Source organism: Marmota monax, unplaced genomic scaffold, assembly GCF_021218885.2.
Source record: "Marmota monax isolate L192 unplaced genomic scaffold, Marmota_monax_Labrador192_F-V1.1 WCK01_AAM20220418_F8-fsc00135, whole genome shotgun sequence".
In the NCBI taxonomy this organism is placed as follows: Eukaryota; Metazoa; Chordata; class Mammalia; order Rodentia; family Sciuridae; genus Marmota; species Marmota monax.
This window is the reverse complement of record NW_026694339.1, coordinates 4892357-5036535: the sequence shown is the minus strand read 5'-3', so window position 1 is coordinate 5036535 and position 144179 is coordinate 4892357. Positions and strand designations below refer to the sequence as shown.

Here is a 144179-nt window from a genome sequence, read left to right as displayed (position 1 = left end):
TATAAGGACATAATTGGGCAAATATTTAGGTATACTGTTTTATATAGATCAGAGGTTTGCAAACAAGGCTAAATGTCAAATTCGGCCCACAGGCCATCTGTATTTGTAAACAACATTTTATGTAAGTATGGCCAACTCATTTTGCTTATACATTTGTATATGGTTTCTTTTATTCTACAATAGCAAAGTTGAATAGTTGCCACAGAGACTGCATGGGCAGAAAACCTGAGATGTTTAAGATCTGGCCCTTTTCAGAAAAAAAAAATAATTTTTGACATAGAATATAACTCAATGCTTTTCTTCTCCTTACTCAAATGATAACCTACCAACTGTAGTTAAATTTTAAATAAATAATGGCATGGAGAGTTCACTTTATCAAAGTTTTAGAAATTAACCTGAAAGGTATAAAAGGAATATGGAATACAAATGTATATACATGTCAGTTTTCATGGAGAAAAGAAAGATGATCCCAAAAGAGAAATTCCTTCCCTGAAAGTATCTTGTAAAATACTGTAATATAAATTAACACCCAATTAATAAACATCAGTTACATACAATATATGTCCTGTTCAGTGCTGAGCAGCACAAGCAAGTCTTGAAAATCAGGGCTTGCACCATTCCTCAAGTTGATATATTTCTTTCTTGCCGTGCAGCCAATAGCTGTGAAAAGGAATCTTTTCATAACAAAACCTCAGTAGCCAATGGAACAATAATGGGTTTTAATTACTCCTCACTGACAGAAAATCTACAAACTGAAAATGGTCTTGGAATATATCTCTCTTAATCTGTATGATTTATGACTCTTCTGCCTAACCTCACCAGCAAGAAATCATCCAGTCCCTACAATGTTTTCAATGACAGAAACTAACACTTCATTGGTATCTATATCTCACACTATTCTATGTACTTTATTATACATATGGACCATCAGTTGATTTTTACAATCCCAGTATGAGGTAGGTACTATTATTATCCTATTTACAAAGGAGGAAAGGAAGGCACAAGAGGGTAAGTAATTTGTCTAAGATCACACAGTAAGTAGTAGATCACTATAGATCACAAAGACTTCAAAATGGAGGAATGCTAAAAATAATGTTATGCCAAAAATTTTAAACCAAAGTGAAATGTCAAAACTTCTTAAAACATACTACTTCTCAAAATTAATTCAAGAAGAAATAGTATCTGGATAACCATTTATTATAAAAAATTCAAAATTTAAAAATTTACCACAAAGTACTCTAGCTTCTGATAGCTTCATTGATAGTTTGCAATGTACATTTAAGGAAGAAATAATACGAAATGACTACACAAATTAATTTTATGTTACAAGATAATATCAGAAACAAGGCAAGATAACTGCTCTATAGCCCAAAATGTGAAATAATTAGAAATGCATGTAACAAATGATGCATAATACCATCATTAAAAACTAAATAAAACTGATGAGAAATAAGAAAAATAAATGGAAAGAAAAACATATTCATAGATTTTAAATTTGATATTACTAAGAGCCATTTTCTCCAAAACGATCTACACATTTAACAAAATCCCAATAGTGCCAGGCAATATTCAAGCAGGCATAATTAGCAAATCTGATAATCAGATGCTGAATTACATATAGAAAGGTGCAAAGGAACTAAAATAAGTTTGGAAAAGAAGACAAAAGTTGATTTATATATCTATTTTTTAAAAACTATAAGTTCAATAATTATAGAGCTGTAGTAACAAGTTATTACTGCTGACACAGGATATAAATCAATAGAAGAGAATAGAATTCAGAAATAGATCTATATATGAGTGTGTGTGTGTGTGTGGGTGTGTGTGTATCGTCAATTGATTTTAAACAAAGTGCCAAGGTAATTTGATAGGGAAAGGATTATCTATTCAATTAACAGTGGAACAATTGAATATATGTATGCAAATGAATGAACCCCAACCTTTAACTCAACCAGATATTAAAATGAACTCAAAATAAACATACAGGTAAAGCTGAAGTTATAACTTCTAGAAGAAAACAATAAATATTTTATATACTCTTGAATTACACAATGTTTCTTAAATAAAGACATACAAACCATAACCATAAAAGAAAAAATTAAATATGGAATATTGTCAAAATTTAAAACTTGTGTTCTTTAAGTTGGGCACAGAGGTGCGTGCCTATAATCCCAGGAGGCTGAAGCAGGAGGATCACAAGTTCAAGGCCAGCCTCAGCAACTTAGGGAGGCCCTACAAAATTTAGCAAGATTGTGTCTCAAAAAAAAAGGATGGGGATATATCTAAGTGGTAAAGTCTACATGGGTTAAATCCCCAGGGAAGGAAGGAAGGAAGGAAGGAAGGAAGGAAGGAAGGAAGGAAGGAAGATCATTCTGCTCTTTAAAATATAGTATTCAGAAAAATTAAATGGGCCATGAGTGATGGCATACACCTGTAATCCCAATGACTCAGCAGACTGAGGCAGGAGGATTTCAATTTCAAAGTCAGCCTCAGCAACTTAGCAAGGCCCTCCTAAGCCACTTAGTAAGAACCTGTCTCAAAACAAAAAATAAAGAAACTGGCTGGAGATGTGACTCAGTAGTTAAAAATCCCTGGATTTAGTCCTTGGCAAAAAAAAAGAAAGAAAAAAAATTAAATGGGAGAAAATATTTGTAATGCATTTATCTGACATTGGACTTGTGGTCTGAATATATAAAGAATTCAAAGACTGGGGATTAGCTCATTGATAGGTGCTAGACTAGCCTGAGTGAGGCCCTGAGTTCAATCCCCAGCACCACATTAAAAAAAGAAAAGAAAAAGTGAAGAGAAATGTACAAAATTCACCCAGTGTCACATGTACCTATATTCCCAGCTACTTGGGAGACTCAGACAAGAGGATCACCTGACAAGCCCAGGAATTTGAGGTCAACCGGGATAACAAAGTGATATCACCAAGATCCTCATCTCAAAAAAAAAGAAAAAAGAAAAAAGAAAGAAAAGAAAGAATAATTCCTACATGTCTTTTGATGGAGAAAGGAGACTTGCTGAGGACTGAACCCAGAGCCTGCTAAGCATGCTCTCTGCCACTAAGTTTTACTCAACCGTGAATTCTTACAAATTCTTATATCTTAATAAGAAGTCATATAACCCCTTCAAAAAATGGGCAAAAGACTTAAACTGACACAAAACTGTCGCGACCCCTTGCCCGCAAGGAAGACGCAACTCAGGAATCTTCTTTCAGCAGTTTATTCAGGCCCTTGATATTTCTTCTTCTCTCTCTCTGATGCCCCTCCCAGCCTTAATAAAGCATCCCAAGCCCCAATGCAAAGCTGCCGCGTGGAGCTTTCTCACAGGGTGGTGAAAAATCATGTGCCAACTTTCCCAGATAAGGAGTTGTTTGTCACAGACCACAGCGGAGCCAGCGTCATCTTGTAATGGCGACCATAGTCTGCAGAAACAGCAGAAGCGGCTCACCACACAAAACAAATCCAAAAGAAGCTAACAACAAATGTAGCTCAGTTGTAGAATGCTGCCTACTATGGTCAACAAGTATAATAAACTGAATTATGTCCCTTCACCTCCTATGTTGAAGGCCTATCTCCCAGTGTGAGGAGATAAAACCTTCCAATAGTAAATCAAACTTTAATGAGGTCTTAATCCAATAAGACTGAAGTCCTTTAAAGAGGAAAATACACCAAAGATATGTGTGCACAGAGAAAAAGCCAGAAGACAAGCCATCTGCAGGCCAGAGACCTAAAGAGAATCCAAACCTGCAGACACCTTCATCTTGATTTCCAGTCTCTGGGATGTGAGAAAATTTTCTGTTGTTTAAACCACCCAAGTCTGTGGTATTTGGTTATGGCATCCCTGAAAGACTAATACAATGAGCTTATAAAAAGATGCGAAACAGCATTAGATCTCATGGAAATGAAAATTAAAACAATGGCATATACTATACACACACTGGAAGAACAAAAATGAAAGACTGACATTACCAGGTTTGCCAAAGATGTAAAATATTTGGAACTTTCATAAATAGTCATGGGAATATAAATTGGTATAAGCACCTGAGAAAATACTTTGGCAATTTCTCATAAACACATTCTTACCACATAGCCCAGCAATTCAGCTCCTAAACATTTACCCAAAACAAATGAAAACAAATGTCCACAAAAGACTTGTATATAAATGGTCAGATAATTTTATTCATAATATCTCCTAATGGAAAGCAATCCACTGACCATCAACTAGTGAATGGATAAACAATTTGTGCTATTCCATGGGAGACTACTCATCAATAAAAATAAATCAACAATATATGAAATATCAGGATATATTTAAAAACAAAAGAAGTCCAACACAAAGAAGTCCAACAATTCTTTCATTCTGCTTTTAAGAAAGTATAGAAAGTACAATCTTTTTTTTTTTTTTAATTTTTTATTGTGGGTTGTTCAAAACATTACAAATTTCTTGACATATCATATTCCACACTTTGATTCAAGTGGGTTATGAACTCCCACCTTCACCCCATACACAGATTGCAGATTCACATCAGTTACACATCCATTGATTTATAAATTGCCATACTAGTGTCTGTTGGAAAGTACAATCTTATATACAGAATAGAAAGATAACCAAGATATTTAGAGCTGGGGCTGGCTATGGGAAGGGGAATGGGGGTTGGATGTGAAGGGAACTTTCCGGAGTGATGAAAATGTTGTATTATCTTGAGTGTGGTGCTTATTAATCATACAGGTATGTACATCTGTCAAACTCATAAACTTAAAATAGGTGTATTTTATTGCACAGCAGGCAGTCAGAATGGTCACTGCTACTGAGAAAGCAGTCAGCCATTAAGTGGCTTCGGATTTTCTAGCACACTGGTTCTATATCACAGAGGACAATAATTAATCTTCCTTTTCTAAAATGGTGCCCTGAAAGAACCTTTGTTTCTTACAAGTAAAAGAAATGAACAACTGGCTACTTAAAGTTTTTGACTTTCTATTTTAATTCTTCTAATAGGGCCTACTTGGCACATAGAAAAAGCTAAGTAAACATTTGTTGAAAGCATGATTGATACACTGATAACAGTGTTATCAATCATACACCTTGTTGATTTGAATTAAGTCTTTCAAATAAAATATCAGTGTGTTTTGAGAATTAAAAACAATTTTATTTTTAAATAACTTTTTAAAACATTGAAAGTAGAAGTCTTTTTCAAAATTTGTATTAATGTGTAAAAAATTAATCTGGAAAATAATTTAGCATAGCAACACAAATATTAAGTGTACTCAATGAGATAAGATATTTGTTTTAAAAGAATTTCACAATTTATAGTCATATTAGAAGAAAGCAATCTTACTAATGTATACATAAATTATTTTGTCTGATTTTTTGATAAAACACAGTGAAAATGACTTAGAGAAAATAGCAGCCCAAGATACAACTAAAATGAAGCTGGAGGCAGCAGAGGACCACACACCATGAAATGTAAACAGAAAGCTAGATGCCAGACAGGAAGAGAAGAACCAGGAGAACAGTCTTTACAAATACAGGTAAATGTAACTAAGGCTGAATAAGAAATCTGATAGTTTTTAAGAAAAAAAAAGGAGGGATCAATTATGCTTTAACATGCACAAGAATGCTGCAGAATAGGTAAATTAATTTTTCAGGGTTTATCTCTGAATCATTTTCTACCTTATGGAATCTTGCTTTCAATAATTAGTGATTGATTTATGTCATGACAAGCCACTTACTCCCAAAAGAATTTTTTCCTCAAAAATAATTGGATTAGGTCTACTACCACTAACTAAAACAGTGAATATATATCATATATCCCTCAGAAGCATCTTACATTCTTAGGAAAAACAACAATTATGTTTGATTGGCATGGTAAAATCAGCTTAATGAAGTTAGAAGATAAGAGAAGCTTCTAGAGGAGAGAGCACATCATACATGGAGAACTATTTTTATATAAACTTCAAAAAGGTGTCAACCAAAATTTTGTAATGGTCATATAGACTTATTTTGATTGTGACATTTATTCAAAGTACTCTTTTGGGGATGAAGTAAACAAACACAATCCATAGTAATTGATTTCTAAACAAACACAATCCAAGTAAGGATCAAATACTTTTATGGTTATAATACACACACACATACACACAGACACCTCTCTAACCAATTTCCTTCTTCTAATGCCTGGATGATGAAGATTATGTTATCTTCAACTTACTGAAATTATTTGATACTCATAATAATATCACTTGGCATCAGATTCAACAATAGGTAAGGACAAAAACTATAATTAAAAATTTAAAACTTTGTCCTATAATTTGAGAATTTATCTAAATTCATAGTTATATTTTAATAATAAAATCAATTCTAAACATACAAAATCACAATATAAACAAAGTGATAGCATAATATTTTTTAAATGGGGGTTGGGGGGCAGTATTAGGGATTCCACTCAAGCCCTCGTGCATGCTAGATAAGCAGTCTATCACAGAGCTACACCCTACCCTAGACCTTTTTTCATTTCATTTTGAGTCAGGGTCTCAGAAAATTCACCAGACTGGCCTCAACTTTGTGATTCTCCCATCTCAGCTTCTAAAGTAGTTGGAGTCAACAGGCATGTGCCACTATGCCCAGTTATTTTAAAATTTCTAATGTATCAGGCTGGGGTTGTGGCTCAGTGGCGGAGCACTTGCCTTGTACATGTGAGGCACTGGGTTAGATCCTCAGCACCATATAAAAATAAATAAACAAAATAAAGACCTTTTTAAAAAAAAATTCTAATGTGTGATCCAACATAAGAATGTATTAAAATTGAAAGTAGGGATATGAAGGATAGCTCAATGGTTGCATGCTAGCCTAACATGCTTAAGGCCATGGGTTCAATTAGCACCATAAATTAAAAAGTAATAATAATAATAATAATAACAAAAAAATTGAAAGGAAGAATAGGAATATAGCTCAGTGGTAAAACCCAGCATGAGTGAAACCCTAGGTTTGATCCCCAGCACTGCAAAAAAGAAAAAGAAAAAAGAAAATTCATTGACTCATTCAATTAACAAATGCTTACTATATACAAAGAATTATAAACCTTGTAATGGATAAAAAATAATATAAAAAAGAATTCTTGTTCTTAAGGATCTTAAAATTACAAGGAAAGCAAAGGGATGTACATACTACAAAACAGCCATTTCTTTTCTTTTTTATAAAACATACAGAAAATACAAAGCACCATATGATAAAGTGCTATAAAAGTTAATATAAATTGAACAAAGATTCACAGGAAAGAATCTCTAACATGTGAACAGCCAATCTGCATGTAGGAAGTAATCTGAGTTAGATGACAAATGGAAAAGTAGAACAGAGAATATGATGAGATTTCATCCTGATAAAATACCATATGTAAAAATTAGGAAATGAAAAATACTAAGAAGATAAGTATTCTCAAAATTTCTCAAGAATACATACTCTTGAGTCCTGGGCAGTACAGCCAAAAGCTCAAGATTTCTAGGAAATTTATTTGCATCTTAAAAATAATGTAAAAAATTTGGTGCTCTCTTAGTATATGCAAGGCCCTGGGTTTGATCAACACTTTGAAAAATAAAATAAAAATAAAACTTACAGTCTACTTCTTTATATACCTATGTTTGCTTTATTATAAAAATATAACATTTTCCTCTCAAAAAATTTCCAGTAAAACTAATACTCCAAGAAGATTGGGGGTGGCTGTGATTATCTTGTGTGAGTTCCCTAAATAATCCCTGTAAAAAGAATCAGCATAGAATAAAGAGAAAATAGATGGTAGACATGCCTGAAATGCTACTTTGGCTCAGGGAATAGAGTGGAGACTCTTTAACCAGTCAGTCTAGAGTTTTAAAATCTCAGTCAGAAGACAGTACAGGTGTGGCACATGAAAAACATTTTTAGACATAAGGAATAACAGTCAGATCTATTCAGCAAAGATTAATCTGGCAGAGACATACAGGAAGGGTTTATTCATTTAACAAATATTCCTGGGTACCTCTAATGTGTGGTAATGGATAAGCTGTTGGAGAACTGAAAAACAGAAGCAAAATTCCTGATCTTATAAGAACTTATATCCTAGTGTGGAGAAGTAAACAATAAAGTTGAAGGAAGTAATGAGACCATTCAGAAAATAAAATAGAAGCAGCAATTATATATATAGTAAAGGAAGGGATGTTTTGGAGCAACAGAATTATTATTATTATTAAGTGACTGAAGACACAGTAGAAGTAATAGAAATAAAGGAATAATAGGAAAAAGTCTATGAAGAGGAATGGGGCAAAGGTATTTTTTTAGGTGTACACATTTGGAGTTGCCTGCTGATCTAATGGATAGAAATCCAAGACTCAAAAAATTCAAGTCTAAAGATTCAGACTTGGTGGGGCTAGCATTGTAGCTCAGTGGTAGAGCACTTGCCTAGCACATGTGAGGTGCTGGGTTCCATCTTAAGCACCACATAAAAATAAATAAATACAATAAAGGTATTGTGTCCATATACAACTAAAAATATTTTAAAAATATTTAGAATTGCTGAATGCAGGCAGACACTAGTAGAGTTCACAGGGACAGAAAAGAACAAAATTAGAGGGCATCCAGGCTCTGTAGTGCATGCCTTTAATCCCAGTGACTCAAGGGGACTAAGGCAGGAGGATGGCAAGTTAGAGACAGTCTCAGCAACTTAGTGAGACCCTGTTTCAAAACAAAATAAAAAGGGCAGAGATGTAGTTCAGTGGTAAATCATGCCTGGGATCAATCCTTAGTACCAAAAACAAAAGAAGAGTAAAGGGCAAAGGGCAGAAGACAAGAGACTTGATAAATATTCATGAGGGTAGGGGTAAAAAACAAAGCAAAACCCCAAAGAAGAAAGAAACTAAGAGAAATATAAGAAAAACCTAGCTAAGGACTAATTGGAAGAAAGACTTTGAAAAGAGATGTTAGGATATGTGTATGCATTTTTTTCCTTTTCACCTGTTCATTCTTTTTCTGAACCCATTCCTTGTGCTTTTCTTCAGCAATTTTCTTTCTTTTTTCACGTTCTTCAATTTTTTTCTTTTTTCTAGTTGTTGATTTAATTCCTGTGGATTTCATTTAAACAAAAGACAATGTTTAAGGGAAGTACCCAAATCACATATTTTAAAAAAGGCTGAACTTAACCAAATTAAACAAGAATATAGTTTCCATTATACAATATATACCACTACTGATAATAACTTACTTAAGTAACTAGTCTACAATGAAAGAAAGCATTGGTAAAAAGTATAAGTCATTTTTTAGAAATGCAAATAATTGCTTGGCAGCAAAACACTAGTTTCTTAGACTAAATTTCAGCTAATTACCCTCATTGAAATCAACTTTTCCACACACAAATTTTGGCACCACTGTAAGCTATTGGCAGTAGCTCAAGAGAATTGCAACTTTTTTTTACAGTTATAAAAAGTTTCAAGATTCTTGCTGAAGATAAAGAATAGGAATTAAGTAATCCCTAAATTAAAATTTTAATTCAGAGTTACACCAAAGAAGAACTGTAAAGAAGGTATTCAGTTTCCATAGAGAAAAAAAGAATCAGAGTTTTCTTCACAGATTTTATAGCTGTTGGGATATAAAACAAAACCAAATTCATACCTCAGATTATTTAACTGTCTTGCTGTCACCAGAATCTACACATCTGGGCATTTCCTCAGGAGAAAGAATGTGGAAGGTATGGCCAAATAAAACTACAAGTTGAATGCCACCACTCTGTCACTCATCGGCTAAATTATGGCATTAGTTGAGAAAGCTGTTCAAACTAGACTTCTCTAGGACTCTACAATCATAATTACTGGTTAGTTTTCTTCCTTCCTTAGATACTAATAATCAGATACATTTATGAATCTTCCATTGGTCCCCCTTTCTCCTTCCCATCTTTCCTTTCTCCCCAAATACTTACCTCCATGGGCAATTTTCCAACTCTCAGGTTAATTCCAGGGTCTTAAATGAAGATAAAATTTTACCCCAAGAACATATTTTTTTTTTGCATTTTAGAATAACTAATCAAAAGATACTTGTTTACCATGACTTCTGATCTTAAAATTCCACTGCAAAGAAAATAGTTGCCCTATCTCACTTAGAAAATCTTCAAACTTTGAAATATCATATCCCACAAAACAAATATCTACCTTGATAGGATTCTTCACTACCTCATAGCTGTTATTCCTTTATTACTCACTCAATAAACTTTAATTGAGTGCCTGATATTGATCTAACAAGAACTGTGCGTGTACACACACACACACACACACACACACACACACACACAGAAAGATGAAATCCTAGAAGTCTCTCATCTAATCTTTTCTGTATATACCAAAGAATAAAGTGCTACACTGTGAGTTACTGGGTATAAAAAAAAAGGAGTTTGGAGAAAAGAACAAAAAGGGAAGACAAAGAGAAATGGTTTGAACCAGGATAGTCAGAAATGAGCAGTTTCTTAAAATAGTGAAAGAAGATGACTTTAAAAGAAGTGAAAGATGCGGAAGGGGATGGTGATTAATTTAATGTGTGGTACTAATTTCCTCTTTAGATAGAAAGAGGTTTTTTGAAGACAGTAAATTGAACACTATGATGAAGAATAAAAGTCAAAAGTGATGATTTAGAGCTCTTATTAAGACTGAAGGCTGAGTTTGAAATGATCAGTACTATTCTGAGGGAGATTGACTAGAAGGTTATGACAATATACCCTATAAGGGGAAGACAGTCTGGACTTGTGCCAGAAAACAAGTAAAAGGAGAAACACACAGAGTATGTGTGGGTGTGCAGATACGCATGTGTGTATGTATGTGTATATACATGTGTATAAATTTACATATAGTAAAAGGCTAGGTATAAATCTGACAACTATACATTTGAAATTTTCCAAACCAGTTCTAAATTTTCTTTTAAAGAAAAGTTTAAATGTATGATTAAGCATAATTGATTATATTTATATACTTTTTAAGAGTCTTAAAGGTAACTCAAAAGGGGGGAAATTAAGATGTTGCATTACTATTTTATGAATACCAAATTTTAGTTAATGTTGATATAGGTGATAATAAAGAAAAGATCCAAAAGTACCTAGAAAATTCTACCACTGACCTGAATAGTACTGTATTCTTATAATGTCTATTTAAGTATTTGCCTACCCAGAATATACATCACATTCTCATACACTACCCTCTCTTCCAAGGCTAGCTCCTCTTAGAATTTCCCATGCTGCATGGCTCCATCTGTTCACCACGGAGGCAGGCCTCCTCCAGGATACAGCAGGAGTCTTCTTTCCAAAAGCCCCTGCATGGTCTTCTGGTACACCACTGAATTTCAACAGGATTATAGCTATTTTCCCATAGAGTAAACATTTGGTTATGGAAAACCAAACTCCAAAGAGGGTCCTAAACATGTATCATTATTTCAATATATTTTGCCTATTTTCAAATGATTTTTTACTATTGAAGGTAACAAAAACAAAAAAACAAAGTGACAATTTTGAGTTTCACCAGCTCTATATCCTACCCTACTCCTTCCTTAAGGGCTGATAAATTAAATAGCTGAATATTAAATGGTGAGGTTGAAAAAAATAACAGGAAAAAAAGTACCTGGACTAGTCACAAAATAAATAATTTTTATAATTTTGAACAGATTACATTAAAATGTGAAGTCAAATGTTAAAAATTAGAATTAGCCAAAGACCACAGAGAACTTAGAAGAATTAAAGAATTATTTTAAATAAAAAATGTAAATATATTTAATAACCTACAAAACCAATATGCTAGCTTGCATAATGTCAATGTTAATTTTCAGTGTTTACCATGTTTATCATTACAACATTATTACAAATGTATAACATTTTTAATAGGGTAACTATAAAGGGTTAAAACAATTTTTTAACTCAATCTCACAGAGATGCCTAAAACAAATTTAAATGTCTGTTACTAAAATAAAATTCATGAATGAAATGAGCTTTTTAATGATTCAACTATCCTTTAAGTTTTCCTTTAAGTGGGGCATGGTGGCACTTGCCAGTAATCCCAGCAGCTTGAGAGGCTGAGGCAGGAGGATTACTAGTTCAAAGCAATAAGCAACTTAGTGAGGCCCCCAGTAATTTAGTGAGACCCTGTTTGTAAATAAACTACAAAAAAGGACTGGAGATGTGACTCAGTGGTTAAGTACCTCTGCATGGTACTGAAAAAAAATTTCCTTTAAATGTTAAAGGAAGAAAATAAGAAAGCAAGAATAAGTTCAAAAAGCAAATACTGAGTCTGATCTATTTATTTCTAAAATATTTCTTAATAAAAAGCACATAAATTGGAAATCTAAAGAACTTAATACCAGTTCCAGCTCTGCCACTAACCGAAACCTTGGCAAAGTTACTTCTCTCGCCTTCATGCTTCTTAGCTTTTATAAGGATCTGAAATGAACCATTCCTTATGGTCAAAAATCTGTGCTTTTAATGACATGGTTTGTAAGCAAATTAGGGAATAGAGTAAGTAAGGACAGAAAAATAAGGGAAAGCATGACTTAGGAAATAAAGAGAAAGGCATGAAAATCCAAATAGATTTTGGCTAAAGTTTATGATGATAAGCCATCTTCTAATTCTGCATTGTTTTCTATCGATATCATCGGTCCCCCAACACCAAATGTCCCTCCTATATCCTGCAAAGCAAACTGATCCTACTTCCAATGGAAGTACCTCCAATTTACACTTTTGGATGAAAGAAGTTAAACATTATTTCTGCAGAAAGCTATAATAGTTTTCAGCAGTATTCTTTAAAAGAAAAAAAATTAAATAAAGTTTTCACTCAAAAGAAATAAAATATAAAGACCATAACAGCTCAAAATAAGCTAACAAAACATTGAGTAGATAACCCATATGTTATGATTGATAGCTACAATTCCTTGGCATGACTAACAGGCAAGATTCATTCAAAAATATCTTAAATTGCTTCAAAGTTAAGTAATGAAGTAGCCATAAGAAATGTCAAATTACTCAAAACATGAAAAGGCTTTAATACATACAAATAATTATACCCTGCTATATGCTTAATGGTTATGGTAAGGGCTTTATATTTATTATTTTATACTGTTCTTGAAACAAATCTTCAGAGTAGTTATTATATACTTTCATATGTAATAACTAACTCGTATTGAATTCTTTCTATATAGTAGGCCATATCCTGATATTCATTTAGACCTCATAATAACAATAAGAGGTAAATATTATTCTCCCCCTTTCACTGATAGTGACTCTCCTTACAAGTGACTTCTATAGTAGCTAGAAAAAAACGCAAATGAACTGTGCTTTACCACTAACTTACTCTACCAGTGTTTTCCAAGTTGTGAGTCTAAAATCAATTTAACAGATTATAATTGACTTTCATAAAAAAGAATACCATGTTTTGAATAAATTAAGATACTTTTTCAAATATATATGTATATACATCTATGTATAGGTTTATATTTATGTTCAACATGAAAAAATTAGATTTCTCACTGTGAACAAATATTTTTCAAAAACACTACACAAGGACTGATGAACAGTGGTAGAACCCTTGCCTAGCATGTGCAGGGCTCTGGGTTTGATCCCTAGCACTCCAAGAAAAAAAAGAAGCAGGGAAAATAAAAGCCACACTAAACATTGGAACTAGTAATGTTAAAAGAACTAGTAATGTTAAAATCTAAAGTTGAGGTAAAGGGAAGAGACTGGGGTCTCAAAAATAAACATTAATTCTGAAAACAAATTTAAAAAAATCTTCTCCAAAGGCTATGACTAGCAATGATAGAAATGCCAATACCAATAAAAAACAAAATCAGCCATCTTTATACTTTGTTTCATTTAATCCTCACAAAAATCCTATGACAGGTACTATTTTTCCCACCTTGTCCAGATGGGGAAACTGAAGTATAAAATCTAAATAAATTGGCTAAGATCACCCAGCAAGTAAAAAGACTAGAACCAGAGCTTTTATTAAGCCTGGCTGAAACCAAATCACAAAGTCTTTTTCAAGCCCTGTGCTTGCTAAGAGGAAATAAGTACTACTCTCACAGTGTACATTTCCAGGAATAAATTTGTATTCTAGAATACAAAGTATCATGTAAAAGGGAAATGCCAGAATATACTAATTTACACAATCATTTGAATCATTCCAAGTCTCCTGAACAGATGATTGCCTACCTGGTAGAAACCCATCACAAAAATAACAACTAGTTTCAAAACCAATATGAAAAATTTCAAGGAAGATCATAAAGGACAAAGAAAGTACAAAGCTTTAGTTCCCATGATTTTTTTATAATAACATGGTTACTAACAGACTAGAATAAACTAAAATATCCAACCACAGTGTACCAGTTTACTATATTTTAATATACATTAATACATGTTAAATATACTTTAATAATAAGCAGTCTTTTTCTTTGCTTTGCTTTTCTTTTTTCTTTTTTTTTTTTTTCTTGTGGTGCTGGGGATTGAACCCAGAGCATTGTGTATGAGAGGCAAGCACTATACCAAATGAGCTATATCCCCAGCCAATAATAAGCAATCATTTTAAAGTGATGTTGAAAAATATTTAATGAGGGCTGGGGTATAGCTCAGTGGTAACATGTTTTCCTAGCAAGCACAAAGCCTTGGGTTAGATCCCCAATGCAACTCCAAAAAATACAAAAAAAATTAAAATGACATGGAAATATATTAATAATATAACAGGCAAAAAAACAGATTTAAAAAGATTGAAACTATTTCATTAAAAACAAGAAGTATCTTTCACCATTTCTGTGATGAAAAGAAATCAGAGAGTGAGTCTGGATAGGGAGCTTAGGTGATGGCGAGTTATACAAATATATTTACTTGCCAGGGCACATGCTCTTTGGTAGGTAGAATAGATTCCTGTCTTTATTTCAATTTTTCTCTTCTTTCTTAAAACTTTTCCTGAGTATATAGTTGAATTTACCTAAGTGCAAAAGTCTATTGTATGTCTCTCTAGATATACATTTGTACATATAATCAGCCCTCTGTATCCATGGGTTCTGCAACCATGGATTTAATCAAACATAGATCGAAAATATGCCAAAAAAAATTGTGCCTATACTGAGCAGGGACACATTGTTTTCTTGTCATTATGCTGTGAGCAATTCAGTATAATAACTACTTAGGTAGTGTTCACATTGTATTAGGTGATATAAGTAATTAGAAGATTAAAAGTAGATGGGGAGATATATGCATTAAATGCCTTTATATAGAAAGACTTGAGCATTGAGTATTTTGGAATCCAAGAAAGTCCTGGAACCAAACCTCTTGGATACTTAAGATGACTGTTTTTATTTTTTAAAAACTTACATAGAAGAAAGTCTAGAAGGCTATATTCCATAATATTAACAAAGATTATTATTAGGTGTTGAAATTAAAAGAGCTTTTCATTTTCTTAATTATATTTAGCTATATTTTCTGAATGTTCTTCTAATGAATATACTGCTTCTATAATTAGATTTATTAAGATTGATATAGTAAACTAATACAAACAAATGCACACACATTGTTTTCAGGAACAATAAGATTAACATTTTAATTTGCAACAGCAACTCTATTCTGTGAGCTCAGTGTCATATAGAAAGAATACTGTCTAGTTGTACCTCTAGAGTTTTCTGTTGTAGTCGGTCACTTTCTTCTTTTTCTTTGCCAACAAACCACACCTCCCATGGTGTCAGGCTGCTTTCTCCTAAGTGGACCCGTTTCTGTTCTTCTTGGTTATCTTCTGATTCAACTTTACTGCTATGAAAGAAAGGATACTATAGAACTTGTACACGAAATACTTCTCTTACTAGTCAAAAATCATTTAACTATACAATGAAAACAAAATCTAACAACATATTTTCAATACTGTTATTTTAAAAACATATGAATCAATTATATAAAGTAAAAATATGAAAAACCAGGAAAAGGAAATCTAATTTTGAATTACTTTACTCATTTAGTTATGCCACTCCCTTCAAAAAGCAAATTATTTAAAAACCCAATGGAATAACTTGAGCCCAACCTATGTGCCTCAAGGTCACTTGAGGAAATTATTTATTTCTAAAATTTTATTTTTTTTATTCCTAAAAATTCTATCTATACAAGTAATCACTAATTACTACTAGTACACATAATCTTTTGTAGGTGTGTGTATGGTACCAGGCGTTGAACCCAGGGCCTTGGACATGCCCCTGAACTATATCTACAGCTCCACTACCACATACACACATATACACATAACTTTAATCAGATCCTGGGGCAGACCTTTCCCTTTTCCTCCATTATATAGCATAGAAAAAAAGTAATGTGTACATATATACTGAGAGAACGATGAAAAGCAAATAATTTAATAATTAGGAATTCTGGGTAAAGGATGAACAAAAGTTTTTTATATTCTTTTTCTTTAAATTTGAAATTATTTTGAAATAGACAGCTATAGAAAAAAATATACCCTTCTCTTTTTCAGTGCTGGGAATCGAAGCCAGAGCCTCATTCATGTTAAGTATACTCTGTACCAACTGAGCTACACCCACAACTGCTGTGGCCCTTCTCTCCTTCAACATTTAATATTTTGTTTGACAACATTTTGCCAGTTCTTAGAGTATACAAGACTCTCCAATCTGTTTATCTCTTATCATTGTCTTCATCTCCACTTTGTACCTTCTGTCAGTCTGACTCTTCTGGATATACAGAAAATTAACTATATGAGTAAATAAAGAACAGAAGGATTTGGCTGGATACATAAGCCTCACAAAACTTATGGAAAACTTAACAATCAGCACTCATGGATAGGAAGATTGTTCAGTACCCAACACAGCTCCAGGGGCGAGTTTATTATATAGACTCAGGTGTGTTTATCTTCAACATTGTTCCTTCTAACAAATAATTGCCTTACAACTGCTTTGTACCACTTTTTCTATCTCATAGATTCAGTTTCCCTAATTTTTTTTTTTTGGGGGGGGGTTTATGTTATTTAATCATCCATTCATGTCTTTACAGAACTTGTATTCTAAGTGGAAAAGAGACATTGTTAATATATTATTTCTTAGGCACATCTTTCCTTTTCAGTCTTGCATTATGATCTCATCTGTTCTCAGCTTCAACTATCACTATATGCTGGTGATATCTGGATCAGCTATTCTGGGCCAGATCTCTATCTTAAGTTCCAGACTTATTTCCAACCATTTGATAGACAGATCCATGATATTGAACTCAGTCAGTTGAAAAAAAAAAAAATCTAAGCATTTTCCAGCATCCACCCCCTCTTTCTTCCCCACTAAGAAAAATTTTACTCCTCTTATAATCCTAAGTGAATGTTACCACCATCCACCCAGTTACCTAATCCAGAAATCCAGATCTGACTCCACCCGCTCCCCCCTCCATGTCTGACTCCCCCTACCCTCATGCCCATATAATCACTGGTCATGTCAATTCTACATCCTTCAATTTTCTCAAGTGATTCTCTTCTCCAACCTTTCAATCACTCCAAACATAAACAGTCTCTAGCCTTCCCTTTTAAATCATTCTCTAAACCTATTGCCAGATTTGCCCCTCCAATGCATCCTTTTAACATGTAACTTCTCATCTCAAAGTTCTTCAGGGGCCCATTTGCGCACAGGATGAAATCCAAACTCCTTAGCCTGACATCCATAAATTGACTCCTGCCTTTCTTTTCATAAATTGGTGATCCAGACTCTACATTTCAGTCATGTTGAACTTCTGTGGGTTGGTAAATACACTATGGTGTTGAGCTCTTCAGCTTTTGCCTAAAACTGAAATGCCTTTCCTCTACCTTCACATATGGCCAGATTAAGAGCTTACTTTCATAAGTAAAACAGCCTGGGGATAAAATCTCTATCTGCTTCTTCCTAGCTTCTGCACATGTTTAAATTTCTCTAAAAAAGAGATCTCATCTGTAAAATGGAGATGACAGTAGTAGCTGCATGAAGAAGCAAAGCACTTAGTATAGTTCTGGGCCCTCAGTAAGTACATACTATGCCATTTATTATAATTATTACTATAACTAACTCCTATTCTTCCTTCAAGATTTTATTCTGATACTATATTGTCTGGGAAACTTTCTAAAAACTTCTGGATTAACTGCCTTGGGCTTCCTGTCACTGGTTCCCCCTCTGCCACAGGCCATGAGTTCCTTAAAGAAAAGAACATGAATGAATGAATGAATGAATGAATGAATGAATGAATAAGAACTTGGCTGGTTGTGATAGCATAGACCTGTAATCCCAGCAATGTAGGAGGCTGAGACAGGAGGATTGTATGTTTGAGGCCAGCCTGGAAAAATAAAAAAGGTTTAGGGCTGTAGATTAGTAGGCTGTAGATTAAAGCACCTTGGATTCAATCCCCAGGACTGGGAAAAAAAAGGAAAGAAGAAAACCAAATATGTCTTGACTGAGGGTCTAGATTATGAAACATTGTTGAAAGAAGAAATTAGTCAAATCAGTTTTTTTTAGATAACACTTTAAATACTTCCTGCCTTAACATTTTTAGCAAATGTGTTCAAAAAGTGTAGCATATAAACTACAGATATACTCATAATAAAGAAAGGCTTCATAATTAGCTATTTATGACAAGAAACTTATTAAGGCATAACTTTCCTAACTATAGTTATATGAAAGACAGAAAAGAACTAAATAGATAAGCAGTAGGCCCAAAGCATATTATAAAAGACTCCAGAAAAATACTTTTCATCATCTTGTTTTGATGTCATCTTTGATCATCTTCACAATCCCAGCCAATACACTTGAAGGTCAATCAATCTTTTAAGCATAAGTCTATTTGTACTGAAAATTATCTTGAGGGATTGGGGTGTGACTGAGTGGCATAATGCTTGCCTGGCATGTATGAGGCCCAGCACCCCTACAAATCTGAGCACATAGATATGTGCAGCCAATGCCTGAGTCTATCTCAAAGAAGCCTTACTCTACTAGTATGCCACAATCAGATGTAGCTAGTAAGGGACAGAGAGAGGCATAAAATTCCAGAGCTCTTGGTTTCTCTGTACTCTACAGAGGATGCTGATAGCCCAAAACAATGGCTGGGCTATGACTCAGGCTGCCTTCCTTCATCTCATCCCATACAAGCTATCCAGAACAACAACTAAAGGAACACAGTCATCTTCTAAAAGAAAAGAAGTGCTAGTTTTTCTGAACCATTTGAAAATAATCATGGTATCTAACTATTCTCCAGGAAGGAGAAACAGGAATTCATTCAACACACATTTATTGAGTACCTAATAAAAATCTAACACTTGCCACACACAAGACCTAACAAATTCTGCAATCTTTCTAGACCCACATCCTCAGTATTCTTTTGACTCATGGGGAATGAAATGTGCTTAGGCAGCCTTAGCCCTATTAGCTCATTCAGGCTTTGGGTGAGACATAGATAGGTCTGGCTCCTCCCTTGACAGGTTCCATTTGATTAGCATTTAGGCTTGTGGAAGCTAATGCAGGGTCTCAGTAGTTGAGCTGCAGACTTTCATGGTCATTTATTCCTCAGGCTGATAAACTATGTCCACATTGTTTAGTCCTGTTAATTATGTTCAGAAGGTATTTCACACATCTTTAAAATGCATTTTAAAAATATCTAATACCCACTAAGTCCTAAAGAATCCCTACAAAACATAGTTGAAAATGGTCTCCTAAAACCCTACCTCTTACCACTGAGTCTATGGGGTTAATATGAGATGCCTCTTTCTTGTTTTTTCAAGCAGCCTGGACAGCCTGCATGGTTACTCTTCCTGGTTTCCATTTCCACCAACATACCTCTCATCTTTAAAAGAGTAACTTTTGTAACCATGTATGGGTCATTTCAGATGGTTCCACATTCCATTCATTCATTCCTTATACAGAGAGGGGCCATCTTGTCACTTACACATAAAGTATGGGTTCTCTGGTCTGCATTTTTTTAGATCTCCTGTATTGTTCCTTATATAGTTTGATGATTAGAAACTTGTAAATTGGCTTCTGAAGATGATGTTTACCCCAAAATAGACCTACATTATTATAGTGATAGGCCTTTTGCTTCTATTTCTATACACCCTAAAATAGTCATGCTGTATAAGAGGGAACCTGATCAGTTTACCTCACTACTAGGCCCAAATCTGCTAATAAATTGGTGTATGCCTTTGAGTCAGACTTTTTATTTGTGTTCTGTGATGCAGTTTTATCACATGTAAAATGAGTGGACTGAGCTGGGCTTTAATTTAATAAAATCTTGTATATTTTATTTATGGTCCCCAGTACCTAAACTAATATGTGGCAAAAAATAGATGTTTGCTGACTGAATCTCTGTAGAAATAAACATTATGATGGTTTTTAATAATCCCTTTGCTTCAAATATTCTTTGATACAACAATAACTATTCCACTGAAAGTTCGTCCTCAGATCAGACACAACCCTGCCTCTGCATGCTGTCGTGGACTAATCTCTGTGCTTCAGCTCTTTACACTATTACAACCTACTACATAAAACACATTTTGGAACTAAGATTATGGACAAGAGTTCTTCAGTTCACCATCTGGATTTTTGAGGATTCGTAAAACTCCTGAAATAGAAGCAGTTTTGTGTGTTGGAGACTATATACGGGTCATTTTTAAGGAAACTGAGATAGCAGCAATTAAAGGGCTAAGAATCAGAAAACATGTCATCTTTAAGAAATGGCCCAGGACTCTCTGCAGAAAGGGCTGCATTTAAGGATGCAGGCGCCTGCTCAGCCTCTAAGGTGGAAGACAGCAGATTGTTTTGGTTTGCTGAAGGTACTTGGAAGGGTCCAAGGAACCTTGGGACCGGTTGTATCGGTCGGGCAGTCTCAGGTTTACCTGGCGCGCCCTGGTAACTCCGTTCCTCTCAGGCTCAACACCTCGGCCTCTACGTCATGGGCATCTTCGTCCACATCTTCGTCATCCTCTCCGTCACCATGTTTATCGTCAAACGAGAAGCTCTGGTGGCCGAGGGGAGACAACAGTGACATGGTGGAATTGCTGCAGCTCTGAGGCGGCGGCGACCATCAGATAGACGTCGCCACCACCCCAGCCTCTGCCCCCGGGGACCCGTCATGAGGACGGAGAAGGAGGCCATGGAGGCCTCAGACTCGGAACTGCAGTCCAGAGAGAACAGGATGCCGGGAGGGGAAGAAGCAACACTCCACTGCCACACATCCTGCATCTAGCCCGCCAAGTTCAAACCGGCAGCGCTGCAGCGAGGACATGCTCTCCCAGCAGGCCCCGCGCACGTTGGGCCCGGCCAATCCGGGCCGGCCCCGGTGCCGCGTTGCCATGGCGACGCAAGGAGGACGCGAGGGCTGTGTCTGGGCCTATAGAGCGTGGCTTCCTCTCTGTCTGCCCTTCTTCCTGTGTCTGGAAGGTGCCTGTTGCTTGTGAACTTATTCAATTCTGCGTCTCTTCCAGCTGACACCTGGGGGGGGCTGGGCTTTTTTTGAGGTGTTGTTGCAGACCATTTGGTATTTGAAATAACGTTATTACTGAGTAAAGCAACTCCTCTTAAAGGGAAAAAGGCAGAATTAAGGACTAACATCCACCCCTCGACCCCACCCCCCACCCCAACACACACATAAGGTCAGGATTATATGCACCAGTCTTGATTTCCTTGAACAGGTCATGCTTTTTTGAGGGTGAGGTAATTTAACTTTACAAGTGTATCCAAGAAAGCACGTTTAGGTGGCCTGGGGATATAGCTCAGTGGTAAAGTGCTTGCCTAGCATGCATGGGGCCCTGGGTTCCATCCCTGCTACCAAAAAATAATGCAGGTTTAGGACAATCTTTTAGTGTTTTGATACATCTTGTTTGCCTGGCGTCTTAAGGCAACTAGTCTGTCTACACCTGCGAATTGTTTTTACTTTTTTAAGCCTCTATTATGTGCTAAGCCTCTAACCTTTGCTAAGCAATGGGGTAAAAGCTGCTGTTACTCTAAATTCCTCATCTTTTGGTGGCGACAAATGTAATTAAAATATGCTGTGATGTGTATTTTATGAGGAAAGAATATTTTGTGGGAACTCAGGGATTGGAGATGGGGATAAAGGTAGCAAGAAAGATGACAGACATTATAAAGCTGGATGCTTTATTTATATTGTTGTAAATTTAGCTCTGTCTAGTTCATAATTTGTATAACTGGTAGAAGTATCATGTGAAAACGGACAGTGGCTAAAAATAGCACATAAAGTTGTTACTGATCAAAGAGTAATACACCATCCTTGATGAAGTTTAGATCTACAAAATTTGACACAGGACAATGAGATATGATAAAAATATTAACAATCAAAGACAATTCTGGAAGCAGAAGCTATAATAAAATATGATATGCCAGCTAGAGGCATAGAGCATGGGAGACCCTGAGTTTGATTCCCCTACCACAAAAAAATAAATATGCATGCTTAAAACTTCTTAAATGGAATATTTTTAAATTTTAGTAACAACAGTGAAATGAAGAAAATCAGAGCAATCCAAATGAGTAATAAATTGATCAAAGAATAAAACTTATTTAGTAGAGTTTGTTCATTCTCTACCCCAATAATTCAATATTGGCATGTCTGGCTAAAACCTTTCATTAGAACATTTTGAGAATCAGTAATATCAAAAGACCCTAAACTGTTTTAGTACTTCACAAGGAAGAAAGCTTTAGGAGAAATTTCCCAACAAACATAACCTAATGCAAGCATAGTGGAAAACTCACAGGTTTTATCTATGAAAGAAGAAGAATTTTAATCAATGGTTTTTCTCTTAATAAATTTCCATAAATAAGCTGTTGACCTTTCTGATCCTAATTTACTCCTCTATAATATTAAGGAAATAATCTACATCACAGTCATATTATCTAATTAATCCTCAAAATTTCTAGTTCAGGATCTGACAGATTTAAGAGCAAATTGTATCACTTGAATGCCAAAGCTTTTGCACTGTAACTTTTTGGTATGGGAATCTAAGATGTCATATACTTCCCTTCCTCCTTTAAATGTTTTATTTTTTAAAAAATGCTTTATAAAAGAAAGCCCTTTCCTTCATGCTTCAGGGTCATCATTATGACAATTACATTATATGTTAACAATACTGGAGACCCAAAGACTATGGGGCAATTCCATGCTGTGGGTACACATATTTGAATGTAGTCAAGTCTTGTGGTCTCTTATACTGCCTTTACATTACTGGGGCCAAGAAGTCATAAAGAAGGGTATAAAAAGCATTAAAAGATTTTTCCCATAAGTTTTACTTACTAATGTCTTTTCTTACTACTCATTTATTTTCACTTTCATGGTATATTTGAGATTTTTTTTTTTACTGGTTCTGTAACCTGTAAGTGAAGAATGACTTTTCCTTACAAATTCCTGTATGACATTGTAACAAAAATCATGCCATTTTCAGTTAGTTTTAAAAATAATTATTCCTAGACATTTACAGATGAAACAACATGTCTTGGATTGCTTCAAATAATCTAAGAAGCAGAAGGATTGAGGGGCTAGTGAATAAGGTGAAGATGAAACAGGGTTTATTGTGTGTTGTGGTTTTGGTGGTGGGCATGGTAAGGGGAGAGGGAGAGGGGTACCTAAACCATTCTTTTTATTGTGAAAATTTCAAACACATATGAATTTTAAAACAGGAAGAGGCATACACATTTACTAACACCTACAAAATATGTCCAAAATTAAGAGGAACTAAGTTTTGATTGGGATCTAATTCGCTGTGGTTCAGGGATTCACTTAAATTTCATTAAACCCTTTGTTTTCTCATTTGTCCAAAGAGAGCTTGGAGATTGTAATACTGCATTTCTAGGCAACTGACTACAATTAATATCATGTAGATATTTTTAATCATTTGCTTTTAAATAAAGATTAAATTGGTGGTATTCACTTGTATTTCAAAATATGTTTTCCACAATATAGTTCAGATTTAAGACAGGATAAAAGTTTTAAGTTTAAGTGTTCTTAAATATTGACAGATAACTATCAAACAATATTTTCTAATGGTTACTTCCAACATTTTTTCTAATACTGTCTTTTCTATTTAAAACTTTTTAAATTTGTCTCCATAATAGTTAGTAAATGTATTAACATACTTAGTTACAAATTAAGGCAAAATATATTGCTTTCTAGAAACTTTAATAATTCAAAACATAGAGTACAGTATTGTATTTCATACAATATATAGCACAGTTTACCACAGATTTTATATATATGCTTTCTATTTTTTAAATGAATGAAAAGTTTTCAATAACTTGAATTTTGAGAAAACAAGTTTAATTAAGATTACTACCAAGTTATGATTTAATATTTATCAGATGTGTAAATATACAAACCGTGATAGCAAATTTTAAAACTTGTAAATAGTTGGCCTTACAAAATTACAACACACTGTAAATAAATCCCTCCAACATTTTATACAAACTACATGATTTTGATATACAAAGATTCTGTTTTTACACTGACAATGTACAACCGAGATTATTTACAATGAAAAAAGTATATAAACCACAATTTAACATTCTGCTACTGGCAGCCACTATAGGAGGTAGCTTTAATTAAACGAACTGAACAGAAGCCATGTTTCCCAACTTGTGTTGTAAAAATAATTTACATAAGATAAAAATTCTTTATATGCACAGTATGTACAGTTTAAATATTAAACTGTAATCTAGCTTAATTTTTTAGTATATCCAGGATAATAATATGGCAGTAGGTTTGCTATTTAGTACATTGTTCAAAAAACATATTAAGCAATTATAACTTTAAGACTCCACAAAAAAAAACATGGCAGAAGACCCTAGTTGAGAATCAGGTAAAATTTTTAATTTTCAAAGACATAGGACTAAACTTTATCCTTTCTTCTCCCCACCTTAATGATATGTCTGTCTAGTCTAACAAGAACTCAGCATATGAACTATTGAATAGGTTTTTTTGTAAGTCATGGTATGGGAAAATTTTATAGAAGCTTCCAAGTAATAACATAAGTTTAGGAGTATCCAGTTCACTAAGAAATAAATTTAAGTGCTTTGTGTCATATTTATTTTCAGCTTCCTCCAATTAAAAAAAAATGACCCCAGTTTACTTTCTGTATAATCCATACTGTAAAGAGATGACATAAGAACAAAACTGGAAAATATCAGTAGAACCAATGATATTAAGAAGCATTTATTAATGGGAACATTACATGGAGCCATCAAATCCCTTAGGTACTATTAAAATCTTATTAGTAAGTAGTGTAGCCAAAACTACTTAAACTCACACATCAATTAGCCATTTATTTTGTACTAGTAATATAATTGCAAATCACTGAAAATCCTGGTGAGCATTACAAAGCAATGTAAAATTATCCCAAACAAATGTACTGATTTTTTTATTCTAACAGCTGTTAATATGGTTTTTAAAACATCTTCAGGTTTTTATAGATTTATAAAGCAATTGAACAAAATTTGTGATTCTCATGTAAAAGTGGAAATAGAAAACAATGATACCTATGCGTACTCTCACAGTTCTACTTGGGAGACAATCCCTTTTTTGGCCCTGTAGTAAGTTGTCCTGAGATTAATGATCAAATATTAGGTAAAATTAGCAAGACTTTTTTGTCGGTTATATAAAGTCACATTTTGAACTACCTTTTAAAAAATATTAACAGCTGTCCTTTATCTTGTGCTTAATTCAGAAATAGGTATAAATTTGCTCCTTATGGATCTGAAAAACCTAAAAGTTATATTGCTATACCACACCCAAAATCCTTTTCAAGTTTTGTTTTAAATAGACCACACATTCCTTGGACATTGCATTTTTCACCAATTAATAATTTAGGCACCTGTTCTTTGAAAAATATCAGATTTGAGAAATAAACTGCCACCTTCCCTTCTATGTGACACCAGGCAGTGATTACAGAAGTGCTTCCCAGATGAAAGAACAGAATAGGGTTCACTCTATAAACACTGTGAATTTGGTTGATGGGGGAAACAGTTACAAACACAGTAGTTCAGTCTTTACCTCTTGGTAGATTGTAAGCGTAGCGCACCAAAGGGAATCCTCTGATAGAAGCAGGCTCGTCCACACACCTGCACTTGGTCAGAACTGTCTGAGACAAAGGAGTCTTCTTCATCTGCATAGTCAGAATGGGCTGACTGTGTGCCACAATCAGACCAATATCCCTCTGGTCTTTGGCAAGAAGCCACTGCCAATGCAGGACAGCTGTGTGATTTTATTAAGTGTTTGAATGATACTGGCTTTGTCAAAAGAAAAGATTCACAGCAGTCACATACAGTCAGGTTACCCTGCAAGTGTGAGTACATGCCACAGTCATAGTAGAAATCCTGTTCCACACAACCACCTTGGCTACTGATGGAAACTGAAACTGATCCACTTTTCTTGGTAACATGTCACTTCAGTAACTTCCAGTCTTCTTTAAATTTTGGATTGAAGAAAACATACAGGACCAGATTTAGGCAAGCAGGCAATGGGAAAAATATCAGAGTAACAGACTTCATTATTTCAGGACTGATAGAGATTGCAGTGGTCAATGGTGCAAATGATAAAAATGCAACAGGGCAAAAAAAGATGCAGTTGGTGAAAATTAGCCAAGCAACATGCTTAATCATGCTAGACTGTGAGTTTTCTGAGAGGTCTTCTTTTTCCAAGTTGCAGTAAAGTTTAGTGTAGATGACGGCCATTAATAAAAATGCTAGTGAGTTTAAAAACACTAACATCACAGTAAATCCTAATGATGGCATCTCTCCTGTGGGAAATGGCAAGCACAAGGGTGATGCAGAATATTCCCCTCTATGGAAAAGGGGGAAACAGCCTGATACTGCAGCACCCAGAAAAGCAAAAAGGGCCGCAATCCGGAACTGCTTGAGATGATTGCTTTTCCCATTTTTCATGATATTTTTTGCAGATAAGCTTCTTTTAACAGCTGCTAACATTAATAAAAATATGGCACTTTCTAAGGAAAAAACTGTAAGGAACCCAGCTGCTTTGCAGCCACTGCCAGTCTCCCACCAAATGCCAAATTCAGCAAATCTGCCCCAGGATTCGGCATCAAGAAAAGTTAAGATGCCAGTATAGATTCCCATGAAGAAGTTAGACACAGAAATCAAGCCTATGAACAACTTGGAGGAAGGCAGTGATGTACAAGATGCGAAGGTTGTTAAAATGACTAGCAGGTTGAAAAACAATGCAACCAAGAAAATGAACCACACGGTGAGACGTATCATCCAGCTTCCCAGTAAATATTCACAGGGCTTAAAAGCACCTAACATGAAAAAGAAACAGAAACATGAAAGACAATTTAGAAAATACCATATTTCATTTAATATTCTTGATAGAATGACTAATGATGGTTGAATCTAGAATAAATAAGCTACCTAATTGAATTGAACCAAACTGAAAAAAAAATATTGCTTTTAAGATATTTCAGTCACAGACTCGGCTACTTTAAAAATTAAGCAGCCTAATATCTTGGGGTAGCTGGCACACACCTATAATCCCAGGGACTGAAGAGGTTTAAGCAGGAGGGGATGGCAAGTTCAAGGCCAGCCTCATCAAATAAGCAAGATCCTGTTTCAAACTAAAAACATAAAAAGGGCTCGAGGGAGGGTACTTAGTAGTAAAGCTCCCCAGGGTTCAATCACCAGTACTGAAACAAAACATAACCAGGATTAGTTTCTTTTATTATTTGGTAAGGCCATATAGAGATATTTCCAAGAAAATTTCTACTTTTTCTTTTTCTTTATTCTTTTATTAAATATTTTTTTTAGTTGTAGATGGACACAATATCTTTATTTTTTATGCGGTGCTGAGGATTGAACCCAGTGCCTCACACATGCCAGGCAAGCACTCAGCCACTGAGCTATAACCCCAGCCCTCTACTTTTTCTTATACTAAATATACAAAGCACAGTATCTAGCAAATAAAGGTACTTAAAATATTGAGGGTCTGGAATCAGATGTTTCATAACTTGCTACTCTTACCTTAAAAAAGCCACTTAAGCCTAATAAGTTGCATTTTCTGATAAGTAGATAATAATGCCTACTTAATACAGTTGACTGCTTAAGTAAATTTGCATACATAAATACTTAAGCAAGCTGCTGGGCACACAGTGGAACTTTAGTAAATATTAGCTTTCTTTTTTTCTTCCTTCCTTATCCCTATGTATTTCATTTTTAAAAAAATATTCGTATTAGTTGTTGATGAACATTTATTTGTTTGTTTGTTTGTTTATACGTGGTGCTGAGAATCGAACCCAGTGCCTCAAACATGGCAAAAGCTTTACCATTTACCACTGAGCCATAACCCCAGCTCTCTATATATTTTATAACTGTATATGTATGTATATACACAGATTTGTAACATTTTAAACCCAGTTTCTTATGGCATTTAACAGCAACCTGCTGAAGTTGGTTATGGTAGATAATCAATGTTAAATATTCATACAAAGATTGGCACAAAACAAAACCCCTATATAATAGTAAAACACACACACACACACACACACACACATATATATATATATATATATATATATATATATATATATATGATCGCAAGAATGCACTTAGTAGCTGAATTGCTGGTTCTAATAACTGACTTTGACATGCTAGTAATGTCACAAATGAAAAATATTTCATTTATAATTAAGGAGTGAAAATGTTTGACTATAAAGAACAAGAAAACTATGTATTATGATTGCCTAAAAGATGTTTTAACTTTCTGAACTGTCATGAAATTTGACATATACTATAGAACTACAGTTCTGCACTATTTATCTGATTTTCAATGAACACAAAATTTTTAGTCAAATTTCTTTTCACTCTGAACCATCAGGAAGTGCTAGAATGGAAGTTCTTTCTCACATTTTATTTGTGGGGAGGGTAGTATAGGGAATAAACCCAGGGGTATTCTACCACTAAAGTATATACCCAGCCTTTTTCACTTTTTATTTGGAGACAGGATCTCTCTAAATTGGCGAGGGTCTCATTAAGTTGCTGACACTGGCCCTGCACTTGCAGTCCTCCTGCCTCAGCCTCCAGAATGAACCCAATTATAGGTGTGTCCAGTACTGCAAAGAATGCTGTTTCCTGCCAGGCGACGTGGCACACACCTATAATCCCAGAAGCTGTGGAGGCTGAGGCAGGAGGATCATGGATTTAAAGCCAGCCTCAGCAACTTAGCAAGGCCTTAAGCAACTCAGTGGGACCCTGCCTCTATAAATAATATATAAAAAGGGCTGAGACTGTGGCTCAATGGTTAAGCACCCCTGGGTTCAATCCCCGGTACCACCATCCCCTCCAAAAAGTATGTTGTTTCCTTCTCACTGATCATCAGTTCTGTGTACAATCTCCAACACTTGAATCATTCATGGGCAAAAGAGTAAACTGCATTCCTAACTGTCGAAAATTAATATCTGCACAATAAATTAAATTACATAAATGATTCATGCTAGTTGCACTTACTCATCTGTTAAAATTAAGTTTGTTCTCCTTCTCCACACAAGGAAATGGGTTAAATATTCAAAGCATACATACATAGACCCCTTAAGAAGCTCACAATTCAGCATCAGTTATTAGTGAATTCACAGCACTGATGATTCTAAGTTATAAAATCAATGGCCAACCCAGGCATGGCACACACCTGCAATCTGAGTGGCTCAGGAAGCTGAGACCAGAGGATTGTGAGTTCAAAGCCAGCCTCAGCAACACTGAGTTGCTAAGCAACTCAGTGAGACCTTGTCTCTAAATAAAATATAATATAGGGCTGGGGATGTGGCTCAGTGGCCGAGTGCCCCTGAGTTGAATCCCTGTTATCCCGTCACCATCCCTACCCCCAAAATTAATGGCCAGTTCATCCTGTGACATCATACTAATAGGAATCTATTTGGTAGCACCTGATTTAACAAAAAATATTTAAAACCTTGCCTTTATAATAAAAGTATAAATCCAAGTTCTCTGGTAGGCAAGGCAGAATATGACATTACAATCAAGTAAATATTGGCATCATTTAATAACTTTCCTAAAACTACAACTTCAATGAATTAAATAAGAAAGAATAGACAAGATTGCATTTAAAAAAATAAATTATAGGTGCATGCTTATAATCCCAGTGGCACAGGATGCTAAGGCAGGAGGATCACAAGTTCAAAACTAGCTTCAGCAACTTAGTGAGGCCCAAAGCAACTTAATGAGACCCTGCCTCAAAATGCAAAAGTAAAACAGGTTGGTGATGTGGCTCAGTTGTTAAGCAAACCTGGATTCAATCCATACCCAAAAATAAAATGAAATAAAATAATAATAATAATAATAATAATAAGAAGAAGAAGAAGACTGGGGACAAAGCTCAGTAATAAAGCACAAGCTTTGCATTCTGGAGGCCCTGGGTTCAATCCCTGGCACTACAATAAATAAAGAATAATATAAAAACAAAAACAAAAAAATTATGGACCAGTGACTTACTTCAGAACTAGTTCTAGACCTAAAGGACCATCAAGAAATTCCCTCTCCAACTTTATGTACATGACCCTGCCCTGCAAGAGCTTGTTAATATGCAGATTCTGATTCAGTGGTATGAGCCTGAGATTCTGCAAGAGAAGCTGGTACACTGACCACACTATGAATCAGAAGGCCTTAAAGGATCATCTAGTCCCACCATTATAAAATAGAAATAACATCCATCGCCAGGAAGATTAGATATATTTGCCCAATGTTTACTTAAAGTAAAATATTACAGCCAAATGGGTTGAGCATTACCTGTTGGGGGTGTACAATGGATAATTATTTGACTATGCTCTTCATTTTCAGCAGTGCTGGTGACATTTGCTGCATCAGTGGTACCTGAATATACAACAAAGTATGTTGAATAAAAAGTGGGCAGTTCAAAAGAACCAGATGTTCCCACAATTTTCTCTCCCCTGCATGATGTTAAAGTTCAGTGTATACAAATGTGGCTTGATAACACATTAAATATGCCAGTAACACAGGAAAGACTGTTTTTCTCACAGACTTCATATTGATCCTTCCCAAACTGATTACAAAACATACATTTTGATTAATGGCTTAGGGAGTGTTCTGTTTTTAAAGGTTCATGTACTTGCCTTTCTCCTTTGTCACACTATGGTATCTTGAAGGCTGTTATCTTTTATGTTTAAATTTGCATAAGAGTCACAGCCCCAAAATGCACAGCACTGATAAGCATATGGTACTGATAAAGACCTGGAGAAAAAATTGTAAAATACACTCTGAGTAGCAACTTCATAGACATAATTTTGTTTTGGAAAAAGCATTTTAATCTTTGAAAACCCCAACCTATGGGTCAGAAAAGTCTAAGTATCATATAATTTAGTCTTGACCATTTATCCTCTAGGAACCTTATCTATGTTAAACACTCTGGTAAAGCTCATAAAAATGATCATAAAGATACACCACAAAGTTTCTCCCTTTCAATGAGGTGTCTCTTAAGAAAGGTGGATGCAAATCAAGTATATATAAAGTTTCATAATAATACTGCAATTTAAAGTAAAACTGTTGCCACGTGCAATGGCACAGGCCTATAATCCAAACTACTCCAGAAGCTGAGGCAAGAGGATCCTGAGTTCAAAGTCAGTCTCAGTCTCAGCAACTTAGCAAGATCCTGCCTCGAAAAGAAAAAGAAAAAAACAGGCTGAGGTTATGACTCTGTGGTAAAGGGCCCCTAGGCTCAATCCCCAGTGCTATAACTTCTTTTATAGGTCATAACCAGTCAAATTTATCATAAATTTCACTATGAAACTGATAGTTTCACTTAAAATGAATACCCTAGATAATCTGTAACTTTACACCATGAAATGAATTTACCTGGTTCATATAAATATGGTAAAAGGGTTTATTCTCTTATCTCACAATAACATTCCTTTTTCTACTACATTTAATAAAGGACCCCCATAAGTCTCTGAAGTATTAAAGGATTGTATAAATTTTTCTGTAGGTTCACATGTTGCTCATGACAAGTCCATTATATTAAAAAAAAAAAAAAAAAGTTCTGATGAACATTTACCTGATACTAACTATTTGAGAGCAATGAGAGCTTTAGGTCATGTTCTCAACAACTATGAAACAATGCTCATGTTCTATTTTTCACCAATTTTGCAAGAACAGAGTTAGAAAACTCTTTCAAATTATAGCACACCAGAAAAATCTAGGAACCATAGCATAAAACCAGGACAATGTATAATTTGGGAGCCTACCATAACTCCAGTGAAAAAGAAAAATATGCAAAAACATACCTGAGATTAACAAAATCTTTTGCTGCTAAGGCTTCTTTCAGCTTGAAGTTGCCCACAAGTTTCAGCTGATTTAGCCCATTCAGGCCTTCCGTAGGGAATGAAGTTAATTCATTGAAACTTACATCTCTAAAATGTGAATAAGAGTTCAAGTTAACTCCCTAAGATGCAATCAAATAAAAACATCCGTACCTATATTAACATCCTAAATATTAGACTCCTAAAATGAAGTTTATGGATGCTAAAATGATAGATCTAGAATGTGTCTTTTCATCCAAAAAACAGTTACTGCATCAATGCAGCTTAGCATTTATGAAAAGGGAACCACTAAACAGAAAACAACAACAACAACAACAACAACAACAAAAAAAACATTTGACCATGTTAAAACAAATTTCTATAACACTGTTTACTGTTTTCATGATATTATTGAATATAATCATTTGTCTACTTACAGGTTAGTTATTGGCCCAAGCTTCGCAAAAGCTCTGTTGTGAATTTCATGGATCTGGTTTCTACTCAGATCTCTGCAATTATAAAAGTAACACATTAATCTTTTCAAATAAACACTCAAATGCCAGTTAGTGACTTACACCACACTTTAGAATCTGAGGTACTAACACCATATTGCTGATATGATAACAAAGATTCTCAACCATTTGTCATGTTTATGTTGACTGCCTCTCCTTTACAACAATCTGGTTCTAAAAAAATTAAAAAAAAAAAAAAACAATCTGGTTCTTAGAATACACTGTTGCACCTGTAATTCTTGCTGGCACCTATTTCCAATCAGTTGTGAATTTTCGACACTTTATCATTTTGACCAGTTCAAAATTAGAAATGAAATGATATAATCCTTGGCAGTATTAACCAGGGAAGGAAAAGCCCAACTCTTGACAAAGATGAAAATAAAAACTGCTTCCTTATTATTTGCCTTCTCAAAGGTTAGTGATAAGGCCCTGAGGGAAGACAAATAATCAATAAGCAAACAAAAGCATTCCAGGAGGCTTCAGATATCATTCTTTCCCTAAGCAGGAAATAAAAATCATTATCAATAGCAGAGATAGCTCTACCTTTAAGAACACACCCTGAAGAATTCTGATATTACAGAATTAACAAAGCAAAGAAACAATCTGTAACCACACTTAAATTGGGCCTGAATGGACATTTAAAGATTGGATAAATTTATTCCATAACACATCTCAGGGATAACAGAAAAACTTGATTGCAAATCGTGAAAAAAACAGTTTTTCATTGTTATATCTTATCAGTGCTCTAGAAGTGATGGCAGTTAGGAGCCAGCTGGTTCTCATGCCTGCCCAGGCCCACAGAAAAACTGACCACAACAAAGAAAAGTCCAGAAAAAACCCAACCACCATTTAAATGTTTTTCAGCAGAACTCATGTTTTTCTTTCTTTTTTTTTTTTTTCCTTTTCGATTGTTTGTTTCTTTGCTATAGTGCTGGGATGCAACACAGGGCCTGTGCATACTAGGCAAGAGCTCTACCACTGAGCTACACCCCTAGTCTCTTATCTCTTAAATGGGATCCACTGGGAAAACAGACAATATATATAAATTTCTTCACTTTCAATTTTTCAAATTTTTTTCTATTTTAAAAAGTAATATAGTGTATGGTTTTCTGCACTGAAGTTCTATAAAGGCTGTTAGTGACAAGTTTTGTCTTAGTTACTTCTATATTACCAGGTTTAGAAGAGTGCCAGGCACAAATATGTACTCAAAAGCAAATAATTTTCTTAAATTAGTACTTCTGCTGTTTATGAGCTTTATTTATCATGAAAGAATTCCTGGCAAAGGGGTATGTGAACATTGGGGTCTGGCCCTGTGGAGGGCCAGAGAGTAAATATTTTTACTACTCAACTCTGCCACAACATGACAAAAGCAGCTTTTGATAACACTTCAACAAAAAGCCTGCATGAGTTCCAGTGAAACTTAATGTATAAAAATGGGAGGCAGGGTCTGGGGTTGTAGCATAGTGATACGGCTCTTGCCTGGCACGTGTGAGGCACTGGGTTTGAAATAAAATAAAGGTATTGTGTCCATCTGTAAAAAAACAACAAAATTTTTTTTTAAATGGGAGGCAGGCTGGATTTGGCACACAGGCTGTAATTTGCCTATCCTTATCCTAACAAATTGATAGACCTCACTAATATAACTTGAAAACAAATAAGCAACATCGCTTAGGTTACATACACTGTACTTTTTTCACTCACTAATGTACAATATCATCAATTTGCTAGAGTAAGGACTACTGAAAGTAGATATTTATAAAGTACCAAGTGGTAGAGTTTGAAAAATACTATTTATGTAATATAAATCATATCTTTACATATAGCTATTAAAATTGGATATTCCATTAACATGGAAATCATGATATATTAACTTGTAGCTTGACAAAAATTTTGTGTTTAATAATCATAGACAAACTTACAGAATCCTTAGGGATACCAGGCCTTGAAAAGTACCTTCCCTTATTTGGTAGATTTGATTACGTTGCAACGAACTGAAGAGGCAGAAAAAGAAAAAATTTTAAAACAGAGAGAAAAAAATAATTTCTATTTTGAAAAATAATAACCTTAGTTAATCTTTTTCTAAGTTTAAAGAACCATTCATATGTAATATATATTAATCTTGTTTCAAGTTAAGAGAACTTCTCTTTCCTCATTTGTAAAATGAAAAGGTTAGACTAATTGACATTCCGTCCCAAATTATACTGAGTAAACTGATTCACTATTTAAATTTCTTAGGAAGCCTACTCAAGTATGAGAGAAGGAAGATGACACAGTGAGAAACATCCAAGACAAGACCATAACAAGTTGCACAGGAAGTTGAAGAAGATTAGAAAGGGGAGAATAAATGCCTTCCTCTCCCTCATCTTTCAACCCAACTTCCTCCAGAGCTGTCACTCTCTCTTACACACACACACACACACACACACACACACAGTACCAGTATTCATGTACAATTGCCCTCAATAGCCAGGATAAGTTTTTCTGAGTTTGTTTTGTTTTTTTAAGTATGACCACTCTCCTCCTAGAGCACTTAATAGAATACTTGATAAATTCTGGCTCTATGCAAGCAACTGGTACAATTTGACATTTTACATATGGGAACACCTCACTATATAAATTTCTAATTTCTTATTAAAACCATTTATTTAAAATAGGAAATGTTCAACAAACTAAGAATACATCACAGTAAAAAGTCAGAGGCCAACTTACATTTCTTCCAGGGCATGGCAACCATTAAAACTTGGGAGATCTCTTATGTTATTGTAAGACAAGTCCCTTAAAACAATAGAAATTAACAATTAATGTAATATTATCAGAATACTCTTTCAAAAGTCCTTAAAGCAGCATTAAGATGTCTAAAAAACGATATGACTAACAACAAAATCCCATCATTATATATAACTATAATGTACCAATAAAAAATGTGGAAGGAGAAAGAAAAAAATATGACTGAGGAAGAAAAGCAAACTATGCTGGGCATGGTGGTGTACACCTGTAACTCAGCAACTTGGTAGCTTAGAAGAATTCCAAGTTCAAGTCCAGTTTTAACAACTTAGGGAGACACTCAGCAGTTAGTTAGACCCAGTCTCAAAATAAAAGTAAAAAAATAAAAAAGAACTGGGAATGTAGCTCAGTGGTAGAGTATATGTGGGTTAAATGCCCAGTACCAAAAGAAAAATGAAAAAAAAAAGAAGAAGAAGAAAGAAAATCATCAGTTGTTCTCTAAGACATAAGTTTCTAGAAAAATTCAGTTACAATAGGCTTAAGATTTATAAGTTCAAGTATATACTGTAGAATATAGACAATATAAACAGGTTAAAATATATTATATAAAAACATATAGGGGAGGAGGGGGGGATAGGGAGGGCAGCAGAATACAACTGACACTAGGATTGCTGTATATATACACATGGATGTATAACCAATGTGATCCTGCAATCTGTACACGTGGAAAAATGAGAATTCATACCCTATTTGAATCAAATGTATGATATGTCAAGATCATTGTATTGTCTTGAGCAACTAATAAAAAAATCATAATTTTGTTTTTCTACAAATAACACAGAATACATGCATATACAGTCAATGTACATATATGTATGTCTTTGAAATGGCTAAAGATATTTTCTTCAAGAAGCTTAGATTTATTATAAGAGAAAGAAAGCCTCCTCAGAAACATCCAGAAAGTAGAATTAAATAAAGGAAATGGAAAATAAAGAGTTAACATTAAAAAATTCATTTTAAAAGTTATAGCATCTAATTAATAGATAGGCAAGGGAAGGAGAAAATGAAGTGGGAAAGAAAAACAAAACAGGAAAAGTGTCCAGAACTGAAGGGCATGAGATTTTAGATTGAAAGAGCATCCAGGTGTCCAGGACTATGAGTGAGAAATAAATCTATATCAAGGTACATGATTGTCAAAATCTAAAAGAACATGGGTAAAAATAAAATCCCAAAAGCATACAAGCATAAAAATTTTAAGTGGCAAATTGCAAGTTTTTTTAAAATTTTGTATTTTTCTAAAGTTATTTATGCACATAAATAATTTCTATGTTGTTCTTTAATTTAAAAGCTATAAGAGGAATGGTATGCTTACTCACATTTTTAAAAAATCATATTAAATGAAATGCCAGAATAGCTAATGCTCAATCCCACTGCAGCTCTCCCTCATGCTCATGGCAAGTCTGAGACCCCATTACAGCACTTAACTACTTGCTTAATCCAATCCGTCACTTGCCTTGTTATTATCTCCTACCACGGAATACTTATTAACAACTTGGTAACTAATCATGTGTCCTGGTGAAACTTTCACATTACTTATTTATTTTTACTTTCAAGGTCAGCTTAAAAGTTTTTTTAGAAAGTTGCATATTCAATTCATTTCAAATTTAAGAAAGCTTTAGGCTCTGCTTAGGTTACTGATGAAAAACAGGAAGCTATGAAGAGAGGACACCCATAGGGAAACTAGAATAAGGACAAGGAGTCAGGATATGGCAGGGATGAAAAAAAAAAAAAAATCAAGGGAGAAATTAGTTTGGTTTTACTTTGTTTAAAATAAAGCCACAAGATATATGATATATACATAATCCCAAAAGCAAATTCAAATGCACATTACCTCCCTGGTTACCAAAATGCCTGCTCATTTATACAAAAGGAACAAACAAGAAATATACCTCAAAACCTTGACAAAAGAGTTCATTTAAAAAAAAAAAAAAAAAAAAAAAAAAAAAAAAAAACCCTAAACATTTGTAAAGTACATAAAAGAAAGGTGGGGAGAGGGATATAACTTACAAAGTCCTAAGCATCCTTTGTTCTTGGCACAAATTATCAGGTATGCTGCTTATCTTTGTACCTGTCAAGGTCCTGTAGAAAAACATTGTTCATCTAAGAAATAATCCAAGTCAGGATAATAAGCAAAATAAATACCTACATATTCACATATGGATAGACTCTTTGCATTCCACTGCCTAATTAATTACCTCTTAAAATTAGGCAGGTGGGAAGGTGAATTAACCCTCAATACTGACATCATCTTCACAAAAAAAAGAAAAAAAAAAGCTTGTGACACATGATGTTAATATTGTCCAGATGATGGGCTTGATTTCCCAGATAGACCAAGAGAAAAACTTGAACTCACAGTCACAGCCTGACCTCAATCACCTGTAAGCTTTGTCACCTTCTCATAACCAACACATTTAAAATCAACTTAATATCCTACCCCAAATGTTGTTTCTATTGAGTCAACCTGGCTCAGCATTCTGAAGTAGTCTCTTACTTTCCTCCCTTTCTATGCTACCTTTTGCAATCAACAGTTCCTGTTGATTCTTGGTAGTGTTCTAGAATCGACCTTTTCTCTCCATTTTTACTGCTGCTATGTAGATCAATGGTGAAATATTGCTGAGAGGGATGAAGGAATCTGATAAACCATACTATATATCCTGGGGCAACTCCAGTGACTGAAGACCTGGAGTCTCACGGTTGCACATGTCTATCTCTTTGTGTTACTTGAAAGTACGATAATTTGGTCAAGTGTTCACATCAATAAGAAGCACTATAAATTTTCAGAGTCATTTTTTGGACTTCTGCCCAAGAGGGGAAAAAATAAAAGATTTTCTTTTTTGAAGCTACAATAATAAATTCTTTTTTTTTTCCCATTAAAAGAACTGTTCTATCTCTAGTCTTTTCTCCTTGCCCTGCTCAAACCACCTGCTCAAACCTTCTCAATACCAGCAAACTGCATTATGGGTCAAGTTAAAACTCCTTATCTCAGGGCTACCCAACTTTCTTTTATTTTTATTTTTTGTCTGGGCACATGTGAAAATCATAATGTTCATATGGCAACCATGGTAAGACACTCATAGTTAGAGAGCCTAGCTACTTCAGCGGCCCCACCCCAACCCCACCACTCATCTGAAGGGCTGAGAGCAAGATTTAGATGACCTTGTAACCTTACATTCACAGACACAGGGAAACTCTGCCATAAACAAATGTTCAGTGTTCAAGGTCTGTCATTTAAAAATCTGATCCAAAACAATTTTCCAAATCTCTCTATAACATACTTCATCACATTATAAACATGTAATTCTTAGCCATGTTTGATCATCTGCATGCCATTCCTGAAAATATCCTTGGTACTCCCAGTTTTACTGAATTCTGTCTTTCGAAATAAAAGACCCAGCTCTGAGAAATCTGACATATTTAATTTTCAAACACTTTACCTCCCCCATGAAACCTTCTTGGATGGTGTACAACAATTGATCCCATTTCTGAATTTCTAAAGCACTGCTTCTACTTTGGCACCTTATATATTCAGTGAGACTTTCAGATCTTCTATCCACATAGTAGGCTTATTCTCTTATTCTCCTTCCTTTAAATGCTCCCATTTGCAATCACCAGTTCCTGTTATTTCTTCTTCTGTAATGTTCTAACATCTGATCTTTTCTCTTCATTTCTGTTGCTACTATTGCAGGTCAGGGGTGAAATGGTGCTGAGATGAATGGAATCTGACAGGCCATGCTATATGTCCTAGAGCTGAATTCTGTCTGAGCTGACTGACCCCAAACCCAAAACATCCATCTCTGTGCATGATAGTCACAAAGGGAATCTGGAGAATGAGCACAAACCCATCATGGTCACTAAAAAGCAATGGCACTCTGCTAGCCACCTTGCAGTATTATCTTGGCACAAACCCCTCTTCAAAGAACCAAACTTACAGACTCTCCAGATGGACAGTTCCAGTCAGATTGGGGAACCACTGCACCTTGCTTGCACCACGAATGACTCTGAGAAATCGGGAGGGGAGAAAGTAATTCAAAATAAAATAGTTTTCATCACAATATTTTCAATATATCTTTTTAAAGAGTTTAAAATTAAAGTACTAACTAAAAACAAGTTACTTTCATCTCTTTATGTAACTTGAAAGTACGATAATTTGGTCAAGCGTTCACATCAATAAGAAGCACTATAAATTTTCAGAGTCATTTTTTGGACTCTGGGGAAAAAATAAAAGATTTTCTTTTTTGAAGCTACAAAAATAAAGTATTTTTTCCATTAAAAGAACTGTACAAATATTCAGGTATGTTTTAAACTTGCATAATACTTACAAGGAATGCAGATCAGATAGATTGTGAAATGCTGAGTTCCCCACAAAAGACAGAGGATTATCATACAAGTGTCTGTAACAAAATCCCAGAAAAAGTCAAGTTTTCATATGTCCACCAGCATTCTAATACAAAATCTATGTTCACAATGTATGTGTATCTAAAAGCCTGAATTTTCATTCTTCATCTAGATGTTTGATGAGGTACAGACACAGCTTCGCATGATTTTATTCTAAAAGAAACTTTCAAAAATACTTACATAGTTCTTAAGAGTGGATTACCACCAAATGCTCCATCAGGGATAACAGAAATAGAGTTACTATGAAATCCCCTAAAAAGATAAGAGAAAAACATTTGAAATCCATATCTCCTGTGAAGTAAGTTAAAACTTGAGTATCTACTGCTGCTCAGCATTACATAAAATACTACTGATAACAATTACTTAAACATTTTCAAAAATGTGGGAAATCTGAATTAATTGCACCTCATCTATTACCTAATTCCTCTTAAACCCCCTGCTTGCCTAAAATCTATCTGGTCCCTCATATACATTTTTATATTTTTTCATCATTAAAGAACATCATGCTATGAGAATCATAAGACATTCTAGTCCCCAAATCTTTCTTATTGTAGCCTGCAATATGTCTTTAGGCAATGCATGTTAGGCTATTAGCTGTCAACTCATGACACACAATCTCTATTATGATATCTATATACATTATTTCTATTTCTGCTCATGACAAGCCCAACATCCAAAATTCTCCTTTATGCCTTTCATTTATTTAAATATTTTCATTATTTCAAGTCTGGTCAAATTTCTTTGCTTTAGTGATGCCTTTTCCAATGACCCCAAGGCTCACTGAGGTCTTTTTCTAGAATGATTTATTTATCCTACTCATTCAACACTCATTTCTACCTAGAAACAGATATCTGTCTGTCTTTCATTGTCTGCCTTCCTAATGAGACTAAGACTCCAAGCTTCCGAAAAGGCAGAGATCATACTGTTTTGTTTCAGCAACAGAATCTCAACTGATATAGCAATCTGCTCAAAACAGTTATACCAGCCAACATAATCTGATCTGTATGAGTATGCATGTGCTTGGATGTGTGTTATGAATATATGTAATAAGACAAAGACATTCTAAAATCTCATTGTTAGAATATTAAACGGCAAGTTCTAGAGATATTAAGACATAAAATAAACAAAGCAATACTTACAGTTCTTTTAGGCTAGGAAGTGCTTTAATAGCCTGGGGAAATTCCTCCAAGTTATTATAATTCAAGTCCCTAAAAAAAAAAAAAGGTAGAAAATACGTAGCAATAATGAAAATAATGAACAATGGTCACAATTTATAAGAAAGTTTGGCACAAATCTACGTTAAAAAAAAAAATCACAACCTCTGGGGCTGGGGTTGTGGCTCAGCAGTATAGCACTTGCCTGGCATGTGTAAGGCACTGGTTCTGATTCTCAGCACTGCATATAAATAAATAAAATAAAGGTCTATCAACAACTAAAAATGTGTGTGTGTGTGTGTATAAAAGATCACAACCTCCGATTAATATTTCTTCACCAACCATATTGTCATTCGAAACCCCATAGAACCTTAACTACGTCTACACCTTAATGTAAAATTTTAACTAGAAAAAAAACAAATGCTTCTTCTATGATGTTTATAAGAAGAATTCTTAGAATCATGTAACACTGGAGGATTAAAAAGCAAATCATACAAATGGTACTTTTCAGAAAATTCACTATACAATAGAATTTACAAAGTATCCATTTGTAGGTGAAAGATAGGAGCATGGAAGTGAGGCTTCCATTTGGAGTTGAGGGGCTTCCTGAAATTCTGGTTTCTGGGAGCTGATTTCAGCCCCATTGTCAACACGAGGACTTAAGAGAAGAATAGCCAGAAGGACCAGGGTACATTGATTCACATTATTATTATCCTTACGCAGGTTATAAATTATTTTAAAATGTTATATTAATGAGTAGCAAGATAAACCATAGTAGTCTATAATAAAAGGTCTACTCCTTAGCATGTTTGCATTTCAATTTCTCTTAACATAAAGAGCAGGTAGGCATGACTCACATGGTTGATTGCAGGATGAGAGCAAAATAAAATTCAAAGCCCAGTTCCTTGGAGAACTATTTTGTTTTCCTTCACAGAAGGAAAATAGCAAGTAAAAATTAAACTAACTGGGAAGAAGAGATTTAATTTTAATATAATTTGAATAGCACACATGGTCTACGCATTATCCTTTCAAGCTTTTATCTGTCACACCAAAAATTACACTTAGCAAAGGAGGCTTGAATTTGGATCTATCTTCTTGAGAATGCTGAACTTTAAAATATTCATTGATGTCTTATCTTTTCAATGTTTAGAGAATAAGGTAGATTAATAGGATCCTATAAGATCTGAAGTCTTCTCAGCCACTGACACTTAACCAGAAATTCTGGTTAAACAAAACACTACAAACTTAAACATTTCAATCAGGCTTCACTCGCCCATCCAATTGAGATATTTCCTGAATCAATTTACTACATCACAATGGCAAATATTATGTTATCTGTGAATAGGAAATAAATGTACTCATATATACAAAAATAAACATTCTACTCTCGATTACACATAGCAGCACAACGTCTGTTAGATAAGTAGTGGTATGATGCACAGCTAAAACAGCCACAGTCATGAACACTAGACAGCTAGTGGAAACAACAAGAATATGGTATGTAAAATACAAAACCTTAACTTGTTACACTGTAGTATGTGAAAGCAGATGCAATATTCAAATCCACTGTAAACAACTAGCAAGGCAACTGAGATTATGGGGAAAAACAACAACAAAACTATCTAGAATTCATTTTAGAAGCCTCAGAGTTCCAAAACCATAATAAATTTAACAAAATCAACATTTTTGGAAAGATAGAAATCTCTCCATATCGAGCTGCTTTTAATACATATTTTGGGAATTAGAGGCATGAAGTACACATGTAATTATACTTCTAATCATAAATGTAGATTCATAACCAGGTTACTTGATGGCAAGAATTTAGTCATGTATTAAAACAAACTGATAATGGATTGACTCAAGAACAGCATCGTTTTTCTGTAGTGAAACATAAAATTGCACTGTTGATATCACAGTGTGACTCCCCAATATGCGAATATACTTACAAAGTCTCCAGGTTATCTAGTCCATCAAAACAGTGTTGACTCAAGCTTTTAATTTTATTGTTATGAAGATGCCTATAGGAAAAAAAAGCATCAAAATGACTTTCACATCTCCCAGTAGCAACTATTATAACTGTTTCATAAGTCTAAATTGGGATGACTTAAAGGAATCATATAGCTAAATATTTCAACACTTGTCTATGGAAAACATAATTGGTTATGTATCTTTTTATCTACATTGCATGTATTCACTGAACACAGAACACCAATAGAAAAGGAAAATGTCTCTAATGGAAAAATGATACACATACTAAATATTATTTAATATTAACATCAAAATAACAGTCTTAATTAGCTCAATTTGCAGGAAGCAAATTTTGATGATATGGAAGAAGCATATAAGTTTATATCAGTGAGGTCTGTAAACAGATTTTTTTTTAAATGCCACTTTATTATATCTGAGTATTCAAAGATTAGAAACACAGAAAATCACATACTCTATGAATATAAAAGCTGGGAAATATGAAATAAATAACCTTGGAACTTATTTCTGTGAACATCACATAATGATTTCACTTCTTTTAAAAAGAATGAATAAATTCACTTTGCGGAGCACAAACAAAAGCTGTATGAGTGTTTGCTAAGTGACCTAATTTTTTCTCTCATGATTACAAAGGACCATTTCTATCAGGAATATTCAATAGCCATTACCAGATATTAATACTCTGAATTCTCCTATTTTATATTTCAGAAAGCCATCACCTTTTAACAAAACAACAGCTGGTCCAAACACTGACTATTCAGAAGCAGAATCCGTGAGTACTTTCATAATAACTTTTCACAAGGAACTTGTTTGAAATTAACAAAACATATGGTATTAAAAGGAATGAAATAGGGCTGGGGCTACAGCTCAGTGGCAGAGCATTTGCCCAGCATGTGTGAGGCACTGGGTTCAATTCTTAGCATCACATGAAAATAAACAAATAAAATAAAAGCATTATGTCCATTTACAACTACAAAAGAAAAAAAAAAATGAACACTTACAGAACCACCAAGCTTGACAGGTTGGTAAAGGCAAAGTCAGGGATGCTCGAGATTCTGTTGAGGGCCAAGGTCAGCGCCTGCAGGGTGGGCAGGTTGCTGAGGGGACGCACAGGTACTTCTGTCAAGCTGTTGTCATCTAGCCACAGATGCCGTAACTGAACAAGTCCTTCAAAACTGTCCTCGGGGACTGAGGTAATATGGTTGGCATCTAAACGCCTGATAGAAACAAACAACCACCACGTTCAGTAACAAATTCTAGTGAAATGGAGTTGATCTGATTCAGACAATTCTCAGAGCTTTCAAAATGAAAAGGAGTAATCAAAATGACCGAAGACATAAAATCCCTTACTTCTTCACTGTCACTAGAAGACCTCAATAGAATCTGATACCTTTTCCAAGACCATGTATAAAAGTCAGTTCTTTCCCTTTCTTGGTGAGAGAGTGATGTATCCAAATGGAAATGTTTCAACTCTCTTTGGCTAAGAAGCCACTTTTTAAGAGAAAGATACACTTTGAAAAAGAAAAAAAGAAAACTCTCACAAGCTCAAGTTGGAACTTGAATTTCAGAGTATACAATATCAAGACACAGGAAACCAAGAATAAAAACTAAGCCAGCAAATAAGTTACTTTACATTCAATGTTACATTGTAAATAATATTATAAACTTTAGTTGCTACTCTGATTTGGGATCAAAGGGGAAAAATTAGAAAATATTTACAATTTTTTAAATAGCAATAAACCACCTCAACAGATTCTCAATTACCCTTACTTATTACCACCAGACAAGTTAAAAATGTGTCACATTTTAGCAAAGCAACTTCTCTTCTTCTCTTAGCACTAAATCCTTTTGAAAAATTAGTTTGCCAAAATTAACAGTTACTTTAAAAAAGGTCAAATTGTCCACAGGAAAAAAATAAGCAGCTCCTCCAATTTATGTTACTATGACTTTAAAACTTCAGTTTTTCCAAAAATTTTGGAATTAAGGAACACCTTACTAATAGGATTACTCATACTTAAAATTAAGTCCCCATCTGCAAATTTCTGGAAAGTAGGTCCTAAGTGGTGTTGTTGGCACAACCAGCTATAATTGGTGGAATAATCACTTTTCAACACAAAAACAACCTGGTATTAATATGATGAGGGGCAGTCTGTGCCAGGCAGATCACAACTTTTCTCACAAATCCCTTGTTGATGTTCATCACTTACATTCATGCTTCACAGCTTTGGATTTTTCTGTCAAAATTAGGGAACAGAAAAAACTGATGAAAACTCAAACTGATAGTATATTTCTAAAAAGATGGAGGCTGGCAACTGAAATTGTAAATTCCAAGTTGTAGAGAGGTTTTTTGTGTCTCCTATTGTCATCCTACTCCAACTTCTGTTCCTGCCATAATTGTCCCTTTTTCCTGTGGCCAGTTCTGGGATCCTGCATCCTACTACTGCCCTAAACCCCAGATTCATTCTCTCTTCCAGAGGTAGGAAGTAGCAGGAATTAGTAATCACTGGTCCTGGTGAGTATCTGAAAGGCACTTTCCTTCTGATAGAGTCAAGAGAACTAAAGAACACTAGAGGGGTGGGGGGTGGCATAGGAAACTGAGTAGCTGCCTTAAGAATCTGTCTAGCAACAAAGATTTTTAGACTGGTATATTCCTTGGGCTTTCTAGAACTTAGCCCTGAAAAGGAACCCGTATCCTCTATATAACAAACTGGCAAAGTAATGGTTACAGAGTTGTTTAGGAGATATGCTTTAATGAATAGATAGGAATGTGTTCAAACACACTGATGTAATTTGCAACCTCCTGGCAGCTTCCATTCTTAAGAAGAGACACTAAACATATAATCACACAAATTAATCATATAATGTAACTAAATTATACTTGTAGCTAATTTGATTATCTGCAACTCAACATATTTAAATTGAGCATCTTGTTAGACACAAAGGATAAAATGGTGAACACATAGGTCAGAGGCCTGTCCCCAGGAGACCAACAAGGAGTGTTTACAAAGTGCCATGAAATAAACAGGGAGCAGAGATAAAGATGGGTGGATGCTAATGAGGAGAGAAGCTACTTAAAATGTACTTTGTCAGGCTAGGGTTGTGGCTCAGTGGCAGAGTACTTGCCTAGCACATGTGAGACACTTGGTTCACCTACAACTTAAAAAAATAAAATAAAAGTACTTTGTCAGGAAAAGCAACTTTAAGAAACCTAAAAAACACAAAAACAAGTGGAAGCAGGAACTGGCATGGAGAATATTAGGTAAAAGGCAAAGGCAGAAACCAGCTTGGTGACATCTAGTAACTCCCAGGTCAGAGAGATTAGAGGCAGGAACAAGGGAGTAGAGGGCCTGTGGAACAGTGCTGGGGACACAAGTAGGTTCCAGATTATGCAGGTCCCTATAGGTCAGGCAATGGGATTGGACTGTCTTTTAATTACAATTTTTTAGTGTTATAGCAGTTTAAAAGTTTAAATTGCTTATTTTAATCATACTGATGATTATATATATATACATACATACATACACACACAACACACACACACACACACCCACACACATACATATATAGTCCTATCAGTAAAACAACAAGCAAAGTACCCCAAAATACATACATTAAAGTCCAAGAAATTAAGTCTTTTCTAGAAAAGTGTTTCATTAAGATATGGTAAAACACTCTAATAAAGAAAGTTGTCCATACCTTTCTAACATAAATCCAGTACTACATACATTATGCTTCCTGTGAATTCTGTGCCATACTATCAAAGAAAAGGGATAGCTTTAACTTATAGTAAGATAATGAAGTGAATTTTGAGCTAAGATAGAGATGACACTATTTTTGGTGGGGGGAGGAGGTTACTGGGGATTGAACTCAGGGGCACTTGCCCCCTGAGCCACATCCCCACCCCTATTTCTATTTTATTTAGAGACAGGGTCCCACTAAATTGGTTAGGGCCTCACTAAATTGCCGAGGCTGGCTTTGAACCCAAGATCCTCCTGCCTCAGCCTCCAGAGTGGTTGGGATTACAGGTGTGTACCACCACATTCAGCTGAGATGACACTATTTTCTATATAAAATAATAACACAACAATAAGAAAAAAGACACAGTTTCCCCTGTATCAAAATTTTTCCCCAAACTGTAAACTTGCACATAAGTTAAAATAAAAAATGATGGAAAATTTTAAATAAGAAAAAGGATTTGTGGAGATGATTCAAAAGGTTAAAACATGCACTTCAATTCACATGTGGGCAATGGAGACACACCCATAAATGTTAAGAGCCCATGTTTACACTGAGATCAATGCTTCAGAGAAAAACTGTCTTGGAATCCTGGCTTGGTACCAATGATCTGCACTGTTAATATTCATCCTAACAGACCAAAATAATATTATAATCAATTCCTTTAGAAGGTGCTAAATAGCATTATATCTCATAAACTGGAGATATTACAGGAGCTTCTTTAGTGTATTCTACTACTCACACTCTATACAGTAAGAGACAACTATTGCTTTTAAGTACAATTTTATTATGAGAAGGATGACATCGTATTAACCCTGACTTATTTTTATCTGGAAAATGTGTTCCTATTTCCTATTCTCAAAAGCCTATTTTACATTTCAAACAAACATTTAAAAAAAAAATCTTGTCTCGGGCTGTGGCTGTGGCTCAGTGGTAGCACACTTGCCTGGCATATGTGAGACATTGGGTTCAATTCTCAGTACCATGTATAAATAAATAAAGGTCTATCAACAACTAAAAAAATCATAAAAAAATCTTGTCTCAGATGAAATTACGGTAAAAAAAATCCTATATACATATATTTAGGTTGAAAGGCTATGTTATCAATAAATACTGTGCAATCAAAGGTTTCTTTTTCTCTCTACTTCTAACTTAACAATAATTTAAATATAGTTTAAAACACTTTAAAATTATTAAGGAAAATCCAAGAAATTTAATCTTTGAGATGCTTTAATATTCAATATAAATGTGATCTAATATAAAGAAAAACTTCTGGTGGAACTAATTCTGATATGTCATTTTAATATCCTGTTCAGGTAATTCTACAGCTATGTGGCTTTAGTATAGCTGTTATGCTATCTTTTTATTAATACCAACAATTCACTATCAGATTTTATAGAAATCACAAGCACATAGTTTGTATCAAACCACTTCTGTTCGATTTCAACCCCTAATGAACTTTGTTCTTTTTAAGCACTATTCAAAACCACAAGGAAATCTTTCATGTAATTCAGGTCTGAAGATCAGATTTTCAAACTGACTCAAGTGCTGATAAGATGGTTTTACACCACAACAGAATTTCAATTATATCTAACTTGACCACTGTGACCACTATGCTAACAAATCCACGAACGCTTCCTTCTTATATAAAACAGTACTGACATATAGCAGTAGCTCCTTCAGTTTCTACCACACATGAAAACAGACTGGTGCCTTTAATAACAAAAAGTTTGTTTTGAGTTCACTCCTTACCCCCATTGCAATTTTGGAGATTATTTTATTTTGGGGTACTAGAGATTTAATCTAGAGGGCAATTTACCTCTGAGCTACATTCCCAGTCCTTTTTATTTTTTTATTTTGAGACAGGTGTTACTAAGTTGCTTAGGACCTTGCTAAATTGCTAAAGTTGGCCTTGAACTTTGATTGTCCTGCCTCAGCCTCCTGAGGCACTGGGATTACAGGCATGTACCATTGGCTGGAAAGGAGATAATTTAAACTAAGCAAGCCACTCAATAAATGATGAGCACATTATGCTGTTTTAAAATGTTGTTTTAAATGGGGAAACCTATGTTTTCTGTGGAAAAATAACACTTTAAGTCATCTATATTATTAATAAATGTCATACATTTTAATATACTTACTGGTCATTAATTAGAATCTATTTGTATGTTTTCAGTTTCAGTGGGATTTTTTTGGTTTTGTTTTGGTAATTTTTCTGTTCCAAAATGGAAAATGAGATTTTAGTTCTATTTTTGCTTTCAAATTAGATAAAATATTGAGAATTGGATCATTAAGTACTGGGAAATTATAATTCCATGCAAAGGTTTCAAATAAAATGAATTTAAGGAGCCAGGCACAGTGGCACGCGCCATAAACCCAGTAGCCTGGGAGGCTGAGGCAGGAGGATCACACATTCAAAGCCAGTCTCAGCAATGACGAGGCTCCTCTATAAATAAAATACAAAAAAAAAAAAAAAAAAAGTGTGGGGGATGGGGGGGCGGATAGCTGGGGATGTGGTTCAGTGGTTGGGTGACCCTGAGTTCAAACCCCAGTACTCCAACCCCCAATGAATTTTTAAAAGCAAAGGAAAACAAAAACTATTTAAAATGCTTAAATTCAGGTCTGTGGGAGATCAGATAGCTCCCTCTCTGTATATCTGCCTGAGGTAAAAGAGAGCACAGACTCAGCAAAATAATTATTCTGTAAAGAAACTCACTTTAAGAGTCCATTTGGAACTTACCCTCTTGCCTTTTTTTGTAAAGTGAACTACTTAATATACTCTATCTTAAACTTCTATTTCAACTAGAAATTACATGGCCAATACCCTGGATATTCCTTGTTTATGACAGATACTATTTAAAGTTTAACTTTTACAGCATATATTTTATTAGTACATATTTTTATTTTCATATTCACCTCCCATTAGCTACTAGAATATCTCAAAAGTTCATATTAATTAGAATTCTGAAACAGGTTTATCTGGTTTTGAACTCCTACTCCATCCCTAAAAGCTATGTGATGCTGGACAAGTTATTTAAAGTTCTCCCTATGGTCATTTGCTCATTACTGGTCATGCAAGAAAAGCACTTACAATTTATACAAAAAAATGTTTTATGTATAAAGAATGAAAAAAATAACAAAGTGCTATTTGAAAACGCTTTTAAAATTTGTACCTGTACAAGGAAAAACAAGACTTAAAACCTAGAACATGCCACATAAACACTGAACTTTTTTTTTTTTTTTTTTCAAAAAAGAAAAACCTGGAAAGGAGGCAGCTCAGGCAATTAAGTGACATCAACATGGATTTGGTATGTTCACAGGAAAGAACTATGATTAATTTGTTCTGATGATCATTACCCTGGGACAGAAATGTCACTGTGACTATCAGGATACAAAACACTAGACACACTTAATTCTGGTTCCAAAGAGATGCAACCTCTAGCCATGCACACAGTTCATGGAAGGAAACCCAGCAGCTTTCTCTCAGTCTCTGTGAGAAGAAAGGAGGTAAACCACACCACCTCCTTTTCCCTCACCAAGGATGTTATAAAAACATCATAACAGCAACTGGTCATACCCATTTTTATCCCAGAGGATAGGATAAATCTCCCCTTTCCTTGGGATTCCAGTTCTTCACACATTTAACAACCAGAGTGGTTTCCTAATAATTCAGGAATGCAGAAAACCAAAATATTACTTACAAAGACTGCAAAGCACTCAGTCCTCGAATGGCTTCACTAGGTACTGTTTTCAACTGGTTATTCTGGAGAGTTCTGGAAGAAAATTTTTAGTTAGAATGAGAAAAATTGGAGCCATTTTTTTCTCAAAAATATTTCCAACGGCACCAAATGGAGCAGGGTGGAGGTAGAAAGCACCCAGTATAAGAGAAGTGCAAAATTTCAAGCATTTGTTGTAAAGCCAGAAATGAAACTTAATGCTGCTTTCCCAAGCCACCTCCTACCTAACATAGTCCTGCAGGGTAATCCATATTTCCAGAGATTTTTTTTTTCCTTTCTGATAATAAAGGCACCCTAGTTAATGTTCATCATCCTAGGTATGGTTAATGTTAATTGGGAGGTATAACAAGTTAATTGGGAGGTGTAATAAGCAAACCCAATGGTATCCCTAATGCCTTTCAAACTGGAATAAAGCAGAGCCCAGAAACATGAGCATTAGGAAAAGCAAATTTTGCCAGGACAGGAGCAAAACCTGATGTAGGGACTACCAAAGATGTTATCAGTGCCATAGGGGTCAGGCAGAAATAGAGCCTTAATCAGGGCCTGGAGATCAGAGGCATTTATCCATACTGAAAACAAAATCCTTTTTAATTTTTGCCTAAAACCATTCCTGTCACATGAATAAAATGACTGCCTGACATGAATCATAACCACAGAAGAGAAGAGAGAAAGGACCCTCCTAGCTCACAGGACCAGGGGCCTGGTGACCTTGACCAGCAAGGTTGTAGGGAAAATGGGAGAAGTGGGGGTAGTCAGTTCACCTGTTTCTCAATCTGCCATACTCCAAGCTCCTGACCACTGTAAGGAATTTATTTCCTAATCCCCTTCCTGGCTCAATAAATCATGGGTATCTCAACTCCTTCAGCTCTAAAATGATTTTAACATTTGAAATTCTTATAAATCCCTTTCCCTTTAAGGTTGGCTAATTCAGAAATCTTGTAGCTATAAAGTAAGTAGAAATGAAGCCTACCCATAAATTTTGATTCAATACATCAGCAGCACAAAAAGTCAAATATTCAACTGTAATATACTAGAGGTCAGAATACCTATTGTTTGGAGTTTTAACTTTCTCGTTATCTAGACTCAAACTTGCCTAAATCAATCTCTAGCCTCCCATACTAACCATTGGCCACACTTAAATCTTTTAATCCTGAACTAAAAGAAACTGTGCTTAACCTAGCTCCAAGCATGTTGACTATGCAGAAAGAAAATACACAGCCAGCTGTGAAACTCTAAAATTGCATTACTTACAGAACTTTGAGTTCTTTCAACCCAGACAAGGCCTTTGGGTGGATAAAAGAAAGGTCGTTGCCAGCCAATTGTCTAGAAAAAAAAAAGTAGCAAAAGAAAAAAATAGTAATTCAGACTTAAAATTCAGAAACCACAATAACCTAATCTGCGATTAAAGCTCTATGTTAAACATTTCTCAAGTCATCTGACATTAAACATGGACTTAAACCTTTGCTAAAATGATCCCAAGATTCTTCCAATGAGATGAGTGTCTCTAGAATTCCTTTTTTAAACTTCCAATGCAATAATTTAAGCAGGCACATTTTTATTCTGGTGAGGTCAAGCAAGCCAAAACACATTAAGCCAAATTAAGTTTGCTATTCACGGTCACTCTCTGCAGCTCACAGTGTTTTCCAAGGGCCTCATAAATACAGACTACTAGTCAGCAGGCAGTAGTGTTTATACAGATCAGAGCAAACCAGTCTGTCAAGGAAGAATGCCTTAGGGAGGCAAAGTCAGCCTGTTATCTCAGCATAACGAAGGAGCAGGTTCTGTGCAAAATGTGAGTTTGTTGGAAGCTTGGCTTTCCAAATAAAGGCTTATATGTATATTTTTCAAGTAAATAATTTCTTAAAAAATTTTTTTTAAATGGAAAATTTCAGTGGAGGTAAGGGTAGAGTAAGGAAAGACAGGAATTCTTTGGGTCCTTTTGTAAGAAATCTGAGCACATAATTCACAGAGACTCACTTTTCCTCTCATTGCCACAGACAGAGAAATAGGAAGAAAAGTTGAACAGAAGGCCTTAGGAAGAAAATGCCAGAAACAGTGCAGCAACTCACTTAAGTCACTTATAAACAGGTTAAATGAAAAAAAAAAAAATGGTTTCCAAGCATGTACTTAAAAGGGATAGTTGAAAGTTCCTATAATCAAAAACAGGATTCTCAGTTTCTTAGTTCTGTCAGGATAGTTTCTCAAACAGGTAGATTCAGTAACAGCAACTTTAAGCAACTTTAAAACAAAACAAAACAAAACAAAACAAAAAACTCTCTCCTTTCATATCTTGGGACCACACAGTCACAAAGTACTCCTTTAAAATCCCTCCTTTGGGCAGGGCATGATGATGCCTGCCTGTAATCCCCACTACTTGGGAGGCTGAGGCAGGAGAATTTCAAATTCGAGGCCAGGCATACAACATCGTCTCCTTAGACTTCAGGTTCCCTTTTCCAATCTGTTGCACTCACACACCCTTGTACTACGAACACAAGGAAGGATCCTCTGCCAGTCCTAAAACTTGAAGTGGATGAAGTCTGAAACTCTCTTTGTCTTGAATCTTTGACCCAGTAAAAACTCAAATAGCCTCAGGAAGGATAAAAACTGCTTTTTCCCTAGCATTAACAAAGTCGTTAGCATAGATGTATATACTGAAGATGGGAGATGGAGTGAAGCAACTTAGAAATCAAAAATGTAAACATGCTGAATGATTTCTTCAAGAACAAGGATAACAATGCCAAATTCTCAGGCAACACTGCAAGTTAAGCACAGGGTTCACTACCTAGACTCACCATGCACTTTGTTTCTCATAGGACATTCTAGCATCTGAGTGCTATATTTCATACCCTCATACTGGTGTGTGTGTGTGTGTGTGTGTGTAAGAATACTAATTATACAGAGTGGTAAATTTCATTGTGGCATACATGTCTGTAACACAGTTTGATCAGTCTTGCTCCCCAATACTTTTCAAGGCTTCTCATAATTGAGGTTTCACAATACGTTTCTTCATACCATCTGCCATGTTAATGAAATTAAAAAGGAGAGTGGGCCCAAGGAATCAGCAAATAAAGTCAGTTAGCCTTCCTAAGTGACAAAAACCTTCCTCAGTTTGCAAACATAAGCAAAACTTGAACTATTTCTTGTAAATGCCTACATTAAAACGAAACAAAACAAATAAACAAAACCCCAAAAAACAGTCCTAAAGTCCAACCAATCAAGAGCAGCCAACAAACTTATAAGGCAACTGCCTAACCAAAACCCATCAAATATTTTCTCATGAATTATTGATTGCTCAAACTCTTAAAAGTTCTACTGTGCCTCAGTTGACTTTTTTTGGGGGGATGGTGGACCAGGGATTAAACTCAGGGGTACTGGACCACTGAGCCACATCCCCAGCCCTATTTTATATTTTATATAGAGACAGGGTCTCACTGAGTTGCTCGGTGCCTCACTTTTGCTGAGGCTAGCTTTGAACTAGTGATCCTCCTGCCTCAGCTTCCAGAGCCACTAGGATTACAGGTATGCACCATTGAGCCCGCTTCAGTTGACTTTTTAAAAAGTCTCTTGGCCTTGTATCTCCCAGAGTTCACTGTATATAAAACAAGAGATTGAAGAAACTGTTCAGTGCTTCCATGTAAAAAGTTCTCCTTGGAAAATCCTTTTGGTTCTAAACCAGCCAGCTTTACCTCCATACCTCTTAACGACTTCACCTAGCAACTTCATTTTTCACCTTTAAATCCCCAACTGCAATGCTACTTTCCTTGAAAATGTCAGTTCTTACAAGCATGCCTTATTTGTAAATACTTAGGAGTGCATAAATGAACCCGGTGGTAGGCTACTTTCTACTGGTTGTTCCTTGCATATATTGGTCTTGCAGGCCAAGTACAAAGGCTTCCATGAACAGGGCATGGATCTCACACATTTGCTACACCCATCAATGTCAACTCATCAGCAAAAACCACTTTCTCAGAAGTTCTTCCTAGAAAATGTTCACTATGTTAATGCCACAGAATCCTGCAGTCTACCTTGGTGCATGCCCAGTACAAGCATTCTCAAGATTTCTACACCCCAAGCTCACTCATCAAATTCAAATGATAATGCTTCCAGCTATAACACAGAGGTCTCATTTTAAAAGACCAAATCACAACATAAGGGGCTTAGGAGGCAGTAGTCATCTTCTCTCAGGGCCCTAAGTAGTCATGTGACTCTGCTGCTCCTAGTTGTCAGAAAGACCAGTGTTAAAATGTTAGAGTCCAGCCAAAAAGAAATACTATAAACAGACTAAGGCTTTCCAGGATTCTTATCTTTTTGTCTCTAATAGTTTTTAATGTCTGCAGGCTTTCCTTGAGGATTCAGCATATTGTGCTGAGCTCATGAAAAAGAGTATTTTATAAAGTAAGAAAGGAAGTGGCAAAATGCAGAACACCTGATTATCTAAACTTGTCAACAAAAAAGACTGTTTAACCACATTAGCCAAAATATTTGCTTCCTTTCTCCAAATCTCTGCCCCCTTGTAAACCATGGGAAAACTAAAGTAACTTCAAAAAGCATTCTCTTTCTCTTCTACTTATCGTTAATATAAATGACAAAATGAGCTCTCTGCATGAGGCTTATCCTGAAATGCAAGCCAACTCTAATGCTCCACAAGAGGACACGCTACTTTGATTACTTTCTTATGAGGGTAAACATAACATGCTGGAGCCTTCGGACTTTACCTAAGCTTACCAAACTGCTGTGTTTCATGAATAATAAACAGCAGTTTGGTAAGGGTTCCGCAGCTTCAGCAACTGCAACCTCCAGAGCCTTGTTAATATTTTGTTTGTTTTTTGAGCCAGTACTTCTTATAGTAGACCGTGGGGATGTTTCATGTCTAAAAGTTTGGATCCAGGAAAGAGCAAAGTGAATAAATAGCAGCATTAGGGACAAAGTCATAAAATCTTTGGAAGGGGGAAAAAAACACACACAAAAAAATAACTATGAGCCCACAGTAGGCTACAGACACAATAAGGCACAGAAGGTACATAGACTTTCTCTCATTCTAATCATCTCATGACAACAACCATGCTTCCTTAGTATCCAAGAGTCTAGGTGACTTAGCAAGAGTCACACAGGGGAAGAGTAGGAGAGCCAGCACTCCAGTTCTTTTCTGGATAGTGACTGTCTGTCAACTTCCTCCTGAACTGAGATGCCTCTGGGGTGTCTCTAAGAGATTGGGAAATTAATTCCCAGAGAGATGAGGTGGAGCAGAGTGAACTTGGGCAAGTTAATAGCCTTGTTTGAGTAACAATAGCCCTCACCCCACAGACCTAAGCCAACAAAACACGCCCATGCTTTAGGACCTTTGACCTGCAATTATGGAGAAATTCCCAACAGACCAACAGTGCCATCCTTCCCATTGCCAAAGACAACTGGTGCCAGGAGGGTGAGAACAGGATCTCTGATGTCCAGGCATAGCAACTCTCACTAGGACTCTGCTTAGGACTAGATTTTAAAGTATCAAATGCTAGAGCAACAACTTTCCCTCAGCATATACTGGAAGGATTTTTTTTTTTTTAAAGGAGAGGTAAGGAAGGAATTAAACATGGAAACACCAGTCTACATCCAACAGTAATATCTCAAAACACTTGGTACTCTGCACATGATCATGCAGAATTGAAACAACTCTAATGGGACTTCAGATGGTGACACAGTCTACTTGAACAAAATCCTTTTTACTCTGCTTGTTACAATAGTCCCAGAAGCAAAGAGGGCAATGATAGAGAAAGAAGAGAGAAGGCAAGGGTGGAGGAAAGGGGAGTAGAATCCACTAGATTACCACTGGCCCACTAGATTGGGAACCATAATAGGATACAAGCAGCTCTGTGTATAATGTCTGTATGAAACTGAACGTTTATTATTCATAAGAACTATGGATTCACATTGGGGTTCCTTCTAGGGTAAGCTCTTTGAGGAGCAAGAATTTTCAATTATATCCTCAGGTAGTATAAAGTATACACTACATGAAATGCTCTATGAGTCATCCCTCCTGTAGGGAAAAAGCAGAAGCTGTGCTGGTTAAACACAGGACACTGGTCACTGGTGGATATGAGTGAGTAAGCCACATTTCAGAAGATAATCTGGGTCAGAGAGCTAATACCTTCATGAAGTGCACACAACAGGGCTGTGATTTCTTCACCAGGGAGCGACTGAAAGAAGAGGCAAGGGTAAAACAGAGAATAAACCAACTGGTTACTAGTCTGAGACATATCTGAATTTGGTTGTTTTTTTCTTTCTTTTTTCCTGGTCTGTTACATAAATTTCATTGAAGCCTTTTGTTTGGAATTCTAGCCAAGAATTAGGGGAGTGAGGAAGACAATATAAGTACTGACTAGATGTATGCACTGAGTTGGGAAAAGGCAGATGGGAGCTCAGTAGCTCCCAGCAGCTGTTGTGAGAAGACATGGGGAGGAGAGGCAAAGGCAGGCCACAGGAAGGCAGGAGACATGCCTTGCACACAAACAATAGAGAGCTTTACTAGGCTGACAACTTCCCTATCACATTATGGAGAGGCTGGCAGTAGGTTATACAGTTTCCCATCCACCCTGCGTGCTCACCTTCATTTTGCAGAGGTGACTACAAGATGGATTGGCATAGTGCTATTTTGTCAAATCCTGACTGAAAAGAACTCTGGGCACCGCCCTTCTCTCTAATCAACATTTATCTACCCCTCAGCAATGTCCTCTTCTCCTCCCTGGCTGTTTCTTTCTACACTTACTTTGAAGCCATGCATATGAAAGTATCATAGATCATACCCTCTTCTGTGATGCCATTAAATTCCCTCAAGTGGGTGGATCGCCACAGCGTCATGCTACCTGCAAAGCATAACAGGCACAACCACCAGCCCGTGACGATGCTTCCCTCAGAGAAGGCAGTTCCCAAACTGAACCTGACAAGTAGGGCTACAGGAAAGCATTTAACAGGAGGTGAGTGATGTAATTTTGCTAAATATACTTTGAAATCATCAGGATCCAAAAATTTGGTAACTGTTTTCAAGAGCAAAATGCATGACAACATGTACTTCTATTATAAATCCTAAGCCATATGCTAATTTACATGGGAAGGCCTACTGTGTGCTCAGAACTATACCAAAAACAAAGACTTCAAGAGGTATACTGCTTCCCATTTAGAGTTATTTGTATTAATACAGATAATAAAAATATGAATATTTGCCTAGCATCTGCATTTTCATTATCCTATTATATTGACCCTTAAAACAATCCTGTTGCCATAGCCTGGCAAGCTTATCATCATACATTCTTTGTATGTACATGTGCGTGTGTGTGTGTGTGTGTGTGTAAGTATGTGTGTTGGTTTTGGGTTTTCCTGTTGTTTTTTAACAGATAAGGAAAAAGAATATAATTTCTCTATTTTCAGTGCTTACCCAAAGTTCTAATGTAAATCCTAGAAATAAAATAAGTCCTAGAAGTAGAACAACATTGTTTTGTGTTATTTTTTCTACCACTGATTTTTTAAGAGGCACAAAGAATGTGGTTATTTTCTTAGTGAATAAAGAAGGCCAAAAACTAAATAGCATCCATCCTAGTTCCCTTTGGACATTCTTCCTACTGGGGTGAAATCTCATCTGATACAGTAGATCAAAGTGGACCTGGAATAACTAGCAACATCTTTCTTTCTTACCCTATTTCTTTGCATATCAAGAAAACCTTTTCATCTCCATACAACTCTTAAGAAAGTATATGTGAAAACGAAATATGTTTTTAAAATATACATGTATTAACAAACCCTTATCAAGGAAATTTATTTCCAAGGTAGTCTTTCTTTGCAGAAAAGGGGGAGATTATTTCATATATGTACCATATTATATATTTCTATTTAAATGCACAGAAACTAAAGTATTCATGCTAAACAAAAAAAAAAAAAAAATGTTCCTGCCAAAATTTGGTATACAGGCCATCTAGAACTCTTCTATATATTAAAGAGCCTTACTTAATTCAAAGAAATATAAAGTTCCACCTGTACCAACTGGCCTTTGTGTCTCCCACTTCCTATTATGGTAAGCCATAGAAGACTTTATTTTAGAAGTGAATTAAAAACAAAAACAACAAAAAAAAAAAAACCCTGGCAATAGTTAAAATTCCTGAGCAAAGTCATCCTAACAATCTAATCATTTCCCTCTGGCAATAAGCACATGCAATATCCACCCATAGGAGGAAATGATATGTCACAGCTTTAAAACACTTTACAACTAACATCAACTAACAAATATTTATTGAGCTTCTACCATAGGCCAAGCGTCACAGGCATGAAAAAGGAAGTACTGAGCTTACCCAGGATATTTCTCATTCATTCATTCATTCATTTTATGGTACTGGGGACTAAATCTAGGGGTATTCTGCCGAATCTCCAGTAGCCCCCCCAACCCCACTGCCCTTTCTTAAAAGTTTTATTTTCAGACAGTCTCACTAAGTTGCTGAGGCTGGCCTGGAATTTGCAATCCTCCCGCCACAGCCTCCAGATCCCTGGGATTAACAGTGTGAGCCACCACTCCCAGCTCCTTTCTCCTATATAACGACAATCCATTAATCATAAACTTCAATGGAATTTAGTTTTTATATAGGCTGATAAGGTTTCTTGCATCAATAAATTCAAAATGAAAAGAAATCCTTTGTCTTAACCCCTCCTTCCATTTCAAGTTAAAAAATGTATCCATACAAAAATGTACTGTCACTCAAGGTCATATAGAACTGTGACAATAGGCATTGCCTTTAGAGAAAAGTCAATGAACTCAAGAAGCCAAGTCCACACTGGGGCACAAAATAACAAGGCAAACAATCCAGTGAGAAGGAATAAGGACTAAAGAGACTACAAGATGAATTTGGAAAAGAAAGACCAAAGAAGAGTGTATAAAATGGGTAAGCTGTGAACAGTATAAAGAAAATGTGGCACACAGGATTGGTTACCTACTAATCACTCATTCACACTTTTCTGGAAGACTTGAGTCTGTTCAAATATCCCTCCTCCTCATGACTCAGCTCCATGAATAAATACCAACTGGCTTTAAACAATCATGGTGGTCTCACTACAGTAACTGGTTTCTGGGTAGACCTATGATCCTAGAGAAGTCTTCTGGGGATTTTGGGGAAAGATCAGAGTTTCCTCCTAAATGAGGAGACATGATTTTCTTTGAAATATGTATATAACCTAAACTAGCTAACTCTCCCCTCTTCTTCTGGATACCATCCTGTCTGAAAACACTATGAGAAATAACACTAGACATGATACAGCACTTACTGGGGACAGCAGAAAAGGAAGAAGGAGAAAACTTGGGTTCTAGATGATGTGGCTAAGCCATTCCATGAATAAGCCCTAGAACAGTTCAACTACTTTGTTATGCAAGGTGATACATTTCCTACTATTCAAGTCACTTTGAACTGCATTTTGTTACTTGAAGCTAAAAGTTCCTTAATTATTTGCCTAACCAATAAACATTCTTCTTTTCTTACCTAGCAATAGAACCTTAATTTCAATACAGACAACACTATGCCCACTCAATGGTCCTATTTCCCAGCATCCCCTGTTAATTATGCCATGTGACTGTTCTATCAATGAGATGTAAGCACAAGTATTATATGGTACGTTCAAGATGGGTTCTTTAAAGCTAGCTGCTGGGAAATATTCCCTACCCCCCTTTCTTCCCTTCGTTATCCCTCTTATTGCTGAGAATTGGGTTTTGACAGCTACAGCTGCAATGGACAGTCATATAGTAATCTGGACATGGAAGCTCTACATAAAGAACTGCAGAGCAGAATATCAAAATCTACATCTCTGCTGACTTTGTGACACACAATAGTAGTTCCTGGTCACCAAGCTGCAGATTTCATATATATATGCAAATAAAACAAAGCTTTGTGTGTTTAAGCCACTGTTATTTGGAATTTTCCACCATAAAGGGTCAAATCTAATCCTAATGAACAATTTAGGAGAAGAGCACTTCAGCTGTTAACCAAAACTACACAATATGAATACAAAAAGACTAGTAGGTTAAAAATATTTGTAAAAGTGCTGTTTATAATTACAAAATAAACATCACTTCTTAGCCTTTTGGCTAAGATCAAGTGTATAATAATAAACAAATATTGATCAGTAAGAAATTGGTTATGTAAAATGTGAAGCATCCAAATGATAAAATACCACATATTCATTAAATGATGATAAAACTTAGATCTACCAATATGGAAACATTATAATATGACAAACAAACCATAAGTGGTATATGTGAGAAGATTCTATTTTTTAAATTGTACATGTACTCAGACTGTCTGGAAGAATATTCAACAAAATGCCATCCTTGGTTCTCTTTCAGTGGTGAGATAAGGGGTGGTTATCCTTCTTCTCTTTTCCATATCTTTCTACATTCATATTTTTAAAACTAAGCATCCATTAACTTTATAATATTGAGAAATAAGCCAAGCTTTTATTAAGCACTTTTGCATTTTATTATTATTTTTTGAAAGCCAAGTGTGTCTGTGATACAAACATTTCTCGCACCATCTCCAACATGATTTTCTTTGAAATATGTATACAGCCTAAACTAATAAGTAGTAAACAGAGGAAAATGATGAACAAACCCTAAGTCAAAGATAAACTATTGTGTAGAATAAGCACAGCCTGAGAAAGAATGGACAATATATGAAAAAAAATGACTTGACCTATTTCCTTGCTGGAAAACCTAATCATGCTAGTAGAAAATCAAGTACATTGTCATTAACTTATAACAACAATTATATTTAGCCAAAGAACAAATAATCAGCCTTGATTAAATAAATAACTGAACCAACAAACTGTGGTTTTATTTGCCTCTCTACACTTTCTGAATACCATGTCAAAAACTTTAACAGTGAACTGCTTGATTCTCCTGCTTGATTTGCCCCAGTCCCTTATTAAATTCTGATTTATCAAGCCTAAATTCTGAGTATATCACATCTTTCATTAACCTCCACTGTTGGGCTGAGCACTATAGGACAAAATTATGTATCCAGATGGGTACCATTATTTACAATTTGTATTATCTAGTCTTTTAATGAAACTTAACTATTCTTCAACAAGTCTTTGTTCATTTCAGAATGACCCAATTTAACAAACATTTTTCACAGTTGTGCACAGTCAATAGCGTCTAGTGGGCTTTCTTTCTGCCCAACATGTCTTCTTGTTTCTTTTGCTCTCTTAGTGGTCAAGGACAGGCAGAGGGGGCAAACTTGGCCAACATGAGTCTGACAAGGAGTTTTCTGCTAAAAGCAGGGAGGAATATTTAAGGTATGAATTTTGGGTCTCAAGATGCAAGGATGTACTTGGTACTTCTAAATGTTATATTTCCTACTATGAGGAGACAAACTATTTGCAACAGAAGGGAATAAAGCAAAAAGACAATCAAAGTAAAGAAACGAAGAACATGAAAAAACTCCCCTAACTTTTTTAAACCCTGAGATCCAGTATCATTTGAACTCAACTCCACCTCTGGACCTTATCCGTCTATAAGAAATAAGAAATCCTCTATTATGCCTCAGCTGTGTTTCTGTCTCTTAAACTCAGTGAATTCCTAAAGCTTTCTCCACTCTCCAAATAACAGTCTTTAAATATCTGTTTCTTGACAAATTTCTTCCCCCTACCAAGTTACTCACACAACCCTACTGAAATGATCCTAAAAATATTTAAAGAAGTCAAGACCTTTTTTTCAATGCCTGGCCATAGGCATCTTTCTCCAGCATGTCACTTTAGATTCCTCAGTCCTCTGTGAAACAAAGCTCTTCTCCCAGAGCTCCTGGGGCAGAGTTCTGCCCTAGTTCTCCTCTGGCACTTGGTCTTCTTCCCACACCCTGATTCAAGTGCTTCCCAAGGAGTTGTCTTTGGCCTTCGTCCCTTTTCTTCTACCCTCTCTCCCTTGGCAAGCTTTGTCAATTTAATGTTTCCAGTAATCACCTCAAAATAAAAGACTCCCAAATCCATGCCCATGATACTTAATTCTATAATCTATGTTCATTAATCTTTCTTCTGGATTCTATTCCTATATTTCCAGAAGTCCCTGCCCATATGACACTCAAACTTAGCAAATCTACTTAAAACCACATTTGGTCTCTTCTTTTCTGGAAAAAAATTCCTCTTTCTGTATTGTCTCTAATCTTGTCAAGGCTTCACCAAACTCCTAGTAGTCTCTTAAGTGTTACTGAGGTCACAATCCTATTTCCTATTTAGATAGGTTCTCAATCCTATTTCCATATACCCTTTGGCATTCTTTCCTCCCGCTCATTGCCTCTCATCTGCCCTAATTCAGACTCTCATAATTCTCCCTTGCACTACAGCTATTAGCTTCTTCATTTATCTGTTGGCCCTCTTTCAACGCCAAGCTCCTATGAGATTGCATTTATTGAAGGCCATATCTGATCAAGTTATCTTCTACCTCAAGAAACTTCAACCGTCACTCAAGAGTTTAAAGTCCATTATTCTGCCAAGAAAGGTCCTGAGTCTGGGCCCCAATTCCTTTTCCAGATCTTTCCCATAGCTTGCTTTCAAAGACTCAACACAGCAAACCAAATCTAATATTTTGAGTACCCAGACGGTCTCCCTATCTTTGCTCATGCCCCTTTGCACATCTTTGCACATTTCCTTATGAATAACTCCTACCACCCCTCAAGGCTCTCCAGAAATGCCAACTCTTTGATGAGGTCTTCTTTAATCTTTCTTGCTAGAAGTAATTTCCCGTCTCCTTTGAACTCCCTTAGCTGGAATATACTGTTCCTCTCCCTTGAAGGCAAGAACCTCATTTAATTCAACACTGAATACAGTGCTTTACCTGACAGGTTTGTCAAATTAATGAATGGTCTAGTTAGACTTTCCTCAATCTCTACATGCACAGGAACACAGTCAGACCCAGGATGAACACCAGGCCCCATTATTAATGAACTCTGTGACTTTGGGCAAGCAATTTAACTTTAGTGAGGAAAAACTCGGGCTCTCCTCATCAGTAAAATGGGAATAAGGACAGCTTAAGGAGTTTTATGGGCTAAAACCAAACCAACAAAACAATGTTTTAGGAGGGTCTATCCAGCACCCAATTAGTACAAGCTGCCTTCCCATTTCTCCCTTACTCTAATCTGAGAGCTCTCCAATGGCTCACTATAGGGAAATGAGTGAATCAGACAAGGAACATCTTTCCATGACCTCACTATGCACATCCCAACAGCAAGGGCAGAGATATCCAATACCGGTCACCCTACCAGAGGGCTACAAAGTGAAACCAGAGAATGCTTCCAAAGAATACTTTTAACTGTCAAACATCAACAGGGCAACTGAGGAACTATTTAGCTTTTTCTTAGAAATTTAAGCAGTCAACAGGAGTTTATCTAGAAGGCTTCACCAAGGGAGTAAAGGTTAAGTCAGTCAAACTAGTTTGGATGCAAAGACAATTGCTTGGTGGTACAATATTAGAAGAGAACATGAGTCAGCTACTTCTCCATCTCTAAACTGACCCAGTAAGGCTATTTGACAATAATTAATTTTAAATTCATAAAACTTTTTTTTCATAGTCTTTACCTGAACTAATGCTAAGAGTTAACATTGTTCAAATCTGGCAGAGAAATTACTTCAGGGTAAAATAGGTATAATGGCAGCCAACATTTATTAAGAGTTTATTAGTGCTTTATGTGCTAAAAACTTATCATAGTACTTTTAATGCTCACAAAGCTCCTATGAAATAGGCTTTATTATTATGGATTTACAAATGTGAACATGAAAATCCTCTCTGTGGTCATATATCTTGTATTTGATTTTAAACCTCCCTGATCAAGACTGCGAATATAGCTCAATGGTAAAGCACTGGCCTGGCATAAGGCCCTGGGTTCAATCTCCAATATCACAAAAACAAAAAATAACTTTCATGTTCGAATTATTTACGAGCTCCCTTTTGTACTGCTTAGAACTGTCCTGAAGATGATCCAAAATGAAAAGTAATCTTGACTCTGTGCTCAGAGACCCAAGTTTCACTTCAGCATTGTTAAGTCTTCCAAAGTCAAATTATGTTTTGAAACAAATGGAATTATCCCAGTCATAGAGTGTATTAAACAATCACTGACCGAGTGCCAAACTGACGATGGTTTCTACTGCTATTGCCACATCCCAGTAGTATCTACAGGGCTTTTCAGGACAGCCTAGGGAAAACTGGTTTGTATTCCTTCCTCTGTTTCTAACTAAATCACTTTTACAATTATATTTCAGCCGTGCCCCTTTAAATGGGTACCAAAGCCCTTAAAAGTCTAAAGGAGGGACCAAAACACTTGTGGTCAAAGCATATCATGCAACACATATTGCCAGTGCAAAATGAATATCTTCCAAAAATCCTGGCTTTCCTTTCACATTACCATAAGAGATACCCATATTGACCTACTCCGAGGCAAAACCACCTCTCCTCCAAATGTTTCAAGAAGAAGAAAGATAGCCATGTCTGTAATAATTAGTGAAAGTTCCCTTCCCTCACATGAAAATTTTTAAGGTCACAAAGCATTTTTACATATATCATTCCATACCTTCTTTAAAGTAGTCCTGTGAGGAGTCTCATTATAAAAACTAGTGAAGTGAGGTACAAAAATCCAGAGACTTTCCCAAGACTTTAGAACTTTGCATGTATTGCATTTATAGCCAGAATCTATTGTTTTTATATTCCCAGAGAAAGAAGGCAGGGTGTGGGAGGGGGGGGGAATCACTGGATAATATTTGTGAGCTACAAAACTTTCAAAAATAAATGTGAAAATAAAACTGACAACAATATTATCTAATATATCTCATATACATTGAAAAAGTTGGATGAAATATTTCCCTAAGAATAAATACACATCTCTAAAAATAAATGCATTTCTCTCAGAGCATTGTTCCAGCAAAATGAAATATCAGGCACATGAACTTAAAACAGTTCAGCTCTGTCTTTGCAAAAGCAACTTTCCTCATGGTTGTGAAAAAGGACTTTCATGTACTAAAGCTCTACACGCTTACTACTAATCACCATGTTTTCATAAAATTGAATTCTTTGGGCTCCAAATAGATTGGCTCTCTCTGTTCCCAGTCTCAGTAAATGGCATTCAGTAATTCAAGGCAAAAATTGTAGTCTCATCCTATCAAATTAAATTCCTTCAGGTTAGAGTTTAAACTTTTCAGCTCCTTCATGATCTGCCTCGTCTCCTGACACTTCTCTAGATTTGCCTGTCAGTCCTGCCCTAACAAGCCACTTCATATGTCCTTATACTTCTACCTCCATGCCTTTGCACATGCTAGAGCTCTTCCCAGGGCAGCCTTACCATCACACTCATCTGGCTAATTCCTGTGTCTACAAGACTCAGCAGAAGCTATTCTGGGAAGCCTTTCCCAAATCCTACAGTCTCAAGTAAACATAGTGCTTTAGGCTTCTGCTTGCCCTGCAACACCTCCTCACCATGATGCACAAAGTGTTAGTTTCATCTTGCCCTTAACATTAGATCAAGGTTATCCAATAGAACTTTCTGCCATGATGGAAATTATCTGTATCTGTGCTAATATAGTAGCCACTAACCACAGGTTGCTATTGACCACTTGAAATGTGGCTAGTTTGAGGCTGGGGAATGTGGCTTATTAGTAGAATGCTTGCCTAGAACATGCAAGGCCCTAGGTTACATCCTCAGAACCAAAAAAACAAAACAAACAAACAAACAAAAACAGAAAACAAAACCTTGTAAAATGTGGCTGGTTCAACTAAGGAACTGTGTGTGTGTGTGTGTGTGTGTGTGTGTGTGTGTTTTAAACTAGAGATTTAACCTAGGGACCCTTTACCATTGAGCTACCTCCCGGACCTTTTTAATTTTTTTGTATTTTTGAGATAGGGTCTCACTAAGTTACTTAAGAGCTCGCTAAACTGCTCTTAAGGCCTTGAGGTTGGCTTTGAATTTGTGATTCTCCTGCCCCAGCCTCTCCAGTTGCTGGGATTACAGGCATGTACCAACATACCCAGCTTGGTAGAAGTATAATTTTATTTGATCTTAATTATCCTAAACCTAAATTTGAATAGTGATCTGTAGCCAGTGGCCATGGTATTGGACAATGCCACTCTAGGAAGGCTGTCAACTCTTCAGATAGGTATGATGGATACAGACACAAGCATGGTCCTATCACAAGACCTGCCAGAAAGTAGGATTCACTGTTTATTGAAAGTATACATATACACACACACGCATACATACACACACACACACACACACACACACTTCTTATATACTGATAGAAGTGATTCCATCCCAAACACCAAGCATTCTAGGTCCCTATATCCAATTTGGCCAAATTCAGTCACATTTTATAAAAAAAACACCTCATTAACTAACATGGAAAAAAGCCCTCAGCAAATCACTCATTTTTCAGGACATTCATCTTCACAATCACTCTTAAATGATTTCCAGATGAATTCTGGATGAAATGGTTATGCTGTTTATGAAATTTTACAATAGTCATAGCAGCATCATCTGGGAAAGTCAAAATCAACTACACTGTTTTATAAAGAAAAAAAACAGACTTTTACCATGTGTATATTAATATGGAAAATAAATTCTTTTGAATGCCTAAAGTTTTGCCAGAGTATTAAAAATTATTTTGGATTTTTAAAAAATATTACTCAGCTTTCCTAACTAAATTTATTTTGGAAATTCAATACCATATTTGGAGAAGGTGTACCAACTTGGCTTAATGGACTTTGTTACTGTGATAGGATAGAGAGAGAACATGACCTAGCTACAAAGAACTAGTAATCCAACTCAATTTGGTTCCAATTAAAAGTCTCGGTTGACAGAATTCATGAGGTTGACATATGCTTGGTCATTTGAGATCTTATGAAATTCAAGATGTGAACTTCACAATGCAGAGATTAGCCAGGTCTGACTCCATATCCAAGTCCCCACTGCAAATCCCTTAAAGGATAACCAGCAATCAAAGGTATCAACAAAGGTGGTCTGCACATAGTGAACCCCATCCAGAACAAGAGGAACTTCTCTATTCCCTCTCTGGTCCATCACACATCCCACAGAGTTTTTACAATGGCTGAATAACCAATTGTTAGTGCCCTTTTACTACATAATTACTTCTGTAAAAAGAGACTAATCCTAAAGCCTAAAAATATATGTGAAATAGAATGGAAGAGAGAAAGCATCATAAAGCTTGATTAGGGGGTGAAAGTGGAGGCTTCAAATGACAGGTCACTCCTTTTTAACTTTATTCAAAAATTTAACCAAGAATAATATTATTACAAAGCAATTAATGTTCACTATAGAAGGCAAAAATACAAAATACATCTAATTCTGTTGCCCAAAGATGGCATTTCATATATATTCCACTGTTTTTCTTAATGCATTTCTAAAATGATAAAATAAATATTAGCTAGCATTTACACAACATTCTGTATCATGTACTGTCCTAAATAATTAACATACATTAATTCATTCTGTCTTCACCAGAATACTATAAGGGAGGGATTATTATTATCATCCACACCTTATAAACAAAGAAACTCGGCAGAGACAGGCTAAGTAATTTGACCCAGCTCACAAACCTGTAAGTAACAAATAATCTCTGTTCCAATTTTTCCTATGGAAGCATTACGTTCAACTAAGTAGTGTGGGAAGAAAAAATTCTCCTTAACTTTTTAAAATCCTTAACTGCTATTTCAATACTCTGTGAGAAACAGGGAGTACAATCTATGTATCTTATTTGGTTCCTATTGTCAGTTCTAAGGGAGAAGCCAAGATAAGACAGGAGACATTCACTAACTTGGATCTGATACTCAATAGCCGGACTGTATGATGCAATCTGAATATGAATTTAGATTCCTTCAGGGCTACATCTTTCTGATGTTCTTAGTACCAAACTGTCACCTTACTACCTCTATTAACTTGGTCTCTAAAACCTATATCGATTTGATCCAAGTCTGATTTTGTTTTTTCACCAGGATTCTTAAAGTCTAATACATACTTTCCAACTTTTTTGAAAATCAGAAGTGTGTCTTTTGATTATTGACTTCAAAAACATGTTCAGAAAGCAACAAAATGGAGATTAGAACAAGCCAGTTTTTTTTTTCCATAATGAAAACTGTTAAAAATGTGAAGTGTAACTGACAAGTTCAGAAACCTACTTAAAGGTACTCCCAGGGAGCTGGCCAATGTCCCATGCCTTCAACCTCGTCCCCAAAGGTCACCTGCAAATGACCAAGGGGCTCTATAATCAGTTTCCTGCTCTCTGCTCGCATGCTGTCAGAGCTGTCTGTTGCATCATGACCCTGAAACACCTTTTGTTATTTTTTATGGTTCTGTTACCCATACAGCAATGCCTTTGGCAGCAATGGTAATTATGCAGCAGCCTTGTTATCTCAGGATAACACTATAATTAACTTGTGTCACTGCAGCACTCGTGGTTATAATAATTGTAGCCAAAAAGGTCCTATAGAAATAGCAGTTTTTGGTTCTGGCTTTTAAAAATAACTTCAGTAATTATACTGCTTTAAAAAAAATCAAGTTTGTTTCCCCCCAGAAAAATTGATTTCCTTTGCAAAAAAAAGCCCACTGAAACTAAGCTATGTGAATGTTCCCAACAGGAAATCTTAGTATCTCTGTAGTGAAAGCTCCCAAAGAGAATAGTGGTGAAAATATTCACAAACAGTTCTCAAAGTAATACTTACAGCTCTTCTAGAAAAGGAAAGTTCTTAAATGCATCTTCTGGTAATTGTGTGATGTTGTTCATACTGATATCCCTGAAAAACATAAAGTTAAGAATATTGTTAACTAAGTGGTTAAATAATTTAACCCGATAGAAAACTAATTCCATGCTGAAATTTTGTAAAGAAGCAAAAGGGGGAGGGATGGTCATAATTTGGCTTTAGAATGCAAAGCTCAGGAAAAAAAAAAAAAACAGAAAGTTAAGTCTTTTATTATAATTTATGTCTAAATTATAATTTAGAAAAATACCCAGATACTGGAATTTCCCTCTTCAAATGTCCTTAGAAAAAAAAATGTCTCAAACTATTAGTGAGCCAGTGTAGCTTATCAAAGTATTGAACCTAATCAAATAAGCAATAGATACTGTAGGACTTGATCTAATAGATTTGCAGTCCTGGGTAGCTGCTGGGTTTACTGTGTCAAAGATAAAAAAAAGCATGTCCTAGCTGTCACACAGTTACATTTTTTTAAAAACCTATGAAAGACCTCAGGTAAGAGTTGTAAGTACATTTCATTTTTAGCCTATGAACAGATGCAGACTAAAGACAAGTGCATACATGATAGGTATGCAGTCCATTTCCAGTTTTCCCTCCGAGTGTCAGCAGAAAAGAGGGAACTCGCTCAACAATATAACTTAACAATTAACTAGTTCAAACAGCTAAAACATATTTTATTAACCATCCTTCTCCTCCCTGGCAGCTGCTTTTGAATTGACTTTCTCTTGCATATGCCACTTCCTATCAAGACCATGAAAGACAGGTTAAAGGAGTCTCAAAAAGGAAGATCCCAGAATGTACTGGGTCAGCTGAGCAGCCTTCTTTGGCTTCTGCTGCATCTTATTTGGGATCCGTCCTGTGGCTGAGCCCTTAGGCCCCAATATTATTTTGCATAAATCACCATGAAAGTTCACATGTACAATGTTTCCATTACTAGATTATATGAACTGATAAAAGGAGGCAGAAGTCAGCTAACAACAGTAACACATTTATTTTCATCAATTCGGTCAGGTAAAATCATTCTTCTCTTTTTTCTTTCTTTCTTTTTTTTACCTGGGATTGAACCCAGTGGCATTTAACTACTGAACCATATCCCCAACCCATTTTTTATATTTTATTTTGAGACAGGGTCTCACTAAGTTGCTGAGGCTGGCTCCGAACTTGTGATCCTCCTGCAATCAGCCTCCTGAGCCGCTGGGATTTCAGGCGTATGCCACCGTGCCTGGCAGGTAAAATCTTTTTGAGAAGGAAAAAGCTTCAGTACTTCAACAGATGAGTAATTTAGAAGTGGAATGTGCTTCCCTTCTTATATCCTTTCCCAAAGAGGTCTGGAAAACTTCTTTGCTTGGTAATAACAGGAACAAAATCAGCAGGAGCAGCAGGCAGTAACATGGAGCAAATCCTCCAAGATAAGACTGCACAAAAAAATCTCACTTTACCAATGGGGAAACTGAGGCTCACTGCAGCAAAATAACCTCCCCACGGCCATTCAACAAGTGATATAACAGGAAATAAGAACTCCAGAGACCATGATCTTAACTGCAAACTAAGAGCCTTTACTAAGTCCTGAGTTCAAACCCTAGTACCAAAAAAAAAAAAAAAAAAAAATCAGGAGGAATAGTGTCCCCAAGACCTTGGCATAATCATCAATGAATCTCAGGAAGTGTACTTTTTGTTTGACAGATGAGAAAAAGGGAAGAAAGAAAGAAAAGAAGGAAGGCTGGCCATTTGTTTTTACCAATTAAGGAACCCAAGTTCATAAAATTTCTCTGAGCAAGAAACTTCCCTTTAGATAAATCTTATGACCACATAGATCCACAAGCATTCCAAAATTTTATATCCTGAAAAACAACTCAAGTTCTTCAAATAACTTAAAGGAAGAATAAAATTAATATGCTCCTCCAGGTTTTTGTTTGTTTTGGTATCAGGGATTGAGCCCAGGGGTGCTTAACCACTGAGCCACATCCCCAGCCCTTTTTATTTTTTATTTTGAGACAAGGTCTTGCTAAGTTGCTTAGGGCCTCACTAAGTTGCTGAAGCTGACTTTGAACTTGGGATCTTCCTGCCTCAGCCCCTGGAGCCACTGGGATTATAGACATGTGCCACTACACCCAGCAGGATTTGTTATTTTTAAATAACAGGCCCCAATATTATTTTAGCCAGCAATATCTAGGGAAGGGAAGAAGGACTTCTTTATTTATCATAAGTACTTGGGCAAGATACAGGAGAAATAGCAAAAATAGAGATCAGAAAAAGCAGGGCAGCTCATACCACTGAACACAGTGGGTTCCTGGGCCTCAGTTGCTCATCTGTAAAATGAAGGAACTGAGCTGGTGGGTTAGTTGGGCTTTCTGGCCTGACATTACATTCTTCTATGATTCACCTTTTTCTGAAGTTTTTTTCATAAAAGGGCACACCCTTTCTGATGAAATATATGAAGTTCATTTTATGGAATGTTTCTGAACAATTTATTATAATGCAAAATGTAGAGACTATTAGTTTTCCTTTATAAAACTACTGAGTCACTCCTGCTGGAAACACATTTGGCCTTCACCAATAAAATCATTCGTATGTATACAACAAAACTTTTAATTATATTGAAAGGCAAAGCAATAATCTGATATGAGCAAACAATGATTCTGCAAAATATCACACAATATTGGTGCTTTTTAGTCATTCCAATAAAGGAAGGAGAAAAAAAATCCAACAATAATTTATTGCTTTACAAAATGAGGCACTCCATGTAGTTTCCTCTAAGCTTGGCACACTTCAGGTATCACAGCAACAGAAAAACTGATTAACTGCTTCATAAGGAAAAAGGTCTAGGGAGAACTGATTAATTGCCTCACCAGAAAAAGACACATAATTAGAGACAATTTACACCACACTATTCTCTGCATTCCAATTTTTAAAAACACACTTACACATATATAACTCTCATTTTTTTCTCCTCAGAGAAACAAGACATAACAGGTAGTTTTGCTGTGAACTCTAAATGCAATTAGTGGGATTCCATATTTACAAACTAATACATGTTAAACATTCAGATTTTGTTTCAAAACTGCAGCAATACTTATTTTCAAAATTTTCTACATTTCATACACTCAAGAGGTTATCTCTCTGTAGCTATTTCCCTTCATACCTTCTGGGCTTCAATTACAACACATTTATGAATAAACTAAAAAATAAGTATGTGCTGTGGGGGGTGGTATGCTACAAGATATTATCTCCAGAGAAGCTCTGGAAACATGTGGTTACAGAGTATAAGGTGGGTGGGTACTCATTTAAAATAATGAGGGCTAATGGTGATAAACAACCTACAGACAGTCTTAAGAGTATATTCTAGACCTGACATCACCAACACCCGCAAGAGAAGCCAAGGTACTCAGACTTCATAAATAAAAAGTTAGAAAGGGTGCTGGGAGTGATGAGTTAAACTGTAACAGTTTACAAATGGAAGCCCTGTGCCAGCAATTACAAATGGAGGAGACTTAGGAGCCACAAAAATTGTTAAAACACACAAGCAAAAGAAAGCTGCTTAGGAAATTTTCAGCTCGAAGATGGTTCTACAAATCAGTACCTTCAAATTCACATGAGCAATGTGATCTCACTAGCAACATCAGTAATTAAACCCAGTAATTCGCCTTTCTGGATTCCTACCAAGAAATAAACATAACAGAAAACAAAACAAAAATCATACAAGGTCAGAGCACGACCAACTCATAAACAACTCTGAAGGGCAATTTCAAGAGTTGATGGCCTTCCTCCGAGCTGGACTTGCACAATTAGTACAGGCTTTAGAGCCAGACAGGTATGGATTCACTTCACCAGTGTGAACTGGCATTCTGTTCATCTTTCCTGAGCCCTGACTTCTCCATTTGTAAAGTGGCAGCACTAGTACCTGAATATTGTAATTTGCTATGAAGATCAGAAAATGTCAAGTCACATATAATAAGATCCCAAGTAGTAGATATTTACTTATTTTGCTATTATTCCTAGAAGTCATCTGAATTCAGTAGTCAGACAGGACCAAGAGGAAGCTCAGGAGCATACTGCTTTGGTGACCTTCCCAGAAAGAAATTACTTTTATAAAAGAGAAATTACAAATGTTGCACAAGAACTACAGCAAAGAATTATTCCTAAATACTAAAGGAAACTCTAGAGCTAAAAGAGTTTAAGTTGGAAGAGCCCTTCAAGAAGCCCAGTTATTGATAGAGTCATGCACTCTTAAAAAGAAATTACATTTTTACAGGAAATTTTTAGAAGGATGAGGAAAGACAGAATCCATAGAATCCGGTCTCAAAAAGATAGGATGATTTCAAGCAATTTAATGATAATCCTGGGAATAAAAACTAGAACTTTTGCTTAGTGGGGTGGGGTAGAGGGAAATCTTTTCTATACAAATTTATTTTCATAACTGATTTCTTTAGTTAGATCTCAAGATACACCAATGAGGACAGAGCATGGGTCCGCATTTCATACTTACACAGCATACTACTCTCATCTTTACTACAGAGATCAAAAATAAGAGAGTACAGATGTGAATGCCCAAATACCAGCCGTCACTGATTTCAACACGAAGATTTAAAGGATCCAATTGTTTAATTAAAACTGACAAATCTCCCCAGTGGTTAAACTCTCATCTTTTTGCCCCATAAAATTCACTAATGCTGAAGTATCTACAGAGAAAAGATCATGTTTCAACAAGGCACCTTTTAAAATCCCTGTAAAACGCTTGCTAAGGGAGCCTAACCTGTTTGCAGACAGCCCAGAGTGTACCATGGCAGACTCTGTCACTGCATCCTCTCAGGGTCTGGGCCTTCTGCCACAGAATTATTTCATTTTTTATCTTGTGACTGGCCCAGTGTTATCTTAATTTGAATAAGCCCTGTTATTTGTGTTAGATAAAACTGTACTACTAATGCCATATTGCTGATTATATCTCAAATATTACCTGGCAGATTAAAAAGTCACTCTTTACATATAGGTTTTAGGGAACATGGGGTTCTCTAGGAGAAGAAAATGGTTATGGTGTCCTTAAACTCAAAAAAACACATGCTGATAATGACCAAAAACTAATCCTTTCCCAATGACTTTTCCAGGGTCTTTGGTAATCAACCAGAAATTTCAGGCCAGTCTCCAGCTAACAGATGTCTACAGTGTGACCAAAAACAAAACAAAACAAAACAAAAAACTAAAACTAATTTTGAAAAATGCCTCTAATGGAACAAATCTGAAGGGAAAATCTCTCTTATCACCAAATTTCTAGCCAAAGCTTATTAAGAGTTTAATTTCTAACACTATTCTATACCTTTAAGCAAGTCATCTTTTTCTCTCCATAATTTATAATTGCAAAAGTAACCTATATTTATTGCTTTTTAAAAAACTGATATATGGAGGAAACCATCCACTATTATCCATACCCATAGACAATCATTGCCATATTTTATGGGTATCCTTACAGATGATTTTTCTATAAGTATGAAATCATAAATCTGAAGATTCCTAAGATTATTCATGTGCAAAACATTTTTTTTTTAACCCAGTACTGAGGATTGAATCCAGGGCATCACATATGGGCAAATGCTCTGCCATAAACTATACCTACAGTCCTTCTCATTTTGAAGAAATTAGAAAGGGTCTCACTAAAGTGCCCAGGTTTGCCTTGAACTTGGTGATCTTTCAGCCATAGCCCTCTTCCCAAGTAGCTGGACTCACAGGCATGCTTCCCCATGCCTAGCTTAAAAAAATTTTTTTAAATAAAAGTATAAATATTAAAGTGTAATGTACAACAATGTTATCATGGGGTGGAAACATTTTGCTATTGAAGGCAAAAACAAGTAAGATTGTATGCAACATTCATTAAATTTAACTTTTGAAAACTGTACTATTTCATTATTAAAACAATAACTGCCACATATCCAAGAAGATACTTCCCACTACAAAAATGGGCCCCAAATAGTACATATGTCATTTTAATCAGACACTGCTCCACAGATATTTTTATGACATTTAGCACTCCTAGAATCCAGCTAGATGTCACAAAAGACAGCATTCTAACATCTTGCGTAACATTTCTACTATGAACAGTTTGGGGCAGCTGTATCAACTGGCTCCATGCTATCTGGCATCTTCCCTGGTGTTTCAAGTACCAAGGCTCAGTGCTTCCCACTGAAAGGAATCCAAATCTTGCTTCTTTGCAGCCTCTGAATCCTTACAAGGACAGCTACCAAAAGCACCATATTGACACTTAAAAATAAATATAATTACTACAGAGAAAGTTATCAACTTATAAAGCCCTTGTGTGAGATTACTTGAATACACTAAATATATAATTTTCCTTATAACTCAGAAAGGCTAGAAAATATGTCAGCTTCAAACCTTGAAAAAATAAAAAATTTCTGCTATCAGGGATAAAGAATATTTAATTCACTTCATGATTATCTACTTTTATGGATTAAAATCTCCATTTAAACACTAGAATTTTTCCATTGAAGACTTTCAAAATTGAATTCTTTGTTAGATACTTCACCAAACAATATACACAAATGTCAAACAAGTACATAATATATTTAATTAGTAATTAAGAAAATACAAATTAAATCACAACTATTAGAATGGCTGGAAATTTTTAAAACAATAACTGACAATACCAAGTGCTAATGAGAATGTGGAACTTCTCAAACTCTCATTCACTGTTGGAGACAAAGCAAAATGGTGAAACCACTTTAAAACAGTTTATTAGTTTTTCATGAAATGAAATATACAGGGCTGGGGATATACTCAGTTGTTAGAGTGCTTGCCCAGCATTCACAAGGCCCTGGGTTCAATCCCCACACCACAAAAAAAAAAAAAAAAAAAAAAAAAAAAAAGAAAGAAAAAGAAAAGAGACACACACTTATGACCATATCACCCAGCAATCCTAAGTCTAAATAGTTATAATTGCCAAAACCTAGAAACAATCTAAAAACGCTCCCACTGGTGAATGGATAAAGAAATTCCGGTGTGTCTATTTAATGGGATATTATCCAGCAATCAAAAGGACCAGGCTACTGTTATAAACAATGTGAATGAATCTTGAAGCAGCCATATCCAAAAAAATGAACCTATAGACAGAAACCAGATCAGCAGTGGCCAATAGCTAGAAAGTGGTTTTAGGAAAGGCTAGCTACAAAAAGACATAGTAACTTTTTCTGGGGTGGTAAAATTATTTTATATCTTGAATTTGGTAGCAATTATATGATTGTGCAGTTTTTCCAAAGTCTTAAAATTACATATTTAAAAGTGAAAATTTTACTGTAGAATTTAAGCCTCAATACCTCTTTTGTCTTTTTGTAAATGAGAGTGTGTACAATAGTCTGTCCTTACAGACCCCACCCAGGAAAAAATAATTCATCCTATGTGTAGAGGTCCTCTCTCCAAGACCTACCTAAAACCAAAAGTGCGATGACGGCAAAAGCCTGAGAATCAGGAAAGCTGAGGCTTTTTGTTGGCAAGCGCTCACGGGTTGGGGTGGGGGGAGTGGATTTCTATTAACCTGCAGCAGGACATTGGGCCCAACTTCTTCATTCTTTCCCTATTGAGCTTCTCTTAGGTTTGTGCCTCTGAGTCCTGGGCCTTTGCCCTCAAGAGTTTTAAATGGAAGTGGAGAGATAATGACAAAACAAGTAAATGTCATGAAACACGTGGCCCAGCAAGAGAAGATGATCCCATCAGACCTGAAGCTCAGGAAAGGCTTCCAGCTGGATACAGGAGCACAAGCCTGTAATCTCAGCTACTGGGAAGGCTGAGGCAGGAGGATCACAAGTTCAAGGACATCCGGGCAAATTAGTGAGATCCTGTCTCAAATTAAAATAGGTTGTGTGCATGTATGACTATGTAACAAGACTGCATCATTATGTACAACTATACTGAACCAATAAAAAAATGTAGAAAAAAATTTTAATAACAGTCTGAAGGATGTAGCTCAGCAGCAGAGCACCCGAGTTCAATCCCCAATATCAGAAAGAAAGAGAAAGTCTTCCAGTAGGGCTCTTGTATGTATTAGAAAGGATAGATATTACTTTATAGAGAGCTTTATTTTGATCTGTGGCCTCACTCACTTCATTGGCAATGTTTCTCAATAAATATAAATAATATTATAATAAAGATATAATAAAAAATAAAGATACAATTAACATGTGAAACAAGAAAATTCTTTGTTATTTATGACCATCCTGCGCACTAGGGTGTTTGGCATCCATGTTCCCAGCACACAAATCTAGTGCAACTGAAAGCATTCCATAATGCTTAGCTTGGTAGCATGGAGAAGTACATGAAATCTATCTAGCATGTGGCAAACCACATTTTTTAAAAGAATACAATGAACAGCTAGTATCAAAGTTGAGTGCATCCCATATAAGTATTGTTTCATGACAATTTAGATTTCTATGTCATAAATTATATATTTTGTATATGGTTTGCACACACTTATATAAATGTGTATAGTCATGAAGTAAAAATACAGTCCATACTTATGGTTAAAAAGGAAAGCCTCTGAACTAGACAGCTGGTATCCTGGGAGGAGAGGAGGTTCTAGAAAGAGGGACTATCTTGTGTGAAAGCGTGGCCAAGGAGATAAAACTATCACAGAATTAGAGAAGTACAAGTAATATGGCCAAAAAAGATAAGACCCTGAAGGAATCCAAGCACTGTATGCAGTATGGTTGCAAATGACCCAAGGAACTACCTGGAGGAGCAGAAAGTGCACCCCCAAGGCATCCTATCTTGCCTTCAGGAATGGAACTTCCTCTGAGAGCACCAAGGGTTTCCAGTGTTTAAACAGGTCAGGTCTGCTATAGGAATATCATTCTGGAAGTCATAGGACAACGGGGCAAAAGCTCAGAAGAAACCCAGCCCCTCGGAATTTCAGCTTTCTCTAGCGTAAAACATTTTATACTCGCTAACTTGTAAGGCCCCTTCCAAATCTATCACTATGAGTCCTATTTTGGCATTCTTGATTCTGCACATTCCTTGCATAATTAACAGAAAATAAGAAACCCTCAGATTCATGTTTTTCCCCTCTGTGTAGGCATCCTGCTGGTGTTAGCAAGTGTGTGAATGAGTGCAGACTTAAACACACACCCCTTCAGAATTACAGGAGTTCAGCAATTAACAAGAACGCATGACTTCACTTTTAAAGGTAATATTTTATGCTGTCATTGTTTATGCTCTTGATGAAGCAATACGGTCTATGAGACACTGAAGGGTGTGTTCTTTAGGGAGATGCAAAACCCTATAAGTGAGAGAAGAGAAAGAATAAAACACCAGTATGTAAATACCTCACCACAAGGAAATCACATGTGGCTTAAACGCCACAATCTTCAAAGGGTAATTTTAAGAAATCAAACTAGTTAGTCTAATTCAGCATTTTTTGATAGTGAAACAAATTCAGCTTCTTTTTTGTTTGTTTTCTTTTTGTCTTTTTAAACGGAAAGCAGTCTTCAAGTGTGAGATGTGTTCTAAAGAGAAAAACAAAAAGCTCCAATTCTGGAGCAATGTTTATTAAATGGCAAAGAAAAAAGAATGTCAAAGACACAAAGAACATTACTTTCTACAATCTGATCAAGTATCATAAAGTATCATACCATCTGGCATCACATGGAACAGATAAGGGGTCGACTATAATATTCCTTGTTTTCTTCCTATCTAACGGGTGTTCTCAGGCATTCTTTTGGTGTCAACAGCTGTTCTGGTAACCCTATGATGACAAAACAGTGTTCACTACCAGCCAAGACACACAGACAAAATGCTATTTCAATAGGCAATTTAACATCAACAAGAAGTATTGTAAGGATTATCGTCTGGACAGATTGGAAACACTCAATTACTTCATCCTAGCAGACAAAATGCACTATTCATAAAGAAACCAATCCAGCAGCATGTATTATGGTAAATATTCTAATTAACTAAATGGTCTATGTTTTATTATGGCTACACTTATTAACAGGACTGATAGGAAAACATTACTTCATGGTCCTTGCCTTCAAACATGCACACCCACAAAAACTTCTGTTTAGACGTGTATTTTTTAAACTTCAGCTCACAACCAATTAATGGGTTGTGAAATCATTTTAATAGGTCACAGCCAATTAAAAAAAAATAAGATAGGAAAGAACAGAAGAGTAAAATGTCAGAATGTACCAAATGTAGCAAAGGTAATGAGCATTTCAGGAAATTTTGTTTCAGCACGTGTGCATTTCTCGATTCTGATTATGAACTCTGAAAGTCCTGGTTAGCCTCAAGCTCACAGAAGTTTGTGAAACAGAGCCAGGAGTTTAAGCAATTGGTTAGTCAAACCAAGGACTTCTTTTTCCTTTATCTAAACTGAATCAAAACTACAGCTTTCCCAGCACCCTGGGCTTGTCCCAATCAATTTCGTAACCATCAATGTCTCCCTTTTCCTTTGTCTGTACCCTAGTACTTCCTTATTTTAGTGACATTAGCTCTCTGAAACAGACAGGAGCAATATGAGAGAATGCCACTGAGATCCATGGGGTATTTAAAATACTTTGGTATATTATTACTTCCAACTGTTTCAACAGAACTGGTGTTAGCTGAGCGAGCTAAATTTCTACTCGGCTATGCTGGGCTCTGTTGAGGTTTTTAGAAGTATATAAAAACATCATGACATTTTTTTCACTTGTTGCCTATAAATGTTTGTAAATAACCTTGACAAAGCCATGCCTAGATAATAAAATGACTTTAAGATTAAAAACAAGCAAAACACACACACACAAAAAAAATCTATGCTCGCGGGCTGGGATTGTGGCTCAGAGGTAGAGTGCTTGCCTCACAGGTATGAGGCACTGGGTTCGATTCTGAGCATTGCATATAGATAAATAATTAAAATAAAGGTCCATCAACAACTAAAAAAATATTTTTAAAAAAATTATGCTCAAGTAAATCACTTTTATTATCCCAAATTCACAAGGAGCCTCCCAATAAGCAATATTTGTACATCCAATACTCGGCCTAGGCAAGAGCAGCTCTAATTTCCAATACACTGACCCAATGACCTCATTATGTTGAGGCAAGAGGAAAATTCTAAATGATGAGGCCATCTATACCCTGAAGGCCAGCTGCCAACGGTCCAGGCCTGAACCCAAAGGCAGGCACAGTCTCTGGGATTTCACCATCCCCATAATGCAGGCTTGTGGGGCAATCACTTCAGGCCAGGAAGCATGCAAGACACCTCTCCCAGACACATACACACAGGCACACACACACACACACACACACACACATGCACACATACACCTAGCACATTCTCCCTTCTCTCCGCTGCTCTGATGGCTGTTTTTTAGAAAGCTTATAAAATGTATTCTATCCTTAAAGTAATGACTCAAAAATTGTAACTGGGATGACTCAATCATTTCTGTTAACTCTTATGACAACAGACATTGATGATGATAGTTTATAAAAAGTCATTCAAGATATTCCCTTGGGAAAGACCTACGACTCATTAAAATCATTAATAATTTATTCAGCATAGAAGAGGCTATGTAATCAAATCACAAGGTCCTGAATCTAGGGAAGCAAAAATTCTCAAACCCGGTTTATAAAACTCCTGGACAGCTCCATTTGTGACATGTCTTTAAGTTCTAAGAAGTCCCAGAAAACAAAACCTTTTAATTCCTTCTAATTTTTGCAACTAATATGGGTCACATGGTTATTTGTTTCTTGCTCTAGAAAGAATACCATGCGTTACCATGAAATTTGCATAATAAGAAAAAAACGAGATACACACAAATTTCAAGGTGGCACATTGTTTTCTGTCTAGGGAAAGAATACTGGCATGATATTCATCTAAGAAACTCCCAAATCTGTAGTTGACTTGATGTTTTATTGAAGCAGTTTTTGTTACTAAATTGCTAATCAGAGGAGAAATGTACCCAGCAAAACTAAGTATATACCTCTGAATCTCCCTCCCTCTCTCTCTCTCTCTCTCTCTCTCTCTCTCACACACACACACACACACACACACAAAGACCTTAATCATAATGAAAGAATGTTAAGATCAGAAGCACATTTAGATACCAATAAGTAAGGCAACCATACAATTCCAGTCAGCCTGGTACAATACCAGTTTATACTTATTGTCCCAGCATAAATATTAATAGTGTGCCCGTTCACTCTCAGAGCTCTATCAGTTTGGAGGATAAAAGAGCCAATCATTCCATTAATGGCAATAGATATGGCTAAATAATGTTGGAGGGGGTTGTGATGGGAAGTGATGGATGTTTTAGTTTGGATTACCTTGGGAAAAGGCTTAAATAAAAGACTAGTTCCTCCTCTGTATGAAGTTATGATGGTAACAATAATATAATAGACCAACATTTATAGAGCATTCAAAGAATTTGTCAACTTCTCTTGGATCAATTTCCAACTCATTTGCCTGGACTCTATGCTCCATTAGGGTAGGGTCTGTGTTTTGCTCACTGCTGTATGTCAAGCCTTGAGCACAATCTTTGGTCATAGCATTTGATGAGGAATGATCCAGGCACTGCATTAAATGTTTAACATAGCAATTATAGTATAGGCTTAGTACTTCCAAAAAAAAAAACCCAACAAAACCAGACTTGGCAATTTTCCAACTCTCCAAAGGAAGTCAAAGGCCTGGTTGCAAAAGGAAAAATAGGAGGAAGGACATATAAAATATCTTTTTGCAAGTGACACCTGATCTGCTTCTTAGATAGACACTCAAGAAAACATTTCTCAAGGACAGCAGAGAATATCAATGACACAGATTTTCTCCCCAAGTCTATCACTATAACCAAATAATAACCTTACATGCAAACACATTTGGGGAAAAGCAAGAAAAGAGACAAAGGTTTTCATTTAAAAACAAGTTACTGGATTTAAAATAGCTTGGGAGGAATGATGTAAAATTGGATTTCAGTAAAACTAATTTTTCTCCCTCAAAATTTCAAAATACAGGCTATGTCCTATAAATAGCACCTCACAGAACCACTGAACTAGAAAGCATGGTGGTTAAGAGTTTCCTGCAAAAGCCAGACCCACAGCCTACTTACTCACTCACTAGCTGTATAACCCTGGGCAAGTCCCTCAGTCTCCCTGTGCCTCAGTTCCTACAAGTATAAACAGAGGTAACAATCTGATTTCAGAAATTCGCTGCAAAGATTAGATGACACGAGCTCTGGCCAGTGTCTGGCCACAGCCCTCATAGCACAAAGTCAGCTACTAAAATTTTGTTCTATTATCATCATCACCCAATCACCATCTAATCTAATCAACCATTTCATTTCAATAATGAGGCAACTAACACCCAGCAAACTTAAGTAATTAATAAATTAAACAACCAAGATCAGAATCCAAACGATTACACATAGAGAACACAACTTTTCATATCTCTGGTTGCACAGTCTGGGGTTCTTTCTACTACCTCAAGCTGTAGTGTATTGCAGTTATGTTTTAGAAACATGTTCAGAACTTGAGAAAACAATTCCCCCAGAAAGAATGGGTCACATGGTGCTTAGACTCTGAGGCTTAGGATAGAGTTAGCTGAACTTCTCACTGTAGCTAAATGAATGAATTGTTAACAAACAAACAATACTATCTGCACTTAACCAAGTAATTACATGGAGTCTCTTCTAACTTACGAAGAATATTGGTCCTTGAAGAAGCTTAATGAGTTTAAAGTGAGATAAAATTTCTAATGTGGGATTCTGGATACCTTTAAAAGGGGTGAATGTATTAATATATTCAGTTTTCTAAAAGAATTCACAGTTTTCATGATTGTTTTGTCTTTTGTTGTTGTTTTAGGGTTTCGTTTTATGTGGTTTGGTTTGAATCAAACCCCAGGGTCTCCCATATACTAGATAAGTGTCCTACCAGTGAGCTACTTCTCCAGATCTTTTTGAGGTTATTAATCAATGAATCTTTATTGGCATGATGAGTAAAATATTCTCTCTGATCTTGAGGTGAGAAATAAATAGCTGTGTTCAAGTTGAAGAGACAGTCACGAAAAAGGGCAGAGGGAAGATCCTCCAGAGCTAGAGGACAGCTTGCATGAAGGTATATCCAGGGGACAGAGCCATCAAGGGAAGAGCAATAGACAAGTCTAACTGGGATGGGAGGCACACATGGACACATGGAGGCTGGGATTGTGAACAACTTGGAAACGTACCAAGGATATTGAACATTCACAATAAAGGGTTTGAGGGGTAGAACAAGAAGCTACAGATGATTTTTTTTTGGGGGGGGGTACTGGGGATTGAACTCAGGAGCACTTAACCACTGAGCCATGAGTCATATTCCCAGCCCTTTTTACTTTTTTTTTTTTTTTTTGAGATAGGGTCTCCCTAAGTTGCTGAGGGCCTTGCTGTGTTGCGAAAGCTACAGATGATTTTTAAAGGGACATAAACAAGGCTATTTTACAAAGAAGTACTGGTGAATGGGCACAATTTTCCATTCCCTACCACTTCTTTACAACTATGTTTACTAAAATGTATACATTGGCACTCGTTGGTCTACACTGAGTGATACTGAAGCAGCAGCCCCATGAAACTAATTGCTCTGAATATTAGAAGAATGCAAATGAGATTATTATTCATGAAGTTACACAGAATTCCCTTTATCAGAGCCCTCAGGGAGAAAGTCCTCTCTGACCTCAATTCCAAGAATAGCTGTTTCTCCTGCACAACTCGTCCTCTTTATCTCATGGATGGCATGGAATCACAGAAGTGGCTCTTCTTTCCCTCTTCTATCAGCTACCAAGATTCTCTGAGCCAAACTTGGAACCCACTGTTTACAAACACATTTGTTCTGTGGGTAGTTTTAGTAATTCCTGTCTTCAGTTTATCTTTCCTTACCCAGTTTGAAGCAGGTGGTGTCTCTGGTCTTGTCATCTAATTCATATTTTATCTCATGCATTTTTTTTTTGTAAGCTATCTTGAATTCTCTTTGGAACCAAGTAGACTTCACTAGTGTCTTGCAAGCACTCTCTATGTGCCCAGAATATGCAAACCAATAAATGCACATGCATATATATTTTGCTTAGTAGTAAAAGGATGATTGCGGATTAGGAAGGTTGAAGTAGAAAGGTCACTTAGAAGAGATAATGAGGTCCTGAACCAAAACAGCCACACAGGGGACAGAAAAGATAGATAGATAAAAGCTCCTACAGAGGCAGAGCCAGCAAACTTTGTGATTAGAAGTTGGGGTGGGGGGAGTGAAAGTGTCAATGACACAGTGACTTTGTGTCTCTGGAGTTCATAGAGTGAAGCTGCCATCACTTACAGACACAACAGGAGGGAAAGTGTTGGGGGGTGTTGGGGTGTGTTGGGTCATATGATATTATTATCTATCAAAGAGTTGTCAACTCAAGCCCTGAGCCAAGGCAAAATCTCAGAGGGGGTAAGGTGTGGGAGAGGGTGACAAGGAAAACTGAAATTGCTGAAGCAATGGCATTGCCTAGAGAGGAGGTAGAGAGAAGGGGAAAAAATGGCGGAGAAAAAATCTCTAGAAATAACTAAGAACAGAAAAGGAAGGGCAGGAGGGAAGCAGGGATAATGGGGGAGACAGGGAAGGACCTGAAGGAAGAGGAACTAGGAGAGAATGTGCTCTGCTGCCCAGGAATCAGTGAGTAGAGGAGCCTGGTGCCTGGATCACCCGTCAATACATTTATCACAGCTTGAATCTCCCATGACGAGAATATTTTTCCTCTTATTTTGGCACCAGAATAGAACAAAGAAAAGGAGAGAATTTCCTGAGGTAACTGGGCAAGATTTAAAAGAGCAAAGGAAAAGAAACACAGGTTTTAAAAAGGATGTGTGTAAACATGAGAAAGAGACCGCCTGAGGTGGAATTGCCAGGCGGGAATCCTGAGAGATAGGAAGAGGAGAGCCCTGAGACTGTCCCCATGCAGGGGACAGGCAGGGCAGGAAGGAAGCCACCAGGCCTGCACAGATGGGGCTCCCACACCTCAGCTGGTAGACATGGCCTAAGACGTGTGGATACAAGCATCTGTGCCCTCATCCTGAGTCCAGGATAATTTATTCTAGGCTCTCTCATGTTGAATGTATTTTTCTCACTCCTACATCACAACTATCTATTTTTTTCCTAGTGTGTTTTCCCAGCTCTTTCTCAGCTACAGTAATTAATTCAAATACACCATCACTTAAGTGCCAATCAAAGCTCCATCAAGATCTAAGAAGAACAATAGTACGCTTATATGCACAGTCTATTAATTTAAATTACCAACCAGTTGAGTCACTACATGCCAAAAATTAAGCAATGACACACACACACAGATTATATTCCACATTAATATACTAAAGCAGAGGACTCAGAGAACGAGTTGTCTTAAGACACCCAAGCTTTCCAGACAGCTAGAGGCTCACCCTTAGGGGAACAGAGCAGGGGAAGGCCACACTCAAATAACTTTTGATAATGACAATTTTTTATAAAATGTTCTTTGTAACTTCTCTACGTCCTAAAACAGCACATATAAAAAATACAATTTCACCTTTTCATGGGCCTCCATGATGAACATTTGCTGCTGTGATAAATTACTAGATATAAAATCAGAAACACCCCCCATTTCCACTTCTCCACATCCTCTGCCCCCACCCTGATCCTCACCATCCCTGGCTCTCCCTGAAACACTATAGCAGCCTCCTCACAAGTCCCTCTGCTTCCATGCTTGCCCTCTCTGATTCAACCTACGCATGGCAGCCAAAGCAATCTTTTTAAAATTAAAAACAAAACAAAAGTTCCTGTCACTCCTACCCTTGGCTCTATATGCTCTACTTCAAGGCCATACCTGAACTCACCCCTGCATCCTTCCCAGCCTCATCTCACTCCATCCCTCCCTACCCCCCAGGGGCTTCCCTTCCATTTAACACTGGGATCCTTCCCTTCTCTAGGTCTTTGCTCTTGTTTTCTGCCTGGATTGCTCTTCCCTGGCTCTTTACAGCTTCATGCTTGCCTCCAGTTTCATTTAAATATCACCCCTTCTGATGGTCTTTCCTTAGCCCCTTTAAAGCAGCCTCCAGTAAACTCCATCTTACCATTCAGTTTATTTCCGCCTTGTTGCTCTTGTCCTCTGAATTATCTTTGTTTCCTTTTACTTTATTAGAAAACAACTTTCACACAGCACCTACTGCCAGCCAACACTAATCACTCAAACAGGGCTTCTCAAAGAGTGGTCCAGTGTCACCAGGGAATTTGACCATACTCCAGGATCTACTAATCAGGTACTCTGAGTGGTGTTAACAAGGGCTCCAGGTAATTCTGACGCATGCTCAAATGTGATGCTGCTCTCTTATGTGCTAATGGTCTTCCCCATTGACATGGGCAAAGATCTAGTGTGGCTTTTTGTACATTTCTTCTTTTGTGACTCTTGGGTCACTGTTTTTTATTCCATATATCTCAATATTCAGGACAAAAGGATTATCTATGCAAGATGACAAATCCTCAGAGTACCCCATCCTTACTGGCAGCATTCCGGTCTCAAGCACAACAGAATGAGTGACAGCACTGGCTTTACAGCAAGGCTGCCCAGGGTCAAATCCACTACATGCTAGCTGTGTAATCTTCAACAAATTAACTTCTGTATTTTATCATCCTTATCTAAAAATAATAAATAATGGAACCTACCTCATGAGATTGCTCTGAGAATTAAATAAGGTAATTCATGTTGAGTTCCTGGATCATACCTGTCATACAGAAAGCACTTCATGCACACTGGCTATTGTAGGTCATACTCTGCTGGTTATTATCTTTAGATCTTAGGCAGGTTTTTGACCCTCGTGGCTCAGGACTGAAATGCTGGTCTATACCACTCACTCCTAGGCAAAGAATTAAAAAAAAAAACTCCACATACTAGGAGCACCAACTAGGAGCACTAGGACTAGTTTTACAGTTCCCTAAATCCTCCTTCCCAATGTTTTCCTACTGTATTCCAGTAGACTTGTCCACCTAAACACCCTCTCTCTCCAATCTTGTCTTTGGTCCTGCTTTCAAAATGCTCAGAAACAAAACAATATTTGTTTCACAAATGAGTCAGTTTCGGGGACAGAAATGCAGTTGAATGCAACTACACAGATGTGGTAAAGCTATCAGAGGAGAGCAGGAAACTGGCTGACCTACTCTGAAAAGAGTCCATCCTAGAGAAGGCCCAATGGCAAAATTCAAAGAGAAGAATACAGCAAAAGCAGTCATTTCCGCTCTATGAATGGCATACAAGGAGGAAACCGAAAAAAAAGAAATCATGGAAGGACAACTGACATAAACACAAAATTTTCAGATGTACACAGAGCTTAGAGATAGCAGCAAATATATTAAGAGTTATCAGAAGTGCCCAGGAGTTATCATATAAACCTGAGAACTTGTAGAAGCTCCCCAAGTTTTACTTGGCTCCTGGAGTCAAGCAAAAACTCCTTCCCACTCCCTTGGAAGGACTCAAGAATCTCCATCAGATAAGATGATTTTTCTTAGCTGTCTCTTTCTTCCATGCCGTCACCTGTACTCACTCATCTGCTCTGGTTGGATCCTCCTCCCACCACCAAAGCTGGCTACTTCCGACTTCTGTGCATACTAGACCAGCATTACTCAAAACAAGGGGCTGGTCTGTAAACTGTTTCCAGTCAACAATGAGACAATCAGAGATGGTGAAAAGTTCACATCATGGAAACTTGACAGGAATTTTTTTTTCACATCTTAAAATCAAAGAATAAAAGTCTGAGGTTTACATTAGTATATTTTCTTTCTTTTTCATTGTTTTCTCAAAATTAACCTTGATTATATTTTACAAAAACAATTGGTCATGCTGGATCAGAAATTTTTAGCAACCTCCCCCGCAAATTGGCCCATTACCACAGGTATTTTAAGAAGCACTACCCTAGATAACTCATATGGAACACTCTTCTATTCTTCCACAACCTAATCTAATTTTCTTTAAGGATTCCTCTAAAATATCCTCTCTGAACAATCCCACTCGGTAGGATTTTTTTTTTTTTTTTTTTTAGTTTATATCCCCATCAGTCAAGATGCTGAAATTTGTTTTATGGAACTAAACTGAAAAACAAAACAAATCATTCACTCTAATCCTGTGCAAATTCCTTACACAAGGAGCTATGTCTTATTTGTTCATACCTCTCTTCATCTGCTGCACGATGAAGAGGCAGTACAGAACCATGGTTCAAATTCCGAGTTAGAGTGGGTCTTAAAAAACTCCCTAGGGCCATAGCCAAACTGTGGCCATATGACCTAAATAAGAAAGTCCCTTAACTCTTTTGAGATTTGAATTTCTCTTCTGTGATGTGAGGCCAAAACAGTATGCAAACTTTTCCCAACTCTAAAATTAAATGATGTCTATGAGTTCTTAGAAAGGCTCTCAGGTTACTCATGGGCCAATGGGGAAACATCTTCCCTACCATGAGGCTGACGAAGCAGAAGAGCACTTTCTCAACTAGAGAGTCCTCTGTGAACTTGAAGGTGTCATTATTACTTTTCTGCATGCCCATGGAGGAGGCATGATTAAGTTGACCTGGAATAGCATCCAGAAACATCATGTATTCTGCCTTTAGAAACAGAAGTCCTGGACAGTGAGAGACCTCCATGCTCAAGGTAGGGGAGCCACTGCAAATAAAGGACAACTCGTCCTGGAGAAGCTGAAGAACTCTCCTGTAGATAAGAGAAGATTGTTATAGAAGAGCAAATTAGGTATACTGAATACACTGTAGATGGGACAGAAACTAACAATTCCTAAGTGTCTAATATGTGTTTAGTGTTTACATCTGTAGCTCCTTTTAATATTCATAACTCTGGCTTTACTCACCCAAAGTAAAATAATATTAGGTGGAGTAAAAGCCTATGATCTTTTCCACTACACCGAGCTGAGAAGTCAGTTATATCACCAACAGTAACAAGAAAAAACACTGTTGTACGGCCTTAGAGCTGTGCCGTATTAAGAAGCTGTGCCCTTGTCACTGGAGATCCTTAGATCTCTAAAGACCAGAGTTATGCCAGGCACTGTGACAAATGACTCACATACCTTATCCTTCTTATCCTCACAATAATCATAAGAAGTAGGTTCCACACCATCATGTACATCCATAAGAACAGGATTCTAACTAGAATAAATATTCCATGCTTGTATAATTATATCAAAATGGATTCTTCTGTCCTGTATAACTAAAAACAACAACAACAAAAAACAGAAGTAAAGTAAGTTCCATTGCTATTCCCATGTATCAGAAGTGAAAATGGAATAGCCCAAAGGTTCCTAGCAGAAATATCAAGCAGAATCCTCACACCCAGGCAGACATTTCCAAAACTGTCTCCTGGATCACTACCCATAATGCTTAACAGCAACTGTGTCAGACACTAACGGAGATTTCAATTATTGTTCTAAAACCACTTACTTGCTCTGAAAATTCGTTCTGTAACCATGTGAGTTTCATTTGGTTGGGAGAAGTGGGGAAGCAGAAGAGCACTTTCTCAACTAGAGAGTCCTCTGTATGTCTTTTATGTAACTAAAACATACATTTAACAGTTTTTCCAACCTATTTTTTCATCATGTATGAGGAGGGGAGGAAAAAAAAAAAAACTTGGGAAAATAATCCATGATTCTGCAATCTGTATTTGGGGTAAAAATGGGAGTTAATAACCCACTTGAATCTAATGTTTGAAATATGATATGTTAAGAGCTTTGTAATGTTTTGAACAACCAATAAAAAAATAAAAATAAAAATAAATAAATAAATAAAAGAAAATAAACCATGATAATAGTAGCAATGTCTTCTTGTAAGAGTTCTGCAATTTTTATAATTATAGTTTACAATATGATGGCAAAAATAGGTAAAGAAGCACTTGCTCTGGTTGTAATGTTATTTACAAGTATCACACATATGTACATATTTCAAACTTGTATATTCTGGGATAGGCCTCTCCCTTAGCCACACCTTACCCAGTCTTTGCCATTGCAAAGGGGAGAGGCTGAAGGAGTCTGAGGAAGTAGGGATGAAAAACCTGCATCTGTCTATTTAGTACCATCTAGTTTTAATTTCTAATAGCCCCCTCCCCATTTTACTTTGGTTTTCCTGTTGTTTCCACCCACTATTTAGATAGCAACATGAGCCATAAAAGTTGAAATGGGTCTAAAATTTGGGAGAAGGCAAGCTAAAAAGCTTGGCCCAGAACACAAACTGCCACTTATGTGGCCGGACCAGAACAACCAACGTAAACATGTAAGTTAGTCCAAATATACACACATCATTTTTATTTTAAAACTTATTTTGCATCTCAGTAATTTTTTCCTTAAAAATAGCCAAGAAACCCTACTGTTTTGGTCTCTCTCTCTTTTTTTTTTTTTTTTATAAATTGCTATTTTGAAAAGAAATCATAATTATCCATGTGTGGTAGATAGACCAATGATATGCTATTTCCTAGTGTTGAAAAAATGTTTTTAAATGCTACCTACAAGTAATCATTGAAAGTAATGTATCTCCATAAAATATACTTGTTTTCCAAAATGCTTTATAAATAGTGAGTTAAAATTAAGAGAGAGAGAGGCTATTTTTACTGAGGGCCACCAGGTCAGGTATTTTCTGCAGGAATGAGAAATACACTTGTCTTCCAATTCTTGCCATGCTGAACACAGAAAAAAAAAGGGGGATTCTACTTTTTTTTTTGACAGCACTGGGGATTAAACTGGGCAAAGGCTCTACCACTGAACTATATTTCCAGCCCAAAGGTGATTCTACTTCTAAAGTCTTTGTGGATTTTTAACTGAGTCTGCATTAGAATTATGTGTATGTTTGTGTGTGAATATTTGTAGTAAAAAAAAAAAAGCTACAGAGATGATATAGTTGATATTAGCCCCACCTACATGGGCCAATTCTTTTAATTAATCTCAGTAAACACACACACACACACACACACACACACACACACACTGCCTACTAGTTCGGCTAGTAGAAAACCCAGACTAATATGAGTCCCTACAACAGGGAATTATCCCACCCAAAATGTTAATGCCAAGGCTAAGAAACTGAGAATATAAGTATACTGATATTTTCATTAAAAAGTGTTATGTTGTATATAAGATTTTCCATTTTAAGTGTACAGTTCAGGGGTATTAAGTATATTCATACTGTCATACAACTATCAACACTATCTATCCACAGAACTTTTTTCACTTTACAAAACTGAAACCTTTATCCCCACTAAATAATTCACTCCCATTCCCCACTCCTGCCAGCCCTTGGCATCCAACATCTAACTTTGTTTCTATGAATTAGACTACTCTAGATGCTTCATATAAATGAAATCACACAACACTTATCCTTTTGTAACTGGCACATTTCACTTAGATAATATTTAAGGTTCATCCATTTTATAGTATATGTCAGTATTCCTTCCTTTTAAAAGCTGAATTATATTCCATTGTATATGCATACAGCACATTTATTTATCCATTCATCCTTCTGTCATGGACATTCGGGGTTCTTCTATGTTCTGACTACCGTCAGTAACTCACTATGAGGAAGGTGTGTGAGTATTTCTTCTAGATACTGCTTTCAATTCTTTTGGGTATAAACCCGGAGGTGGAATTACTGGATTATATGATAATCCTGTTTTTAATTTTTTGAGGAAGCACTTTGCTGTTTTTCATAGCCCTCTGGTACATTTTTGATGGAAGAGACTCCAAATAACAGATTTTTCTTCTGTCTACTGATCTACATTCCTCCATTCATGAAGTAAGTAATGAGCCAATACTTTAAAAATTGGTGCACCCTTAAAGGAGCCCTAGAAAAATAATATTTTAATATGAATAGTCACTCTAATTTACCTTGAAGTGTAATTTCTGTAATGCATCTTACCCAGGGTGAAAAGGTATGGAGAGGCATGTAGGAGGAAAAACGCCTGCCTGCCCAGCAAATGACCCTTCTTCAAACCAACCCTGAAAGCTACCCCTGACTCCCATCCACAAAATCTGATAGAAATAATCTCCACATCATCTTGAATTTTCTATGTGGTTACGGTTGGTATTCCTTGAGAAGGAAGGTCTTTTTGCTTTTGAGATCTCTTTATTTACATGCACCTTGTGGGAAAAGAGTCTGGTTTTACAGAGTAAGTATCACCATCAAAGACCTTCAAAACAGGTTTCTATGAATTAATATTGGGGGCAATATAGTTTTACATACTTATACATAGGACAAAAGTAGATCCAGATGTTCCGGATGAGTTTGAATTCAATATATTTGCAACTTTCTTCCCACAACTTTATTCCCTTAGGCTTATCTTTATTTTTTTAAAAAAACAATAAAGTATGATTGCCATACTTGCATGAAACTATTTGAAAGAGAAGAAGGTAATATCTCATATATCTAAAAATTCTTAAAGCAGTGGCTCTCAAAAGGTAACCCCCAGGATTAGCAGCATCCATATTACCTGGTAATTAATTAGAAATACAAGTTACTGAGCCCTATCCTAGATCTACTTATGTAGCAAGTATCCTCAAAGTGCAGGATGAGGCAACTAGAGCCTAGAAAAGGCCAAGTGATCTGAGCAAGATCATACATATTATCATAATAGAAAAAGGCCTTCAATCCTCATTCTCCATCAAGCCATTAGATCCAAGCAGGCAGCCTCTGCCAGTTAATTATCTCCTCAAGTGATAAGTTGCCCATGGTAAAAACTTAGCTTGGGACCCACTAGGGTATTTCACCAATAAAGTGGCACAGTTAACCAAAGAGACTGACCTCAATGGGGTAATAGGGTAAGGATATTGGTGAGAGAGGATGAAGGAATGGAAAGCAGAAATTAATCCAACCAAATAAAGCAATGAATACATAATGGAGAGAAAATAAAAGGACTTAACAAAGGCTTAAGAAGGTTGAAAATTTTCTGCAGTAATAGAGAAATGAAGCTAGAAAGAGAGGAAGAAAAGAAAACAGAGGTTGTGGTCAAAGGTATTTAGCAATGACGGGTGTTCACAAGATTTAAATGTGACCATGAGGGGAAACAGCTAAAGTGGAGTTGAAACCTGGCTCACTAGTGCGATAGAGATAAATGAATTGAGAGACAAAGATGTTGGAAGGACTGTCCATGTGAGGTAATTGATAGGTCTGATAGGGACAAGGTGGAAAAAGTGAGAGGACCATCAGCCTGTTCCTTAATTCTTCTCTAAAATGGACCAACAGAGAAGGCAGTAGATAACGGATTTGTGAGGGGTCAGAATGCACAGTCATGGACCATGAAAAAAGCATGGGCTGTGCGAGAAGAAGGAAGCCCAGGGACCTACAGGCAGCACAAAGGGTGATAAGAATTTCAAAACTATATCCTGGAGAGCACAGCGAGATGAGCAGCCTCTACCAAAAGCCTGCAGGGAGAGAAATTCCCCTGGAGAGAGACACTGAAGAGGCTGAAGTTGTAGGAAGGTGTAGCAGCCCTGAAGGAAGGGTTTCAGAGAACAAGGAGCAAGCAAGTGTTGGGAATGGAGGAGAGAGGAAATCAAACCTGGGAAGAAAAGACACACAACTCAACTCCAATAGCATATTTTTTGGGAAGGCCACAGATAGTGGGCTTACTTTCTCTAGGGATAGGGTTAGAGCTAAATGAACTTCAATACAAAACAGCTTCTTCAACTGATAATTGAGGTCTATGTAGCTACAAAACTACACTTGTCACAACATTTTGTCTCACAATTTTAAGAAATTGTGAAATCTACAGAGGGCTTAGAAACTACTCGGGACGTAATCATCTTCAAAAGATAACTGAATTAAGTGCTACCAGTATGCTGCTGCCTGAGAAGACTCTGAAGTGAGTATATGCTTCCCTGTGTAGAAGAGCGCCATGTTGGTTCTGTTCTAGGATAATGAAGGAGAGAGGGCTGCCGAGAGAAACCATTTATTCTCACTAAATGCAACCCTCTGTTACTTGAAAACATGGTAAGAACAAAACTTAATGGGTTATGAAGCAAAGTGCCTGGACTCATTTAGGTAGGAATCGCTGCTCATAGCAAGAGAGAGAGGAAGGGAATCAGCACTCACCAAACACTTCCTCTGTCCCAGGGACTGTATGCTCACTTCATGTAAATTTGTCACAATTACTCTGAATGATAGATATCATTAATTCCACCCAGAGAATTAAACAGAAGCTCAAAAAGGTTAAGAAACTTGCCCAAGGGGACAGCAGGCAGGGCCCCTTGTTCATTGTACCAGGATGCCTGGAAAGATTATGAAGGAAGGCCTCATCTTGCTGAAGGAAATCATGGCTAACTCCAGCTCCCCAGTTTCACCTTCTGCCCACAGTCCAAGAACACATCTGGGTAGAGTGGACCCTGTAAATGGAATCTTGTGCCCTCCCACAGCCACACCCATTCTTACAGATTCATGATATGAAGACACAAGGGAGATCTTCCCAAGTTCATTCTCACCACTGAACTCCAGAGAGACCAGAAGTCTGCACTAATGGGTAGGTAGCCTCTGAGCCTCATTTGTTCCACAGAAATAGTCTGTATATCAAAATAGCTTGAGATTCAGGCTGGATCATTCTGCCTTTCATTCATTAATTTGCAATCTTAATAAGTTACTAGAGGTTTTCTATAAAATTAAAATAAGGACAAGTTGAAACAGCTTGCAAATGGACAGTCAAAAATAGAACTTAAATGTGGAACTCAGAAATACATGTTATAATATGTACATATGCATTAAATACATACACAATTTTAAAAAGAGAGAGAGTTATAAAACAGCTAGAACATAAAAATCACCCTTTTCATGATAAATTCCAGGGCATATTCATAACAAGAGTCAGACAGATTTTGTTTTCTACCACATAGTTCTATAAAAATAAACTGTCATCACAACATCCTTGTGGTAGTAAAAGGCCATATTTGCCTGCAGTTAAATCCAACAGCAGCTGCTCTATGGAAAAAGACTGCCCAATAATTGGCTTCTTTCACCTCTGTTAATCACGAACAAAAGTGTCATTCAGTTTCAAAATGAACAAAATGCTCCAATGGATGGTCAGCTAGCTGAGCCAATGGGGTGGAATAACAATAACCCTGTAGCATTTTCCTTTTTCCTTTTGTTTGGTCTTTCAAAGCCCTTAATTAAGACCTGCACAAAGCACCCCTACAGGCTTTTTTCAATGAGGCATTACACGCCTGTTTTCTTGTATTTAAAGAAAAAAAATAGCAGGGATTTTCTGAAACACATTAAACAGAATACACAATTTCCATTTATTTGCAACTGAAATACTGTTAAAATTTTAAAGCTTAAATATTATCATCAGTAACAAAGCAAGTTCTTTCCATCTCAGGCTTGGGGAGTGGAGGGTGAATGAAGGGTTGGTTGGAAGGAGGTGGGAAAGCAGGAGCTGGGGCAGGGGAGGGGACTGCCAACTCACAAGTGTTGTTAAACCATTTCTCCAGAAATAAAACCATGAGCAGCGTAATTTAGAAAGACCTAGATTGGTCTTCTCAACCTTTCAATCACTTAATACATACAAACTGAAAAAAACAGCAAAACACGTGAGATTCTTAAAGCAAAGGACCGGACAACTGAAACAAAGGTCAATACAAGTTAGAACTGAACCTGCTCCTTAGAAACCGACATTGAAAATCCCAAAATCACACTGAAAAAGATAACGTATTGTTACAATTAAACTGTCTCTGTAAGAACTTTGTATAGTTCTATAATTAATTTCTCCTTCTATCCTGTCCTGAACAAAGCTTCATATAATGATGGTGGATAAGAATCAGAATGTCTAAGCTTTAAAACTATCCATAGCCTAATTAGCTTTTCATTATTCAATTTTCTTTTTGCACAACTTTAAAAAAGGCTGTTGTGTTCACTTTTAAATGCTATGAAATATAATCTTTCCGGGTTTTAGACTGCTCTGAAAATACCTACTTCTGCCTATAATTTGTTCTTCCCTCCCCCCTCTCACAAATATCCTGAGTGACAGCTTAATGTGACAGCTTTCTTGCCACAATTCACCAAAGGGGAGTGGCAGGTAGGGTTCTCAGAGAACAAATACCTAACAAAGCCATCATTCTGGGGAGTTACTTTCAATCTGTCAATCCAATCCATCAAGTGGAATGTGCCCCACTATTCTCTTGTAAATGTGCTTATTTCAAACAAGGCAGAACCTGGCAGCTGCGGTAGAAGACTAAATGACCCAGCTCAAATGTCACCTCGGCTGTGAAGCCTTCCCACTCCCCAAAGCAAAGTTCCCTTCCTTCCTCTAGCTCCCACACCCCTTTGTGTTCATTCCCCCTGTATGGAACTCTCATACTATATTCAGTTTGTGCTTATGTTATCTTCTCCAGCAAACCATATCACCTATGGACACTTGTGAGCCAGAATGACTGCAAGGCCCTAAAGGCTCTGGGGTCAGACTAACTAGGTTCAAACCTGGTTAGAAGTTATAAACCACGATCCTGGATGTATTTCCAATATATTCAACTTATGGGCATTTAAACATTTTGTGTCTTGGTTTTCTCAGCTTAAAATGGGGATAATCAAGTCATCTAGCAAATGGAAAACTCTTAGCACAATGCCTGGCACACGTGAAGAAGCTGGAAAGTGTTAAAACAAGAAGCACAGTCTCTAAAATTCCATCCAGTCCACCCTAAATAGCTAACACACCAGTAAATATGGTAGGCGTGTACTAAGCAGTCATGGTATAAATTCTTGTTAAGCAACTTAACTAATATACAGAATATCTCTATAGTGTCATTTCCAAAGGCAATTTCCCCATGTCCTTCTATTTATTAACATCTAAGAGTGCATATGTTACATGCAAAGGAAAATAAAGGCAAGGGAAAGACTTAAGAGATACAGAGTGAGACCTGATTCTTGCCCTCAGGGAGCTTATAAGTAGTGATGGGCTGAGGGTCTATAATGATCTGCTGATTGTTTGGATGCTGGATGTTACAATATACTTGACTAGTATGTAGTTTCTCAAAAGTGTATCAAATCTTCAAATATTTTTAAAATATACCGACAACCAAGGGTCTTATTTCACTGAAAGAAGACAAAGAAAGAGGGTTTAAAGATGTTGTTTTACTTTTTTTTTTTTTTTTTTTTTGTGGTACTGAGGATTGAACCCAAGGCCTCCAGTATGCTAGGCAAGTGCTCTTACACTGAACTACCCAGGATGTTATTTTTAATATAATTCACTGAACCTTTAATTCTCACTAATGTTCCACATTAATATAGGACCATGCATGTGTTCCATATATACACTCTGTGGTTCTACAGTTATAGTTATTGCTCTCTGTAGCACTGTAAGATTCAAAACTACTAGGTCATGAAAGAATTTAAGTCATGAAGAAATGTGTAGTAAGATCACTTTGCTTTCAATAATGCTCCTTCCAAGAACTTTACCATGAAATGCAGGAATATTTGATTAAATATAACTATTATAGTAAGCCCTAATTTAATGACATAATTACTAAAATAAAACCCTTATTCTTTTAAAATAAGTCATCCCAAGTTTTAGTTGTTCTTTAGTTGAAAACAATATTATAGAAACAAAATTATTTTGCTGCAAATTTTTTCACTATCCAAATTATTTTTGTCCAAATTATTTTGTCATGAAACACTAATTTTATGAGAGTCTGCATTATGCATTAAAGCTGCAAATATACATATTTGCATTTGAAAATGTCCCAGCATATTTACTGCATCCTATTTTCTTTCAAAGAGAATGACAGAATAATATAACTCAGCCATTATAGCAACCCCCCTGAGGACAGGGTGCTTGCTACATTCTGCCTGTATGCTAGACCACCAACACATGACTTTTCTCACTTGTGCACTGATAGTAACAAGTCAAACTATGTTTAGAGTCTCTTTACATTCAAAGATGAATGTAGATGGTAGTGTCCATCATCTACACACTGTCCAGAGTTATTAGCTGGCTGTGAAATAATCAATGCTCACTTAAATATAATGAATCCTCAAAACCTCCCTGAGTTTCAAAAGGATAATAGAGAATTTAATGTAGTACCAGAATAAAGCTTGGCAAAAATTTATATCAATCAGTGTGTAAAATGCTAAAAATGGAATTATTTGTGAGGAAATCTCTGTTGCTAGAGATACTACTTCAGAAAAACAAATGACACATATCTATACTAGGCTGAATGCCTTAATGTCTTTTAAAAGTACCCCAGGTAATAGAGAGTAGTCTCCCCTTGACTATCTTCAATTTCCATTGTCCACAGTTTCAGTTATCTGTGGTCACCCATGGTCCAAAAATGTTACAAGGAAAACTCCAGAAGTAAAATTCTTAAGTTTTACACACTATTCTGGGTTGTGTGGTGAAATCTCATGGCACCCTGCTCCATCTCACCCAGAATGTAAAGCATCCCTCTTATCCATGCCACTACTATCATGGTATCACAGTGACTGTGTTAAGTAACCCTAATTTTAATTGATGACAGCCCCAAAGCATGAAAGTAGTGATGCTGGCAATTTTGAAAAGTAAAAGTCATATGGCTAAGAAAAGCCATAACGTCCTTCCTTTAAGTGAAAAGCTGAAAGTTCCTGACTTCATAAGAAAAGAAGGAAAATCATACACTGAGGATGATACAGTCTGTGATAAGAATGAATCTTCTATCCTTGAAATTGTAAAGAAGAGAAAAGAAATGCATGGTAACGTGGCTGGTCATACCACAGTCTGCAAAAGTGAAGACCACTGTGTATACAAGTGCTTAGGAAGGAAGAAGTGTTGAAGTCATGTAAATACGTACAGGAGGAAACAGTATTACACAAGTTTTAGAACTTCAAGCATCCACTGCGGGGTCTCGGACTGCTGTATCTCAGGGAGGGCTTCAATTGTTTCTGGTGGTCAAACCTTAAATGACTGGAACTGTTCTATTACCTACATCTCTTCACTAAGTGTTCTGACATTTCTAAGGTGAACAAAATGAGTTGATTCCCCTAAAAACTGATGATTTAAGGTAATAATGTCCTATACATATGGAAATTAAAATGTGGAACCCAGCTACATAAAACATCTCCCTCAAAAACACCTTCAATTAAGTCTAATAAATCTGATATTCTGCTTTCTAATGGTATAGCTGTGCTCCAACAACAGATTGGCTTACAAGTATTTTTATTGTATTCAATTACCTTAGCATGCCATTGTTATTCCAGACTCCTTCTAACAGCAATGGAGTCATTAATATTGTTTGAGGAAATGAAAAGGATAGAATTTTGAAGATGGATGACAGGAGCCTTACAACTAAAGCTCTAGAGCTAGGCACAGTGGCACATGCCAGTAATCCCAGGGGCTCTGGAGGCTGAGGAAAGAGGATGGCAAGTTCAAGCCAGCCTCAGCAACTTAGCAAGGCCCTAAGCAATGTAGCAAGACCCTGTCTCAAAATAAAAAACAAAAAGGGGGGAGGATATAGCTCAGTAGTTAAGGGTTTCTGGCTTCAATCCCAGGGGCCAAAAACAAACAAAACAACAGAACAATAAAGCTCTAAAATTATGCTGTCAAAAAAGTTAAAAAACAATATTCAATAAGCCTTATAAATTGTCTATAAATTCCTGGGCATATAACTACTTGAAACAAAGCCCTGGTAGAATTAAATACTTTTAATTCCTCCTGGCAGAATACTTCTCTCCTGACAGAAAATAAACACTTTAAATTCCACAAACTTCCACTGGGAAAATGAAAAAAGCAGAACTTACTATAATGTTGTGGCTTTAAAATAAAAAAAAAAAAAAATACTCTCAAAATTTTGCTCTCATCTCCATTCCTTGCTCTGAGGTTCTAAATGCAATGAGAACTACATTTTAAAACTACACAAACAAAAACATCTTTTTGTCACCCCTGCATAGAAACCTCTCTACCTCATCCAACAAGTCTAATCTTTCTGTTTGCAGAGTAATGTGCAAAGGCATAACACCTAACAATCTAGTCCATGCTATATAACTAGGGTTTCATGGGATTGCCCTACAAAAACACTTAAATACTGAAGTCTGTACTATTCAAAACTAATTTTTAAGACCTTAAACTAAAATTTAAAGAGTCTATTCTTATTTCCAAAGTTGGCATACTTTTTCACCTAAAATAAGAAAATGTTAAATTTTAAAATCGAGACCACCAGAGAACTGTTTAGTACCATTTAGTCAAGAATGGCAACTCCAGACCAATGCTTTACACTACTCCTCTAACAAAGAACTCCCACCAGTCATCACTTAAAAACTGAGGCCTAAGCCACTGTGTCAAAGGTATAAATTATGTTCCAAAGACAGCTCCAGGCACTACTGAGCTTGGAATTGCTTACTGAGCAACCATGTTGTTCCAAACAAACTAAATATTTAAGAGGCTAAAGGGCAGTGGAGGCAATTATTGGAAGGAAATTTCTCACTAGGCCAGAAAGGAATAATTAAGTCTTTGCATGCTAAATCACATCACTGGAGTTAACAATGAAGTAATCAAGTGTAAATGGTGACAAAGCCCATCTATAGGACTCATGAAAGGAAATTAAGGTTGTGGGCAATCTAGACTATTGTTGCTTAAATACCACAAAAATTAGTCCCTAAAACTTCATTCATTCATCCTCTCTTTATACAAATGTGTGTACTTTTTGTGGGAGGCAAGAAATTGGTTAATCTAGCAATTAAGGCAAATATACTGAATCATCAGAAGTAAAACACCACTCAGCTACTAATTCACAGGCAGAGATCCAACATCATTCCTCATACTACTTAGGCTGTACCAAGTGCTCAGTAATGAAATACTTCCATGATAAGAGGTGCATGTGTATTCCATTCAAAAATATGACTAGAACCATTTAAAACTATACATCTAATATATACTTTGGATGTTGAACTTCCTGTACTTCAGAACACAGAATTCACACACACACACACACACACACACACACACATGCATACACATACACTCTTCTAGTTGTGGGAGTGTGTGGATAGGAAGCTGAGGAGAAAGATACAGAAGTTGAGATTGTGGCACCTCACAGTCTTCTCTATTTCAGGGGTAAATTCAAGACTAGAACTTGAACTCAGGACTCTAAACTGACCTGGTAAGTTTGTTATTATTGTTGCTGTCTGAAATAATTTAATAAGACTCACGAGAAGTTGCAAAAACAGCACAGTGAGTTCCTGCCCACCTTTTATTCAGCTTTTCCTAATGGCAACATCTTACATAATCATAATACACTAGCTAAACTAAGAAATTCACTTTGGTATAGTGTATTTACTAAACTTGAAACCCTGACCAGATTTTACTACTTTTTAATGTGCGCTCATTTTGTTAAAATCCCATAGATGGCTTCAGGTACTACCACTATAACAATAAGAAACTGCTCTGTCACCATAAAGTGCTACCCCTTTATAGTCACATAGTCACACCATCTTTGCACCTCTAATCCTAGCCACCACTGATCTGTTCTCCATCACTACAGTTTTGCCATTTCTAGAGTAATATACCTAGAATCACAACAGTATTTCTCCCCTAGTAAATGGAAAACCGGAGCCAGATCAATTATATTCTATCAGTTCTTAATAGAAGTTCAGTGAGAAGGGAGGCAAGATCTGAAAAATATCAACAAAAATTTGGTGTTAAAATTTATGTAATTGAAAGGTTTAGCAAATATCTATAAACATACAAGTGTAATACAGGCCCTTGGGGAACAAGGACTTTTTGTATCCTCCAGGGAAAACCTTCACATCATTAAATAGTGTTTTTCTGTGTCCTCTTTAATGGATGGTCCATAACACACTAGAGTTTTAGGTCTACTATATGAGGTGACCTTTAAGATCCCCTCCAAATCTATATCCTAAGGAGCTAAGAATAGTTTTAAGCAAAGGACAAAACAGACTTAACTTCTCCAGAACTGATTCCTCATCATAAAATAAGCAGTTCCTACATCTAATATATGCAAGATGGATTAAGGTAGCCTACATCAAGGAAGAACAATGAAGGATACTTGTTGTACAACTCACTCAACCAAGTAACACTAGTCTAAGAACACAAAGACAGAACCCCCATCTGCAAAACCCTACTTTTTATCTCTGGTAATTAGACTTTATTCCCCATGGTTTCTCTCTCTCTAAAATGGGAATAATAACAGCATGTGCTTTAGAGAGTAGCTGGGAGGCTTAAATAGAGACCACATGTAAAGCATGTTGCTTGGTGTGTGGCACTGAATAACATTATTAGCAACTAAGTTAATAACAGGATGATGGGGATGATTTGTCTAAAACAGCAAGACAGACCATAAAGCTCTTCATGACTAACACTGCAACATAAGTGAAATGAAACAGCAAAACACTTCCAGGAGAAGACAACTTTTAGAATCACCTAGCAAATGACTGTCCAGGATGGGGCTGGCTATCACCAGCACATTGAAACTATGCCATAGATTCAATCATGAATAGCCCTACTGCTAAAGGAAAAAGCACACAGATCCAAATAGGAACTCATGAAGTCTGTAAAATATTAACGACTTAATAAACATCAGCTCACACTATCAACAAACACAGTGTTCAAGTCAACTGAAGAGTACCAACTAAATTAATACCAAGTTGACTAAATGAAATGCCTCAGGGGGAAAAAAAGGCTCATGGGTGATTCACTTTTATGCTGACTTCCCTATAAAAACATCTTCAACAGGAGAGGCAGGAAATTCCAGTGAGTGAAGGGGCAGCTATATAGAAACCATCATACTGCACACTTGCCTTTTTTAATCTGCACGTTTGGGTTTAAAGAAGAACACTTAGAAATTTGCTCCTAAAGAAACAGAAAAGTGAGTCTACTAATAGGTCTGATCATCAAATACCACATAAATGAATTCCACAAACGGAAGAAAAAGCAAGCCAAAAAGAATATGACTGATACTTCCCTGACACAGAAATAACACTATTTAATGATGTGAAGGCTTTTAAATGAAGAGGAACAAAAAGCAGAACTCAAAGGCGAAAGAGAGAGAGAGAGAGAGAGAGAGAGAGAGAGAGAGAGAGAGAGAGAGAAAGAGAGAGAGAGAGAGAGAGGCAGGGAGTCTGGGAGACTAAGAGATATTTTTCTTGAAAAAAAGCACTATAAATACTAAAAAATAAAAGAAAACTTCATTTTACACCTTGCACAGGCTTTTGGACATTAGTCTATACTAAACCAAGTCATAGTTTCCCACAGAATGTGCATATGTAGATGTGTGTATGCTTATGGGTATGTTTTAATTTTCTGTTCTGATTTTTTTCTTTTCCTACAGTTTCGCATAATGTTGTTTATCTCACGTCTTCTGTTTATTGAGCCAACTGTAGGAATGGACAAACTTAAATATAGAACACCTGAGCTTCCATGACAAACTGCCATCCACTAACTGTGGGATGTTTGAGCAAGTTCCTTAATCTTTTCAAATCTGAATTTGCTCAACTATTAACGGGAACATGCCACAGATCTACAGTGGTTTATTTTGGAAACTCTAGGTAGCACAAGTAACATATGTAATACACCAATGAATCCAGCAATTCCTTAACAAATATCCATGTTTTTAAATCAGCCTTTCTAAACACAATATACTAAAATTTGAAGAAGTATTTAGAGAGTTGCTGGGAGGTGTTTTCACCATAACCAAAATGTCTCACACTGGGACCATTTCTACAGGACTCTTTAGGGGTATAATAATAACTTCTGGGAACCAAAAAGAAATCTAAGAATTCTACTCTTTTAAAAGTACAGACTTTTAGCTGGGAGAGGTGGCTAACACCTGTAATCCCAGCAGCTCGGGAGACTGAGGCAGGAGGATCACAAGTTCAAAGCCAGCTTCAGCAAAAGCAAGTTTCTAAGCAACTCAGTGAGACCCTGTCTCTAAATTTAAAAAATAGAAAATAGGGCTGGGGATGTGGCTCAGTGATGCAGTGCCACTGAGTTCAATCCCTAGCACCCCCCCCCCAAAAAAAAAAAGTACAGATTTTTAAACAAAATAAATTTTTAACAGGTTTGTTAGTACTACATTTTATGCTAACCATATACAAAAGTTGTGAGTAACTGGTGATAACAAATCTCACTACAGTTCTAAGACATGAAATCAAGACCAACATTTTCTTACACACATATAGTTAGCACAAGCCCCAGGATAGAGGCATTTATGCACATGAAATAAAAATCTGTACTTGTACAAAAAAACTCTATGCAACCTCTATAGTAGCTTTCCTGATAACTGCCCCAAACTGGAAAGAAGGCATAAGTTCCTCAACTGGGGATTGGACAAGTTGTAGTACACCCATGCAATGAAATACTCCTTGGCAATTAAATGAATATAGCATACTGACACAGGCCAGCAACACAGTAGAATCTCAAGTGCAGTGTCATGATTAGAAGCCAGACACAAAAGACTGCATTCAGCTTCATCAGTTTATAAGACTTTCTGGTAAAAGCAAAACTACATGAAGTAAGAGACTCAGGGTAGAAACAGTTCAAGAGGTGTGGGCAGCCAAGGGTGGGGAAGGGGGTTAAATACAAAGGGCACAAGGAAATGTGGGGGAGTGATGAAAATATTCTAAATCTTGACAGTGGTGGTGGTCACACAACTGTATACATTTCAAAACTCTCAGAACTGTACATTTAAAAAGATAAGTTTTAACATGGGGGAGGCTTAAGGCATTTTCCCTATGAACATACAGCTGTGAAAGTCAGTTAAAGTAGGGAAGATGTACATTCCAGGATGAAACCATTTATTTTAGGATAAAAAGATGGAGGCACTAAAAACAGGGGTAAAGTCAACAAAATTTATTTGTGAAGAACCCTAAAATAGAAGCTTTTCAAAAATTAAGTCATGTTAGAATCAGCAAATTTAAAAAAAAAAAATCATTATCACCAAGAATTACAAAAGGGTTTTACATTTACAAGAGAAAATGTGAAAGGCAATAATTTCTATGAGCATATTATTACATGGCTTATGTTCATTAATGATATAAGAACCAACAGAAATAGATAAGATGCATACAACAGTTTAATTAGACATTTGGTTATATTTAGGATTAAAAGATTACCTCCTTTAGATGACTCAATCCCTGTCAATGCCAGTTCACATATCTGAGAAACAATGAAACCATAAGTTCAGGCTGGGATAACTTTATGGTTGGAAAGGACCCTGAGATATAGATGCCATATTCCCTCTTTGAATATCGTAAAGTTTGTTTCTTCTTACTAAAGGGTACCCCAGCTAAGTGGTGCCAAGGACAAATTCTTTTTTTTTTTTTAATATCTTTTTAAAATTGTTGATGGGCCTTTATTTATTAATTTATTTATAAGTGGTACTGAGAATCAAACCCAGTGCCTCACACGTGCTAGGCAAGTGCTCTAGCCACAACCCCAGCCCAAGGAAAAATTCTTTTAACACAGAATAAAACCTGAGAAAGATGGGAATTAACTTACACCTCTTTTCCACTTTCTTGGTCATCTCCTGTCATACCTGACATCAAGCCTCCACACTATCGATTGAGATGGTACAAAGCGAATCCTTATTGCTAGCAGAAGGCTGGTACTACACAACAAGAATCTGTCTAAGCAGCAGGGTTTGGCTGACATGAGAATGATCAATTGACTGCTTTCTGTAGACTAACAAAAAGAAGATAAACATAAAGGCAGACAGTCCTCCAGGCTTGTTGTACTTGGAAGCTAGCATCTGCATTCCCAATACATACCACATATCAAATCTAGAACAGCAGCAACCAAATGCCCTGCATACACATATGCATCTAAATGAGTGCACACACTAATACATGTACACACATGTCTGCAAATCCCCTTTGGTGAAATACATGACTCAGAAACCCACCCCTCCCCACGTAAACAGACCACACAGACTTTATTTAAACTGATATTAGAAACTGGCTTATCCAAAACACAGGATTTCCTTTCCACAGAAAGTACCCAGGCTTTGGAAAACACAGTTTGATTCCTAGCAGCAGAGCCTGTGGTTAGTGCACAAATTTGCCAACCTACCATGAAGTATGAAACCTTCTGCTGCCTGCCCTCACAGCCCCAGACTCTGTTTGCAAGGGATAGGAATGAAATATTCCATATGTTTTCTTTGTCAGTGACATGGCTATTGAAAGCAAGGCCACGGTAGTTTCCCTGCTGAGGGACTGGGTCAAGCTATTCATGTGTAACCAGGCAGATGTCAAGATGGTAATGGGAAAAACATCTCAAACTTTTTTTTTTTTTTTTAAAGAAAGAGACCCTGGATAGAAAATGTACAAGTGTACTTGAACCACTAGGCCAGTCTAAATAGGTTACCAGTACTACTGCCACTGTTCCACTGTTTTCTGGTTTTCCAGGACATTTTAAAATCAGGTCTGAGTCAAAACCCAGAAAAGTTTTTAAAGTTTCTGGAAAAAAAAAATAATAATAACTTTGCTTAACAAGAATGGCAGGGGCTGGGACTGTAGTTTAGTTATACAAGGTCCTGGGTTCCATCACCAGCACCAAAAAATAAATAAGAATGTTATGTAAATTTTCAGAACTATAACAAATTTTCAAGAAAGGATTTTAGTTCTAAAATTACTTTCAAGAGAATAAGTTTTTCTTTATCCACAAAACATGAGCATTAGACTCAAATGTAAAATACATATGTGTGTATATCTAATAACTAGTTATATATCACTTTCATAGTACTTATAAGAAAAATCTCTCTCATACTCTGAATATTTCTAGAACAGAAGGATGTGAAGAAATAGCAGCTAAACTGTCAATCCTGAGAAAATTCTTTCTATGCTCAGGTCTATCCATGGAAAGAGACCTGAGGAATTCTAAAGGGTGCTCACTAGCTTGAGAAGAGTGTGCTTGGCTTAATGAAAATCTTCAGTGTCGCAAAGTCCAACTGTAATGAGGAAAGTCACATGCCATTTGCTCTGAGGAGAAACACTGTGTCCCCCTCTCAGGACTGTACCCTGTTACTTGACCAACCATCTGAGGAAAGCAACACCAAGACACAGAGACAAAGGTAAAAACGTCTAATCTCCCCTGGGCTTTCTCTGCCAGATTCTATACATTCCCACCATCAGGCTTTCTTGTTAGAAAGGCAAGGAACACCAACTACAAGAAGGTATCTTCATAAACCCATTAGCACTCCTGTTTCTCCATCGAGATCTTTATGGATTTCTGCATGGATTTTATGGATCTGCCAGTTGAGTGGTCTTTTTCCATTAGTAGCTCACCTGTGAAGTCCAGAATAGGTTTGGAAACTGATATACATTCACAGAACCAAAGAAGTAGAGTTCAGAACTTTAAATCACAACTAACATACATGTAAAGCTGCTTAATCACTCCCCAAAGAAATAACAACAAATAGGGTCCTCACTGTGTGTCAGTAAAAGAAGCCATGATGAAGAGAGCTCCTAGGTGAGACATGGACATAAAGCAAGATCCCTCTTTTTGCAGATGGGAAATCTGATATCCAAAGTGTCTGTCTTTCCCAAGTTCAAGAACACTTCCTAAACTCAGGGGTCTTGATTCCTTGTGCCAGACCCTCAAAACACAAAATATTATTTTTTTTGAAAGTCAGTTAATAAAAATATTCCTATAAAGGAAGACTCGAGCATCAATAGGGACATAAAATGCTGGGATTCAAAATGACTATGGACTTAAAATGACCTTGGAGAACTGAAGGCCAATAAGAAAATTTTTCTTGGTAGGAAACTATTAAGATTAGAGAAAACTAATCAAATAAGATGAAGTAATAGAAATAGCACGGAAAGGATGATAACCAGGATAACATTAAACTGCTAAGTAAATATGTTAGTAAACTCCAAATGTGTAATTTTTAAAAGATGATACTAAAATATTTGAAAGAAATTATATTCATTTAAAGTTACCTTATATACTCAGGTCTAATTACAAGAGAATTCTGTGAAAATTTCAATTTAATGTGAGAAAAGGAGGGCTTGAAGAAGCCTAAGGGGCAATTATGACATTTAGAAAATGCGAGTATTAAGTTAGCACCTAAAACAGAAGACTGAAAAGCACATGGACAGTCTTTGAGAAACTCGAAGGTCCATAGTTGATACTATTTGTTTTCTAGAGGCTAATAAACTTCAGGGCAGAGTTGCTAAGTGTTAAGTTATCCCAGAGATAGGCCTCTCTCATTCTCTGGACAATTCTCTTGCAAAAAAGCAGCTCTCTCAGCCAGTTTGCACACATGGGAAAGATGACAACCAAGAACAGAGTGGCAACTGTGCCATCACCCCTCTCCTGAAAATATCTGGTCTACCAACATGTGATACACATATAGTTTCCTCAAGGGCTCCCAGGCACAAGTATATTCCTTAGCAAAATGGGGGGTTGGGGGGGGGGCAATAAGTTAACCAAGGTCATAGCCCAACTATGGCATTTCAGAAGACACTACCAACTTGGATGCTCACCTTCCTCTCCACACCTCCAACGCCAGAAACCTGAAGTTGGTGAGAATGATAAAATTCATCTCCGTTTCACATGAAAACAGCACTAACCATGTTCTTTATGTGAGTTTCAATGTCACCACTTGTACTAAATTACTCTGTGGTTTACACCAAGAGCTACACCAGGGAACCTCAAAGCCTAAGGGGAGTGGAGAAAAGAGACCTGAAGCAATTCTAGGCACATTCCTTAGCCAAGCCTAGAATAGCTCCAAGGTAAAGGAGTCATCTCCCTGCCAAATTTATGTCACTCTTCTGAGGAAGGAAAATTTCCCCAAATAGAACTTTAAAAATATAAGGGAATGATTTTTCTGGATACTTGGTTCTACATTCTGATTCGAATACAGTACCATTGTGTCATCAGGGTGCAAGGAGACTTTCATTCTCTCAATGGTTGACTTTGTTTTTCAAAGCCCTGTATCAACAACAACAAAAAGTAGCTATATTCTTCTAGTACAAAAACAAAACAATCTTATAAGGGGGCTTTCACAAGCTTTTATTTATATTGATTTATAATACTCAACTAAAAATTAAATATGAAGGATAAAGGGTCACTAAATATATTGTATATATTAAACGTTCCTCCACATATTTTCTCACCAGCAGACAGTCTAGCCCAGGATCTAACCATACACTCAGCTGCCTCCCAAAATATCTATGGTTTTCATTTCCTTACAAAGGATATTCTTATATTGTATGGGACAACATGCTGTCACAAGAGTGTAGTTCAAGGTTTTATTCCTAAGACCTTTTAGTACAGAAAGCTAAAAAATGTATTTAAAAATATTTTTTTAATGTTCATTTCCTGGGCCTAGAACATCAGAAAGTATTTCCCAAATCTTAACCACTTACATCTAAAATAAAAGATGCATAATTCCAAGTCTTGTGGTGGGAGAGGACCTGACTACAGCACTTGACAATTAAAATAAGTCATGGTACAAAAACACATTTTATAGACTAAAAATAATGAACCCAAACATTTGTAGTTTTAATTACCTGGACACAGTACACAATACTTCAGGACACTTTCAAGAATCTTGCTAAAAACAGTCCAACCATATACAAAGTTTAATAGCAAATATTACCCATGAGTCAATATGGAATATAATACTACCAAAAAAGGGGGTATTTGAGTACCAACTTGCTAAAGTTGTTAGAAAGTTGAGAAGTTATTGAGCCTACATAAACTATAAAATCATGATCTGCTTCACGCTGAGACTGATTTCTAAAAATTTATGAACTCACCTAGTTTCCGACAATAGAACTAACACCTGGCATACAGTGTGACCATCAGGTGCCTGAAGGCACAAAAGAAGTGTCAAGAGGGCAGACAAATTAGCCATTGTACAAGAATACTGATTTGCTTAGTGCCCTAGATTTCTTCCCCTCACTGACAGGATTTAAAATTAGAGCATTTTATCATCTTCAATCAAGCTTCATAAAAAATATCACACTTTGAACAGAGTTGGGGGATAAAAGGGAAAAGTTATCTATTCATATAGGAAAACAAGCCTTTAGCATTGCCCAAATTGGGTCACACAGGACAGTTCAAGAGCAAGCTGAACAGAATATTTCGAAACCTGAAACCTTGAGATCTAATTTTAAAAATGAAAAGACAAAGCCATCTTATCAAGAACACTCTAAGTTGGATTTGTTACATTTTGCAGACCTAATGGCACATTTGGCAAGGTTTAGCTTTTAACCCAGGTATACCATCAAATATTGTGATTTTATGAATATCTCAAAAAGTGGGAGAAGTCTTAGAAAGATTTGAATGAACCCTTAAACTATTCTTACAATTTTATTTAATATTTTATACAGAGTCATAGAAATTCAAAACAAAGAGACATTGACCACCATCTAATCCAAGATCCATCATTATTGAAAACAAAAATGAGAATAAAAGAGACCAGAAACCAAAAATCTAAACTTGCAGACTTTCAGTACTTTCCACTATTATAAAGATGACTAAAATAAAAATCTAAGAGACAGACAGATTGACAGAGACAGAGGCCAAGAAAATGCCTAAACTTGCCTGGATCCACCTACTAGTACAGATCTTTGATCTTTCCTGGGAGATTAAGCTGTCAAATGTTGCCTTACAATTCTCATGTGAAGAGCCAAGTACCTGGACATTAAACATGCAATACCATAACTGGCATAAGCATTGAGTTCAAATGGAAACCATAAAATATTATTGGTTACTGCAAACCTTAAGGAGCACAGAATAAGAGAATTACTAATTCAAATCCTAAGTACTTTTCTAGCCACATCTAGCATGTTGCTTTGTGAGAAACTGAGCTTCCCATTCAATGGAAATATTCTAGTTGAACTAAATACCTGGGAAGGGTCTCCTAGGAGAGCGAGAGTTTCCAAGGTTTATACACCTATGCTTCACTGAGCACAACAGAGAAGGCTCAGAAGTACATGAAAATGAAAAATTGGGCTGGAGGTATAGCTCAGTGGTAGAGTGCTTATCTAGCATGTGTGAAGGTTCCATCAGGTTCCATCCCCAGCACTATAAAATACATATATACAATTAATTAAATTAAAAAATCAAACTAAATAGAAAGTTCTTGTTATAAGAGTTGTTATGGGGCTGAGGTTGTGGCTCAGTGGTAGCCTGCCTTGCAAACGTGAGGCACTGGGTTTGATCCTCAGCACCACATAAAAATAAATAAATAAAGGTATTGTGTCCATCTACAACTAAAACATTAATTTTTTTTTTAACAGATGAGGAAACAAAGGCCCCTGAAGATTAAGGCACACCATTGCCTCAAGGTCACTCCTGTGAATTATTGACAGATCTGGACTGAGCTCCCATATTCCCAGCAGACTGCCCTTTCCTCTCGAGCATTTAAAGAGAACCAGTAGTTCACCAGTGTGTAAGATAAAAGATCTATATTGAAAAAGGATCACATATTGTCCTTTTTTTGAACAAAGTTCACTTGTATATAAAACAAACACCTCTCTAAAAAGACACATTGGGCTAAACACTGAAATTACAAATAATTCAGAAATAAAATGACATCAAAACTCTTCTCTCAATAAGGTATATTTAGCCACTGATTTCTGATCTGACCTGCCAGGGAACATATACAGTAGATGTTGGAAAATGTTTAAGAAAAAACTTTAAAATGATACCAGTGAAAGAAAGATATTTGGTGTACTGAAAAAAAAAAATACACCTCAGAGAAGAATTTGGGATGATGCATCCAAATGGAGAAGGAGAAGCAACAGATTCTTTAAAAAAAAACACTTCAAAGCCTTTCAGGTAACCATCAATTCTATACAAAAATCTCAGCAGCCTGCTTATGTACAGGATACACACACTGTGAAGGTTTGAGCGATTATGACTAATTACATGGAAGTAAGGAGGTTGAGTAATTTTTTGTACAGTATCCAAATTACTGAAACAGAGTGATTTTATTTTGCATGTGTTAAGCCATACCCACAGGAAACAAGCAAGGCTTTTCTACCCTAGCAAAGCTCCTTAGCTACCATGCATTCTGCAACAAGTCTCCATGGCAAATTTCCTAACACACACTTGTAAACACAAAGAGCTCCTCCAAGTGCATGTTAAAAAACAGGCTTGTGTGACTTCAACTAGAAGAATATTCTGCTACTCATGGGATCTTTTCATGAAAGGAGCATAACATTATCATCACCTTGCCATCCTTAAATTGTGTAAGAATTACAAAATCATAGAATCCTCTAGAAGCAAGACGCAGCCTTAGAGATAATCTGAGGAATCCAATTGCTTTATTGTTACGATAAGGAAATTGTCATCCTCCACATACAAAAAAAAAGTGGAATGACTTGCCCAAGGCCACACAATTACTCAGTGGTGAAGTAAGGACTATGATCACAGGCTCAGATCTACCACTCTCTTACAAAGCCACAGAAACAGACTTTATAATCTTAAAATTACGTGCCAGGCATAATCTAGGATATGAAAATTTGTGCTCTGGGTCTACAGGTCTCAAACTTTATAGTTGTGACACATACACCAGATGACACATGTACACAATCCCCTCCTTAATATCATTGCAACTTCCTCTCTGTCTCCCCTAATCTTGGAATGTAGCTGATACCACTAACATAGGAATGACCTTGAATCCTTTTGATAAAATAAACGTTGGAATTTTAATATTAATAAAATCACTTCCTTTAACACACCTCAGGGTGAATTTGTGACACGGGATTCAAAATTGCTGCTTGGAAACATAAATAATCACTACAGGTGCAGCAAATGGTGTGAACACAGGAATCCCATCAGCAGTACTGTGGATTATATCTGACTGTCCCCAGACTCTGTTACAGCAGCTTTCAGCAGGAAATAGACAGTTTGACTAAACAAGTTCAAACGAGCCTAGAGAAGTAGGTATCCTCTCTCTGGGGCCTTCTCAAATCTGGGCAAAAGGGTAAATGCTAAGAATGCTGAATTGGACAAACCTGTGGGAATGGTATCTGAATTCCAAGTTCCAACTCTGCTTTTCAGTGTGGCCTTGTATCTTTATTTATTCACTCCAAGATTTTAAGAGCCTCCTGTGTATTATGTTTGTGGACTCAAGATTTGAGTAAAATAAAATCCCTGGTCACTCTGTCCTCTAAAGTGGGATGAATACCTCCCTCTCCACAGGAGGTAAAAATACTATCACTTGGAAGAGCCATTGAGGAATAAGAAAAAAATAAAGAACTTTGATTAATAATTATAGTCTCATCTTTTTAACTTCTATTTTTGAGTTTGTAATTAAGAAATTAAGAATACGTGAATGAATGCTTTGGGACCATGGACCTAATCCCTTGATATGTGTGTGTCACTGTGGCTCACCAAAGCTTCGATGGGGCAGCAGACTAGAAGTAGTTGTAAAGCTACCCCAGATAATCCCAAGTATTTTGTAAAATGAGCAGCATGCATAGCAGACCTGTAGCACCTGACCCTTCTCATGCAAGACTTCTGAGCATTAGCTGGGTTGCTCCTGAGTCAAAAATGCAAACATACTGCCTTTAAAACCTCCTTTAGAGAAGAAAAATAGTAAATACTATATACTTTCTGAGGATGAAATGAGGAGTACTAGGGGGAAATAGGAGGCATCCGAATGTACCTATAGGTCACAAATCACGGAAGGAAATATAACAACACATTTGCTCACCACCACAGCCCAGAAAGGGCTGTCATGATGCTGGTTTAGGCACTCTAATATGGACTGGAGCCAGTTATTTTCTGTTTCCCAAGCCAAGAAAGTAACTTTCCTAAGGCTCAAATTGAAGATACAGCATTTCATTGCCTCCAGTGAGTTGAACAGGAAGATGCCTGATGCTCTCTAGAGAGAAACATACTCTCATAAAAATGTGACGTTTCTTTCTGACTTTAGATACTAATGTAAAACAGGTATTTTTTCTTATAGGGCAAGTTTGCTCATTAAAATTCAAGAAGTCTGCAAAACAAGATCTTCACAACTTGTCTAAATAGTAAATCATGCTTTTCTATACATGGAGAGACTTGGAAGAAGTTTGGAGAAGGCACCTCTCTGCCTCAATTCTCCGAGTTTATCTAAAGGCTTTGGAGATTTTTAAGAACGCCCATTTCTTCTACCCATATCTTCTTTTTCTGCTCAAACGTTGCCACAGCACCTTTGTGAACAAAATGTTCCATGACACAAAGTTAACTTTTTTTTTATGAAAAGTTAAACTTCACCATGCTGCAGGCAAATGATTTCAAATAACCAACAGCTAACACCTGAGTCAAGGAGTGGTGGTGTAATGGGGGACCAAGCCTACTGGACAGAGTAAGGTGAAGTAGAAGAATGAAACAAGTTTCAAGGCATGGGCCCTTGGTGCTCACTAAACCCTATCCTGAGAGGACAAGCAGAACAGTTTGTCACCACCCACCTGCAAATGAAGCAATGCTCTGGCCTGCCTAAAAGGGATTTCTTAATAGGATCTGCTATTCCTTTAAAACTGTCTATTTCTAAGAGGTCCCTTTCAGTAGCTATAAGGTAAAAGGAAATTCCCTTCATCCAAGGGCCACTCAACCCCTTCCTCTCTCAAACAGTTCTTTCACTACTCTTGATTTAATCATTCAACCAGCCACACAACACAAGAAGAACAAGAGCATGCAACAAGCCCAGCACTCAATTACCCTATTCATTCTCTATCAGTGGCATTTGCCAACACCACCTCCAACACCTATTTCGGATTCCTCCTTTTCTAAAAGGAGTGTTTAATGCTCTCGGGGCTCAATTTGAGGAGGGAGGTTTTGGAAGTCAGAACTATTTGAGTGACTTTCCCGTCATGTACCTTGTAGACTGGGCTTACCATATATACTAGAACTTTGTTTCCCTTTTAACATCTGTACCTCTGGCCAACATTCCTTCTTTAAAAGCTTTGTTGGGTCAGAAGAGTATTTTCACCAAGAGATTCCTGTAATTTCTCCTGTCTCTCTTGTTTTCTGCGGCTCCCTTCGTGCTCCAGAACCCTGGCATGTGTGGATGAGTTCAGAGCAAATCTGGGCGGAGGAGCCAGGACTCACTACTCTAAACTGGACGGCAACTTGCCCCGACTGAGGTACAGGTGTTTCTTCTCCTCTCATGCTGGAACCCAGGGGGACTCCAGGACTGCCCCACAGAACAAGTCTTGTTCTGCAGTCAATAGCCAAGTTCTCAGATCCCTTACCCACGCCAACAGCGAAAGTTCCGCCAAGAGAGTAGGGGCCCGCGTGAGAAGGGGAAGTCGCGGCAAAAGGGTGCCAGGCGCAAGCATATCCAGATTCCTCTTTCTTGACCCAAGATACATTTGAGATTTGGTTGGGGGAGGGGATGGTTGTGTCCGAAAACTCTGGTAAAGAGCCTCTTGGAGCTTGGACCCGGACTGGTAAAGTTTGGAAAGCACGCGGCGCAGCTTTCCAAGCACCCCACGCACAGGTGATCTGCGTACCCGCCACACTGGGGGATGGGGGTGGGGTGGGATCGACCACCGGCCCCGCCCCGCAGCACTCCCCGCCAGCCCCCCACCCCGGAACCCCACCACCCGCACTCACAGCGCTTGGGTGAAGGCACTGAGCCCCTCGGGTACAGCCGTCAGCCCCTTCCCAGAGCAGTCCACCCGACGGTCGCCGTCGCAGCTGCAGGGCGCTGCGCAGAGAGGCGGCGCCGCGCCGCTGGGCCCGGCCGAGCCTAGCAGCCCCAGGGCGAGGAAGCAGAGCAGCCCCAGCGGGCCCGGCATTGCTGCGGCCGCCTCCCGCGCCGGCCTCTCCCGCGGAGCTGCTCGCTTGGCGCGCCTCTGCTGCCCTCCGACGCCCCCCGCCGACCCCGGGCAGCCGGCCTGCGGGCTGGGGCGGGGGCTGTCTCCTTTGGAGGTCCGCGTGGGCTCGGCCCCTTCAGCAGTCCGCCGCAGCAGCGCAGGGACTCAGCGCTCTGAAGTTTCGCCTTTCCCGCTGCTCCATGGAAGAGCTGAGGCAGCCCCGCTCCTCCGGCGGCTCAGGCCAGCCGGCCCGGCCCGGCACAGCTGCCGGGGCCGCGCTCTGCCATCGCACCCGCCTCCCAGCCCCCGGCCTCCAGCCGCAGCCGCTCTTCAAGGTTGCGGAGCGCAGCCTTCAGCCATGCCGGCCCCTCGCCCCTGCCCCCGCCCCGGCTCTCGCACAAACACCAAGACTCTCGGTCTCTCCCCGCCGCTGCTCTAGCTCTTCCCGTCCTTTTCCCTTCTAGGGTTGCACGCTCCGGTTCCCAAGCCCCCGGCCGCTGGGTTATGCAAATCACTTAGGTACATGCAAAACTAACCCTTCTCCCGGAGCGCCATTGGTCCGTGGAGGTCTCGAGCTTATTACTATGCAGGCAGGGGAGCTTCCATTGGCCAGGAGTAGGACAAGAGGGGCGTGTCTCTCGGGCGTGAGTGACAAGGTGGTGGTGGTGGTGGTTCCAGGCAAAATCCCTTACTTGGCTCGATTTGCGTGGCAGGTTGTGGATTGAAGGTAAAAGGATCGGAAGGCGAGGAGCCTGGTTTTTCCCTCCCCCACTCCGTCTTTTTCTTCCACTGCGGAGAAATTGGATCTCCTAAATTGGATGACCTGAAAAGTAAAACTCGCCTCCAGCGTTCAGTTAAGCTTCAAATGACTCTTCGCTGTTCCAAAAGGCGAGGACATTGGGAGCTATGCAAACGGAAAACCGATTTGAGGGGACAAGGGAAAACGTTTCCTTTATTCTGACCCAAATCTTTGGGTTTTAGCTACGTATTAAAACACTGTACTCACTCCAGCATCTGAGTTCAACTGGGATCTTTATACCCTTCTTCATGTACACGTGGTATCTAAGTCTTAGCAACTAATCATCCACAATACAAATCAAACTGCTTTCTCACACACTTTAAAATCCTAAAACTTAGTGATGTTGTAAAGATCAACAGGTGATGCTTCTCAACACTGGACAATTTCTCCAGACAACAAAACAATCATTTAAGTGATACCTGACTACCCTTGAGAAGCCAGAGGAAACCTTGGTGTTAGGTAATTCTTAGCATTGCCTCCTTTTCTGGACTTGGATTCCCCATGGCCTAGCAGAATCCACAGAATCATTATCTGTACGAAATACAAGTTTATGGGTACCTCCCTTCCTGATTTCCACTTTGTCTTTGGGTTGCTTTACTCCATATTGGAGACACATTTTATGAATCCATTAAATTAAAGCAAAAAGGGTTTAAAATGTCACCATCATATAAAGTTAACTAGTCATCTCATGTAGGTAAAATTAAAGACAATGGAAACAAGTTGGCGCAGACCTATAAGTTGTTTTAAAATGAAAATTTTCCATTATCTTTGTGTTCAAGAGTTTACCATAAAAATAATGCCAGGTTGGGCAAATGACTAACATACTATAAATTTATTCTAGAGAGTCAATAAATACAGACATGATTTCACAGTTTTAGGAATGACATATTTCTGCTGACTGTAGGGCTGAAAGAGAACTTACAGCAACCCTCTGAACTCTCAGATACTGTGCTCTGCCCAAGATCATCACAGGCAGCTCCTGACTCCTTGTCTGGTGTTCTAGGATCCTTCTCTTGATTTGTCTAAGTCATTTCTATTATTTTCCGGGAACATTCATGAGTAAATGAAGTGAGGAGAAAATTCTGAAATTTCTTTTATTTAAGTCCTCTCTTTTCTGTTTTCTTTTTCATTACACACACACACACACACACGTACACACTTTTTTGTGTGTATGTTGTTCTAAGGATTGAACACAGAGGCACTCAACCACTGAGCCACATCCCTAGCCTTATTGTATTTTATTTACAGACAGGATCTCACTGAGTTGCTTAGCACCTCACCTTTGCAGAGGCTGGCTTTGAACTCTTGATCCTCCTGTCTCAGCCTCCCAATCCCAAGGGATTCACAGGAGTGTTCCACCACACCCGATCCAGTCCTTTTTATATCCATTTTGGGACAGGTTCTCACTAAGTTGCCCTGGCTGACCTCACACATGAAATCCTTCTGCCTTAGGCTCCCCAGTAGCTGGGATGGCAGGCCCTTTTTCCTCTTGTCCTTAATAATGCTGAAAGATGACAGAATTTCTCTTGCAAAGATATCACTTCTCTCTGCTATTTTAAAATTAACAATTATAGTCTATATTGATTAATTTTATTTCTACCAAAAAATTCTTTTTTTTTTTTTTTAGGTAGTGTTTTGGGGCTAGGGATGTAGCTCAGTGGTAGACACTTGCCTAGCAAGAAAGAGGCCCTGAGTTTAATCCCCAGAACCACAAAAAATTAAAAATAAAAAAGTAATGTTTTTTCAAATTTTAGTGATCATAAGAATAATATGCGAAGTTTAATTTAAAAAAATACAGAATGATTTAGTAGGCCTGGGTGGGGCTCAGGAATCCACATTTTGAAGCACATCAAGTTAAAGTGCTACAGGTGGTCTACAATCCACGTTTGGAGAATGTTATTCTTTCCTTTCCAGGAATAAAATTTTATGCCTGGAAACTTGGATGAAAGGAGACATTCAGATTTTGAAAAAAAGAGATGTAGATTTTGTTAAAGAATAAATTCCTATTGTTAGATGAAAAAGTTAAGAAAAAAAGGGATATAAATCTGTGGCTTAGCCAAAAAGACAAAATATTGGAAACCAAGAACTTTTCTAGAGAAGAAAAATGTTAAGCTTTATTAAAGAGTTATTATTTCTTACAGTTGCTACATTATGTAAGCTTCACATTAATGATAAATTGACCTATTAGTCTTCATCTCTTAAATAAGATGTTCCAAGACAGCATAAAAACAAAAAACAAAACCAAATGAAACAAAAGTTCACCTTAATCTTTCATAAATTATAAGGAGTAGAAAGATTTGAGGATGACCAAAATGTTAAAAAAAAAAATCAATACTGGGAATTGAACTGAAGCGTGCTCTACCACTGAGTACATTCTCAGCCCATTATATTTTTATTTGAGACAGAGTCTCAATGAATTGCCAAGACTGGCCTCAAACTTGCCATGCTCCTGCAAGTCACTGGGATTATGGGTGTGCACCACTGCATCTGGCTGCTATTGTTAATTAATATTTATTACTATATTGGATTCCATTTATAAAATATGCCCAGGTTTTACCAGAAAACAGAATCAACAGGACATGTAGAGATATATGCAAAGAGATTTATTAGGAAGCATTGGCTCAGGCAATTAATGAAGCAAGGTCACAAGATCTGCCATCTGTCTGCTGAAGGTCAGTAATCTAAACCCAAGAGAACCAGAACTTATAGCTGAGTTATAAGTTCCAGACTGAGGGAGAAGGCTTGAGAACCAGGACTGCAGAAATCCACAGGCAGGAGAATATGGGTGTCCCAACTAAAACAGAAAGAACAAATTCACTCTTCCTCCAACTTTTCGGTCTACTCAAACCCACAATGGATGGGATGTCTACCTGCTCAACGAAGGCGTCTTTACTCAGTCTGCATAGTCAAATCCTGATTTCTTTTAGAAACACCTTCACAAACATACAGTGAGACATAATCTTTTACCAGTTATCTGGGCATCCTTTCCCAGTCAAATGGACATAATAAATCTTCACCACTATTTATTTATCAATCCTCTTGGTTAATAGTGTTTGTTTTATTTTATTTTTTCTAACAATACAAGTAGGAATAATCCTGTGTATATTTCATTGCTCACATGATCATATATGAAGAACTTTTTCTAAAATATCTATATTTCCTTTATATCATACCATATTGTGTGTGTGTGTGCGAGCGCACACACACACACACACACACACACACACACACACATGAATGTATGTATGTCTGCTAAGGGGATTTTCTCTATCATAGATTATATACATTAACCATTACTAGATGTTTCTAAATTACCCTAAAAAAAATGACTGTACTTATTGATACTTTCCTCAGCAGAGAATAAGAATCTCCATTACTCTACATCTTACCACCACTTGGTATTGCAAGACTTAAAATATTTGCAAATCTATCACATATAAAATGAAATCTCTGTGTGGTCTAAATTTGAATCTCCTGGATTACAAGTGCATCTTTTCCGTATATTTGTTGGACATTCCAGTGTGCTCTTCTCTGCATTGCCTATTCATTTTCTTTGCCTGTTTCCTTTTGGACTGTTCATATTTGTTTTTATTGTTTTATAGTAGAGGTCAGCAAATGTTTTCTGTTAAGGTCCAGATAGTAAATATTTTGGGCTTTGTGGGCCATATGGTTTGTGCCAGAACTTTTCAACTCTGCCATTGTAGCATGAAAGCAACAATATAAAATGTAAAAGCAAATAGATGTGATGTGTTTGTTCTAATAAGATTTTTTTTTCCATAAAAACAAGTGTTGGACTAGTCATTGATCATAGGCTTTGTCTGTCAACTGTGCTTGCAATAAAGGATGCTAATTCTTTATTGAACTCTCCTGATTATTTTTGAAAATCTTTTACAAATTATGTAAAATTCAAAATGACACACTTCAAAGGTGACCATCTTTTCTGACGACTTGAGATCAAGCAATTTTAAACTTTTGATGTCCATGGTGAGCTGATACTTGAAGATACTATTATAGGATGCACCAAGAAAAACCCATGATGAGTTTTATTTTTATTTATTTTTTAAGACTTTTTTTTTAGTTGTAGATAGACACAATACTTTTATTTTACATATTTATTTTTATGTTGTGCTGAGGATTGAAGTACCTCACACAGGCTAGGCAAGCACTCTACCACTGAGCCACAACCCCAGCCCTGCCCCACCCCCATGAGTTTTAAAATACCTCTATTTCCAAAACAAATGTGCTCAGAGGAAGTCCTGGGCACTTAGAATTTACCTTTCTCTTTATCCAAAAGTCATACCAAATATATTTAACATAATTGTTCTTGATATAATTAGATAACCTGTTGAGAAATGACTGTTGAGTTTAAACAAAAACACAGGTGCCAAACTGCCATCTGAAATTAGAAGCTGAATATGTAGAGTAAATATACGCATATATACACAAACACACGTACAAAAACATTTCAAACTAGGATAGATTCAAAGAATAAAGAAAGACTATTGGGTCTAGTCCCCACTGACCAAACATAGACTCTAATAATTGAATATTCAAGATAAGAACTATTTCCCTCATCAATTGCCATTGGATTGTCTCCATGCTGTGAGTCTCTGCACTTGTATCCAGGACTCTGGAATAGTGACACTCTCACATTAGGCCCCCAAAGCTAGCACTCATCCTCTCAAGTCTTAAGTAAGGTGCTTTTTCTCACTTGTCTTCTCCTTCTGTGTCTCAACCTCTCTTATTGTTCATAGGAAACAGCATTTAATTTTTTAAGGCTAATTTAAAACTAATTATTTTGAAGGACAAAAATATTCAGTAACAATGTAAAATTGCTGTCAAATTTAAAACATCCTTTTAAGCTACACACTTGGCTGAATTTGGGCTTCTCTTTATTCTAAGCTTGGGCAAGGGTTGAGGGTGACTGGCAGCCACACATACCACCTGTGCATAGCTTATGAACCTTTTGGGATGAGAGGGCTAGTAGTGAGGCTTATGGCAGGACTGGCTTGAAGCCAGCTCTTTTTCAAAACATCACCAAAAAAGCTTCTTACTCTCTGGACCTGGTTGAATATCCTGAGGTCAGATATCCTTTTCAGTTCTTCTAAAGACCCATATTGACCCCAGATTTCAAAACAGTTGGTTAAATATCAGAAGCATTTTCCTATTCTCGCCTAATCCTTTCTAAATCTGATTTTCTTTTCTTGATCTTTCCTTTTCAGTTTTAACACAAGAGGAAAATGCAACCCTAAGGAACAGGTTCTGAATTGCAGAACCACACGTGGGCTCCAACATCTGAGTGTGTCAACTACTGGGGAGGAAAAAAACTAGGTAAAAAATTCAATGAGTGTTAAAGAAATCAGATATTGTTGAGAAAGAGTAAAGGCAGGAAACATCAGAGTAAAACCCAAAACAATTACTACATGGTCTTGCTAAGAATTTGTTAAAACCAAAATGCCAACACAAAGTTCAGTCATGGAATCAAGGACATTTTCATTCCTCTGGAATTCCAAAGAAAACTTTAAACACTTTGGAAAAACAATTATTTTAAGGAGCTATGTGCAAAATCCATGCATACCACAATGTGCATACTGAAAACCAGCGCTTGGGGTGGAGCATTCTGGAAAGCTCTTCCTTATCTGCATATTTGGAAAATCTAGAAAAGAAGTAGGTAACAAGATATTTAAGATAGAAATCTTTTGGTAAGATGTGGAGGGAAGACTTCACATTCTGTCTCTCTTTTTCTATACTGGACATAATACAGTCTCAAAATGACACTCCCAAATACTTCTTGGGTAATTCCCAAGCAATTAGTTATTTTTAATTTTTTTTTTTGTCTAATGTCTGCTTACTATGATTTTTCAAAATAAGAGAAGTGACAGAATGGAAAATCTAACATTCCTAATGTTTTTGAAAATGTCTTTCAAGAACTAAAGATTCAAGGGTGGGCAGCTGGGGATGTGGCTCAATGGTAGGGTACTTGCCTGGTATACACAAGGCCCTGTGTTCACTCCCCAGCACCACAGTGAGTAAATAAATAAATAATCATGAGGTAATTCTTGTAAAAACACAGCAAACTACCAATTATGTGTAATTTTCAGATTACTTTGGAAAGGAATAAAACCAAACCAAAAAAACATGGCATAGAACAGGTCAGTGGTGCTAGACAGTGGTGCCCAAAATGCTATATTACAGGTCTGGTAATATTTACTAATATTTCTCTCACACACACTCATCTTATATTGAGTTTAAAATATATGAATCTAGGTTATAGAAGTTTTAAAAATTTAATATGAAAGATTAAACGGAAGATCTTGAAGTGATAGGGAAAAATTATAGGAATTCTTCCAGTGTATTCCTTTTATTATAAAATATCATAAAGCTGTGAAGTTTTTTGATGTTTTTTAATTTCAGTTTTGCAAGAAGGATTTACCACATACCTACTCAGAAGCTACTCTGCTAGGAACTGAATAACTTTGATTAATGCAGAAATGTCTACACTTTAACTATGTGGAGAAGTTTTTAAAAATAGAAACCCCAGGTTCCACCTCCCTTGATTCTATTAGAGTAGGTCTCACATGAGACCCTGGATTACCAATATTTAAAAGTTCCTGATTCTGCTGGGCATGTGGCGCACACACCTGTAATATCAGTGGCTGGGGAGGCTGAGACAGGAGGATCGTGAGCTCAAAGCCAGCCTCAGCAACATTGAGGTGCTAAGCAACTCAGTGAGATGCTGTGTCTAAATAAAATGCAAAATAGGGCTAGGGATGTGGCTCAGTGTTTAAGTGCCCTTGGGTTCAATCCTCAACTACCAAACAAAATTTCCTGATTTTGATATAGCCCCACACTCATGTTTATGACTCTCTGCTAGACAACTATGAAAATTTAGGTCCTCAGAGAAGCAGACACCAATAAAAGATTACTCATGTGAGAGATTTATTAGGGGAAACCTTCATGAGGGGAAATGAAGAATGAGCTGAGGAAGACTGGCAGAGCCAACAGACTAGGATGGAGGTCTGGAAAGAGTTGCTTCTCCACATTTAACAAGATTTTAATTTTGTAAATTGCATTTCAATTTTAATTTTGAATTCAAAAGAAAAGATCAAGTGTATTTCTAAGCTTAGACCGGGTCTTTAGCTAGCAAGAACTGCCAGAAAATTCTAAAATAGAAACCATAGCACTTTGGCGCCACCTTGTGGCAAAAGTAAACTGAGAACGATTATCCGCAGGCGGTGTAATAAATCTGTTTTTCATTTACACAAAGTAGTAGGGAAAATTCTGTGTGTATGCACACACACTATCGATTTCTTTTTCCTTACTTCAAATTAAAGTATTAATATTATAAATAATCACACACTTGGGGCTTTAAAGCTATTTTGCCAGTATTTGCAACCAAATTGATTTAAAAATGTGAATTTTGTTTTCAGTTATTCTACTCACAAAATTTTATGCTCATGTTTTTACTTGACTGCTGGAATACCATACTTGATAGGTTTCACTTCCACCTCAGTGGTCGATCCTAACTGCTTCCATTCTTGGAAGACAGAATGAGGATCCTTTGGTAAATCTGGGAAGAGGAGGCAGGGCCTTATCTGTCTGGCAAGTGAGCAAGATACACGTTGGGAGTGGTCAGACTTCAATCCTGGTTGAGAAGCCTGTGCTGGATGGGTCAGTCTGGCTAATTTTGAGGAAGCCTGTTTTAGTACCTGTCAAAAACCCTTATTCCCCAGACATTAGACTCAGTAGTTTCAAATCACACCATTCCAGTCTTTATTAAAAAGTCATCTCCTCAGAGCTTTTTCCTGTCCTCAGTAAAATAGCATGACTGCATTCTTTCAAATTGTTTGTTGTCTCAATAAATATTTTCTGCTATGTGCCAGGCATGGTTTTCAGTTCTGGTGAGAATGAATGAATGAAAGAATGAATAAGGGTCCAGCCTGCCCTTCAAGTTTATAGTCTTGAGAGGTGGGGGAGCTGCAAAAATATGTATACAAGCAAATAAATACATACAAGCAGAAATTGAAGGAGATTTCAGGCAGAGGGATCAGCAAGTATAAAGGTCTTGTCATCTTGGAGACTAAAGAACAGTAGAGCAGGAGGCAGAAGCTGGGTTTTGCAGGGTTCAGAGGATCATATTTAGATTTTGAGAAATTTAGGATTTTATTCTCACTGGAGTGGGGAGCATCATCAGAACATGACAGGTGCTTTAAAAAATAGTGTTAGTACTTAATGATTTCAAGCATTATAGGAGTGCCATTGGTGCTGTTAAGAGTTCTGATAAAAACTCTTGAGCTAGCTGCTCAGACCTATTGAGCCCTGTCCCTGAACCACCCCAGTCACAGCCCAGCATGGAATCACAGGTTGTGAATCTTGAGATTTACTATTGAGTCATTTTTCTTATTGCTCTTTAGCCCTCCCATCCTGCTGGATTTATGATGCTCATCACCAGATAAATTTACATTACTTGTTTTCTCATTCGTCTGTCTCTCCCACTATAACATAAGCCCCTTCTCAGCTGTCTTCTTTACTGCTGAATCCTAAGCACACTGTCCAGTACATGATAGTTGTTGAGTAGATGCACACTGAATGAGTAAACAATGATTTTTATAGTTCTACCCACTGAGACTCAAATATAAAGCTCATTTTATTGAAATGTATTGTTATGGTTTGGCTCTGGAATATACCCCCAAAGGCTCACGTATTGAAGGCTTGATTCCTAGTGCTTCAGTATTCAGAGATGGGACTTTTGGTTTTCATGAGGGCTCTGACCTCATCAGTGTATTAATCCCTTGATGGGTTCATAGCTGAAGGACTATTATTAGGAGGTAGTGGAAACTGTACAAGGTGGAATCCGTTTGAATGGAGTGAGTCCTTGGAGCATGCCTTTGGGAATATCCTGTCCCTAGCTCTTTTCTCTTTCTTTGTTGCCCAGTTGCCATGAGGTAAACAGCTTTCCTCTGTCACATCCTTCCACAATGTTGTTCTGTACAAAGAAATGGAGCAAACCATGGACTGAAACCTCTATTATGGACTGAAACCTCTATCATGAGCCAAATAAATCTTTCATCCTTTTCCTCAGGTATTTTGTTACAGCAATGAAAAGCTAATGTGAATGAAACCATTGCTGGTAAATTTCTTCTTCCAACTTTCTATATTGTTGTCTCTTCAGTTAGTTCCTTCTGACATCCTTAAATAATTATTAAAACGGTTTTAAAACCAGATATTAGTGAGTGCACAAATTTCAGCTATTGGGCTGGGGATGTACGTTTGGGGTACAACACTTGCCTAGCATATGTGAGGCCCTGAGTTTGACTGCCAGCACCACAAAATAATATATATATATATATATATATATGCAACTAAGATTTGGAGTTTATTATAAAAGACTAAAATAACCTTCATTGTTGTTCTCCATAAATTGTACATGACATTTTAATGGAATGAGGTGATAAGATTGACAAAGGTATTATCCTTTGTATTTAGGTTCTTGGCTAGGCCATTTATTTTAATATCAGAATCAGCTGACAAATCTGTATCATATGCATGAATGTTTTTGTTTCCAATGTAAGTTCTTGATCTAACCATAAACTTATAGAAAGTAAGCCAATTCAACAAGCTATAACGAATCATCATACTATGTTTCAGGCACTATATGTCCAAGTGATGGACATATAGCTATGATCCTTCTTGCTGTTGCAGAACTTAAATTCTAATGGAGAAAATGAAATTAAAATGTTAAAAAATATCTTAACCATATTAACAAAATGATGAGGAACTCAAATTTAGAGGAAGTGGACAGAAGGTTTAATGGAAGTTGTGACTTCTACTGACAACCGAGCGAGCAGTGAGAGTCGAAGAACCAGAGGGAAAGTTTTCCAGTAAGGGGAACTGGTGTGGAGTATAACAAATGGGGCAATGAAATGAGAACTTAGAGGAAGTAGGAAATGGATTATGCAGAACCTTTTAGGTCATGGCAAGGTATTTTGATTTTATCCTAAGTACAAGGAAGTTTTAAGGAGTGAGCAATGTAATCAGTTCTGGTTGAATTAATGCTTTGCATAAAGTACATGGATCATAAGAAGCCTGCACAAAACTTTACTGGGTTTAATACTTCTGGCCAAAAACAGTCTCATCACCAGTCCAACTGGGGCCACAGCTGCTGCAGAAATTCCTCTCCTCAGTGTTTAAGGAGACATTGCCAGAGCCTAGAGTTGAGATGAGAGCTATTAATAGCTAACATAAAGTGAGGAAAAAGCTACATTGTGTGGGGCTGAGACTAGGTGGGACAAGCTCAGGAGTCCCAGACAAGTCCCAGGAGGAACAAGCTCACAGCTGCACAGGTGTGTAGCATCCTCCTTACTCTCAAAGATCAGGAATCTCATCCTTCCTTAGTCAAGACTAATTCCATGGGAACCTTTTTATTGAACATGGAAGGAACCACATTTTATTCCAGTACCCATTTTTGATAGTGGTGCCACCAAAAGGTGGATTATCACATGTTCATTTTTTTAGAGATGCATTAACAAAACACTACAAATTAGGTATCTAAAAGAAAGCTATTGTCTCACAGTTCCAGAAGCTAGAAGTCCAAGATCTAGAAATCAGCAATAGGTCTGAGAGATGCGAGGGGCATCTGCTACACATCACTTCCCTTTTTCCTGGTGATTTGTTGGCAAGCTTTAGCATCCCTTGACATGTAGAGAAACATCTCTAAGAATTCTTCATGGTCTCCCTATGTTATCCCTGTGTCCAAATTCTCTTTATTTAGTAAGGACACCAGCCATATTGGATTAGGGTCCGCTCTAACAAATTCGTGCCCCTCTTAAACAAATGTAGCAATCTTTCCTTTTGCTCTTTTTTAAAAAAATTGTTGGCTCTTTTTAGTTATACATGACAATAGAATCTATTTTGATATAATTATAGAAGCATGGAATATAATTTATTCTAGTTAGGACCCCATTCTTGTGAAGGTACATGATGGTGGGATTCACTGATATTTTCATATATCATTTTTCTATATATAGAAAAATTATATCAGATTCATCTGTTTTTTCCTTCCTATCCCTGCCTCCCTTCCCTTCATTCCTAAGTTGCTGCACTTCTATCCCTTTTTTCCCCTTATTGTAGGTTAGCTTCTACATATCAGAGAAAACATTTGACTTTTGGGAACTGGCTTATTTAACTTAGCATGATAATCTCCAGATCTGTCCATTTACTGTCAAATGATTCAAGTAACAATGAATGTTGGCAAGAATGTCAGGAAAGAGATACATTAATATATTGCTGGTAGGACTGCAAATTGCTGCAACTGCTTTGAAGTATGAAGACTCATCAAAAAAAAAAAAAAAAAAAACCCAAAAAACCTAGGGATAGAACCACCATTTGACCCAGTCATCCCACTCCTTAGTATATATACAAAGGATTTAAAATCGGCATACCACACTGACAATCACATCAATTTCTATAGCAACTCAATTCAAAATAGCTAAGCTATGGAACCAATCTAGGTGCCCTTCAACAGATGAATGGATGTGATGTATGTACACAATGGAGTCCTACTCAGCCATAAAGAATGAATTTAATGAACTCATTTTAACTTGATTACCTTTGAAATAGCCTATCCCCAAATAAGGTCATAATATGAGGTACTGGGGATTAGGATTCCAATCTCTCTTTTTATGCTTTGGAGACCGTTCATCTGTAACACCTTAAAACAGTTACCGGTTAGGTAGCATCTAAATTCAGGGCTCAAGACTGTCAAAGAAGAGATACCAGAAATAGATGAATGAATAAAGAAAAATGTGGTGTTTACACAATAGAATATTACTCAGCAATGAATAATGAAACTATGGCATCTGCCAGTAAGTGAATAGAAATGGAGACTATCATGCTAAGTGAAATAAGCCAGTCCTCCAAAAACTAAGGCAGAATGTTCTGATATGCACATGCTAACACATAATGGGGGGGAGGGGGGGAGAACAGAAGTTCATTGGATTAGATAAAGGGGAATGAAGGGAAGGGACATGGGGTAAGGATGGGAAAGGTAGGATAATGAATCAGACATAACTTTTCTATATTCATATATGATTACATGACCAGTATAACTTCATATAATGTACAACCACAAGAATGGGAAGTTATAGATGTTTTATGTCAAAATACACTCATCATGTACAACTACAAAAGAATTTAAAAAATAAAATTTTTCACTTGGGTATAGAATTTTTTTGCCCTCTGATGAATTACTTAAAACAAAACAAAAAAACCCTAACACATACTTAGAACTTATGTGCTTCCAATGCCATTTTTAAAAAATCTAATTGGTTAGAACAGTTTTAGAGACTTTAACAAATTCAATTCAAAATTTTCTACTTCCTTCCCTTACAAAAATTTTTGAAGGACAATATCTTCCTTAATGGGTGTCCAAAATACACTTCTGTACTGGATAAAAATTAGGTCTTACACATACTTTGTTACTGATGTGGCACAGCTGTTTTTTTATTGTTCTTATTTGTTTATTGAGATGTACGTATCCTGCTACGTTGTTCAAGAGAGTCTCAAAACTGGGATCAAGCAATCCTTCTGCCTCAGCCTCCAAGTAGCTGGGACTAGAGGCATATACCATTACTCTAGGTTTGTCCCTTTCTTAAAATGTAAAATCCAAGGAAGAAAACTGACAAATGGGTTCTGTATGAGTTTTACCTCTTGCTTTGTATATAAAGCTTAAAAATTCCATCAATTGAAGATTATTTGCCACTGAAGAAATAAATGTATAAAAAACCTGGGTCACTTCATTGTATTAAAATCACAGCAATCAACAATACTGAACATGACAAAATAATTTAAAGATTTAGGGAACTATCTGGCTTACTGAAATTTTGAAGAAAGAAGGCCTAACAAATGTTTTTTTTCTTTTATTAAACCCTGGTTGCCTGGTACATTATCATGTATTTTTATGTCTTTTTGTTTTTTGCAGTGCTGGGGATGGAACCTACACCTAGCCATATGCAATGCTAGGCAAATAATATGCCACTGAACTACACCTCCAGCATCACCCCTGTCCATCCATGCTTTTTAGAAGTTCAGGGGGCTGGGGGTGTAGCTCAGTTGTAGGGCACCTGCTTAGCATACATGAGGCCCTAAATCCAATCCCACCCACTGCCAAAATATATATATATATCATGATGATGAATTATGCCTTATAACACATGACACCAGCAGTTAACTATTTCCATCTAGATCATCTTCTTACAAACTGCTTTTCTATTTAACAAATCCCTTACCTGCACCTATCTTCCAACGATTTTCAGTCTGAGTGTGGTCCACATCTTCCACTTCTCAAAAACTGCACTAACGTTAGAATTCCATGAGCTTCTTTGGACAGAAATGTGTAATTTCTTTATGGTATTCTTCCTAAAATTTTTAAGCATAGCTTAAAGATCCCATTTTCTGGACTTCAAAATACGAACTTGCTAATTTTAATTACTGGACTATGATTATTTCCTTTTTGCTAATAAGGTCCTAAAGCTATTTTACATGGGGGAGAAGATAAAAGCAAATACAAAGAGTACGTATTTTGCCATGCATCTTTCTAACGGCTTTACAGATAATGGCAATAATGGCATAACACCTATAGGCACACTTATTATAGATGACAGATGAGGGAACTAAGGAATGAAGAACTTAGTAACTTATCTAACATTCACAGTAATGTCAGAACTGGGATTAAAATCATCGAAGCTGGTGCCCACAATCTGTGCTGTCAATCACACACCACACTGCCTCTCTTGAAAAAACAGAAATTTTCCTTTAGTTACATTTTATGAAAGACAAAGCAAAATATAGAAACTTGAAGTTTCATTTAGGCAATCACCATGAACTGTATTTTTACCTTATGCAAAATTATTTGATAACAGAGTTCAGAAACACATCTATTTCTAATTGTATCATTTTTTTCAACTCCAAAGAACAAGGACATAACACATACAAATTTATTTTAAATAAGCTTTAGAATCAGAATTAAATTGATAAATGAAGTCATCTGCTGAAAAATTATTATTTTACATCCATTTTGGAGAAATATTATCTTGAACTAAAAAAGTAGAAGCATATCATATCATTTGCCAGTATTTTTAAAAACCATGTCCAGATACAAATTAGTTTTAAAGTTCTTGAAAAGCAATGAGAAAGCAAGTGAATTGTTTTTCTCCATTATTTAACTATTACTATAATAACCTTTAAAGAAACAACAGTAATGAATTTTGGACAATAAAAACTATAAAACCAGACTGCTGGCAGAGGAAACAACAAACTGTAAGTTAAAAAAAATTCATAAACATACATTTATTCAGGAAATACAATTACTAGAGTCCTTAATATTTCAATGATCATTCCACATTATAAAATATTCACAACATGTATTAAGTCTATACCAAGTCATGCTGACATTCTTTCCAGATAAGCCAAACTATTTCTTCTACTAAATGCTATAATATCCATTTTAATTGTAAACAAACTATTTGAGCCAAACTATTTAAATACTTGACAAGAAAAACTAAAATATAAACTAAAAATTTAGAAGAGGAGGAAAATGACAACAAAACAAAATAACTCCCTACATATCTGAATCATCAAACTTTTAAAGAACTAGGCCACTATAATCTAGCATTACAGTAAAAGATAAAGTGACCGTATTAAGCAGCATGTAATTATCAATGACAACATTTCTCATCTGTAATTTTTAAGCTGCTTTTTCAAAGAATAAACACTATCTTTGTAAGTTTTAAAGCAAAAGGGGCAGAAAGATGAACATTAAAAGTTTATATTTAAACTACTAGTTTTTTAATAAAAGAAAAAAGGTAGACTACTATTACTTTCCAAATAAGAAATGCCAAGTACGTTTTATGCCTAAATAAATAATACTGATACTTGCAAACAGAATTAGCGGTTCTCAACCCTGGATGTCCCTTAGAACCATCTGGTATGTTTTTTTTTAAAAGATAAGTGACCCTGATTTAGTTGTATGGGAGGGGACCCAAGTGTTAATAATTTTTGAGCTCTGCAGGGCTTTCTAATATGCAACTAAGGTTGAGAAACACTGAGTCAACTCATTTTGAAGTAATAAGAAAATTAAAGAAAAAAATGGAGGGGGGGTTAACATTTGTAATTTACAAATCAAGCACCGATTATATATTTACTTTATGCCTAGCTTTATTCACAAACCATCCATTTACAAGATGAAAATTCCTTCATTTCCTCATCATACTAGACCACCTTTGTGTATCTTTGCTATTGACTGAACCGTTCTATGATAAGATTTAAAATTCTGAGATATACTATGAAAATTGCATTAATGAAAACAAACTACTGCTACTCATGCTCAACAGTACCAAGCAAAACTACTGTATTTGGCTCGTTAAGCTATCTTTATTTTAAGAATTATAAATAGGTGCCAACCCACACAAAGACAGATTGTGGATTACTTCGAAAGAAAAAAAAAAAAAAAACCCAGCTTACTTAATTTACTGAGATTCAACACCAAAAAAGATTTAACTTGGCTTAAAGTTCGGATACAGCTGAGACATTGAACCAGGAAGCTATAATTTATAAGGAAATGTTGATATATCCTACAAGCTACTATAGCTGTAGCTATATTAAAATAAGATTTCTTCAGGGTTTATTTACCCTGTAATGCAAGAATACAAGCATAACAATAACATTAATGTTTTTATATGCACCAATACTTCTCTTTAATATATAAAGCTCTACAACAAATACCTCTAATAATTTTACAATTAAATTAAGTCCATAATTCTTCTATACTACTTTGGTCCCAACATTTTAAAAACACACCAATTAATTTTGAAAATATACAATTTAACAACATGATCCTATCAATAACAAGCATGTTTTGTAGTGGACTACAGACACATTCAACCATGCAATCCAGTGTTCAATACCTAAATGATAAATAACAATGCTGTTTGACTTATATTCTGAGAAATCACTGAAAACTGGAATAATCTTTTAAGACTCACAGTGCTCACAAACATGCAGAAAAAGGTATACAAATTTCTATTCTTCCTGAAGGAATGTTACAATGCCCACTTTTTAAAATACAGGATTGATAATTATGCCAAATTCTTATTTTTTTAAATCTATCTTCTTTTAGCATGTCATTCACAATTTTTAAAAAAGTACAAATGTTCCTATGAATTGTGACTGAAAATTAACTCTTTAATTTCAGCTTTTATGAAGAACTCAGTCACAGTCATATACTAATAGCTGCCGTTTAGTAAAAGAGTGACATCCAGTGGACAAATGACAAAGTAACTTTCAAAATTCCCATTATATTTGAATCGTAAACAAAGATTGCATCCCTAAACCAACCGTTTTAATATAAATGAGTTCCTACTCAATGTGACAATCTACAGATTCTTATCAAATCACCTCATAGTTTTTACAGATCTTAAACATATCCTCCTTTTCCTATTTAACATTGATTCTTTAAAATGACCTAGTAAGATGTGTAACTCAAGACTAGTGAGGTTAAATTTTTCTTCTTTCTTTCTGTTATTTCCCACCACAAACTAACTGGCTCATCTCTAGGCATGGAAAGACCAAACCATGAGAAATGTACTTAAATAAAAATCAATAGCCTTAAAAAAATTTGCAAGATGAGATCTGAACCTGTTTTGCATTTATACTTTTTGATATATTGTTGACTACAATTAGAAAGGGATATAATCATTAATGCTAATAGTCAAATTACATCCTCTTGCCTCACTGCTTAAATATTATGAAATACATATTTTAGGCAATGATTGTTTCAGTGTTTAAAACTCACTTTTATAAATCAGTATAAACGAATACCCATTATACATGTTCAAATAAAAGTAAAAAACTTCCAATATGCTGTGTTATTATCTACCATTGATTACATATATTTTGTGTATGTTCAAAGTACAAAATGCAGCAATGATGTTAACAACGACAGGGTAATGAAGTGCTGTAGGTGAGACTGCCATACTTAATTTCTTGGAAATCTGTAAAGAAATTTCAGAGGTTAAAAGAAAATATAGTAAGCAAAAAAAAAAAAAAAAAAAGTTGGAGAACTGTTAATTTTAAATAAGTAGCCAGATGAAGAAAACATTCTTCTTAAAAAAAGATTAAGAATGTAAAAGTACATTTTAATATTAAAAAAGCATTTTTAAAAATCTATAACAACTTTATGACAAAATCTGCATTTGAAAAAGGTCTGTAAAAACAGCAGGACAGAATTGCCCTCAACACCTTTTACTTTTTCTTGTCAGAAAAAAGTGTATGCATCTTTAGAACCATAAATGATGTTAAAATAGGCATTTATAAAATGGCAAGGAGGATTTCAAGGGAAGTTTGTATTTTTTTTTTTTTTTACAATCATTGGCATTGTGGCCATCAGTAGGTCACAAGTAAAACTTCTCTAGCTAAAAAGCAAAATTGAATATAAAATTTTAAATGTATTAGGTCTGTTGCCTGCGTTTTGCAGATCTCATTTTTTCAAAGCGTGACTCCATTTCTTCTAAGACTTTGGGTGTATACCGTACTACCAATTTAACCTTTCCTTGGGCTGCTTTCAGCAGTTCTACAGCTTTTTCGTGATGTTCTCCTTCAACGCTCTGGAAAAAATGCACACACACAATTAATACTTAGGTTTTGAGAGTAACGACAACTATAAAGATTTAAAATTAAGTAAAGAGAGTCTTCATTGCATCAATTCACACAAGATTCGGCACATTCAGGGTGGTATAGCTATAGAGATACTGCATCCTTTCAATGCTAATCTTGTTTTATCCGTGTGAAATCCAGTGATACATCAATTCTGCTTACAGTCTTGAAATCATTTTTTAAGTTCCAAGTAATTAGCATTTCAATATACATGTCTTATTACTGCAGTATGTCAGAATTTAATCAACCAACTGCCATTCTATAAAAGTAAAAATGACGGTACATTTCTAATTTAGTATACTGTTTTAACTACTGAAGAGTTTAATTATGTAATAAAAATCCCACTAAGCACTGTTAATTTACATTGAAGAGATGCAAACACTTTTCTAGTGCCTTAAAAAGATCACTGGGCTGGGGACAGAGCTCAATGATAAAGCACTTGACCAGTATGAGCAAAGCCAGTTCAATCCCCAGAGCTGCATTTAAAAAGAAAGAAACAAACAAAAAACAACTACTGTCCTAAACAGTACTGCCTAGCAAGGCATTCCTAAACTACAAAGTTTATTAATCCCTTGCACTGGCATCTGCTATTTCTACAATCTACAGGCACCCCCAAGTGGTCACAGCACATTACTGCAAATATAAATAAAATTCATCCTTACCACTCCATTAACAGAAAGAAGTTGATCTCCTCGTTTGAGGCCCCCATGCCTATCAGCTATTCCACCTGGAATTATTCTAGATATATAGATTGGAGAGTTTTGTTCTTTGCCTCCCATAATATTGAACCCAAGACCCTCTTCTGTTTTGGGTAGCTCAACAACTCGAGGATGAGAATGTCCTTCACTGGCAGCAAAAGCAGCGACAGTAGCCTGAAAGAAAATTTTACATATTTAAAATAAAAAAATACTTTGTTTGTTTTATTTTTTGGCATTGCTGGGGATTAAACCCAGGGACTCATACACATTAATAAACATGTACTCTACACTGAGATATATCCCTGACCTATCAAACTACTTTTGAGGCATGCGTAAACACACACACACACACACACACACACTTAATCAGAGCTTTACAGTTATAAATAGTATCTGGATTCATCTTGATGAACTCATGCTGCATGAAATTCAAATTCAGTTCATAAGCCCCCCTTCCCCACCCCTCCCCAATCTCCTTGACTTCCTTTGGCTAGTCCATTCATTTATATTTGACTGGTTCTTTTTATTTATACATAAAGATGAAATTCTTGTGGTATATTTATGAATGCATGTAACATGATTTTTAAAGAATTCATTCTGCATTGTGAGGCACATTTTTGATGTATGAGTATTCACAAATTCATTGGTTATTCTGAGAAGCTAAGCAGAGGTTTTTAAGAAATGGTAAGGGGAGACTGAGACACGAGGATTGTGAGTTCGAAGCCAGCCTCAGCAACAGCAAGGCTCTAAATAAAATACAAAAAAGGGCTGGGGATGTGGCTCAGTGGTTGAATGCCCCTGAGTTTAATCCCTGATACTCCCAACCCCAAAAACAGAAATGGTAACTGAAAAGAATACATACTCCAGGACTATGTATGAAACAGAATTTTTTAGCACACTCTCATCCACTGTCTAAAACTTTTGTGTAGTTCCATGTGTGCAGGGCTTGACAAGCAGGCTTGCTGGGCACATAACATTCCGTGTATTAAAGAGGAATATTCTACCCTAATAAACTAACAGTCTGGAGCTTTAAGGCCAGATAGCCTGACATTTGTGTAAAATACACCATACCTATAACAACCCACACAGAGTTGTCCTTATATACAGTCATTTTGGCTGCTATATTCTTTGTATACTCTTTGTACCATACACAAAATAAATAATACATCAAGAATTGTCTTTATATTAAGAAAAGTAGGCACACGTATAGCCAACATGAATATTTTTTGTTGCTCTAACAAACTATCTAATTACAAGCAAAAAACCCCACAGAAGATTTAATAGAGCCATATCTTCTTTGAATTCTAACACAAAATTAAGATTTTCCTGTTTCATTATGTTTTTAAAGTTAATCAAGGAATCTGGTTCCATTTTTCATGATGGATCAGGGTACATGAACAAAAGTGCAAGGAGTAAGAAGAAAATCAAGACTTATTTGAAGATGCAAAAAAAGCTCTCATTTCCTACCTAACAGAACTAAGGCTCAAAAACTAAATAAGCTGTGAATGTTATACAACTCAGGTATAAAAACTAAATTTCTATTTTCTACTCTGATAAACCATATCCACAAGTTTAAGTATTTGTATTCAATAGAGAATCCAATCTCACCTTTTGGAAACCAGGAACTCAATCAAAAATAATCTGCAATGATTAAGTCTAGTATGTCATCTACTACTCCAATTAACATATCTAACCAAGTAATACACAATGAATATGAGGAAAAATCTGATATGGAAAAGCACACAAACTCCATCTTCAGTCCTGAAGAGGTAGCCTACTACTGACATTATACCATATTTGCAGAGCTAGGGTAATGGACAAATCAAATAACCCTATTCTACCATTTACTATTTGCGCTGTGGTTTGACACAAATAATCTAATCTTGATACTTCCTCATCAATGAGAAATTCATCCTCAATTATAAAATTGATGCTATTTTACATGTAAATATATTGTATATAACACAATTAGGTATTTCATATGTATATAATTACTGTATGTGATAGCATTTTCGATGCCTTATCTAAACTACACATAGTAATAAAAATGTTCTATTCTTAGCACTTGGGAAGCTTGGTATAATTTGAAAGATATTATGCTAGCTTCTAAAATAAGCTTATTATGAACCTAATAATTGTATATTTTCAACCTCTAATTTATGAAGAATTCTCACTTTTGGTAAATAAACAAATTTACCTTTGCAGTTGCATTAGCTCTCACTTCAGGACTGCTACTGATATCCACAGTTTCATAGACATGTTCATATACCTGTAAAACATAAAAGTTGTTATATTTTAAATCTTGGAATATATCATGTTTGATTTCTCTGTGAAGTTAAATGTATTAAAATTTCAGGCAAAATTATGTTTCCTTGTAAATTATTTTTCTATTAGAAATTCCAAAAATTAAAAGACAGGCTCAAATGTTTTTCTAAATCTTATTTTCTTAAGACTTTCTAAGTCTAAATTTCATAGTATTATCTTAGCTAGATAACTAAACTTTTTAGTACATTTTAATCATATTTACTCACCTCTCTTACAGCATTGCAGAACTCACTTTGAAGGACTCTTTGTAAAGCCTGAAGTTTCTGTGGTGGTACCTCTCCACTCCTTTGTAGTTTTTCCAACAATTCAATTGCTCTACAAATATCTAGAGTTAAACAAACACATACTGATAGATAACTTTCTCTAAGGATTCTTGAAATGCCTATGTAACATTGTAGGAATTAGAATTAATTCCCCAAGGACTAACAGTATGCAGAAAATAGAGGGGGTAAAACAAAGCATCTGTGTTTTTGTATGAGAAAGAGGAGATTATTCATGTACACATTAAATTTTACAGATTTAAAAATTTCTCATGTTGCAGAAATATAGTTTAAAAAATAATTGAGAGACAGGCAAACTAAATATAAACTACTAAATGTCACAGGAAAGGACTGGGGCTCAGATGTGACAGACATGTTAACTGCACTGCTTCAGAAAAGCCAGTAGTAATATTGGGAACTATTTAGTCAATAAAAATTTACTTAATTATCATATTAGTAACCAAAGCACTGAATAGCAGACCACGTGCTAGTGAAATCATTGTTCATTTCCTAAAGATAAACACGATATATGCATAGATATGAACTATTTAATAACAGATGGAGTTAGTGGCTGGGACACATTTAAATTAACAGTAAACCTGAATAAAATTAACTGATTTGTTTTCAACTTAGGATTGTTAACACAATGTTTTAATTCAGACAATTTCAATCGAATATGTAGTTTTAAAAATAAAAAATAAAAACTAGCTGTGTAATTCTGTTCTTCATATTAGTTGTAAGACCTTGAACAAATTACTTAACCTCCTTGTGTCTCAGTGCCTTTCAATGTAAAATAGAAATAATACACCTTCTTCATAAAAGGCGTTTGATGACCAAATCAAATCTTTAAAGAGGCTTAGCAAACATAAATATTATGTTACACTGGCATCAGTCTTAAGAAATATTAAGGGGTTGCATACATTTATACAAATCCATTAAGCATGTTAGTCAATTGTCATTGAGAAGTGTGGGGATGTGTTTTATTAATTAAGAAACTCTACAAGATTCAAAGTCATGTTCAACAATGAATGACAATGTCTGTTTGATTTTTTTCTTACCTGTTTTTGTACCTTTGTGAATTAAGTTTTGATGATTTAGAAGGCACTATCTCCCCACTGCCTCCCATTGCCATTACCAGGGATTGAACACAGAGCCTTATACATTTGAGGCAAACACTCTACCAATAAACTACACCCCCAACCCTTTTTGTTGTATTTTGAGAAAGGGTCTCACTAAGTTGCCAAAGCCGGCTTTGAACTTAGGATCCTCCTGCCTCAGTCTCTGCAGTAGCTGAGATTATAGACATACACTACTGTGCCCAACTGGCACTCAGGATCTTGATTACATATACTGATATTGTACTGTAGGATTACTGGGAGTTATTTGTTAACAGAGTTCTGAGATAATTTAACTTTCCTATGCTGCTGAATAGAACCACTTATAATTCATCCCTACCAAGGTGCTGAAGATTCTACTGAAGAACTTAAAAAAAAAAATTCAACAACAAAAAGCAAAGACAACTACCAAAACTAAATTCTAGGGGATGAAGTTCCACATTTTGTACTGCATTTAAAAATACAAGACTTCCAACATGTTAGAATTCTACAACTAACTAGCTTTAAAAAAAAAAAAAAAAAACACCTACTCTTGTTAGCACCAACAGATTTGTTCCTTTCTCCAAAGCACATCGCCACTGTGCTCAGGAGGAAGATGTCACCTTTGTCTTAAGCCTATCTTACAAAGTCTACTCAGAGAAACTACTCTTCTGTTATAAAATTATGCTTCAATAAATGGCCTGGTGGGCTGTAGAGAAACAACCTTATTTATAAAAAAGACTTCCAAATGAGGAACACCATAAGGAGCAAACTAACAATCTTATGTGCACATTTGTTTGTGGGAAGGGATAAGGAAAGAGGCTTTTCTAAATACAATTCTAAAAATGTATCTTTTTCTTAAAGAATATTGAGACTGTAATTTCAAATGATAACATGTGCAAAATAACTTTAATCTACATTTTATGCTGTTTACCAACAGTGCCAAAATTTTTTTGTGGTACTTCTTGACTGATAATTTTTAAGTCAGGCAAGTGATACACACCTGTGATACAGTCCTGACTACTAGGGAAGCTGAGGCAGGAGGATCTCAATTTCAAGGCCAGCCTGAGCTGAGACCTTATCTCAATAAAAAATAAGGAGGGCTGGGAATAGCTCACTGGTAAAGTATCTCTGGGTTCAATCCCCAGAATGGTAACAAAACAGAACAAAAGCAAAAAAACCTTCAAATGCTTATGTGTCAAAAGCATGTTTGAATTGTCTGAAATAAAGGATTTGGGGAAGACAATGGAGCGTTCAAAATCTTAATATCTGTATTTTCACGGATTCCCTGGTCTGTAACTACACAGCAAATTAGGTTTTTATCTTTGTTAACAGTTTGCTTCAAGAAGCAATCAACTAATCACGGTTTGCAATTGTAGGGTGTGTAAAAAAAAAAAAATGATCGCACCTGCCAAGTGTTTTACAATCTACCACTACTTCACATAAGTTACATAACAACCTTTCCAAGATCAAGTCAGTAAGATTGTTTTGAAAAGCACTCTCGTGCCTGGGAGGGGTACCAAAGCTAGGATTACGAATGCAAGGGAGGCTGTGGTAAAAGTAACGGAGAAGGGAGGGCGAGTTCTTGTGGAAATGTGCCGTGTGTCCGGGTATTGTGCGATATGTGGGTGAAGGCAAGCCCATTAGGTTTGTGCAAGTGTATGTACAACGAGTTAGACGACCCGAACAGGGTGTGTGACATATGTTGTTCTGGTTTACAGATCCCTGAACGCCGCATCTGCTATGCCCACCCAGAGGGTGCGTGTGCGGCGTATGTCCGCAAACGTGAGCAGATTGTAATTAACTGAGCTATGCCCCGGGACAGTGCGTGTGAACACAGAGGGGGTCTAGCTAACAGTCAAAAAATCGTAAGCGCTCTCCACCGTGCGGATGACAGCGACGTCGGCGGACGCCACGCAAGGGGCAGGCAGGTTCCGAGTCTGAGCCTGGGCAGCCGCTCCTTCCCTCCAGTGACACCGCACTTCCTTATCCCTTCCACCCGCCTCGGTCCGGGCATCGGCCGCACTCACCCCTCTCCAGGCGTACAGGTTCTCCCAGCGCCGCCATCTTCTCCCTTAGCAATACAGAACGACAGGAAATGACGACAGAGAAGCTGCGGTAGGCGGAGCCTAGCGAGAGCCGGAAGGGCGAGGATCGACCGGTATCGCGAGATCAGAAAGGACAAATGCTCACTCCGCGAAGTACTTTACGGGGTAGCGTTTCCTAGTGTGGGGTTGAGACAGTTGTTCTTGCTGACGCCAGAATCTCGGATTCCCAGGCCTCCCGGATTGAAAAGAACCTTTTCCCCTGCCTCCTGCTCCCTGCCCTGGCTTCGCGCCTTTCCCACCGCTTGGAGCCGTTTGTAGATGAGTCACACTGTGTGGATTCTACTTCCATGATTCTGGACTGCTCACTTACCCTTTTTTGGCCTCAGTTTCTCCATCTGTGAGACAAGAGGTGCTATCTCCAAGGTCTTTTAAAATTCCTGAATGCCAAGATTAGGTGACAGTTAAGTGTGTACATGACATTATGAATTCTTGGTTCTGGAAGCCTTACTTGAATTTTTAATTTTAAAAAGCTAAAGCTTGAATCTTACCCTCATATCTGCAAGTACAAAGAAAATGGGCCATAACTGGGTGAGATAGGAAGAAAGGCTTTAGTGTGCTATACAGTAACAGTCTTAAGAAACTAATTCAGAATCTTATGTAAATATAAAAGAAATATCATATAATAATACTATTTAGGGCCACTTTTGAAATTTTCATGAGCCAAGAAAAATTGCTTTTTTGCCCCATATTTGGATTCTACTAACCTATCCAAGCCCTTAGTTTGTGTTGATGTTGTTAGATTCTTTCACATTTAAGTTTTAAAAACTTCATAACCATGTCATTTTGATAATCTGGTTGCTTCTGGCCTGCTCTTGACATTCAACTTCAACACTTTGTTCTAATCCATTTAATGTCACCACCAGAAACTTTGGTTTCTCTATTCCCTATTTCTCAAGTCTTATGTACTCTGACCCTAACTCCTCCAGCTACCCTCATTTCTAATTATTCCTAAGGCTAACCACGACTCCAGTCAAGATGGTATACTCAAAACCATGTTTATCCTAGTTTCCAAGTCTTTCTCTGTGTTCTTGTAGGAATGCTCATTTTCATCGCCTACTCTCCAAATATCATACACATTCAACTGAACTCATTTTCCAGGTTCCTGCTCAAGATGTGTCGCTTCTGCTAAGTCTTCCCTTTTTCTATATTATTTCAACTCCTAACACCCTATTGATTCTAACACCCTGCAATAACACCCATGTACTTATTTTTTATTCATTTTATCATTTTTTTTCTGCCACAAATGTGTTCAAGAAGTATTTATTAAATGCCCAATGCCCACCAGGTGCTTTGTTAGAAATACTGTGTGGAACAAGAAATATGCAAACATTACCCTTATTTCTTCAAATATTTTTCCTTCCTAGTCTTTCTGCTCTCCTTGGGTGGAGTCAGGTACATGTATACTTAACCATGTGACATTGTCTCAAAAGTTAATTTTCGCTGTGTTAATTTTGTTTTTTTCAAGTTTTCTCTGTCTCCTCGCGGACAATTCCCATGTCTTTGTGTTGACTAATTTGCTTTTTTAATATCATACATTCCTTTAATCCCACGTGTTTCACTTTTCATCTCAGACATTATGGTTTTCTCTCTAGTCATTTGATGTGTATGTGTGTGTGTGTGTGTCTTCCATGTCTTTTTATTTAACATGCCAAATCTTTCCTATAGCTTCTTCTATAAAATTATAATGATAACCTTGGTGTCTTTTTCTACTAATTCTATCATCTATGCTGTTTCTGTCATTGTCTTATGTTAATTGAGTTTTCTGTGTATTATGGCTTACAATTTTTTGCTTCTTACATACCTGATAATTTTTTTAATAGGATGTCAGGCATTATAAAACTTACTTATTTGAAAACAGTTTTGTCCTTTTGACACTTAATTTTTGCTAGGTGGTACAAATTCCGCCTTTAGTGGAGGGCTAATTGAACCTCATTACTAAGGCAGTATCCTTCTAAGTTTTTAACCCCATGATCCATGTAAATTATGTGGATTTTCTACTCTTGTCAGGAACAGGAACTATTTTCATGAATTGGGATTATGGATTGTTTACTTTGCACCTTTTGTATAGTCTTTTCCATGTCTCTGGTAATTAACACATAATCATCATTACATTTCATAATACCAGGGATAAGTAGAAATAATAAAAAGTCACATTCTAAGGATTGGGAACCCAAATAGCATGTATTTCTCATTAGCAGCACTGGAAGCTAGGACACAGCTATTAGATTTTTAGGAAAAATAATTCCCAATCTTTAATTCTATATTCAACTGTATTAGCTTTCTAGGACAGCCATAATAAAGTATGACAAATTGGTTGGCTTAAAACAAGAGATATTTATTGTCTCAAATTTCTAGTAGCAAGAAGTCAGAAATCAAGGTAGTATACTCTAAAGCTGTAAAAGAATCCTTTTTTTTTTTTTGTCTTTTCCTAGCTTTCTAGTAGATTCCTGGCAATCTTTGATGATCCCTGACTTGAAGCTACATTATTTCAATATTTGCTTTCACTGTCCCTTGACATTCCCCGTGGACATCTTATAAGGATATGACCTACTCCAGTATGACTTAATCTTAATTAATTACATCATTAGTTACATCAATGGCCCCATTTCCAAATATGTTCACCCTCTGAGGTACAGGGATTGATTTCAATGTATCTTTTTTTGAGGGGGAGAGACACAAATAAACCCATAAAACCAAATTGTCAATGAAAAGTGAAGGTATAATAAAAATGTTTTAGGGCTGTAGGTATAGCATAGTGGTAAAGCACTTATCTAGTATATACAATGACCTGGGTTTGATCCCCAGAACCACCAAATTTATCCATCCATCTATCTATCTAATCTATCTACCTATATATCTGTTACATAAGTTCTAGAAAAAAATTGTGCTTTCCATATATACTTTCTCAAGAGCTACTAGAAAATGTGTTCCATCAAAATTAGGAAGTTAGCTGAGAAAGAGTTAGGTTATATCAAGGAAACAGAATCCAGCATAGACAAGATTAATATAATTTCACAGTTATTGGTTTATTAGAGCTCTACAGAGAAACAGAGTCATTAGCATGTACACCCACTCACAGGGATTTATTATGAGGGATTGGTTTAGGTGACTATGGAG

The 144179-nt window shown here is 36.5% G+C and overlaps 2 protein-coding genes and 1 pseudogene across 2 annotated transcripts; all 3 read right to left on the bottom strand.

The window, feature by feature from the left end:
• The window catches only part of LOC124109055 (coiled-coil domain-containing protein 34-like), a 21840-nt pseudogene extending 512 nt beyond the window's left edge, over window positions 1-21328 (bottom strand).
• Window positions 21329-25173: 3845 nt separating this feature from the next.
• On the bottom strand, window positions 25174-116442 carry Lgr4 (leucine rich repeat containing G protein-coupled receptor 4). Its single transcript, XM_046467544.2, is given in 20 exon segments — window positions 25174-26070; window positions 26072-27287; window positions 30778-30861; window positions 31122-31143; window positions 31146-31239; window positions 32289-32414; window positions 32741-32812; window positions 34735-34806; window positions 35525-35590; window positions 37607-37678; window positions 39529-39597; window positions 39919-39990; window positions 40175-40246; window positions 41134-41202; window positions 43095-43166; window positions 44136-44351; window positions 50571-50642; window positions 51858-51929; window positions 69340-69411; window positions 115867-116442. Coding segments are annotated over 20 exon segments (2850 nt in total). The 5' UTR covers window positions 116052-116442; the 3' UTR covers window positions 25174-26015.
• Window positions 116443-130848: 14406 nt separating this feature from the next.
• Lin7c (lin-7 homolog C, crumbs cell polarity complex component) lies at window positions 130849-141052 on the bottom strand. Its single transcript, XM_046467543.2, has 5 exons — window positions 140985-141052; window positions 137807-137925; window positions 137473-137544; window positions 135240-135449; window positions 130849-134528 (listed from the first exon to the last, which is right to left on the bottom strand). The coding sequence occupies exons 1-5, from the start codon at window positions 141019-141021 to the stop codon at window positions 134373-134375; spliced, it is 594 nt and encodes a 197-aa protein (XP_046323499.1). The 5' UTR covers window positions 141022-141052; the 3' UTR covers window positions 130849-134372.
• Between the last annotated feature and the right edge of the window lie 3127 nt (window positions 141053-144179).

Coding starts and splice junctions, on each gene's coding strand:
- Lin7c (XM_046467543.2), bottom strand. CDS start 141,021: ATGGCGGCGCTGGGAGAACCTGTACGCCTGGAGAGGG. Junction 137,926..140,984: donor ACCTGTACGCCTGGAGAGGG/GTGAGTGCGGCC, acceptor GTTTAACTCTAG/ATATTTGTAGAGCAATTGAA. Junction 137,545..137,806: donor TCTGCAATGCTGTAAGAGAG/GTGAGTAAATAT, acceptor TATGTTTTACAG/GTATATGAACATGTCTATGA.